The following is a 144,179-nucleotide window of genomic DNA, read 5'->3' on the forward strand; positions in this document are numbered from 1 at the left end:
AAGTGCTACCTCCAGAGTCAGAGCACTACCATATCTGCATGGATTACAGTTAGCCCACCCTGTCAACACAGATGTAGACTTCAACATCTCCCTCCTCATAGGGGCTGACCACTACTGGGACATTGTGGAAGACCATATCATTAGAGGGGACGTTCCAACTGCTACTAGTTCCAAGATTGGATGCCTGCTTTCAGGACCAGTTTCACATACACACTCTCTCAATATAGTAACAAGTGCCCTTCACATATCCACCCAGCACAATGAAGATCACAACATCCAAAAGTTTTACGACCTTGAGACAACTGCAATAGCAGTAGAGAACAATTCACACAAACAGTTTTTACAAGGGTATTCGTGGACATGTATTACTCGTCTTCCTGATGGTTCATACTACACCAGATTTCCGTGGAAAGAGAACCACCTGAAGGCTAGTGTCTTCCACAGAGGTAATACTTTGTGTCTCTGGTTGAGCAGTCTCTTCGGTTTCCACTAATGAAACTTGTAGCTGAAGGGCTTCTGTATGTTTCCACTCTGGCCAAAGGTTATCAGACAGTAACCAGGGTCGTCCCTTAAGCCATATCAAGGAAGACTGTAACTGGTCATAAGTAATACCTCTTGTCAGAAGGTCTGCTGGATTGTCATTGGTTGAGCAAAATCTCCAGGAAGCTGATGGTAGTACATCGTGAATCTGACTTACTCGAGAAGAATCAAACTGTGGAAGGGTCTTCTTGCTATGGATCCAGTATAGCACAATCTGGCTGTCAGTCCACATATAAGCAGAGGTGTTGTACAGTTGTAAGGAATCGATGATAAATTTGGCTAGATGTGTAGCTGTCAATGCAGGCATGAGCTCCAAGCAAGGTAAGGTTGGATGCTTGAGTGGAGCAACACGGGATTTCACCATAACAAATGAAGACTCCTGTTGTAGCTTGAGAAATGCTACAGCACCATAGGCGACTCCTCAATGTTACTGCATATATTTTAAGATTTGTGAGAAACATAAGAAAGCCATTCATCAAGTACTCAGGTCCTATCTCCCCTGCAGAGCGTATACAAGCTAACTTGAAATGGATCCAAACTGTACAACAGCTATCATTCCCTGCTGAAATCTAGAACATCAATTCTCAATCAAGTCGATTACCTTTAGTTCGTCAACTCTGTTTATTCATGGACAAAGGTGGACTCATTCGTTGTGGCGGGAGGATTCATAATTCCCCAGTCTCTGAACTAGTGAAATTTCCTTACTTGCTACCAGACAAACACCCGACGTCCTAGACTGATCCTTATTAAGTTTCTACAGTCCACTGAAGCCTCCTTGGCTTTAATCAAAATTTCTTCATTTCAAGCCCCAATTATAATCAAACCTGACCTAACACCTGAAGAAAGGAAAGCAGAAAGTGTATTACTCAAAGAGAGATGGGCGTTGATGCAGCTAGGATTTGACAAAAAAAGAATCAAACTTCAAAACTAATGTATTTTTATTGACAATAAACTTTATGGTCAGTTTCAAAATTCCGAATTGCAGCGTTCTGACTACAATTGTCCACTTCCCCAAACGACATCTACCAACCAGCCATCTACTACTGTTCCTACATCAGATCAATAACTACTTAACTGCTATTATATAAACATAAAAGTATTGTCAACAAATTATCTCAATTCCAAACCTTCATTTATTCCCATAATTTTGACATTGTAGCAATTACTGAGACTTGGCTTTCTAATAACATTTTTGATAATGAAATTTTACCCACTAACTACAGAATATATCGTAATGATCATGGCTCTAGGGGTGGAGGAGTTCTTCTTGCAGTTCAAGACAATGTTGTCAGCAAAATCCTCCCCTCCCCATCTAACATCGAGATGCTATGTGTTAAAGTAGAACTTTCACAAACAATTGTCATATGTGTTGTGTACTTACCTCCCAATCCTATTCTTTTGCAAATCCAGTCTCTTTCAAGCCATTTGTCCCAGTTTCTAGCATCCTGTAACATTATATTGTTAGGTGACTTTAACCTGCCTGAAATTAACTGGGATACTCTCTGTGGAAATTCTGCAGTCACCGATGTATTCTGTGATATCTGTTTTGAATACAACCTGCTACAGCTCATAACCCGCTCTACTCATATCCATGGTAATATTCTAGATCTAGTTCTAACTAACAATGAAGATCTAATTGATAGTATTTCAATCTGTTTTAATGACAATGTACAAATATCGTCTGATCATTTTCCCATCACTTTTGAATCATCTCATGTCAGATCTCAGCCATCAGTCAATGAAACTCAACATGCATATGATTATTCCAAAGCAGACTTTTCCAGAATGAATCTCTACATTTGTAACTCTGATATCTTAAACTGTCTGTATTTTTCTGATGTCGAAACTACTTGGGCTATTATCAAGCTTATTATCTATGAAGCCATGACATTATTTATTCCCAAGTTCCAGTTCCACTCTAAACAATATCCAAAGTGGTTTATTAAGGAATTGCATCACCAATTAAAATGTTTGCATACCCTTAGAAGGACCTACAAACGTTCGCCTTCTGACTATAATGCAGCACGTTTAAGCCAAGCTGAAGAGTCATTCCAATCAAATGCAACTACAGCTAAATCCACCTATGAAACTGACCTTATCACTAACTTTGCCACTAATTCAAATCCTAATATCTATCATCACATCAGAAGTTCTACTAAATCTGCTACTATTCTACCCACTGTCTATTTCAATGACACCTCAGCCAGTAGTAACACATCAAGAGCAAATCTTTTTAACCAATACTTTTACTCAGTTTTCACTCCACCTTCCTTATCTACCAACTATACCAATACAACCCCTCTTCCTAGTGGAATAAATGCAATAGTCTTTAGTGAAGATGAAGTATATTCTGCCCTAAACCAACTAGATCCTAATAAAGCTACGGGAATCAATACAATAAGCCCTAAGATCTTGAAACACTGTGCCTTGTCACTCACTCGTCCACTTTGTCATCTATTCAATTTAAGCCTTACAACAGGTGCTATCCCTCAGGAATGGAAAGTCCATCTAATAGTACCAGTATACAAATCAGCTGAACGATCATCTGTGCAAAACTACAGACCTATTTCCCTTCTGTGCAACACCTCTAAAGTCCTTGAATCTCTTTTTTACAATAGAATTATCAATCATGTACTTGATAACATCACTACATGCCAGTTTGGATTTCTGCCTGGCAGGTCCACCACTCAACAACTTTTGCTATATCTAAATGACATCTATCAAGCCACATCTCAAGGCTATCAAGCTGACTCCATATATCTAGACTTTCGTAAGGCCTTTGACAGCGTGCCACACAACAAACTCCTAGTTAAATTGTCACTCAATGGCATTAAGGGGAATCTTTGGAACTGGTTCAACAATTATCTACACAATCGTTCCCAGTGTGTAAAAATCTGTTCTTCTATTTCTGACTTTTTACCAGTACTGTCGGGTGTACCACAAGGTAGCATCCTTGGCCCACTGTTATTCCTGATCTACATAAATGACATAAAAATCACGCAATTCTCGAATCTTTTCCTGTTTGCTGACGATGCCAAACTCTACAAAATCATCATCCAACTCTCTGACTATTTGCACTTACAACAAGACCTAAACCAACTACACACCTGGACCATTGATTGTGATCTTTTGCTCAGTGTCAACAAATGTATACATTTAAGCTTCAACAGCGTAACAAGACTCCCACCTTGTACTCAGTTGATAAACACTCTCTCCCACAACTGCATTCACATCGTGATCTGGGCCTGTTATTGACTGACAATCTATCTTGGAGGAACCATTATGAACATCTAGCTTCTAAAGCTTATAAATACTTAGGACTATTAAGACATGCATTCAGTTGCTGTCATTCTATAAGAGCCAAACGCATTCTCTACACTACACTTGTCAGATCCCAACTTAGTTATTGTTCTCAATTGTGGAATCCCTACCTGATAAAAGATACGGTTATGCTGGAAACGATTCAGAGACAAGCAACCAAATTTATTTTAAGAGATTATGATAGTGATTATAAGACTCGTCTGCTCAAGTTGGATTTGCTGCCTATAATGTATATGTTAGACTTTTACGACATAATATTCTTTGTCAAAGCACTAAAAGAGCCATCAGTTCATTTCAATAAACTTCATTACGTGACCTTCAGCACCATCAATACCAGATCAACTTCCACCAACAAGCTTGTTCACATCCGTACCAACAACAACTACACAAGAAACTTCTACTTTAACAGATTACCTAGGCTATGAAATAAACTACCATTCATTGATCTCAATCAGTCACTACCAACTATCAGAACCACCATCTATAATTATTTGCAACAATATTTTCAAAATAATTTCTCACCTGACATTCCATGCACCTATCATTTTTGTTGTAGATGTACAAACTGCCATGATTTAGGAATAACTAGTAATTTCTCAGTGATGTAAGTCTAGCTAACTCTTATTTGTAATTAATTAGTTTGGAATTAAGTAATTAGTTTTGTAATTAAGTAGTTTCCTGGCTGCCAGCACAAGTTGTTGGCAGACCATCAATACATACTTATATTGTAAAGTATTAATACTAAAATAATAATAATACCAGATTGGCATTATTTTTCATTAATGTCTTGTGTAAATCGGTGAATATGTTTACAAATTACGAGATTTTTGCTATATCTTCAAGGAAATGTCTTTTCAAGCTACAATATGCACTCTCAAACCTTTCTTACTAACTATACTCTAAACTAAAATCATCAGTGGCTCCATTGTCTGGAGCATTTTCCAGCGCAGCATCGCGAAAATGAAATTTCGGACTCGAATAAAGTTTTGATGCCGCTGGAGCACACAGCAGCGATGCCAAAGTAACCTTCCCAAGTCAAACTGGTCTGGCATGGGTCCAACTACTATCGCACCAAATATCGTCGAATTCCAAAATAGTTTGCCATCTGGCTGAGCTCTACGGCCGTCAAATATTTGTCAAAAATACCGATTTTATTAACTTACAGGAACTTTTGCTAGCCAGATGTGCAAGTTTACTTCTCAAAAGCTTGCTAGACCCATAGCCAGTAGCTTTCATTCATAGGGTTGGTCTGGCAGCTCTTCTCAAAATCCACCAAATGTCAATATCGACCAATTTTGCCAATATCGACCAATTTGCACCATGTTAAAGAAATCTTGCACACCAAACGTAATGCTTTGCCTCTCTAAAGTCATGCTGCATCCTTGTTTAGCTATATTCGTCCATAGGGAGGAACTGACGGTTCTCTTATCAAGGCCAAAATCCATCAAAATGCCCATCTCATAAAGTCACCTAGTGGAAACAGACAGCATAACACATAGAGACGCATGTAGTAATCTGTAAGTGATGGTTATATTTCACTGTGGTATAGGAGCCATGAATCCACTGATACAAATGACAATCAAAATAATATAACTGTACAAATATGTATAGCATGAATTCATTTTGCATCACACAAGTGTTAAATTACTGGAGCTCTATATCTTTAAACACTGCACACCATAGCTATAGCAGTATAAGGTCATGCTAAGTTTTGCATTTAATGTTGGAATGTCTGAAAAACTTCATATGGACATGGATATTTACATGCACGTTCTATTAGAGTATACCTGACTGCTCTATTAGAGTATATACCTGACTGCTCTATTAGAGTATATACCTGACTGCTCTATTAGAGTATATCGATCTTTTTAACAAGTTTTGAAGAGGGCTCTGTAAATCCTTCCCTGAGAGATGAATGTAAGTTTTATCAATTGTTGTGCTGTGCCATTACACTATATTGCTCACTCATTTTGTCCTGCCACACTAAATAGTGTGTTAGGATCCTGCTTGCAGAAGTCTAAATTTTACAGGGGGGTTCCTGAACCCCCCCCCCCCCCCCCCCCCGAACCCCCCTCCCTACGCACCTGTGCAAGGTGTTTATTTACTGGTTTCTGTACTTTATCACTGGTGCATTTCATGCAGAAGCATAAAATCTACTGGTGGACATAGCTAAATACAGAATAAAAGGCATCCGAAAATACCGCCAAATATCTTAAAGCTCGTACTCTCTATGCTAAAGATATCGATACAATTTTCTGGTGATTGTTAACTAATGAACTTAGGTATACTATATATACATTTGAGAAAAATTGAGCATTTTTTCTCGTAGTAAAACGCAATTTTCGTGAATGGATAGTTTTTGTTCGAACCTGGAATTTAGCGGACCTTACATACTATTAGCTGCAGCTCTCACACTATTAATCCTACATAACTGATTATTGGAGGATAATTGCAGCTTAGTGTAGGCTAATTTGTGGCACAATAATCTAAGCTGTTGGATTTCCATGAAGTGAGTGGCAGTTGTTCGAAAACCATAGTGCCCGATATTGGATGGCACATCTGCTGGGGTGCTGTCGTGGTCCCTTGAGGATCCAGCCTCATAATGCTTTAGTGTTTATTGTGCACCATGCCTTGCTCCAAGATCACCCTGGTGTTCTTAGGGAGCAAGGCATTTCATCTGACCAATCTCGTCCTGGCGACATATACCACCCTGATTTTCATCTTGATCTTCCTGCCTATTTTGATCTCTCCGTCAGGAGTATATACCACTCAGTCTGCTGTCATATCTTCTGCTTTTTCTCAGGCTTGGGTGGCCGCTGCTGTTTGTGAGATAGCTAAGGACACTCAATACCAGGACATTCTGAATAATATTGGAAGAGATTTTATCCCTCTTGTATGTGAGACCTTTGGTGTTTAGTCACCATATGCCCTATCAATTTTAGGATCCATAGCTGACAGAGCAACTGTCAGAAACGGTTTACTTCGAAAGTTTGCTAGGCGCCATCTTCTCCAGCAACTGTCTGTGACTTTGTGAAGGTACAATGCGAAAATGATACTCCGCCAGTATTCGCTTACTGCTGAGGACGAATTTCCTGACCTTGACATTCGTTAAGTTAAGTACGTAGCTAGTAATAAGTACATAGTTAGGTAATAAGTAGTAGTATGGTGTAGTTTTCAGTATGTACGTGTGTTTATATCATTGACCTATAGTTACCTAGATATTTGATAGCTGACTCTAGTTGCGAATTTGCGTGATCTCCGCTTTATTGCTAGTTGTATGCTTTAACAAAAAAACTAAACAAACTAATATATTAAAAATAATGAATTTATAAATTAAGTAAGGATCCAAGCGATAAAAAGGAGTGAAACAAGAGATGAACAATGGCAGCTATTACAGTATAGCTCAGTTTAAAATTCCTGACTTTGGCATTAAATCTCTACTCTGGCATTTAACATCAATAATTGTTATACCATGCCAAAAGTAGGGATCTCCCATTGAGCTATGCTGTAATAGCTACCATTGTTCATCTATTGTTTCACTACTTTTTATCACTTGGAACCCTACTTCGTTTTTAAATTCATAATTTTTAATATACTAGCTACTATGTTTAGCGGGTTGAGAGGCAACGAGCGATACAGGAAGCGCGTACAATGTAACAATCGCGAGATTTTAATCGTTTTTGAGAATTCAGCTCAACGCGTACGTACTATACTAATATAAGGTAATGATGACATTGTAACCCTCTAATAATACATACCATTTTGTGCATTAGAAGGTGCAAAATTCATAGCGTATCTTATTATTGGCTATGACATTTTGATTATAGCGCTGCAAGAAGTGCGGTATGATTGAGCCTTTGTGCTTTCATTCATCAATTTTAGCTGTTTGCTTATCAAATTGCAGAGCCCAGACTAGCAGTGCATAGTGTTACATTTGTAGTTGCACTTTATATGTATCACAGCATTTATACCAAAAGCCTATGCTTAATATAGATTCCTGACCATACTGACGCGTAATTATTATACTTGTAGAGCTAGCTGGTAGTGAGTTTCATCATGAACTATATATAGCTAATATTTATTATTATTATTATTAGCACTTTACAGTGACCATCACTGAAGGTCTGACAACAACATGTGCTGCAGCATTAGGATTACCTAACCTAATTTCAAGGACTTAGACCTAGTGACTAGACTTACTGACTGATAAGGTGTAACAAAATATATGTAATAAAAACTGACTGTCTTTATAACCACTTATAGAACTTTGCGTGTACGAGATCAAAGGAAAAGTGTACTTTAAATTTCATATGAAGTATACTCTCAGCCGGCTGACAGTGCTCTCAGCCAGGTAATAAAGCACAGTTTCCCACGTGCTTTAGTGCAGGCTAATAGCCTGCGGGCTCACGTACGACTAATCACCCACGCCGGTGAAGGCTGATAACCTCGCCGCACTGAGTACTCAATCACCCCAGCCAATACGAGTTCTACCACTGGATTGCTTTTATAGACATACCTAAATGCTTCGATGATGGGTGGGAGAAGGTAACGTTGCTGTTACGTTTGTTAATTTAAATGGACAAGTCCTGCAGATATCACGGAAATATTTCACCATGTGACTCACAATAGAGTTGATTGTGGGTTGCGAGCAAAACCTTCCAAAGTACACGATGAACGTCTTCCATGCCAAACTATGGTGAACTACGGTGAGTTACTTCGTTAAACCAGTTCGTGTGCATTCAGGCTGCTAATAGTTTGTGCAACGCGTGTTAATTATGAGTCCTAGTGTATGGTGAAGTTACACGACTAGAAAGTTTCATAAATCATTTAAAGCATAGCTATGTAGCCTTGCTCGAGCTATATGAAAAATAAAGCACTCGGCACTTGGCATCAATGCTAATAATATAACACTCGGCTTCGCCTCGTGCTTTATTAGCATCTCGGCCGCGCGCCTCGTGCTTTATTTTTCATATAGCACTCGTGGCTATGCTTTAACTTATACATACAATTGCATTCTACTTTCAGTCGTTACTTTCTGCTTTCTACATTCTGCTAAATGTGATAAATTGCATGGAGTGAATGTTCAGGTATTGAAATAATAAAAACATAAATCTATGACGAAATGATTTAGCTATATACAGTACAGTGTATGAGCAATTTTGGGAATGTAGTGAAAGTGCCAAAATGACAACAGAATAGATATCTTCACTAATACAGATGCTATTCAATTACACTATGTGGTTTTTTGTCACAATGCATGAAAGAAAAGTTTCATATGCTTCAAAATTCCACATACGTAGTTTCTAGGATTGAACCTTTAAAACTGGCATGGCTACAGGGTTCTTTATTAAATTTTAATTTTGGGAATAACCGGTGCCTGCAACATTGAAAACATAATAAGTGCAATAATGAAAACTGCCATAAATCAATGTTATGAAATGGCCATGGGTACATAAAAAGATGGATGGGAGAGAGCCATTATTTAAGTACAGTACATGCAATATAGTACTTGGTCTTTTGCAACCACACAAAGGTGGACGGACATGGCAAGGTATGCTGTACAAGTTAATGGTGATAATAATAGCAGTAGGCTGCTATAGCACACTGTCACCGATTGCTGTACAGACCACCATCAACTGTTTCTATTTCAGTAATACTCCATTTAATAATCCTATCACTCCATTTAATAATCCTATCACTGTCATTAATTGTGATGCTTTTGAGAATAATGCCATGCAAATTTTATCGCTGCTTTGCATACTGAGGTATTTGTGTACTGCTTTTTGTGTAATTTTGTGCCCAGTTACAAGTGTCAAAATATAAGGATCAAGTTAGAAAGATTGTTGAGAAAGAAAAACATTATGGTTCCAGTAGTAATTAGAACACTTGGTTCCATTACTAAGAGACTTGAGCGTTTTTAAAGATTATGGATATCACCAAATTATATATATATATATATATATACTAAAATACAATGTGCAGTGTGCATACTATATGCAATTAAAATAATGCTGCTGTATAGTATATTAGTAAACCTATTACCAACAGTGTTTTAGTTGTGTACAAAGCTCTTTCACCACTAGCCCCACTGTTTGTAATGTTTGGCAGGTCACAAAAATATCCAAAATTACGAGACCGTGTGAACATGTTTGTGTTGGTAATGAGTGGGAATAAAGGAACCAGAAAGTCATCAGGCTGATGTCCTGTGCTGGAAACAGTTATTGGTATATCATTAGGATACTCTGCATCAGGGTGTAGCTCCAGCCACTCATCAAGCATACAATCTACCATGATATGGTGAAGAATAAAAAGAGGATCATTTGGTGATGACACCACATCATCCATTTGTCCTCTCTTATTAAATGGAAGACGTGCAGTGGCATCACCTGCCCCAGTAATGGTATGAACCTAAACAAGAAAAATGATAGCATGCAACAAACTATGCCAACAATCATACTTACCGCACCATGCATTTGTTGCTTAAGTGCCATCATCTGAGAGCCATTTGAAGATGTGAGGGCACAATCAGGGTCAAAAGAAGGTAGGCACAGACACATTCTGTCTTTACGACACTTAGTTATGTTATAGCCAATATCAGCATCGACAAAACTTCGATAGTTCTTCTGTGATAGAATATTATAAGGTAGTGCATCATATTTATTAAAAGCCATAGCATGATTCACTTGCTGAGTTGTGGGCCAGTCAGGATTGTTGCTATTGCATGGATCATTTCCTGTGAATGGACAACGTTGAAGAGGACCAGTGCTAATATTTGGATCACAAATCTGAAAGAATGTTAGCCAACATATTGTGTCCCATCTATCACCAACGATATCTCCAAATACATGAGGAAAACCACTGACATTCCTTGTTACCCCAAGTCTTTTTTCTGTAAAGAGATCATCTGAGAGTATTCCAGTAGATCTTTGAATTTCAATTCGCCAGTCCCAGTAAGGTAGTCTGAAAGTGTGATAGTCCAAGCGTCCCATGCTCTTTAACATGTGTTGCATTTCCCACTCCAACCACAAGTGAACGTATTTGTGCCAAGTTGTGAATGCAGGTCCGGCATGAGCATAATCCAAGCGAATTGATAAATCTAAAATGAAATGTTGATTTACATATGCTATATATGAACAGCATAATGTATTAGTATTAACTAATTGTGTAACATGTGTACAATATGCGACTGGGCCGTAAAAACGGAGCATGTGGGCATAAACTTTTCGCTCTATCACAGAGCAGCTCAAATCTCAGTACTGGATTACAATATCTGCATTGTGTAACTGGTATTATGTGATCATAGCTTAATGATAGCAAGTTTTGTCCCATGGATTTTACATGCAAAAGTTATGTGTCCACAGGCCTGGTCACACAATAATATAGCAGCTTTTAAAACATCTCTGACAGACAGACACACATACCTAATACTGAATGCAAATGCAACAGATACTTATTAAAATATTTATTTAGGATTACCTGGTGTAACAGAGTCTTTTGCAGCATAGTGGTGTAGCCACACAAAAAATTTATACAGTGATATGTTTGTCATGGAGAGATTTTTGGTTCCTGGAACTGCCTCTTCTAATACAACCATGTACCCTGAGTCAAATGAACGTGACAGAAGAATAGTATCAATGAATGCAGCCCAGTCACTATCAGCATAGGTAGCAATAGGTGGTCGTGGAAGGACTTGTGACTGAGAGCAATCAGGTCCATAGTGACCAAACTTACACCGACTACAGTCATACCCTGAGAAATTTCCATTGCACTGACAGACCTGTGATACAAAGAAGAGAAACCACAATTATTATTATAGCTATTTAATCCTACATTGTGCTATTGTTAATGGTGTAAAAGTCAATTATAGTTGGATGGTATGTAGTTTTGAGTATTGAAACTAACCCTGGTGAAGTAGTGAGGCCAATTACGACGGACATCCGCACTATTTCTGTCATATCCAGGCAAGTTCAAATCAGTACACTGTCCCCTACCAACATCCTGTCCACACACACCATCACTTGTAGCTGGACAACACTCCAGGTTTTCTAGACTTGTAACATCACTGCATGCTGTTGGTATTTGACCATAAACCTTCTGCCCCAACAGACATAACAACACAATGGCCATGAAAGAAACCTGACCGCTTTGCATTGTATAGCTACAGTATATATACAAAAACAAGGTAAGTAGCTAGCTATCTACAATCCATGCATACATATAAATAAATCATGTTGAGGTTGATGGCTATCATCCTTGGAACTTTACAGACATGATTGGCCAACTTGTACTACTAAAACAGGCTCTATTGTATATAGGGATGCGGCGATTATGCCAGCATAATTTCGGGCATAATAGGCATGTGTGGGAATCAGGAATTATGCTAGCATTTTGAGGTGATTATAAAGCTTTAACAGTAGGAAAATCTGCAGATTGCACAATTCCGTTAAAAAAAGATCGAGATACTCTAATAGAGCAGTCAGAAACTCTAATAGAGCAGTCACTGAATATTATTTACTCTAATAAAGCAGTCACATTAAAATGAAATACTCTAATACAGCAACCAGCTAAAGAATTCAAGACTATTGGAAGCTTAAACATCAATGAAAATGGTCTGATACAGCAATAAACTGGCATTATTAGCCAATTATGGTGGCATAATTTTGGGAATAATGGACAATTCTCAAAAGCATAATAGGTGATTTTTTGAGCACTGCTCAAAAGCATAATGCTCAATTTTTGGAGCATAATAGCCTCATGCCTAATTGTATACCCTCATACTGTAGAGCTAACTACAGCACCATTCTAGACCTGATCCTCATCGACCTGACCTACACAGCAAAAACTGTTTTCTAATGGCTAAAAATAATCTTTCTATATACTTAACTCCAGTAAAATTACTCTAAGTGTAAACCACACTTCTAATTCTAAGATAGCATTAATCTAAAAGATTGTTTTTAAGCACTTGTTGACATAATTACTTCTTACTTTAAATGTACACATGCTTCTTATTACAATGAGCAGCTTTAACTTAAACAAATCATTGTACATTATATTTCTTAGTTTTTTAAGTTAACTATTAGTAATTTGCATCTATTTATGAAAAGGTGTTCTTATTTTGTAATTGTTGAGTAAAACTGATCCCAAAATGTAACATTACACTTGTTGATCAGGTTTAAAATAGCTACATTTTGCAAACACTGCTATAGTAAGAACTACAAATCTACAACAGGTTAGTTGGTTATAACATGTGAACATCTGTATGGCTGACTATAGCACAGTTACATTAAACAATAATGATCATTATTAATTGTATCAAACAGTACTGTTTAAGTAGGATTTGCATCAAAAGTGACGCGCGCCGACAAAATCCTTAAAAACCAGCTTAGAAACTTCTTACACGACAAAAATCACCTTTGCAAAATAATATTCAGTAGTCCGTCTAACATTAAAATTATGTAGCGTTAAAAATAAGAAAAGGCTTACTGGCGGCCGGATATAGAATTTTTTTAAAAACCCGTAAAACTTGAAATTTCATCTCACTCACTGTCCAGCAGGGGCGGAGGAAGTAGGTGTAATGAGGGGGGTCTGGACTGACCCAGACTTATGGATCTACATTGTCTCTGATTTGGTAAGGTTAGACCAAAAAAAGAGGTCACAGCCAGCTGATAATAGCTGCCCACCTTTATAGCTGATAAACTACATAAATCCCTACATAGCTCGCTACACACTGCTCCAAGACTGTGAATGCTTTATTAGAGTGACTACTCTTATGCTTTTCCCCACAAATTCTCTCGACAAAGCCTCATAACTGCTCTTCATTATCTTTCGCGTACGTATACGCCCCCTTTCAACTCAATTCAATAGACCATATGCGTGGTCTATTTACTAATCAAAATATGATCAATCAAGGCTGTTTATCGGCGCACCCGAGTATTTTTGACGGTGAACGACTATCGCGAATCCCATACAAAAGTACGGGTAGTAAATGCGGCTCGAGCTATAACTCACCACTAATACTACGGACACAGTTCCTCTTTTCAGTTGTTCTGTTATACAGGCAGAAGAATAATCTCTCTGCAAGAAGTACTGGTAAGTGGTGTGTTTCCTGAGATTTTGCGAATTTTGCATTATGAGAGTACATTAGATCCTATCCGTTCACCGTCGTGACGTTCTGAAAGATCACGTGTTTTTAGAATGTATACGGCAGTGCATAAAATTTATTCAAATATTAGCTTTATAGTGCAATGTTACAGGTGTACATGGTTACACAAATTTCGCTTTTACTTCTTTCATAATAGCTGCTTTTACCATTATTTAACGATTTTGCTCACGTAGGTGCGTCCGGACAAACATAGATAGGTAGATAGCTATATAGGTACAAACACACACTTTTACGAAAACAATTTCGAGGCGTTAATTTCCGTATCAACACTTTCTTTAAGCAGCATAATAGACGACACAAAATTACTTAAGGCGCTTAGACTACGCTACTTTAAGGAGGTACCGGTAATCTACCATAGGTCACAAAATCACGCCCATTCTTTATTCTATGCATTATCAATCTATTTATCGAGACCACGATGACCACTCCCCTTTTATGCTAGCTGTATTTACACTATGAAACTGTATTAGCTGTGTACGAGGAGGTACAGCATGACTATTGTTGTATGGCTGTAATATAAAGTAGAATTTCAGGGAGATCTGAGGGTGCAACCCCCAGGAGCTTCAGGATTTTTGTATAACTATGATTATTGCAATTTGAAGGCTTGAAAATAAACAATCTATGCTGCTATTTTCCCTAAAATGTTATTTTCAGCAAGGGGCATGACTGCCCCCTCCCCCTCTACCCCCGCCTATACGACAATACGTACAACACTCATTCACCTGGGTAGCTTTGTACAATCAACCCGTAGACAACTAACTAATAAAAGTTTATAGACTCTGACTACTATACACTGTTAAAACAAAGGTCTTATGGTAACACCTTAGGTGACATATAGTTGTTATGGTAACACCTTGGGCTAATTAGTCACTATTTGACACCCAGAGGTGTTACCATAACACCTTTGTTTTAACATTGTAGTTTCCTGATAACGAATTCAATTATTCAAGCTTTGCAGTATTAGCTGTTTATAGCTACTAATAGCTCTAGTCGTGTTTATATATAGGCGATGAACCTCGCCGTTTCAGCGTTTGCGAACGCGTATAGGTTTCGCCCGTTTTTGGTAAAAAAATTACACCGCCTTATAGCTAGTAATAGCTAACTTGCGCATACTTTAGTTCGGTTGCGGAAACACAATTTGGTTTATGGGATTCCTGGATGTCAGGCTACTCTCATGGCAGCATGATGTATAGACCTTGTGCGTGCCAAGGCGTGGTCTGGCAAAAACCGGAAAAAGTTGCTACGGCTTCAAGTTTCACGATTGTTTACGAGAAAAGTGAGGGCAAAAGTATCGAGCATTCTATTGCAAAAACCTTCCTTAGGCGGAATAACTCGCCATGCAGCAAATATGTTATATACTTTAGCTCAGTAACTTACTTTATACCAGCGATACTCTATCTTTTAGCACGATTCCTTCGTATCAGCAATAACAAAATTTCGTAGGCATAGAATGCGTACATTTTTGCCTTCAAAAAATGGCGGGTGTGTTATTTTGATGATGTAATAAAGTTCCACGCCTTGGCGCGCACATGGTCTATTAGGCTCGCAATGTGTTGTGCACGTATGTTTTATTCATTTATTATTATTATTTATCCAAACCCCGGGCAAATACAACCGAGTACAATCACCAACGGGACAACCTACCAATGGGGCATGTATACACAGTGCATGGCGAACACAGTATGGATACACTGCAAGATGAAATAAAATGTGTAATAGATCACTGTGAAAGGTGGCAGTGCCTTCAAAGGAATACTCATGGATATGGCACATCAGTGGTGTGCGGATACTGAATTGTAGCTACTGTCAGTAACAATAGTGTTTGGCACTTCACAACTAAACAATAAAAATTGAATTGTGGGAGTCAGATGTCCTTCTTTGCGCTCCTCTTTTTCAAGCATTTTCCGCTACTAACACACCGAGAAGCTGTTGTACCGTGGCATCCTTTAACGGTACCGCTAAAGGCGAGCGTAAAGTTATCGTGTACTGTCATGCTACAACCGGTCCCCCTGGACCAGTTGCAGCAACCATACTTGGTCCCCCCGGACTACTTGCAGCACTGAAACTTTTCCCCCCCGGACAACTTACGCCGCCACAGTTGGTCCCCCTCTGCCATAAGTGGTCCCCCACTGGCTTTATCATAGACTCGATCATAGATCTTTGAGAAGTCGTGGGGCTAGGCACAAAGTGCCCCACTGTGCCGACCTAGCTTCCCGGCCGTTCCACTGTGGTTTTCGAAGTGGCCTTATAATTAGTATGCGTACGTGGACAAGATCGAGATACTCTAATAGAGCAGTCACCTAACATCTACAGTTACATTGGTACATTTAGCCTGCTAAGAATATCTTGCAAATGAAATGCTTGCGATCTTGTGTATGCCATTCTTTAGGTCTATAATAATAATAATCTGCTGGCACGATTGTCACTTAAAGTCCCTATACCACTCTTGATCAATGTAGTCCACATAAAAAGTAGTATGATCTAAACCATTGAACGTAATTTTGTCTTACAAAAAGTTTTAGCTTCTGGGGGGCACAGATCCCTACTCCATATACTGGTGTACCCCCTTTGATAAACCCTGGATCAGCTGCTGTAAACATTAGGGGTAAAAACACTATAGCTAGCTATAGTACATACAGTGGAACCTCTCTTAACAAACTCCCCGAATTAAGGACACAATAGAAAAAACCTCCACAATAAGGACAAACATTCTGGTCTCAAATGGTCTGGTCAATACATTTTTACCTCTGAAAAAGGAAAACCTCTATATTATAGCAAAAAGTGGCCAAAAATTCTGTTTCCCACAGTGTCCATAATAAAGAGGTTCACTGTACAATTAAACTTGCAGCTTAATGCCGACAAGATAAATTACATATAGATGACATAATAACAAAACTTTAGCTGATACTATTATTAGTAGTTAACTATTAGTGTTCACAGTATTGAGGTTGACTGGCACAATCCACTGGCACAGGAAAAGGCTACTGCATGGAGGTTTATCAACTGTGATGCCTGAGCACATAATGTACCCACATCCATGCATTACAGCTACAGTGCTATATAGATGATGATGAAAAGCACAATGGCTTAATACACATCACGTAAATGCAATTATAAGAAGTTCTTGGAAAGGTAATCTTATGTCATTGATATGAAGCATGATTAAATTAGAAGCTGGATTTTCATAGAAGTACAGTAACACCTTCACTGATCTCATGCACAACACTATAATGCAGTCCATGATGTGCTGATATTGTAGTCATTAAGTCACCAAGAAGGTCAGTGCCATCTGAATCAACAGCTATGTAGCAGTTGTAAACTGTAACTACAATTTTACCATCTATAATTAAATTACTTGAGCTCTTTACAGCTATTGACCATATCCAAGGAGTATAATGCATAAGAAGAGAATTTCATAATATCAAGCAAAAGAGATACCAGATATTGTTTTCAAGGATAGTTGTTTGTAATGATCATGTGATCAACAACTAACTTACTCACACTTAATTAATAATATTATTTTATATTACATGTATACTCTTTTAGAGTCCTACAACTTTGAGTGGCCAGTACAATCTTCGTGATGAATTGTGTCTGTGCTTTTGTGAAGTGTTGTTGTGAGCATGGTGAACCCTTTCCTATATAACCATGTGACACCCATGCATGACCCTGTGTAAAATGGTGAAATATACAGTAATGTAAATAGTTGCATGGACATCAAGTGGAGTTTTCAGATTTGGTAATTATTTAGCTTGATTGGCTATTGATCCCCTACTGTAACACTGGCCAACGGTGAGGGTGGTTGGTCTGGTCATAACAATGATGCTTTCTCACATTTATAGGTAAAATAGTGGATATTATAGAGAATCCACTAAATGCAAATTTTGTCAATGCTGGTATGAATCTTAACTATGTGTAGGATTCAAGAAATGGAAGTCGTGAAAGTACTAGCACTGACTCATTATCACAATAGTTTGAAACAGAAATAAAGTAAAATTCCAATTCCACCTTTTTGTTCCAAAAATTTAATCCCTGTTAACTCATTCAGCTTGTCTTTATCAGTAACCTCTACTGACTCCACACACACACAAGTCTGTTGACAACTGCTAAGTAACATTACTGAGTATACAGTATCTACTGTAATTGTATCTGATTTTGTAAGTCCTAAAATGTTAATCCTTGCTGGTTGTCACAATCAGTTGCTCCAAGTAACTGAAAAGCACATCAAGTTTTGAATAACAGATTTTAAAATGGAGAATCTACATAACTGAACAAATGATTTCTTATTTTCAACTAGCCAAGTTGTGTTTATACATGCATGCTGCTTAGGCTCATTGCCAGAAAGACATGCAGCCTTTAATTTTGCATTAGCTTTGGTTATTCTCTGTTAGGTTTGAGCTAATTTAGCCTATTATGCTTTTGAGCAGTACTTAAAAATCCAACCTATTATGCTCAAAATTCAACATTGTTTTTGAACATTGAGAGGTGGTCAAGTTTGAATAGCCACCATATTGATTTTTGAAACTGAGATAATAAATGCTGCAGTGTTTAACCAAGTAAATAAGGTATAAGATATGGCTGGAATATAGAACAATAAAAAAAGTACCATTGTGTGTGGTGACTCAATTAAACTATTATGTGTCACACTTTAAGTTTACTAACTTATTGGCTTGTAAGAACCACTTAAGGCAACCATATACTGCATTAGTTCTAGTATCATTAATGGAGAGTTTAAAGCCTGCCTGTATATACCATTTTTGATGAAACTGACATTTTAGTACATGCCGGCATGTTAAAAAATTATTGTCTGTAGCTATTGAAGTTGTGTATGAGGTGTGAAACATGCAGCTAATAGTAGTTCCTGATCACTGTCCAAGCCTTTTTTCCAAGTGAATTAATGGTTTTCACCATTGGTAGAACAACTGTCTAACTCATACTCCAGCCTAAATCAGAGTATAGAGATTAAATCATGTTTTATTATAGAACTGAGAAAACTATAGCCAACTGTTCAGTTGGTGTGTCATGAAAGTGGAGATGGTAAATTGAGCATTGCAAGTTACACTGAAGTGATGGAGGTTCCCAGAAGCTTTATTTGTAGCCTCTTCCAGAGATACATCTTAGTGTTATCTTGTCACATACTGCTGGCAACTGCATGTGGGTGACTACATGACACTAAGCTATGTCATATTGGTGACTGTTATGCTTGACTGACTGCTCTATTAGAGTATGTTTTGTTTATATTTTTGAAAAGGGGGATCAAAAGGGACACTAGTGCCCACAACGAATTACACGAATTAAGAACCACGTGCAAATGCAAAGCAATGCAATGTTCAGAATTATATGTTTAAGAATATAGGTCATGCATTACTCAAATTTCGCTTCACTGCGTATTTCGTGGAGGTCAGTGCGTTTTGATCAAGACGTTGAACTAGTACTGACTGGGAAGCTGATAGTGGAGATTTCATTGGGGGGACCAGCTGCAGCAGAGCGGACCATCTACAGCAACTTTACATGGTCCGGCCGGACTACTTGAGGCGCGGTAGTTGGTCCGGCCGGACCACTTGCGGCGGGGGACCACCTGCAGCGTGACAGTACACAGTTATTTGTGGCAGTTTTTCATTACAGTGCGACTCGATTAGAACGACATAGCTATGAAACGGTCATTGGATCAAGTTACTGCAGCCTCACAGGACACTTCGCCATCAGAAAGCCAGAGCAAGCTAGTTAAGTTGCCAGGTGATACGTGTAGTTACTGTATGAAACGCTGCACATCTAAAGGTAAATCAAGTGATGCTATTCAATGTGAAATTTGTTATAGATGGGTACACGGTAGTTGTGAGGGAATACCTAAAGAAAAATACAACCTATTTAACCAAGTAGTAGGAGAAATCCCTAATCTAGTATATTGTTGTAAGTACAATCAATGCTACTCGCGTCTAAATCAATTCACCTCTTTTGCCAACCATGACTCTTCTGTTAATATCTCTCAGGACCTGAAGGTGATTGGTGAGCAGTATGGAGTTTTAAAGACTACAGTGTCAAAACTTGGGTCCCAAATTGAATAACTAAGCCAGAACAACCTGTCTCTCGTAAAGAAGTTTATCGATTTGCTCTCTAGCCAAAAGCAACCTCAGGCAACAGGAAACGTTTCCAGCTCACAAGAACTATTTACAGCAACTATTGCAGAAGAATTAGCTGAACGAGAAAGAAAGAAAAACAACATAATCATTTACAACTTTCCAGAAGACACAGCAGAAAGAGATAAGCTCCTAAAAATGTGCAAAGATTCTGCTGATTTGGATATTAAAATCCATAAGTTATTCCATCTTGGCCGTAAAACTGATAATAAAGCTAGACCCCTGCTTGTTGCATTGGAGTCTGAAGTTGAAAAGTTAGAACTTCTGTCTAGAGCCCTCAAACTCAGATTTCATGAAGAGTATAAAAACATATTTATTGCACAAGACATGACAAAACTCCAGTGATTGAAACACAAGAAGCTAGTAGAGGAACTTAAGAAAAGAAAACAACAAGGTGAAGTAAACCTAATTATTAAAAATGGCACAATTATAAAAAGACAGCCTAGACGACAGCTGGAAATTTTATCTGAACCAATCCCACCAATAAAACAGCCCAGTATGATTGATCTTGCTGATCAGTGTACCTAATATAGAAAGTGTTAAAGTTCAATTAGATTTACCCTTGTCTCCCATTGATTCTTATCTAACAACTGACAGTAATCATGATCTCACTACACCAATTGTATGTAACCTCAGAAATGTCTCATCCACTCTTAATACAAGCAATAATAATGATAACATTGCATTAACACTTGCTGTTATAAGCTGCCAAAGTATTCATGCAAAAAACCCACTCTTTGATAACTTTGTTTCTGTCTACAAACCTGATATTATTGCAGGAACAGAATCTTGGTTGAGGTCGAACTTACAGAACAGTGAAATATTTTGTGATGATTACCAAGTATTTAGATGTGATAAAAGTGATGGTTTTGGAGGTGTCTTTCTAGCCTGCAATAAAATTTACTCATGGAAAGAAATTGATACTAGTAACTACCCTTGTGAACTCATAGCTTCTGAACTGGAATTATCTCGAAGTGAGTCTTTAATAGTAGTATCAGTGTATAGAGCACCTAATACAGACTTAAGATACCTAGAATTAATGTGTCACAGCTTAAATGACTTAGCTGATAAAAATCCTAATGCTGTGATATGGTTTGCTGGAGATGTGAATCTTCCAAACATCAACTGGTCAAATTGTTCAATCTCGGGAAACAACTATCCTTCTTCTTACTGTAATATCATCCTTGACATGTTTTGTGATGCTAGTTTGACTCAGTTGGTTGATTTCCCTACAAGAAATAAGAACACCCTTGACATTGTTACCACTAACCGACCAAATTTAGTTAACAAATGTATACCTCTGCCAGGAATAAGTGACCATGACATAGTTTACATTGAATCATCTGTGAAGGCTGTTTATATGCCTCCAGCTAAAAGGAAACAATTGTTGTGGTCAAAAGTCAACATCAATGATCTGAAAGATTTGATTAATAACTTTACTAGGACATTTCTAAGCAAATATTCACCAGGTTCATCAATAGAACAGATGTGGGAAGTGTTTAAAGCTATTTGTTTGGAATGTGTTAACTTAATACCATCCAGGTTAAGTACTAATAGATATAACAAGCCCTGGATAACTGCAAACACCAAACAATATATTAGAAAGAAGAAGCGTTTGTATAACCGTGGTCACATGTCTCGCTCTACCAAAGACTGGAATGCTTACCATACAGCTAAACGGGCAGCCCAATGTGAATGTCAAAAAGCACATAATAATTATTTTAAAAACTTGATAAATCCACAATCAAATCGTCCGAATAAAAAACTATTTTCATATATTAAAAGTTAGCGAAAAGACTGTAATTGAATTCCTACCTTGGAGGTAAACGGTGAAGTTGCTACTAATAATTTGGCAAAGGCTGAAGAGTTAAACAAGTATTTTAGTTCAGTCTTTACCAGAGAAGACAGCAATTGCCCACCTATTGCTGATGCCAATAATTAAGAAGCCTGAGCATTTCTGTTGAAGGAGTTGAGAAACTCCTTTCTAACATAGAACCGCACAAATCTAGTGGACCAGACCAGATCCCTGGTAGACTCTTAAAGCTAATGTCAAGTGAAATTGCCCCATCACTTACTCTAATTTACCAAGCTTCCCTTGAACAGAGTGTCCTTCCACAAGACTGGAAAAATGCCCTTGTGGTGCCAATCTATAAGAAGGGAAGTCGTGTGCACCCCTCTAACTACAGACCAATTTCCTTAACATGTATTGTTTGTAAGATACTCGAACATATAATTTCCACCAGTATTTATCAACATCTACAAGAAAATCATATTATATGCAGACAGCAACATGGCTTCTGTAAGTGGTGCTCATGCGAAACCCAACTGATATCAACTGTACACGACTTTGCGACTACTTTGAATAATGGTGGAGAGGTACATGCAATTCTGCTGGACTTGTCAAAGGCTTTCGACACCGTTCCTCAAAATAAGTTATCTCATAAACTGTCCTCATATGGTATACGTGGCCAATTGTTAAATTGGATCAATGCCTTTTTATCTGATAGAAAGCAGCAAGTTGTACTAAATGGAGAAACCAGTCAACCACAATCAGTAATATCAGGAGTCCCACAGGGTTCTGCCCTGGGACCGCTACTCTTTTTGTGTTACATTAATGATATCCCAACAGTAGTTAAATCTAACATCAAGTTATATGCTGATGATGCTTTATTATACAGAAATATTAATTCAGAGGAAGACATTACTATTTTACAACAAGATCTAAATTCATTATCTCAGTGGGCCAAGAAATGGCAAATGAACTTCAATCCATGTAAATGCGAGTGTTTAAGAATATCAAACAAGTCTAACTTGCCTAACCTTACATATCACATAGACTATACTAATATCCAACAAGTTGAAAATGCCAAATACCTCGGAGTCACCATAGACCAAAAACTGAACTGGTATGAACACATCAACAATGTTGTCAAGAAGGGAAATTCTGTGCTTGGTTTTTTGCGATGAAATTTAACAAACTGTCCCATTGCTGTAAAATCATCATGCTATAAAACTTATTTACAACCAGTTCTAGAGTATGCATCAGTGGTATGGTCACCACATTACCAGTAGGGACCCGCCGATTATGCTGGCATAATAATAAGCATAATAGGTGCCTGAAAGCATTGAGCATAATGCTAGCATAATAAGCAGAAAACTTGTGCAATACTGAAATTCTTACTTATCAAAATACATATCCCACAAAAAAATCGATATACTCTAATAGAACAGTCAGTAACTGTAATAAAATTATCAGGTAGCTGACTGTTCTATTAGAGTATATCGATCTTTTCTGTGACATGCATTTTGACAAGCAAGGATTTACAGTGTGTGCTTCAACCACTTACTGTTTTCCCATAAAGTGCAAAGTTATTAGAAAAACATGGGAACTGAGGTAAAAATATTGAGCATAATTTGAGCATAATAGGTAAATATTGAGCATTAATTTAAGCATAATAGGTGAATTTTTGAGCAGTGCAGCATAGCATAATAGGTAAAATAATGAGCACAATCGGCGGGTCCCTATAATTACCAGACAGACATTGACAGACTAGAGATGATGCAAAGACGATCAACAAGATTTGTTTTAAATAAGAAAGACAGATACGCTAGTGTGACTAAAATGATGGAATCTTTGTGATGGCCTAGTTTGCAAAGCAGAAGAACAAATGCAAAACTGATAATGTTTTATAAAATAATTAACGATATTGTTGATGTTGACATTGATGACAATATATTAGTACCAATAACATGTCACTATACACGTGGTCACCTCATGCAGCCATACACAAGAGTGGACACATACAAATATTCATATATGCCATCATTGATTACACTTTGGAATACCTTGCCAGGAGATGTCATCAATCAAAACTCAGTAGAAAATTTTCAAGCCAACTTGCGCACACACACACACACACTTATAATTAACTGACAACAAATAATGTTAATATGCATTCACACACAATCATAATTGTGATTCAGATATGTACGATTATACTCCACTTATGGAGGTATGTACATTAAATCTATATTAACTACAGGGTAGCTAAAAACAAATACATGCAGTACAAACAAACAATACAAGCGGTATTACAACATGAAAACACCTCTGTTAATAATCCACCTGAATGCATGTGCTGGCAGCTGGCATTAGTATTAGTATTTGTGTTACAGGTAAAGAAGGCTCCAGGAGCCGGTAAAGCCTGAAAACGAATTTAACAAATTTGCAACTACATAGCAAAAACTTATATACAACTACAACTGATTGATTGATTGATTGATTGATTGATTGATTGATTGATTGATTATAACTTTACAGTACTGCATACAAGTATAGAATAAAGGATGTACAATTAATAAAATCTTTAGGATACAGTACTGATGGTCCACTAGCTCAAGGCTACCGGCTATTAAAAATCCAAAATTTATACTTACCATACTACATTACTTATAAAAATTACATTACTTATACTCAAACTACTGGCATGGCGACTTGGGAGACTTACAGCGGCACCTGGCACTTGTCTGAATACTTAGAACATGAAAATCTGGGCACAAACGATTAATAGACAAGTTAGTAGTAGACCTGCGGATGGTCGCTGGTGGTCGCTAATCTTCTCCTAGCCTATGGAATCATGAGTGTGGTGCTGGGTGTTATATAGAATTACACGCTCGTTCAAGTCATCAGTACGAACAGGCGTAATTATGATATACTATACTCCATATTATCGGCACTTGTAATAACAAAAATAATATCGCTATTTTCGGTATTACCCCTAAAATTACTAATAAATCATACCGAGTCCCCCATACACATCTGGTACTCATAAATGAAATGGCGCTACCCCAAATTTAAACAATAACACTACCAAAAATATACATACCCCACTCTAACTTTGATCTAAATATTATTAATGTTTGGGAAAACTACAAGGCCTTTAATCTAAAGTATTTATTATTAGCACTTTGCAGTAACCAGCACTGAAGGTCTGACAGCAACATGTGTTGCAGCCTTAGGATTACCTAACCTAAATTTCCGGGACTTAGACCTAATGACTTGACCTAGTGACTTCACTTAATGACTGATAAGGTGTAACAGAAAAGGAGCCAATGTAGGAAAAAAATCCTTCCAACCCCAGGATTCAAACTGCAGGTCACCCAATGTCTACTAAGAAACTAACACCAGAGGACATGACCAAAGATTTCATCATATCTATGCAAGGACCAATCAGTACAGTAATTCATTCTTCCCTAGATCAATTAGACTGTGGAATTCACTCCCACCTGATCTAATCCAACAACAATCATTACAAATTTTTAAGTACCAACTGAATTCGAAATTATTATTACTTTCCCCTACCAATCAGTAATCCCATAATCAATCATATTGTAAAACATTTTGTATGCATGTTTCATATGCGCGTTACTCCTCAAACTGAGGCTGCACATTTTTGGAAAATATAAATAAAAGTACGAAATGTGGCTAAAATTACGTCATAAATAATACATAATAATGAACAAATAATAAACGTGGCCATATTTTGGAAAACCATAGTTTGGGCACAAGCAAAATTTGTGGGAAAACTCAATTGAAAATTCAGTGATTTTTTAATTAACTTTTTGCACATTCTGATAAAGAAACTATTAAGCCTTCTTGCTGTGAAATTTCACACCCATAGCTTCTTTATTCTAGGAGATATATTCAATTATATCAGACCATGTAGTAGTTCACAATACGTGGGACAGCAATTAAATTACAAATTGGGTGATTCGTTCATTCCCAAACAGTGGCATAACTAAACCTGGGCCTACCCGGGCGTGTGCCCGGGTGTCAGCAATCAAGTCACGCCCACGGAATTAGCAATAGAGTAGTAGAAAAGGACAACTTCACCAAATAATTGATCAAGACCTTGACAACAGCACACATTTTGGCAGCTAAACAGCTATATTACCTTTTGTTATGGTGAAATTGCTTCAAACTGACAGGTTTGTGGCATAAGCGCCTCTAGAAATAATTATCGATTCGATAATGCTATTACTTTAATAACGTTTCTTGTGAATGCAACTTCAACTTATTACACTGGGCCCTGGTGTCGGTGCAAGTCTAGTTACGCCACTGTTCCCAAAACCAAACATTTTCTTGTCTTTAGGAAATAATACAACACTGTTAAAAATAGGGTGTAATCCAATCACCTTTAGAGGAGTTCTAACTGCTGTGTAAATTAAACTCCTTTGAAGGGAGTTGTAGTACTCCGCAGGGGTGCTCTAGGAGCAACTAAAAGGTGTTACAAAGGCATTACAATACTCCCTAAGGGTGTTCTAGGAATAGCTATAAGGCGTCACAGTACACTTTAAAGGTGTTCTAGTGCTCTCCATGGTGGCATTTTGTTGAAAAGAAATGTAGGCTTGCTATAACATTCCGGTAACCTTCATGTTGATTTCAATTTATACGCAATCATTAACAACAACAAACCACATTAGCAGTACACAATTATATTTTTGCAACACTTTTATACTTATCACATGGTTGTTTCCAAGTCACTCTTATAGAAGTTAACAAAATGTATTTATAACCTAATTTTTAATAGAAGCATCCGATTGTGGGTTTCAATATACCAAGGTGTACGCAAACACCCTTACAGTGGCTTAGCTATTATGGGGAATAAAGTAACATTTGTGGTGTTCAATAACACCCCTAGTGCTACAGTACTCCCTTAGGGTGTTGTAAATACCATGGGTGTACATGAACACCTTTACGATGGGTGCACCTGTAACACCTCATTTTAACAGTGAAGCGATTTAATTAAGGAAAAGCACAAAGAACACATGATTAAACTCTCAAAGATCCCTTTTCATCCATTTTATATTGTATGAATGGAGATCTTTGTCAACAAAGTGATTTGTCATCAATCTGTCACACCTAATCACTATGCAATACTATAAACTGATATTGAAAAGTTAGTTTGTTATGTATTAGATAGTAAATTAGCCATATCTTTGGAAGGCTTCATTCTATCATCACAAAATTTTCACACAAGGTAGATAACCACTCAGTGCTTCATTGTAGCTATAAAAAATAAAATTGGTCAATGTGCCCAAATGTATGGTTTTCCAGAATAGGGTCACAAAAAATGAATAAATTATAAATTATTTCTGGAGCATCACGTGAGATCACGTGACCTGCCAAGAATCCTGGAGCAGTGGAAAGAAGTCTGGTCAGTGTGTGGTGGCTGGCACTGGTCATGGAGTGATTCCAAAGTATGTTTTTGTGTGTTTGGCTCCTTTACAGCCAGATGAGTATTATATGTGACTGGATTTTGGAAAAACGATCCAAATCGCACATTAGAAGTTCCGAGATAAACGGTTTTAAAGAATTGAAGCCAGCAGAACTCTCCAAGGATAGCAAGCAGGCGTATGAAATTTACACAAAAGATGCATCAATCTGTTACCTTTCAAGTCACTTCCAGTACTTGTAGCTGCTTGTACAGTTTCCCGCCAAATAAGATAGAAAATCTGAGCAGTTGGACGAGCGAAGTAGTATCACAAGTGCTCACAAAGGGGTGGAGGTTGGGGGGTGGAGGTTGGGGGGTGGAGGTTGGGGGGTGGCGGGGAGGGCAAAAGTTAGACCTCAAAATGGAGGCAGACCACGATTGGAGTCCAGACACGAGATTACAGGGCTGTGCTGGCTCCTTAGTGGCTGATATGTAGCAAAATCAACAGAGAACACGTCTGGCCAACATTATAAGGCTGTCCACCAGTAAACCACTGACTCTTGCCAAACCAGGTCCTTCACAAGGCCTGAAACCGCCATTTGAGCACTCCACACCACCCAGAAAAGACGTGTGTAAAAACCAGCCTCGTGTAGTTTGAGTAGTGCTGAGGGTCAAAACTTGTAGTACGATAGTGTAGCTATCCACTGGTGGTGTTAGTTTGATTTTGCCTGATGTGCGATTTGGATCGGTTCTGTAAAATCTGGTCACAAATAATAGATAAATTATTATTTATTATTTATTCATGATTATTTATGACGTAGTTTTAGCAACATTTTGTATTATTCTTAGTAGACATTGGGTGACCTGCAGTTGGAGGGATTTTTTCCTTACTTTTCCCCCTTTTCTGTTACACCTTATCAGTCAATAAGTGAAGTCACTAGGTCAAGTCATTAGGTCTAAGTCCCTGAAATTAGGTTAGGTAATCCTAAGGCTGCAGCACATGTTTGCTGTCAGGCCTTCAGTGCTGGTCACTGTAAAGTTCTAATAATAATAATAATAATAATAACCCATTCGTAAAATTGGCTGCAGAAACTTCTCAACTTTTTGTGTTAGTTGGCAAAGATTATAAGCACTTTATTGTGCACTAACATTTACAATCCTGGAATAGAAAACCTCTTCATGGGCAATTTTTTCGGGATATTTCTTTCCATAAATTTCTTTCCATAAATCTCAGTGGGTTTGGCTTCGGTTTAGTAACTTTTCTAAAGAGATGGAAGGCATCATATTTGCAGCACAAGAGCAGGCATTATCTACAAATGCAATCAAGGTTCATATTTATAAGATGCCCTGCTCTCCTAGATGTCAATTGTGTGGCACATCGGATGAGACCATTGATCACTCGTTAAGTGTCCTACAGACCTTCAGCACTTGTGCTGTAAAGCATTAATAAATAAACTAGTGTCCATTTGGTTCTACTTCGGGTACTTAGAGATAATGAGTTACTCTCTAGAATTCCTATGGATATAATTACATGAAAATAACAAGGAGAAAACATCCTGACCACCTGGTAGACTCCTGTAAGCGTTCGAGCGTAAATCGGATGGCTGCAGGTTCGAGGCTACCTAGGTCCAGTCATGGATTTTTTCTCCTTTCTCCAACTTTTCAAACACACCTTAAGTAGTTAAAGTCTAAGTAGCTAAAGTCTTTGAGCAGGCTGTAGGACCAGGTGTCCTACAGACCTTCAGCACTTGTGCTGTAAAGCATTAATAAATAAAAATAAAATAAGTAGTTGCGCCTTCCCATATCAGAACAATTTAATATATTTTAATGTCATTCAGCTATAGTATGAAAATGTACTGTTTGTTCAATTAGAATTTTTTTTAAGTGATTCTACAGAAACCTGTTAATTTTAGCAACTTTTATATGCTCACCTGTATAGCACATATATCATATAGGGGGTGGGTGGGTGGGAGGGTGCGGAGGGGAGGGGAGGGGTGGTGAGTCGCCCACGCACAAGAAGTGGTTGACAGTGAAAAAACAGTCTATAAGTATCATGCAACTGTTTAAATATATACGTTCTTTGATATTGTATATACATTAGTTTGCCAGTGATAGTTATAAACGGCAAACAGAATGTAATGAATTGCCCGCCCACGCACAATTTGCGCCTTCGTTAAAATGGCCTTGCTCAAAGACGATTAAATGTCTAGGACGTAGTTTTCTGACTTTGGTTTGTTTATCGTGCTGTAATGTTGAGCTGCTGTGTTATGCTATAATAATATTAATGCTTATATTATTATTTTAATGATGTTTCTATTACTTTAGTGCCGGCACGGTGGGAAGTGGAAGCGTCCATGATGATGATTGGGCACTGTGCAAATTAGGTGAGTGTATGCTTTGTACAAAGAATCCCACGTAGCTGTGCAGGGCTCATGATCATCTTCTGTACAGGCTCATCTTCTGTATAGTCTTTTTGTTTTTGTTTTTTGAGGGGTAGCCAACGTCCATGCAAAACACCGAAATGGTGTATCAGAGGGGTTGCCAACGCCCACACAAAGCACCCAAATGGTGTGTACGAGAGTCCCAATCTTTATGTATTTTAAAAGCATTTAGTGAGATTGCTAACAAGTAACTACCTGTACAGTTGTTGATCTACATCTTGTTTAGCTATTCGTGATCGATCATTGTCTACATTGTTAAACTCACTTTCTCCATTATTTTTACGTGATTTTGGATTTAGGATTTGGTTTCTAAAATATTTGTGTATTTCTGATTGGATTTCTCACATAGTGTACAAGAGTCCCAAGGCATTGGCTACCCCTCGCTTTTTACCAAAAGTCAGCTCATCTCTAGTTGACAAAGGTAGTCTGACCATCTAATTATGATATTAGAATCTAAATTAAATTCTTGATCACAGATACACATTTCCCTTGTTGCTATATGTGGTGGACCACAAAATTAACTAATGTAAACAACCCTTACCATACCTTGTAGTGTTTTATTTTTATGTGAATATGTAGTGTGTGTGTGTGTGTGTTTGTGTGTGTGTGTGTGCTTGTGTGTGTGTGTGTGTTTGTGTGTGTGTGTCTGTGTGTGTGGGTGTGTGTTTGTGTGTGTGTGTGAGTGTGTGTGTGTTTGTGTGTGTGTGAGTGTGTGTTTGTGTGTGTGTATGTGTGTGTGTGTTTGTGTGTGTGTTGTGTGTGTGTGTGTGTGTGTGTGTGTGTGTGTGTGTGTGTGTGTGTGTGAGTGTGTGTTTGTGTGTGTGTATGTGTGTGTGTGTGTGTGATAAAGATTTTTTAAATTCACCAAATAAAATGTGATCGTTTTTTCCACAGGTTTACATGCTGGAGATCTGCAAACAGCTAACTTGAAAGTTTTATATTGACCATTTTTTTAAATTAATATTTATTTGATTACATTTACAAAGTTGGATCATGTGATCAAAATAGTTTAACGTGTTATTAGCATGATGTACAAGGGCTATTGACCATTGAAAAGTTGATGAATTGAATATTCACGAAAGGAATGCTTCTCCATTGCAACTCTCCCACGCAATATAGCGCGCAAGTCACTAATGATTAGTGCTCAGCCGGGGTATGCGACTATTGGATTGAGATGGTGATTTTTATAAAATTATTTGTATCATGTATAACGTTCGTCACGAACGGTATAACTAGCTGAAGTATTCAAGTAAGGAGCGATCTAGCCCTGTATCACCAGGATTCGTTAAAAAGTTCGCGCCTGGATTGTTGGGGTGAGCCAATATTTTCATTCCCAATGGTTTTATGTGTAATGTTAAACCCCCCTACTTTGTACCATGAAAAAGGCCGTATTAAGCTGTTGCGTTTTACGTGAAAGTAGATGTCATCCTGGCCATTCCTGCTAGAACCGGGGAAAGGTTTAAAAGTTATCTGACGCTCCATGGCAGAGCCTTGAAAACCTGCTTCCAGTGTAGACGCGTGTATATTGTAAACGAAAAAAAATTTTTAAGTCGCTTAATTGTTTGATATGCTGGCTCAGAGAGAATACAAAAGCAGACTTGATCGTATTGCTTCATTGGTCCATTATACACTTGCTAAGTAGGCAGGCTTTACAGTGCCAGATCTTTGGTGGAGTATTCACCTCCTAGGGTTTGTGAAAATAGTGTTTGCAAGCTACTTTGGGACTTCTCAATTGTTTCTGATGTTCCACTCCAGCATAACCGTCCGGATATCACTTATATCCTTAAAAACAATAATGAAGTATTTTTAATCGACATCGCTATCCCTGGTGACTCACGTCTATCACACAAGTTTGCTGAAAAACATTCTAAATATATTGACTTGAAAGTTGAAGTTACACGAGTTTGGAGGGTTAAGCGAGTATCAACCATTCCTATAATTGTGGTAGAGGCTATTCGTCCGGTTCCGGACACCGATTTTACCAAGCTATTCGTCCGGCTCGGTTCACGTGAATAAAAACTTACACAAAAAAGAGTCCTCAAGCGAAAAAAAGTTATGACCTTCCGGGAATCGAACCCGGGACCTCCAGTGCGTGAATCAAGGATCGTAACCACTGTGCTACGTGGCTCCCAGCAACCCACTTCTCTTAGTTTCTACCTTATATACGTCATTCAAGAAGAAACCCATATAGGAAGAATACCCAGTGAAGAAGAAACCAAAGCTGAACCCGACCCTAACCCTAACGCTAACTCGCCTCGAACTCACCCAAAAACTTACCTTCGTACAGACAGTGAAAGTCATCATTGTGCTTAACAGGCAAACGTCACGTTAGCGGTTCATACAACTAGTGTGTTTGATACTCTAGTTTAGTCTCGTCCTCGCAGACCCATTCTCCGGGGTGGTGCTTATCGATTAAAGATTATAAGCGCCCCATCCAAAAGGGTGTGGTGAAATACCCATGCCATTTTTGTCCGAGAAATTGCCAACTCTGGCGAGTGATAATTGGTGTTTAATAACTACACAAGAGGTGACGATTTGAGGTAAGCTTTGTGTAGTAACGTGACAATGAACAGACTTTATTACTTAATGAGTGTTGATGTAATTGTATGGTTGTATGACATTAAGTAGCTACACTATTTATACTTGTAAGATTGTGTTGTAAGTCAGTTGCTATATGTGTTGAGTTGAGTTATTAAAAGTATATAGCTATTAAAAGTGTCAATGTCAATCTTGTCAATATCAGAGATAGGTAGTTGGTTCCATTGAATGATTGTTCGTGGTAAGAAAGAATATTTGTAAACATCGATTCTTGTTGGTAAGTGAAATAGCTTGAGGGGGTGGTTGGAACAAGTGTATGATACTGGAACTGATGGAGGTATACAACGATCGGGTATGACTATTAACCTTCTCAAAATTTTGAATAGCAAAGTAAGTCGAGTCATTGTCCTTCTGTCTTGGAGACTAGGCCATTCAAGGTATGTTAGCATATCTGTTACACTGTCGTGTTGTTGCTCACTAGATCTGAACCACGGTTTGTTTAGAACAAAACGAGCAGCCCGATGCTGGATCATTTCAAGTTTGTATATACTTGTGTTGTGGTAGGAATCCCAGATGGCTCAACAATACTCATTGGACGGTAGCAGTAGTTGTTTGTATAGATGGTCTTTAATTTCTATTGGTGCAGTGTGCAAGGTCCTTTTTAGGAAGCCAAGAAGTTGGTTAGCCTTGCTGCAAATATAGTTGATATGGGGGTTCCAGGATAATCTGTGGTGAAGACGGATACCTAGATAGTTATGTTCCGATACTGTATTGAGTGGGGTGTTGGACATTTTGTATGCAAAGCTGCTTTTGTTGTGATGTAATGTTATTTGTAAAATGTTATGTTTAGGAATATTGAACTCCATCAGCCAGTCGCTTGCCCATTTGGTTAAAGAATTTATATGATTCTGCAGAATGTGATGGTCATTTGGTGTTGCTATAACTTTGTAGAGTAATATATCATCTGCAAACAGTCGTATTTCACTTTTGATGTTCATAGCAATGTCATTGATATAGATTAAGAACAGTACAGGGCCAAGTACAGACCCCTGAGGTACACCAGATGTCACTTCACAAATAGATGATTTGGAGCCTTCCACTACAACTTGTTGTGTTCGACCCTGGAGAAACGATTTCAGCCAATGTAACATGTTTCCTCTAATTCCATAATATTCTAATTTGTATAGGAGTCTTGAATGTGCTACTGTATCGAATGCTTTGGAGAAGTCTAGTATTGCAGCATCAACTTGATGGTTGTTGTCCATGTGTTTAGCAATACAGTATCATTAATGGTAATGAATAGTTTAGACTCACAGGAGTGTTTGGATCTGAAACCAAACTGGCTTTCTGATAGGATGTTTTGGTCTTCTAAATGCTTCATAATTTGGCTTACTAAAATATGTTCCATTGTTTTGCAGACTACAGATGTGAGTGAAATAGGACGATAGTTTCTTGGGTCAGATTTTGTGTCTTTTTAAATATTGGAGTAACATAGGCATGTTTCCATTCAGATGGAACGGTACCAGACTCTAATGATTGTTTAAAGATGTGAGTTAATATAGGAGAGATTTCAGTTGCTGTAGTTTTCAGTATGTATGGATGAATGGAATCTGGTCCAGGAGATTTGGATGAATCACAGTTGGATAATAAGTTGTAGACTCCTTGCTTGGTAATCTCAAACATTGGCAAGGATGGAAATAGAGATGGACCTTTATCAGGGATGGTGGAGGTATCCTCGGTTGTAAATACAGATTTGAAATGTTGGTTTAAGATGTTGGCTTTATCGAATGGATCTGTCACGGTATGGCCACTTTGTGGATCTTTTAAAGTGCTAATGCCACAGTTTCCTTGTTTTCGAGTTTTTAAGTAATGCCACAATGGATTTTTATTGTTGGATGCTGAAATCAGGTTTGTTACATAAGATTTGTGCTGATGTTTAAGTTTATGATCCACCTCCTTCTGTAATGATTTATATTCTAACCAATCGTTTTCACGATGGTGGCGCCGTGCTCGGTTGTATACTCTTTGCTTTTTTCGTATTAATCACTTTAAAGTAGTAGACATCCATGGTAAATGAGTCCTTGTGCTTAATACTTTGGTAGGAGTATGATCCTTAATGATTTGTTGTAGGTTTTGTGCAAAGAACATCCAGTTTTCATCTAGGTTTTGAGGTGTAGAGCTATTTAACTCAAAGTAAACATGTGATAGTTCTGACAGTTTTTCTCTGATTGTATCCCAGTCAGCTGACTTATAGAGGTAGATGGTCCGGGGATGTTGTTTAATCATATGTGTCGGAGTTTGGACAGATAATATGACTGCATCATGATCACTAAAACCAGGAACTGGCTCGCAAGACAACACAGAATCTGGGTGAGTGGTGAAGCATAGATCTAATGTATTATTACCTCTAGTTGGAAAAGTGACTAGTTGAGACATCTGGGTGTCTTCAGCCAAAGTAATGAGTTTTTCACGGAAGTGACATGGCACATATGACTCTGTTAAAGTACCGTTCTCCCAATCAATTCCTGGGCAGTTGAAGTCACCACCAAGAATGACTCGGATGCGAGGGTATTTCTGCTTGATTGCATCTACAGAGGATTGCAAGTCCTCAAGTACTGTGTCGGTTGAGTGGGGGGAACAATAAAAAGAACCAACGATTACATCATTGTTCTTGCCAACATGAACATACGTCCACACAATTTCAATAGGTGAGTTAGTGTCTATTTGTGAGGAGTGAACAGTGTTCTTGACTGAAACAAATACACCGTGCCACCATAGTTGTTTCTGTCTTTCCTGTAAGTATGAAAGTCGTTTGGAAATATTTCTGAATTTTGAATAGTTTCAGTAAGGTGCGACTCTGTTCCTATAATAATGTCAATGTCATTGTTGATTAAAAAGGTCTCAAGCTGGACTTGTTCGTTCACAACACTACAAAAATTTGCAATAGATAGTTTTAAATCACTTAAAATAATATTACTGTATTAGAGTTTGTAGAAGTAGGGTGTCAGGAGGACTCCATGCTTGTAGTGGGAGCATCAACAGTTGGTTTAACAGATTTTGACATGAACTCTAATTTATTACCATCTGTGCTTACTTTGCAGTGGAGCTTGTTGTTTACATACAGGGAATCATTTCTCATTTTAATATTTCTTCGCTCGGTGCCATTATCAATTAAAGATCTTCTTTCTTTGAGTAGTAGGCGTTCTTTTTGGCATTCAAATGGAGTCAGATCTGGTTTTATGTATATAGGAGCTTCTAGTTTGTTTTTTTGAGCTTAAAATGTCAAGTGCCACATTGGAACAAAGGAATTTAATAAGTGAGGGTCTTGGATGCTGGCTTTTGTAATCATATATTCCAAGACGATAGAGGTCTTTTATATCATTTGACTCAATTTCATTGTCAGCTTTGGACATAGCATCAATTACATTTTCCAAGTCTTGCTTTGTGCGGAGTTGGCGATTTGTTTTCTGAGGGCACTAAGGAATGCCATATACAACATTGAATTTCTCTCAGCATTGTTCGTGCTTTGGTTAAGGATTTCATGTGTTTCTTTAGCTGTAGTGTTTGAAGGAACAGATGTTTGAGACTTTGATGTCTGCTGTAACTGTTGAGTAGCATCTAGCTTGCGCTTTAAATCAAAGAGGCAGGTTTGGAGTTCAGTAATCGTTGACATTAAGTTCTCTATTTCGGCTTTGTGTGCTTGTAATTCACAGTACAGACAAAAGAATGTCTGGTCTTCTCCAGCTTCACCAAGTACAGCAAGGGTCGCTGCTGATAAGCCCGTGCATCTGCGATGGATCCAGGCGTCACAATAGCCTTCACAGTAGATGGAATCGTCACCCTTTCTATGCTTGGTGGGCTCTTTGATAGTTTCATCACATACAGGACAAGTAGTGTCTCTTTTAGACTTTTTTCCACATTGATTAGAACCTTCTTTAGACCTAGGACGCTTTTCAATGGTCCACTCATCACTGTCATGCTGTCTTGCCAAGTTGACTCCGACATCTGCTGGAAGCTTGTTCAGTATGATAGGGAGTAACAGCGAACCATATGTCTCCTGGGACTTGCCAAGTGAAGCGAGGCTTCGTGCGTGACTTTCAACTGAATCATAGAATAGTTGTAGAGCTGATGATGAGTTCGTTGGATCGTGCATCTCAAGTAAGGCGTTCATGTGAGCGTTTACTAGCTTGGGCCCTTTGCTTTTCCTGATCTTTATAAATGATCTGCCATCTACCATCATATCTCAACTACTTGAATTTGCAGATGATACAAAGTGCTTTCGGCAAATCATTTCCATACTGGACATACAGCAGCTTCAAGAAGACCTCAACTCTTTATTTAATTGGACTATTAACAACCATCTGTCATTTAACCTCTCTAACACTGTGAAAAAAGAGGGATATAAGATGGTATTTCCAGTGGCTTATTGAATACAAAAAAGCTTGATATAACCTGTATTATACTAACAATCTCATGTAAGGCTTTAGTTGATGTGTTAAACATACTGAGATCATATATGTGATGGTATAGGTTGGACATTATACTAGATATAAGCTATTTCAGGTAATGTGGTAAATAAACTGAAACCATATATGCAATAGTATAGTATGCATTATACTAAAGTATAACATGAGTATAATACAGGCTTTATATTAAGGCTTATTTGTATTCAATAAGCCACTGGAAATACCATCTTATATCCCACCTTTTTCACAGTGTAAATTCGTATTCATGAGCTTCCATCGTAAATTCAACTCTCAGTACATCATAAATGACCATATAATCAATGAATCACCCAGTTGCAAAGACCTAGGGATTGTTTTCACTAACTCATTGTCATGGAGAAAGCATTATGAAATGATTTCCTCTAAAGCCTACAAGTCACTTGGACTGCTACGCAAAGTATTCAAGGATTCGCATTGTCCTCATGCTAGAAAATCCCTATACATATCATTAGTGAGATCTAAATTGTTATACTGCTCCACATTGTGGAGACCTTATTTGTTGAAAGACATAGAATTAATTGAGAAGGTACAAAGGCGTGCTACTAAATTCATACTCTCTGATTACACTTCAGACTACAGGACTAGATTGACCCAACTTGGTATGTTGCCATTGATGTATATTTATGAAATATCTGACATCCTCTTTTTCATCAAATCACTTAAACTCCTACAGATAAGTTCAAAATCCTGAACTATGTCAGCTTCAATACTGGTTCTACTAGATCTTCTGGAATCAAACTACACCAGAAGACAGCCCATACCAATGTAGCTATGAACTCCTATTTTTTCGCCTACCTAGACTATGGAACTCTTTGCCAATAATTGATCATGCACAATCACTAGCTGTAATAAAACAGAAATTGAAGAAATTTTTATGGAATCATTTCCTAGCTAACTTTGACAATTCACCCTGTTGTTTCCATTACCTTTGTCCCTGTTGCCATTGTTCCAAGAATCCTGCATCTAACAATTTTAACCACTTGTAACTAAGTATGTAGATGTTAGTGTATAGTTACAGTTAGGCTATCAGTGTAGGTCACTGGTAGACCCTCAGAATTATTATTCTGTAAAGCATTATTATTATTATTATTATGTGGTTGGCCATATCTTTGTCGCAGTAAAGTGACTGAATGCTCATAATTGACTCCTGTTAGTGGGAAACCAGCCACAATTCTTGCTGCATCATATTTTTTGCTTATACCCTTGGCTGTCCCCGTCCCGGTTTTACTCTTGTTGGCCGTCCCCGTCCCTGTCCCGGTTTTACCCTTATTTCCCCAACCCCGTCCCGGTTTTACCCCTATTGTCCCCGTCCCCGTCCCGGTTTTACCCCACTCCATCATACACCACACTTGTATTTTTGCACTCATCATGCGCTGCATCATTGTAATTTGTGTTGTGCACTCACGCTCTTTAGAGGTTTTGCACAGTATTTAATAATAATAATAATAATGTAAGCACCACTGAGTGAATAGCTATACCTTCCATCTGACAGTACGTTATTAAAAGTTTCAAAGTATTCTGCATGCATTAGCTACAAGGTTTAAAAAGATCACAAATCGACACAGAATTTACTTATACGTGCAGACAAAACTAAATTTCCACGATGATCAGCTAGCGTGCACGTGTGGACAAACCCCATAGCGATTTTCATCCCTATTGGAGGGATGATGGAGCAATCTTAACACTGAACGAACGTTGTTATTAATTTTATTTATTTACTATTTATAGGAGTAACCAAAGTTTTCGGCGTAGAAATGAGGTTCACCAGAGCATTTATTGCTGAAGTATGGCGTATAATATTCGTCATCTCTTAGCGAATATCATGTAACCTCGTTTTGCTGGTTCGCTGGTGTGTATGGATGATCATGATATTTTGGATCGGAGTTTGAATAATCTTCGCCACTTATTTGGAACTTCAGTCAAGGAGAATTTTCATACCAAGAGATTTCCCAGAATGGTTGCGGATTCTTGAACGTTGACCGCTTAATTATTCTTTTATTTATTGTAGTTAAATCTATTCTTTCCACACCCAGCCACTTGTGAGGCGTTTTAGCTATTTCCTTATCCGTGCTGGGCCGTGTGTGTCCGAGGACTCACTCACTTACTAGTTATTTTTGTATCTTATGATTATGATTATGATTAAACAACCGGTAAAGGCACAGCCTGTATACCGGATCTGTACACAATAGTACAATTCATCATTATAGAAAAGTAAATCTCGAATCAAATAAGTGATTATCTAATAAGGATTTTAATTTATTTACAGAATTTACGTTAACTACAACTGCAGGTAAAGTGTTCCAATCATTAATTAACCTATTAAAAAATATTTTGATCGACAGTTTAATCTTGAGTGACATTTGAAAAGCTTAAACTGATGCCCCCTTGTAATGGTGGCATCGGAGTAGGTATATAGAGTGGAAAAATCTGAATTGAAATAGTTATTGATAATCTTGCAAAGTAGTATCATATCACCTCTATGACGCCTGTGATCCAGGGATGGTAGCTGTAGTGCTGCTAGTCTCTCTTCGTACGGTTTATCTCTTAATGATGGCAATAAACGTGTAGTCCAACGTTGGACTTTCTCCACTTTCTTTTGATCAAGAACAAAGAAAGGCCCCCATACTGCGCTACTATATTCAAGTGTTGGACGTACGAAAGCTGTAAATAATTTAGTCAACATGTCAGAATCTAATAATCAAAAGATTTCTTAATATAATCTTCCTAGTATCTTGACTACGTTATTCATCAATAATGGTTTTCCCTACATTTGGCTAAGCTGATTACGAATGTCTATAATAAATCTAGCTACTGTAAATTTAGAAGTATGAAATTGTATGCTAGTACCTGTGGTCATTTAGTTTGATGTACACAGTTCAGAATTATGATCATCATACTAGGTGACCACAGGTAGCATACCATTAGAATGAACTTCATAATAATGTACATTTGAATTTACAGTATAAAGAACTTGAAAAATGCATGATTAGCTAGCTATGGGTACATCGCTTGAAATGTCTGCATACACCAATTCAGTGAACTACCACAAACAGTTTAGTTACTTCCATGAAATCATAAAGCAATGTATTAATTATACTTCCTACAAATGTCATTGTTTACCTTAAGTGGATTTAATAAACAAAAATTTGAAAATTTTGGTAATTAGCTATGGTTTTTTTTGGCTCCTTCTGGATATGAAAGTCACGAAATAATAGATAGTATATTTCATGAAATATATAAATACTGTATAAAGCAACCATCATTATTATGACACTAGTGGTATACTGCTTGAACTAGTGGTACTAGTGGTACTGCTGGAACTATTGGTACTGCTGGTACTAGTGGTACTGCTGGTACTATTGGTACTTGTGGTACTGCTGGTAGTAGTGATACTGCTGGTACAAGTGGTACTGCTGGTACTAGTGGTACTGCTGGTACTAGTGGTACTGCTGGTACTAGTAGCGGTGGTACTAGTGGTACTGCTAGTACTACTGATACTGCTGGTACTACTGGTAGTAGTGGTAATGCTGGTACTAGTGGTACTGCTGGTACAGGATATAAGGAGAATTCAAACCATAGTATTGTCCCTAATCACAGTACACTAACCCAGTGCATCATCATGTGCATTGCTATAATATCTTTCTTTAACTTTGGAAGTTTGGTTGCATCTGTAAAGTTGATGGTCATGTAGATGCATATCAAACAGAGAACATATAGCTGTAGCTGTGATTTAGATTAAAGAAAATGATTTAGTCACAGCACTGTGTCAACTGAAAAACCTGCAGAAAGAGGTGCAAGTAGTGTTGTAGAAGTAAAGAATGCATTCAGTAATTTTGGGAACAAGATGCAAAGAAAAATATGTGGTATTGCAACAGATGGTTAAAGTGTCAATACTGGAGCTAGAGGTGGAGTATGTATGGACTTTGCTACAGCAAGAGTGTGAAAAGAAACTTCTAACTTACTGGTGTGCTTTTCACAAGTCATCATTGGTATTCAACATCCAGCATACAAAACACAATTGCTGAAGTTGCTCACATACTCACAGATGTGGTTTCAGTTTGCACTAGTCTCTAGTTTGCATTTTTCCACATTGCTGCACAGTATTGGATACCACTGCACTGTCTGCACAAATTTTAAGCCCCCCAGTGTACATCACTGGCATAAACAAAACCAAAGGTAGTTTGGTAGATCACTATACGTTAACAAACAGAACAAGGAATAATAGGCCCAAGATACTGTCCTGTGGAACCCCTGATAAAACAGGGAGGAGCTCATAGTATAGGTGTTGTTAATGCAGACATATTGATGGTAGTAAAATAAATATGCTACAAATCATTTAAACTTATGTTCCAGCAATCCCATATAAGATTTTATTTTGTGCAATAGGGGTTAACATGGTCAAACACTTTCTTAAAGTTCAAATATATAACATCACACAGAATCAGATCCCTTGTTCAATTGTTTTGTTTCAATGATAAATAGCAGAAGTTGCTGTATAATAATAACATATAGTTGATCTACCTGCATGATTAAAAACCAAACTGATGAGGAGTAAATCAGTTAGATAGAAACTGGATTGTTACATTAAAGATGGTTGTGAGTCCTCATTTAAATGGCATAAATAGCCTTACTATATTATTTGGACTTTATATGTATACAAAAGTGGCCTTCTATACAAGTGGCTGCTAAGACAGATTCCACTGTACAGTGCAATCTGCCTATAGTCTGGCAGACAGCAGGGTGAAGTTTTTAAAATGGTCTATAGTTTACCTTTGGATTATCCTGTACACCTAAAACAATATTCCACCTGCTGGACAGGTGTAGGCATTGGGAATTTTGCCAAAGTTTAATTAGCTACATAGCAACCAAATAGCTTCTGTGAATTTAAGTTTTACCTACAATTGCTTGATAACCTGACCAGTATTGTGAGATTTGTAACTCACTTTATTAATTGTATGTGTGTAGTCTTTTTTGTTTGTTTTTGCTTTGCAATTGTGTTGATGTGGCTTTGGTCATATTTTGTATTGTTTTGGTGTTTACTTATGTGTATGCGATGTGTTTCTCTGGGTAAGGAAGAACAGCTGTAGCTGATTGCTTGAAGGTTAAATATATAAATCAAATCAAAATTAATCAAACCATTTAACAAATCTGCTAAGTTACAGTTGATGTCAGAAAAACCAAAGGATTAAACAATCCCATAACCGCTCCCTCAAGCGCTTATCATCATTATGCATATCATACTGTAGTTACGTATGTTTCAGTAACCATCATCGCTTGCTCTCTTGACTTTATTTAGTTTGCTTATTTTAAATTTTTTTTTGTTTCAGTTAAGTTTGATAGCCCTACTATAATAGCTACCATTACTTTTAGAACAAAATAATCCTAACTGTTATAGTAGATCTAGAGCGGCTAAGCAAAAAGTCATTCACTATATAATAAAAGCACCAAACTTGCTACAACATTTGCTTAATTCATTCTATTTCATATTAGATACAGTGCTATTAAAATTAGCAATCATATCATGCTCGATAAACCTGACAAGTACAATCAATAGAAAATGTATCTAGGAACTCATAAAATATAAAAGTGCTTTATAGAAAGTAGTACGAGCAGTACGAGCAGTACTCTATTAGTACCAGCAGTACTGATACCACTATTACCAGCAGTACCACTAGTACTAGCAGTGACAGCAGTACCACCAGTACCAATAGTACCAGCAGTACCACTAGTAACAGTACCACTAGTAACAGCAATACTACTAGTACTAGCAGTACGAGTAGTAACATTAGTACCAGTGGTACCAGTAGTACCAGTAGAACCAATAGTACCAGTAATATCAGCAGTACAAGTAATACCAGTAGTACTAATAGTACTAGTAGTACCAGCAGTACTGTACTACTAGTACCAGCAGTACCACTAGTACCAGCAGTACCAATAGTACCAGCAGTACCACTAGTACCAGCAGTACTACTATAACAGCAGTACGAGTAGTACCACTAGTACCAGTGGTACCATCAGTACCAATAGTACTAGAAGTACCAGTAGTACTAATAGTACCGGTAGTACCAGCAGTAACTAGTACCAGCAGTACCAATAGTACCAACAGTACCAATAGTACCAGTAGTACTAATAGTACCGGTAGTACCAGCAGTAACTATTACCAGCAGTACCAATAGTATCAATAGTACCAACAGTACCAATAGTACCAACAGTACCAATAGTACCAGAAGTACCAGAAGTACCAGTAGTACTAATAGTACCGGTAGTACCAGCAGTAACTAGTACCAGCAGTAACACTAGTACCAATAGTACCAGCAGTACTACTAGTACCAGCAGTACCACTATAACAGCAGTACGAGTAGTACCATTAGTACCAGTGGTACCATCAGTACCAATAGTACCAACAGTACCAATAGTACCAGAAGTACCAGTAGTACTAATAGTACCGGTAGTACCAGCAGTAACTAGTACCAGCAGTACTAATGGTACCAATAGTACCAACAGTACCAATAGTACCAGTAGTACTAATAGTACCGGTAGTACCAGCAGTACCACTAGTACCAGCAGTACCACTAGTACCAGCAGTACCACTAGTACCAGCAGTACCACTAGTACCAGCAGTACCAATAGTACCAATAGTACCAACAGTACCAATAGTACCAGCAGTACCAATAGTACCAACAGTACCACTAGTACCAGCAGTACCAACAGTACCAACAGTACCAGCAGTACTACCAGTACCAGCAGTACCACTTGTACCAGCAGTATCACTAATACCAGCAGTACCAATAGTACCAGCAGTACCACTAGTACCAGCAGTACCAATAGTCCCAGCAGTACCACTAGTACAAGCAGTATACCACTAGTGTCATAATAATGATGGTTGCTTTATGCAGTATTTATATATTTCATGAAATATACTATCTATTATTTTGTGACTTTTATATCCAGAAGGAGCCGTTTTTCAGGTATATACAGTATACTTGTACATCACCTGAAATGTCTACAAGCACTTTAATTGTTTCCACGAATTCACAAGGCATTGTATATAGCTAATTGTTTCTATGAAATCACAAGGTATTGTGTCACATTACCTACTTTGTAATGGAGATTCCGATGGTAGAAGTTGCACGACTGTATTCGAAAGTTATGTTCGTTTATTCAAGAGTCTGTAGTTTATTTTCCGTGTCGTCACTGTACAAACTATTTTTCTGATGTTGTCACTTTGTAGCACAAAAGTTCTTGCTTCTATAGCTGAAACTTAAGTTGGCCATTCCTTTAGCTATCTAGATAAGAAAATGTAATAAAATGGAATTAGATAAATGCTCTGGGGTCCTTGCAGATCCGGTCACATGCGATTTTAAAAGCTGTCCATATAAATACTTCAACTGGGGTTTCTGATGAATAGTTGCACAAAATTCTAGAGAGTACTGCATCATGATGTGGTTGACGTGGTGAACGTCAGTCTGACTCCACCAAAATTATGCCTAGATATTTTAGGAGTGGCGGGGTCTATTCTACGGAATGGAACAGAATGGAATGATGGACTAAACCACGGAACGGAACGCTTTCTCAAATGGAAGCTTGCAACTTACCATTGCTGAAACTGCCCTTACAAGTTATTAGTGGCTCCTCCAGCCGAGTCAAGCGGGTGACTAAGCACAAAATAAAAATAATTGAAGGATCGATTGTGGGTTCTTGTTGGTTGTAATTAGTAATGAAATAATAATTGTGTGATCAGCTGTCTCAGTGATGTTCACCCATGGTTCATCTATAGATATATCAATAAGGGCACTTGTTCTTACCAAAGTTATTAGTATGTGAGCTGTTTTGCTTATTTTGACTTTAGAAAACAGTCTGGGCCAGCCTTTTAAGTCATAAATCAGTATACTGAATGTAGCTATACTACAAATAAAGCAAGCAGGAAGACACTGGTGACAGGAAAGAGCCAGCTGAATTAAAACTTGAATTTTGTGCAGTGTATGAGGAGCAAATGTTTCAGCAGACACCGCAAGGAGGCTATATATTCTGCAAACATTATTAAAGTGCATGTATGGAGTTATTAACAGCTGATGAAAAGTGATACCTCCTCAATTTTCTGTTTATTAGACTGAGTAAAGTCATGCCTTTTATTGTCACCATAAATTTCTAGCTAGTTAATTTTGCTGTGGACATTAAGCCAGCTCTGAAACTGAAGAAATTGAGGGGTCTTCTATCTTGTCAAGATTAGCAGAAACAATTGATATTCAATCAGCTTCTGTATTGTAGTAACAATACTTGCCTTGGTCATACAATAAATGAATTGAAGAGACCTGCTTGATTTACATATCTGGTAGGAGAATAATCACAGCATGATAATGCCATTAATATTTTATTACTATTCAATTCCATTTTCCTGGAGGTTCCACTGATAAATTGCAATTCCAGTGATAATACCATACCTGTTTCAGTGCCCATACAAAAGTCTCAATAGTAGCAGTGAAATTTATCCCGTATTTCACTGGTAGCAGTGAAAAAGTTGTAATTGCAATTTCATTGGCTAGAATTTATGTTAACAATTAGTGTTGACACGTGTTTAGTACATAGTGACAAATTGCGTACATGGCAACGCTAATGCACAGCATGCGTATATGCAGCGAGTATGGTATTAACTGGGAATAGCATGGGTAGCAGTGAAATTTGGGATAAATACCACTCTTGTTGTATTGGAAATGGTAAATTTCACTCGGCTTTGCCTCGTGAAATTTATCCCCATTTCCAATACAACACTCGTGATATTTATCCCAAATTTCACTGCTACCCATGCTATTACTAGTACTAATAGCCAAGCTGCAAGTTTTGATTCAGAAAGCATTCCCATCCTGGATTCAATCCACTACTGAGATATCTGGCATTATGCACCTATCAATATATTCCCCACCTCCTCCCTTTCGGGTGTAATAGGGGAAATGGTGGGGATTTGACTTTCTGAAAGATCAAAGTCTCCACCCATGGGGGAACGGCTAGTGGTCAAATCTCCATATTATAGTATGGCTGCAGTGCACTTGGGAAACAGGCTAGTACCTATGCAGCTTGCAAGTTAAACAAACACCTAGAATTTCGAACGGTCAAGTGACGGGCAGAATTTCAGATTAAATTGGACCAAAATCCCCACCAATCCCCTAGTAAGCCTGGGAGGGGGTAGTGATAGGTGCATTAATCCACCGCACTGTTAATAAATCATTGATGTTAACACAATATAACCTACTTGTGCTTTCTGAATGTCACATACTGCACAAAATTCCTTTAGAAAGTTGTGCTTAGACTGAGTTGATACAGCTTGTCACCATACTTATTTCCTAGTGTAGTAATTTATGCCGATTAGAACTGAAGGCTTGCCCCAGACTCATTCTATAGTCAAATTAAGCAAAAACATCTCACATACTAGTAAAATCAAGTTTTGATTTAAGTTCCCTACTTGATACATCTGAAGATGAACACGCTGAGTCAGCTTAGTACTTCGTTACTAATGACATCCAACAAGAACCCACAATCAATCTTTAAATTGTTCTATCTTTCTTGAGGGTACGTTTGATTACCTGCTGGAGGTGTCACCGATAACTTGTACAGCAATGGTAAGCTGTAAGCTTCAATTTGAGAAAGCATTCCGTTCCGTCGTTTAGTACATCATTCCGTTCCGTTCCGTTCCATAGAATATACCCCACCTTCATGAGTCATCATTATGCTACGTTGAGTTTTAACATGTACTGTTTCACACTTTCACTCTAGTTTTTAGTACTGAATTATCAGGTGAACATAACTGTGGTAATCATGAAATTGTGGTAAAGCTTTAAGTTTTTGTCCTGCAAAATAGGCGAATGCATGATTTACGTGATTTTTGATTACGTAAGGCAAATGCCTATCTACTAAACAGTTTATAAATACCATAATTGAAGCTGACTGTCATTCTCTCATTTCATTTTATTAATTAGCAAGGGGTAAAACTCTTCTTTAGCAATTTTTATATTATACCTACAGTTGGAAGTTCTAGTTATGCTAAAAGGCTTAATTCGAAAGTAACGAGAGACGGCTCCAGTACTAGAATGGCTAATATTTTTTCAGGAATTCCTTCAGCTATGATTATGATTATGCTTATCATTATAGCTTCGGTAAATGCTCAACTGAAAGATCAGTATCTAATGTCACAGAACATCGTGACCTTGGAATAGTTTTCTCCAAAAATTTGTCTTGGGCCAGTCATATTGATTCTACAGTGGCTAAGGCTTATAAGTCCTTTGGCCTACTCCGCCGAACTTTTAAGAACACCTTCTCTATTCAAGCTAGAAAAACACTATATCTGACTCTAGTGAGATCCAGGCTTTTATATTGTTCTGCGTTATGGTGACCCCATCTTATGAAGGACATTTTGTTGTTAGAGCAAGTCCAGCGCCGTGCAACTAAATTTACATTGAATAACTATACTATGGATTACAAAACAAGATTGTCTCATCTGAAGCTTTTACCTTTGATGTATGTGTTAGAATTACATGATGTTCTTTTCCTAATAAAATCTTTGAACTCCCCTACTAGTAGCTTCAACATATCCGACCATGTTTGCTTCAACAACAGTCATACCAGATCATTCAGCAGCAAGTTATGCCACAGAAATTCTGACAATGTCATTACAGCAAATTCATATTTTTACAGAATCCCTAGATTGTGGAATGCATTACCTATCATTGACTTATCCCTTTCCCTCCCTACTATCAAACATAAACTTATTTTTTCATGGAATCATTTTACAAATACTTTTGACACTAACAGTAATTGTACTTCGCATTTTTTATGTCCTTGTAGGAACTGTAGTAAGCTTCCCCACTCATGTAACTTTAATATTTTGTAGTTGTACTGTACGTAAGTAAAGTTTAGTTGTAAATAAGTAGCTAAGTAGTTAATTAATTTAAGGCAGCTGGCACTGGTGTCTAGCTGACCCTCAGATCATGTAATTTCCCTTTTTGCTGTCTAATGTTCTGTACTTGTGTTATTTGATCTGTAAAGCATTAATTATATAACGAAGTAATAAGAATAATACAAACGTGACGTCATAAATAATTAATTCACAGACAAAACTACAAGGTATAGAACAGAACACTAACCGGTATTAGATGAAGCGATATCCGAACATTAAATAAAACGACAGGTTTGTTTCTGCAACTCTTCATTACCAAGTTAGGTTTTCTATATAGCGCTATCCATAGTAACATCTCTTCAGTACCTGGCAACTAGTTCAAACGCAGTACTCATTAGTTACAACACATTTCACTCGTATAACCGGTTTGGGTGTACGGCAACCAGTTTATATGCACTACGTGCAACAGTAAACATTGAACTTGTATAACCGGTTTTAGCTAATAGCAACCAGTTCATAGCTATGCGCTGCGCGTTTAACTTGGCATTAGATACTACTTTGAACTTTTTCAAGACAAACTCAGCGGATTAGGATGAACCGCCGTTGGCTAGAGTGCCATACTGGTACCGTCATACTACATAGAAAGCTGGTGTTTGGGATAGACTAGCTGCTCGACCAGAAGGACGGCTACTGCTGAGCGGCATTGAAAGGGTGAAACAACTGAGCCCAAGATTTACAACTAAACTGGCTAGAAGTGTTGTAAGTTTCTGTAATTTAAGTAGGGGTAGGACTGAAAGGTAGCACCAGGCTGACAGAGGCGTAGCGGGAATCGATCCGAGCATAACTAAAAAGATCGAGATACTCTAATAGAACAGTCACGCTAATGTAGCAGTCAGGCAAATCAGAGTATTCAGTAGCAGCTATTCTACTAAACTGCTGAAATTTGTCTCACATTCAATTTCAGAGGGTCTAAAGTTTAAAATTTTCTTGGGTGTTATGTATTTAGTAGAAATAAAATGTTGTGATATCCTAATGAGCATTATCCAAAATTACGTCACAGATGTAAAATAGCCGCTGTAGTGTGGGGACGTTTGTAAAATTTTTATGGGTGACTGTATTTTTGAATGGCGATATCTCAGCTAAGACGGAAGATATCGAGCTCTAACTAGTAGGTATGTTATAATATGGATGCACAGCAGGTATGCACCACTTTGTACCCTGTACAATGATGTGGGTAGGCCAGACATATGGTATTTAATTAAGTATGCGTTGATGGTTTGTAGTGGTGGGCACAATTCAACCCCGAAGTAAACTGAGATTTTAAGGTTTCTATAGAGTGCTAACCACTTTTCTCATCTGTAGTAAAAGATGCTTTAAACCTGATTACCGTGCATGAGTAACTTTAACTTGAGGTATATGTCCAACTTAGATATTTTAATTTACAAGGAGGAGTTTGTCATGTTATAGTTAGTTATCATAATATATGTTTGTATCATGACATAAACCTTGGTGATATATGATATGGAGTTTTTCTATATGTGACTGGATTTTGGAAAATCACCTTGTGGGTGCATTGTTGATTCAGAGAAAAAATGTATTTTAATAATTTAATGCATTGTTACTCACAAGCCTTGGCATGGATTTTTCAACAAAGATGGAGCAATTCATAACATTTAAGAACACCTGGTGGCCAAGATAACTCTTGTAGAGTTTCCCACCATTTTAGATAGATTTTTCACCAGTGTTGCTATATCATGAGTCCTCAAAAAGGGGCTGATTGCCGGGGTGACAGAGTGGGTAAGAGATAGACTACAAAATGGATGAGGATGGTAATTGAAGGTACCAGACCACAAAACAGCCCATCAGAGGCAGGAATAGACTGAAATCTCACAAAACAAACATACATCACACATTCAGCTTACTGATCGTCTGTCCAGAGTGTATACATAAACCCCCAAAAGCACTTCCCTGCTGTTCACAAACCTGTACAGACATCTGGCATGGTTATACAGGCTGCCAGAAAACAGTCTACCACAAGCAGACCTGACAAGTTGAAGAGGAGTTTGATATGGAAATTGTTAGCCTGATAGTGCAGCAACTTCATGCTGGTGTTTTCTCATTTTTGGCTCTTGCACCCATATGGTTGATTTTGCTATATCTAGTCACATATTGTGGCAGCACTAATCTCAAGTACATCAAGATACGCTAATAGAGTAGTTGAAAGTTACCTCAATAATTTGCAGTATTGTTGAGCCACATCAATTAGTTCTTAGATTGATCTCTTTTGAATGTCTGCCTGCTAAGTGCATGTGTCCCTTCATGTTAATGGTCATTGTGTTTGATTTTTCACACAGTTCTCATGACCAGTAAAAATAATGTAATGGCAACTGTACTATGATTTAAGCAAAAGAAGTGTTATTTCTTTCCCAGCTACTCTCTGATAGTGTGAAGTAATAAACTGTACTGACCACATATTGGTGATTGCTCTATTAGGAATAAGTACATTGCGTGAACTTTGTGATTGTCATGTTCACACTGCTGTGGAAAGGGTATCTCTGATGTCCACTCAATTACAATGTTTAAACTTCCTCATCAGTAACTGGTTTTCCAACCTACTGCCACATAATCTAAAATCATCATTCATTTTGGCCACTGCATACGTTCCATGAATTGCAGTAGTCTTCTTTTAAAATTGTATTATGCTTTATCTGATCCATTCTGTCACTTTTGAAACAATGTACGTACATAAGTTAGTCCACTGAGATTTTTCAGTATGGTCTGGGTTTCTGCATTTGTTGTGCATAACCACAAACATGCTGTCAAATTAACCTTGTATGGCTGCCCTTAGTTTAGTGTCACCTAACTTGAAGTCAAAGCACATAATGTGTACGTACTGTATTGACAATACTATAATATTTTATATGTTTCCACATAATATATACAGTGTATGTATCAAAAGCGAAAGGATACAATGCTATTGACAGTAGTGGGAGGGGGTATAGGGCACATGCCACTTTCCATTCACATACACATACACACATACACACACCATTGACCATTAAAGTGAAGCCATCCACTGGACGATGCCTCACACTATTGGTAGTGAACCAAACCACGGCTACCTCTTCCTCCCTTGTGGACATGTCATTTAATACTTGTCTGGCAATACCCTGTCTACTTTGAAATTCATGGTGACAAGTTCCTGTGCAGAAAGAGCAGTGTTCTGCACCTTCTGGCACACATCTCTCTACATGTTCCTGTTTTTGGTAAGGCAGTACTGAATCTCTTGAATCAGGTCCTATGGCTCCTACCTCACCTTGTCTCTCCAATGGACCTTAGCTCCATGCATAGGCTGGGGCTGTGGAAACTACTCAACCGACAGTCTCTGTCCCTCCCCACAGACAGACAGACACACACTAATTCTGTACACAAGATTTAATAGTCTTGTAAAATACTCTATTAAAACAGTCACCATATGCAACACTATTAAAATCCTCCATTGAGTATGAAAACTTGCATCAGTAGCACCATCCCAAGGGCACATTTATCATATAGTATAATAGTACTGCATAGTAAAGATGATGACAGGGTGGGTGCGGCTGGTGATAAAACATCACCCGAAAACTTGCCTTGATTTTTCTTCATAACAACATGACAGTATTGGTTGGATAAAGTCAAGCACACTTCTCTTGTTTGTTTCATCATATCCGGACTGGTAGCATTCTTTCCTTTGTGACTTTCTTTGTGTTTCTTCACATGATATGTCAAGCAAACCACATAATATAGCTATACATGTAATACCATGTAAATATAGTTAGTGAGTGAGCCTTGTGTTAAGCTAGATAACTTGAACTTCTAAGTGAGTACATGCAGTTTAGCAATATGTGGTGCATTATACTTTTAACTAATCGGCAAAAATTTGCTGACTACTTGCATATATACATGTACATTGTTCCTACTCTACAGTGTAGACCTAATTTTTCTTATACTTGTACTTATGTAGCCTGCAAGAATTTATTTTTTTGCAAAATAGTTATATTATCGTTAAACCTGTGACTATTATAGATTGCCCCGTTGGTAGTTGTACTTGGTTATATGTGCCCTGGGCCTAGTTACATAACCAAGTAATAAGAATAATAATAACTTGCATGTTTTTACGTCATAAATAAATAAATAATTAATTAATTAATGTGCAGGTAAATTACGAAGCACACACACGAATACTCACCGTGAATGTGTTAGACGATAGAAGATAAAACAAAATAAAAAGGCGTTTCTTTTTCTGTGCTTTCATTAAAGAGTACACTTTTCTAAATAACGCCGTGTAACAAACCATTAATTCACAACATTAGCTAGTTGGCATAACAACCTCAAACTAAACTGGTAAAACATGTTTACGCACAATATAAGCACCGCGCGTTAAACACAACGACAAACTAGTAAAACCTGTTCTAGTAGTGCGTAGCAACCAGTGGTTACGTGCCAAAAGATAAAATTGTTGTTTATCTTTTTGTCGTCTTTTTCGTTGTATAGTAATAGTTGTTTACTGTCGACAAAGGTTAGTTATGAGTACAATAACTGAATGTGTATTGCTTAAGTAATTTGTTTATAGCGTGGTAAGAACTTTATAGCACTCAACATAGCGCAACATAGTGACAAGGCTACAATACATTTTCATTCGCTAAAGTACAGGGCAAACTCGAAAGGATATGCTATTCCTGGTAAAACTTCACATTGGCACACTTGTATTTCAGTTGTTTCAGTTGCTAAACGCATGGAATACCCTAATTCCCAATTTACCCTAGAGTTACAAACCAAATCGGAGCAAAGTTTACTTGTGTGGAACTACATCCATTTAATGGTTTTGCTTAAGTCGGTAACAACAGTAGGAGCACATGCACACTTTGTAAAACAAATTGCCATAACTCAAGATACTATTATTATTAATATTTTATAGAAACTGAATGTTTTGGATATGAAAACAGTGTGTGTTAAAATAACAGTTGTATGGATAGTGTTCTTTATCTTGTAGTGCGAAGAAGTAAACAGCAATATGATAAGTTTAAGTCAATGGAGAATTGCAATTGGATGCCATGTTAATAGACGACGGAGGCATAACTGTCGTTATGTAGCAACTTTACGTGAGTGCCATTTGAATAAAGCAGTCTTGATGTGCATAATGATTCATTTGGTTTGTATTGCCTGCCTCCTGCTGTTTCAGGCAGGAGATGTAGAGAGAAATCCAGGTCCGACCTTATTTGTTACTTGCCCAAATTGTAATGAAGAGCTACATGTTAAACAATGCTATGTGAATGTGGGTACAAGATAAAAAAAAAGAAGGGAAGACCAAAAGGAACAACTGCAACAGCAGGCTTTAAGGTATCAAATGGTCGTAGAATAGGTACCACTGCACATGCAGGATATAAGGTATCGACTGGTCGAACAATAGGTACCACTGCAGATGCAGGATATAGGGTAACTACTGGTCGAACAATAGGTACCACTGCAGAGGCGGGTTATGGGGTAACAAATGGTCGGACAGTAGGTACCACTGCAGATGCAGGATATGGGGTATCTACAGGTCGGACATTAGGTACCACTGCAGATGCAGGATATGGGGTATCTACAGGTCGGACAGTAGGTACCACTGCAGATGCAGGATATGGGGTATCGAATGGTTGAACAATAGGTACCACTGAAGAAGCAGGTTTCCATGTTTCATGTGGAAGACCAGTAGTATATAAATTGGATACAAGTGTGCCTAACTCAAGTATGGTACCTGATACAAGTATTTCTAAAGAAATGTTAGCACAAAATCATAAGCAAATTGTACAATATAACACAGATGAGGATTGCCTATCACTTACTGATGAACTTTTCGCCTTAGCAAAGAAGCGAATAGCACAACAAATACGCTTTGATTCAAAACCATTGGCTATAGGGATGTGTTATTGTTGTGGGAGTATACTTTGGTCTAGGGTAGATAACAGTCATACCAACCTAGTAGGCATCAATCTAACAGAGGAACAAATACCAGCAGTAGCATACCAAAAGGCATTGTTAATTGCTGGTAAAGGTTTACTTGAGTACCGTCACAAAAGTGGTAAATTGTATGCGTGTGCTGTATGTAAAACATTTAAAATTGCACATACGTAGGATATTTAGATGAAAAATTGCCCATACAAAATTGGGATATGACATTTCCTGAAGTCATATTGAATTTGAAAAACCCTATAGAACAGTGTCAGGTAGCTCTGTGTGGAATTTTTTCTACCACTGTGAAAGATGCCAAAAAACACCAGTGGCGACATATTCAAGGTGAAGTAAACTCCTTGCACAAGCTAGATAGACACTACTATGGATTGTTCGGTTTCCTAATGATTAATGAGGATTTAAGTGATAAGTTAGTAAGGAATTCAGAGGCATACGAAAGAATCAGACTGGCTTTACATTGGCTTAAGAAAAATAATCACCTGTATCAAGACTTCCTAGCACGCTTTGAAACTCTATATAGGTACGTTAGGCAGGAAATCATCAATCCGGAGGTTTTAAAACTTGATAAGAATAAAATATTAGAAAGTGAAGCATTAGGATTGGCATTTCCCGTTGACTCTGAATATTTTGAACAATACTCACCGTTGTATGGTGAGATGGATATTGCCGGTATTCAAAACCCTAAGCCACACCTAATTGATGAAGTACACGAAAACATAGAGCAACTGAGAGAATCCACCAGTGTACAATACGGGCAAAAATATTTGTTAGAAAAAACTTTTCCACACCTTTTCCCATATGGCAAAGGTGGATGGTTTTACAAATGTTTCCAAGGACTATCACAGTTTACTAAAACCAAGTTACTGGACTGTAGAGGTTATTTTTCAAATGATCAAAATTTTCCATTTTTTATGTTTGATTATATGACTAAAATAAGACTGCGACAGTACAATAGTAAAAAAATAATAGCAGTTAGTAAACTAGAGCAAAATCTAACTGCTGGCAATGTACTAGCAGCAGACAGAGCTACGGAAAATGATAACTATGCTTCATATGGCAGTGATGTCCCACGCATAATTCCAGGGTCGAAACAATATTGGAAATCTTTTGGGTATGACCTTATAGCTACGGTTGAACAGCTTGGAGTTCCTGACTATTTTATCACTTTGTCTCCAAATGATAACTGGCCACAAATTCAAACAACCATTAGGAAAGGTTGGGGAGCCAGTGCTGAACCGTGGGAACTTAGTGACCTTTCCACTAAAGGTGACAATGGAGAATCTGTTGGCCCTCACCCTTTAGAGTCTGTACTTGGTGCTGAGAAAAGATTTAGTGCATTCATGGACATGCTTTTGAATAAAAAATCTAGCCCAGTAGGTGAAGTTATGGACTATGTAACTAAGAAAGAATACCAAAGAAGGGGTGGAATACACTGGCATATTTTGGTGTGGGTTAAGCCTGGTACTGTCCCAGAAAATGTTGTAATGGCTGAATTACCTCGTGCCAGTGACCCCAATGATGAAAGGGCACAGTACATTAGACAAATGGTACATAAATTTCAAATGCATCGGGAATGCCACACCTGAGAGATGTTTCAAAGGTTACGGTGGCAAAGTCCTAAGTAAATGTAAGTATGGATTTCCGTTTAAGGTGCCCCAAATCGTAGAGGAACTAGATGAGGAAGGTATCCGATACCTATATAAACGTAGATGTAAAGAGGACTGCTTAGTTGTACCATATAATTTAGAGATACTCCTTTTCTGGGGAGCTTCAATGAATATACAAAGAGTTTCTAAACATGGGTTTGAAATGTATCTAGCCAAGTACATATCCAAACCAGAACCAAGTTTTCAGGTCAATTTATCTGAAAATGCTAGTGATCCAGAAAAGTATCTACGTACTAGAGTGGTAGGCTCTTGTGAAGCAATTGATGTACAGCTAGGCTTCAACCAGTATCATATTAGTAGAATGGTTGAATTTCTGCCAACAGAATTGAACCCTAAACAAAAATTTTTAAAAATAAAGCCACTCTTGCATTTTTACCTGCTGATTCTGAGGATGTGTACCAAAAGTCCAAATTTCAAGCTTATTTGGAGAGAAATAATAAATTACAAAATATTACATATCCGATGTATTTTCAATGGTGGCGCAAAGCAAATGGTGGTGAGTAGTGCAAAGATGAAAATTGTGTAAAAAAAGGTGTGACACCCACTGTAGGACATAAAGGCACAGACGAGTTTGAAGAACTTAGATTGTCGTTGCAAAATAGAAACAATCTTATGCATGCTAAATTAGATGTTTTAGTTGATAGTTTGGGTGGTAGTGATAACAATGTGATTTCTGGGATCGTTTCAGTGTTAGGGAATGTACTAAGTGATGATATTTTAGAAGTGTGTAAAAATATTCTAACAAAAGCTGGGTATGGTATTGTTTTGTGTGATAGTGTCAGTGATGATGACATCGATAAAGCTACAGCCTTAATAAATAATGCTGAATTGCTTGATATAGCTAAATTTAAAGAAAAACAACACTGGCTACACAAAAGTTTATTGATGTGCAATAAAGAAAGTGAAATTAAAGAAACTCCATTGTATATAATGTTACAAGCTTTCTCTCCTGGGATTATGTTGATAGACACAGTGAGCAATTATTGGATGAGACGAGCACGTGCTTGTGTTACTCGACATAGATTTATTTCCCTAGATGACCAAGAAGCATTTTACAAAAAAAATACTTGTTAGAAGTACCCTTATCTTTAAATGATACTATAGTGACTAATCCACCTTCATCATGGATTAAAGCAGCAATGGTAGCTGGGATAGTAGATGAAAATCATGATGCCAAGGCAAATTTAATGGATGCTGTCAACCGTGGCTTCTCTTTTGACAATATAAAATCTATTGTTAAGCTTTATTTAGAGCATAGGTTCCTTGATGAAGGAGATGCAGATGTGTTCTTATCAACACTACCAATTGGAACAACAAATAATGAACAAACCAAAGAAGTGACAGACCAGTTGTTAGGTGATGGTGAAGGGGAGTACTTGCTGCCACCACATCATGCACCTCTAGATGACTATCTTAGCAAATTTACGATATCTCAAAAGCGTGCATTTGAGTATTTAAAAAGTGGCATGCAAGGTGGTGATGCACAAGTACTGGCTGCACTGGTAGGTGCTGCAGGCTGTGGTAAGTCCTTCCTTATGGGTGCCGTTGTAGAGCACTTACGGCAATGTAATTTGGTGGTAACCAAGCTGGCCTTTAGTGGCATTGCTGCCGGTGTAATTCATGGGTATACAATACACAGTTTCTTTAAATTAGACATTACTGGTAAAAGTTCACTCAAAAATGGAACTGTTGATGCAACTGCTCTTAGAAAGACCGATGTAATAATTTGCGATGAATTTTCTATGATTGACTGCAAAATTTTTCAAACAATAGAACATCTTTGTAAGCGCTTTTCTACAAAAGATGGACGTTACAAACCATGGAGTGGACGTCATGTACTATTGTTTGGTGATCCTGCACAATTGCCACCTGTATCCAATACTGATATATTTAACACAAAACTCTGGTCACAATTTAGTATTTTGCAACTAAGAGAAATAGTCAGGAGTAAGGACCCAGAATTAAGTTTAATTCTATCTAAAATCAGAAAGGGTGAGTGTGATGAAATAGTCACTAATAAGTTGAAAAGTCGGCTAAAGGATGTTAATATTGATGCAGTGGACTTGACTAGAACGGTAATAATATGTTCAAAGCGCAAAAAGGTAGACTCAATTAACAAGGAGTGTCTGAAACGAATAGATGGTGAGACACAAGAATATGAGGCCACTGACACAGATAGTAATGGGCAGCCATTGAGAGAGGCAGACAAACAAAGATTGCAACGAACTGCCATGCGTCTACCTGATACAATTACTTTAAAGAAAGGTTGCCGTATAGTATTGAGGCGTAACTTGCAAATAACAAAAGGTTGGGTAAATGGAACTCTATGTGAGGTATTGGACATGACTCCCAACTATATATTAGTGTGCAAACTAGGAAGTCCTGATAACATGTACCCTGTTGCAAGAACCAAACAGAGAATAGACATTAAAGGTGCCTCATATTCAATACTGCGGTCACAATTTCCTGTACAGTTAGCTTATGCAGTTACTGTGCATCGTGTACAAGGCTTAACAGTAGACAGTGCTATAGTTACTTTAAATAAAAATTTCTTTGCTTCTGGTCAAGCGTATGTTGCACTCAGTAGAGTACAAAAACTTGAGGATTTAACCCTATGGGACTTTTCACCCAGTGCCATAAAAATAGCACCTTACTATAAACAATTGTTGGAATGGTGTGACTTTATTGATAAAATCAGACCAACAGCCTATGATGGCCTACCTGTAAGATACCCTGATAGACAGCATGATGATATTAGCTGTGCCGCTATGGATTACAACATGGAGGCTGCTTTTGATATAATGTACCAGACATGCGAAACTGCTACTATGCCCCACACAAATAAACAAGTGGATTGTACAGACTTAACTGCTGAGAAAACTCACCTTTGTAACGCTGACAGTTGTTATAATGTGCCATCTTCAGCAATTAATCTGCAAAAGCCAAAAAAAAAGGTTAGAGTAACCATGACTAAAATTAACAGGAATGGTAAAGAAAAAAGTGTTAAACAGTTATCCAAAACAAAAGCTGTAACTGTGAAATCTACAAATTTGTCATCCAGAAAAAGAAAGCATATGGCAGACAAGTGTTTAAAAGGTGTCAGAAAAACTAAAACTTCAACTGATTGTATGATCACTGATGTTGAAAATGTTATAGGTCCTAATAGGACAACCTGGCCAGAATATCGATATTACCAAGTAAATGAAGCATGGCAGGAGAATGCTTGCTCAAGGATGGGTATGCATTTTACAAGTGCTAAAGAATTTCAACCTGGTGGCCCACATGTAATCTTAACACGGCCTGAATTAAATTCACTTATCAATGTCCAGGCTGATGGTAATTGTCTTTTCCATGCACTTGCGTATGTTGTAACAGGTTGTGAATTGCAACATATGCAAATGCGCAATGAAATAGTTAGTTACATGTTTTCCATTGAACACTTGTTAGTTGGTCATGATTCCGAAGGACATGCAAATTATTTAGAACCATTAAATTGCACAAGTGTGCGGCAGTACATTAATGAGAGTGGCATGTCAAGAAATGGAACGTGGGGCACTGAATTTAAAATGATGGTTTTTTCCCATATGTTAAATACTAATATTTACAGTTTTAGTGCAATTAGTAACACCTGGAGTGTGTTCTGTGCCACAAATATTAATAGAGAAATCCAAAGAGATTACACGACCATGAGTGTTTATATTTACTTAAGACACTCTCATTTTTATGTAGTGTCATCGATAAGGAGTGTGTAGTAATTTTGAATGTACATGTATGTTTCTATCTAATGTTCAATTACTAATTGAAGAGCATAGAATAACGTATACAGAGTCAGCTACAGGTGCACATATTACAGTGAGGAGACTAAAACATATACAGTATGATATTAAAAAAAACTTTTCAATTATGACACAAATTATCATGAACACTGCATGGCACGTTCAGTACAGTTTATGAGCAGTTAGTAAATCACCAGCTGTTCATCACAAGTGAGCCTTCATGAAAGTTTACAGAAACATGCTACAAAGTTGTTTGTGAATTCTACTGTGTACAGTGTGTATATGGTGAACATTTGGCCAAGTCAAGTTTTGAGCTTAAATTTTAATTTTGGAGCGGGAAGGTGGTGGGAACAGCAAAGCAAAGAGAGTTGTCTAATGTAAGTAACTATTTTACATATAAAAATTAATAGTCATGTTAAACTTAACTAGGATGACTCATTTTGGAATTGCATTTACATACATTTATACAAGTGTCAGAGGCCATGACATACTAAAGTGTCATAGAGAGCTAATGGTGGAGTAAAGCGGGGAAGGTGGTGGGAACAGCAAAAAAACAAACAATGCAGTATTGTGTGTAAGTAACTATTCTGTTTATACAATTTAATGTGTACTTTGACTTAACTTAGGTTGACACTTTTGTACTCCACTTACATATGTTATAATACATACATATAAGTGGTAGCAACTATGGTTAAACAAGTGTCAAAGAATGTAGTTTGGCCGGGAAAGGTGGTGGGAGCAACAATACAGTGAAAGATGTTAAATGTAAGCAACTATTTTGTATATTAAAAATAATTATGTACTGATATCTCAACTAGGATGACACTTGTAATTACGTATATATGCCCATGGTAGCCTACACAACATGGTTGAAACAAAACATGGTGCATACAATGCAAGTACATTGATACTACTTGACTACACCAATGGATTTTGCTACCTGAAAGTATTACACTCTCTTGAGTTTATTGCAAGTTGGATGTGTGGTAGAGTTATTATATTTTTCCAAATAATGCATATCATGTTTATTTTTTTTATCTTTGGAGTCATAGATAATGTAATACACAGCAGCATCACAGGAGTAATGTGGTTCCTGATACTTGTGGCACACTTCACCTGTGGTATTTTTGTAGTCTATGTACATACTTATGTGATATTGTGTTTTATATTGTAAATATCTATGACTTTACCACTGAGGGATGTTGATACCCATCAAATGCTGTATCGTCAGAGTACTGGAAAAATGAGAGCACAGTATGACCACTTGTATTATATAACTTTTATACTGTAAATTACTCTAGGACTTCTTCACCGAAGGATGTCAAACAAAGTGTTAGTTAGTAGAGAAATACCTTTCAGAGGAGCTAAAGGTGTGTAAATTTATTGTATAAAATGTATTTACAAGTCGCACTTATCCACAGACTAGCAATTATAGTCATCATTCATAATGCTGTGATAAAATGGTACAAGGATTTAAGGTGTGTAAATTTTATTGTATGAAATGTGTTTACAAGGGAGCACTTATCCACAGAGTAGCAGTTACACTCATCATTCATAATGCTGTAGTGATGAATTCCTAATTTGTATAGCTACATACTCTAGTTGTGCACCAGAATCCGGTTTATTATAGTAGTGATTGGAGGACTGGATTGGTGGATGGAGCTATACAGTATGAAATATCAATGTAAGAAAGTGTTGTAATCTCCAGTAGTCCACGTTTATTTTATGGTAGGTAATATAATGGACTGTCATGTCTGAGGCTAGGAGGTGATTGGAGGAATGGTGGAGGGATATGTACAAAGTGGAATATCAGTGTAAGAAAGTGATGTATTCCCAGTACTCCATATTTATTTTATGGCAGGTAAGATAAAGGACTGTTATGTCTGAGACTATTAGGATTAGTGGAGAGAGTTGACAAAATTAACAATGCACAAAGGTGTGACGGTATGTCATTATAGTGTATGGAATTAGTCTAGTGTAGCTTTTGTTAATACAGTTCCAGTTAGCTTCCTTGAAATTTCAGGTGTGTACAAGAGAGAGCGGATGCAAGTAACACAGCAAGAATTCAGCTCCAAGCAACTCAGCTATTACACCTACAGAACTTTACAATTTTTAAAATACCATCAATTGTGGTGTTCACAGATAATTATTTTGTTTGTGGTTAATTTGGGACTAGCCGAGGGGTTTTCCAGCGTAATTAACTACCAGGACGACCTGTATGGGAACTGTCGCAGTGATTAATACAAATATTGGAGTGCAATAACGTATATAATAATGTCTACAATTTTCGTATTGCCAAGGGCTGTGGAATAAATAGGCTGTGTATCAGTTCAATCGCTGCTAAACACACGCATCTGTTTTAAACTATCCATTTTGAGTTTCTTGGGGCTGTGCATCCCAGCCATCCTTAAACTGTTTAAACGTTTCGTTATGAAGGTGGTCAACTCAGCTGTCAACTTTATAGAACGTGATTATTTTGTGGTTTATTTGGGACTAGCCAAGGGGTTTTCTAGCGTAATTACTGAAATATAGTCATTAGGCTAGAATGCCAAATATATACTTCCACATAGCAGCAATGTAAACAGTGTCAGCTGCAGAGGAACTTACCCGCATTAGTGATGCAAATCGCGCATTGAATTCCGCCAACCAAATGCCAGTAGTCATTTATCATTGACTATTTATTAGGGTATCTATGGTAATACTTCAGTCTAGCAAAGGACCGATAACTTAAAGTAAGTTACTTTATTACATATGCGAGGTATTATACTAGAATTCACTACAGCATGGCAGGGGAAGGAGGTAATGCAGAGGAAGAGAACAATGTGGAGATGGCGGGGTCCCGGCTAGAGTCGCCGCGTTCACGCTCCCAGTCGCGGTCCCGGTCCCGGTCCCCAACCCCTAGACAACGCTCTCCTACCCACAGGGATTGGAGAGATGGAAGGGGGGCAGCCCCTAATTACAGGGGAAGGGGGTAAGTATACAATATACGTGTAGTATATGGAAATAACTTATTACTACTGTGACACAGTGGACCTGGACGAAGGCCTAGAAGGAGGCCATATTATGGTAGGGGACGAGGTAGGGGTGGAAGCAGAGGAGGTAGAGGACGAGGGCGAGGGGGACAAAGGTATTGTAGTGTTTTTTGCGTTGTACTTTTATATTGTTGTAATATTTTCCAGTTGGCAGAGAGGTAGAGGATGGAGAAGGTAATTTTAAAGTTGCCCAAAATCTTTCAGATATTTCCATTCATAGATATCAATGGCCTAGAGGAGGAGCTAGAGTCCAGTGGAGGTATGTCTTTTTGTATAAGTTGTTGATTTTTTACACCATTATTGTGCATATACAGAGGTGGGCGTTGGACTAGAGGGGGAGGAAGGTATGACCTGGTATTGTTCGTATCTGCTGCATGATGTTGTGAATTCGTCTATAGAGGTAGACACTACAGGGCTTGGCAAGGTGAATGGGAAAGGTACGGTTTGCTACGCTATGTAGGTATGTATAATGGTCACATTTGTTTCCTGTAGATGGCAAATGGTTGGGGACGTAAGGTATGTAATAATCGCACATGTACTCCAATGCTAATATTTTATTCTGCTTTTACAGAGTTGTTAAGATCTGAAACGTAAGGATGTTTAGCTAAAATATTGTGATATTGTAAGCAGAATTTCGATCATACCCTCAGCATTATGCAATTAAGTAGTAGTTATTGTGTTTACACATTTTCTTTTCTTTGTTACAGATTTAACTCCAACACAATGATATTATGTAATTATGTACAAATGTGACACTATCATATTGAGCAATATCTGATGTACAATTATCATTACTTCTCATTAAAGTTTACATAATATTACAATAAAAAAAAACAATATTCAAAGCAGTAACACAGTACATCCTGTACGTGCTATGGTAAGATTCTTTCAGTACATATTCCAGCTAACACACTAGTTTTGTTAACTATCAGCGTGCATTGACACACAATTCCTGGAATGAATTACTATAAAATATCACAATAAAAGTATATACTTACTTTCATCCAGCAGCCTGGTCTACACGGAGGAACTACTGTGTCCACATGAATGTTATTGCAAGGGGTCCAATATCTACCCTACCATTAAGTGTACAAACATAGATTACTGAGAACATGACACTTTCTTACATTACAACAGGCATAATACGTGTCACACAAGTATGTACTGTGGTGTCATTCAATGCAACTACAGGGAAGTACATACCGAGGTCTCATGTTTGCAGTAGTCTGTCCAAAACAGAATTACATGGGATTCACTGTCCGAAGTCCTAGATCAATTTACCATAATAAAACATGCATAATACAATGTCACATAAGTACGTACTGTGCATGGTATCATTAATCAAGTATTCGAACTAAGAGTACATTTGACATCCTACAGTAGTGTAGTCCTAGAGTAATTCGCTTTATGAAACTGATATATACAAGTACTGTACATACCATGGTCTCATAATTTTAGCATCTGAAAGCATCAAGCATATATAATGCAAACATAATCGGCAAAGTAATAATGTTAATGCTATACTGTTTGCCAACATGATTGTCACAGGAAAAGGTTGGTGAGAACAGAACAGTCAGTACCTCTAATTTGTGAATGTTTAGTGCCATGTTTAGTGCTATGAGGCAAGCACATGATGTTTCAAATGTATTGGAGTACAAGCCAGTCTAGTGACAAATTGAGAGCAGAGCCAATAATAATGTTAAAGTTCGTACTCAAAATAATGCTTTGCCAACAAAAGGAACTCTAGTGTTCATAGCTGTTTACACAGCAGTACAGATTTCAGCTAGATAGATGCACACAGCTAATGCAACTGGATAAGGGCAGATTTTGTGTATGCATAATTATTGTCTAGAAACTGGTTGTAGGGTAATACCCGGGGAATTTCCACTTCCAAATTCGAACCCCCTTTCATAATTTACTGGCTATGCCCCCTGGATATGATGATGATACAACTGATTGAACTGATGCAACTGTGATATGATGATGTATTATTTTGCAGAGAGTTGACCTTCGTTTGGTCTAGAACACATATGACACAACAAGTGTGCAGTTACATGTCTGTTCCATGTTTCAGCCTTGGGACTTTTTGTATACTGCATATACAGAGAATTTGTCCACCACCTGCGTCTGGTTATTGTCAGCTCTAAATATTCCATTATTCTGTATTCTTCCATTGTTTTCCAGTTATTCTAGCATACTGACAGGCTCAGTAAAAGCAGTGTCAGCTCATGTGTCAGCAGTGCTATCGACTCGGCACAAACTCCATGTCTGTGCTATTTTTGCACCTTATAAGGAAGGAACAAGCATAAACATGCTTTTATGCAGCTTTTTATGGTTGTGCCAGGAAAATAATGGCTTGAAAAGCTGCCAATGTTATAATGAAATAATAGAAATGGACCACCTGCCCACATGCAATTATACCAGAGTCCAGGACAGGAAACAGAGAATTCATTTGCTGAGGCCTACAAAGTTCGGCTCTTGAGGGGGTAGGGGGGGGGGGGGGGGGGGGGGGGTGGCCAAGTAGGTTATGGCCCACCCAACATTCTCACAACTAGTCAACTTGACTAGTAACTACATAAATAACACAGTGGCTGTCCTTTACCACAAGTATATACTATAAAGTATATAAAAATCCTTATTCATAGCTTCATAGTTAAGCTACATTGCCTTATGAACACTGTGACTGCTTTATTAGAGTGACTGCTCTATTAGAGTATCTCAATCTTGTATAGGGGAAGGTGGGTTACCCCCCCACCAGAATCCGCCACTGTTACCCCAGACCCTCCCAGCAGGAGCATGCCATACATGTTGAGTAAAGCACACTATATATTCCCCACCATGGATGGCCCACCCAACCCATTTTAGCCAAAGCTAACCTAGCTGGCAGGCAAGACCAGACCAAGAGATTTCGCACACACGAGAACATGAGGGAAATGCATCTTAGGGATATAAAATTAGATGAATGGGCTAAGCAACTTACGATTGGAGGGTGGTGGCATTGTATTCCATCTCATCCTAGCGTTTTTCGTGTTTACCCTCTTTTTGGTGAAGACACCATGGACTAATCTCTCTGTTCCACATACTTCCAGCTTCACAACAGCAGCTGTCACGCGTTTGACATAATCACCACTCACATAGCAATGGGGCTTCGTTTCCGTATATTCGCGTTGTAATTCACATACCGACAATCAGATAATGCATTCTATTGACTTGTAACCAATCAAGACAATACAAAGAGTGTGCCTGTGACAACAGACAGATTCCATAACAAGGCTTTATAACATATAGAAATAACTGTTGCCCCTAGCAACCTGAATCTCCCATTAATTTTAGATCTTCAGTGCTGGTCACTGTAAAGTGCTAATAATAAGTACTTTAGGTTTAAGGAAGAAAATCCATCCCTCCTGGAGGAAGACTGAGTGTGGCCCCGACTAGACATTGGGTGACCTGCAGTTCGAATCCTGGGGTTGGAGGGATTTTTTTTCCTTACTTTGGCCCCTTTTCTGTTACACCTTATCAGTCAGTCAGTAAGTAAGTCAAGTCATTAGGTCTAAGTCCCTGAAATTAGGTTAGATAATCCTAAAGCTGCAGCACATGTTGCTGTCAGACCTTCAGTGCTGGTCACTGTAAAGTGCTAATAATAAAAAAAAATAATAAAGATAACATCTAAAGTAACTTTTCCAAATTTTGAAAGGATAACATATATGTGTCATAAGATATGACATTTTGAAATCTGTGGTTTTCCCATACATATCTATGTGAGAGGGCTACAGTTGCCCCTTCTGCAATGGACAATTATATCAATGAGGTATTCCAATGTATGCACGAACCAAAAATTCAAAAATACATATAATCTCAATTTTACATAATATGTAGGTGTGAATGTCAACAATAATCTCTCCAAGTTATAAATGGATAGTGTAGCTATATAGGTCATAATTGAGATATGACATTCTTTGAATCCCATGACTTGTGTGATTACTGAGAAAGGGGAAGCTGTTGCCCAGCAATTTTTTTTAATTGGAAATTTCAGTGAGGTTTCACACCCACACTGTTAAAACTGAAGTACTATGATAGCACCTAAAATGTTATGGTAGCACCTGACTGCTCCAGTCAAAAAATAGCACCTATAGATGCTACCATAGCACTTCAAGCTTTTTTCTGCTAGGAGATATGGATGATTTTATCAGACCATGTAGTGATTTCACAATGCGTGGGACAGCAATTAACATACAAATGGGGTAATTTCTTCAGGTGCTAGAATGGTTAAAACTTAGTATTTGGACAGTGATACATCTTATTTAATTGAAGAAAAGGACCAGGAACACTTGATTTAACTAACAGAAGTCTCTTTATACATATTTTATATGGTAGGAATGGAATTATTTGTAAACAAAGTGATTTGTCACCATTTGTCACACTTAATCACTCACAGGATTCAATGCATTACTATGAAAGTTACTTTTTAATGTATTAGACAGTAAATTGGCTATATCACTAGAACCCTTTATGATATCAAGCTGAAATTTTGACACAAGATAAATACCCAGTGCCTCATTTTAGCTACAAAAGAGAAAATTGACCAATGTGCCAAAAAGGAAATTGGGTTACAAATAAATTTGTATTGTAAAGTATTAATATATTGATAATAAAATTAATAAATATAACTTGAGTCCACGCATGAATGCAATACCGACAACAAGCACACTATAACAATGTAAAAATTGTATCTTGTTATCACAGCATTGCCATGATTTCTCATGCTAAACCAATACACCGCCTTATAAGGTATAAGGACCAGAGATTCTCAGTAATGCAACACTAGGTAAACATTGGCTTTAGTAGTTATGTAATGTAATGCAATAACTTGTATTTTCATAGAAACAATTAGCTCCAACGCCTTGTGAATTCGTCGAAGCAATTAAATTGCTGAGGTAATTCTTTGAAAGGTGCATGTAGACGTTTTAAGTGATGTAGCTATGTATAATTATGTAATCGGATCTGAAAAAACCATAATAGCTAATTGACGAATTTTTCAATTTTTAATCTATTAATATTTGTAATCCACTTAAGGTAAACATTGGCTTTTGTAGGTGATGTAATTATTATTTTTTAGGTAATGTAATTAATACATTGTTTTGTGATTTCATGGAAGTAATTAAACCGTTGTGGTTATTCGTTGAATGGGTGCACGCAGGCATTTCGGGTGATGCGCCTGTTCCAGGGGCGGATCAAGGAGTTGGCAAGGGTAGGGGGCACAAACAGACTAAGTTGTAAGTGGTTGGGAGAGCCAGATTCACTGAGACAGTGCTGCATTTTTGAAACAACAAATAATCACCTCTTAGTTATGGGTAGAGGTGTACCGATATGGGTTTTTGGAATGTACCGATATCCGATATTGATGCAACCAAAAGAAGCCGATAACCGATAGTCGATCCGATATTTGCATTAATATTTTAAGCAAACGAAAGTGTACATTTACCTACCCTACAACAACACGTGCATGTATTCATTGCTATACTCTGTCTGTGGTGGTATACAGCTTGGGTTTCTACTGTGTTTCTATTGTGCATTCCAGACAATTAGGTACCCACAAACATTTTTATGTATACTCCCATGAAGCCTTAAACGGATATTTCTGCATTACTCCACATTCTAATGGTTTGTGAGAAAGCTGGTACAGCAAGTTTCCGTTATCCTGTGATCCTTCTTTTATTACAAAGGTACTCTATAACTGCTTCATTTGAAAGACTGTGATAAGCTTTCCAGCAACTAACTAGAATCGCGTGTATTTATATGGCTTCTCGTAGTGTAGCGTCTGTTGCAGAGTGAACAATAAGCCAGAGCCACATGGATAACGTAGAAAACCAATGTATAATCCGTTTATGTACAAACTATTGCTACTGTATAAATATCGGTAGCGATATCGGTCATCCTACTGTTCTGTACCGATACCGATATTGGTAAAAAAAATACCATATCGGTGGCCGATATTGTAGCCGATCCGATTATCGGTACACCTCTAGTTATGGGGTGCCATTTGTGCCAAAATAGTACAAAAACACCTTATTTATAAACTATAACCATACTTTATAAATCAATACACTACTTTATAAAGTATTCATATACTTTATATACCATACACGTAATTTGTAAATTATTAACATAATTTGTAAACATGATTTCAGTATTAGGCATTTAGTATTTCCACAAACACATGATATTATCGTTTGGTAAAGATTGTCAATAATCGATCCCTTTGTGCACGTGTAGAATAAATCCTCGCACGTGCAACCGAAAGCAGGATGGCGGATATCGTACCGGGTTATCACAAGCTTTGGAACAAGCGTTTTTAACATTTTCCGGGGGCAATAGCACAGAACCAAGTACAAAACGTACGGATCTAGTGTACAACAGTGTGGCTTCCTCCACAAGCATCCATGTGATCAGGCCTGCCAACCTGGAAAGTAAAAAAATCTTGAGATTTCTGTACCTTTATTAGGCATTCCAGACTGATCTTAAAATTTTGGAAAAACTGGCTTTTTATATGCTCAATAGAGTATTGATTGCCAATCTCAGAAATATATAGTTTGTTGGGTTGGAATTAGCTACTTTGGCATGCACAGCGCTTAAAAACTGAAAAAAGATACATTTTTTTCTCCAGGGCTTCCCATACATTTTACAGGGGAAAATGGCACAATTGAATCAGGAAGCCATCTAGCAATCTGGACTATCTTGAAACTGCAGTTGCTTCTAGCTGCAAGTTTGTACATGTAATGAGAGTAACTTCAGGTTTTATTGGATCTCAGCGATCTTTGTATGCTTTGTGGTGAGCAAATATGTTTCACCTACTGCACACTTCTCAATACAATGGTGTATGCCCATAGGCAAGTGGCTATCTCAAGTTGGTAAAAACATCAAGTTAACAACTTATAAAGGTGAACAACTAAAGTGGAGGTGCCACAATGATGCAACAATACCTAAGGTGGAGTTGTGGTTTCAATTATGGCATTGTTATGCCGACTTTGAAGTGGTTTATACTTTTGAGCTGATGACACAACCATCAGAAAATTGCTCTGGAGCTGAAAATCGCTAACCCGAGCGAAGTGACTACGCACTTTAAAGTAAGCACCAGTGACTACCTTCCACCCGACTGTACGTTTTTTATAAAGTTTTAAAGTATTCTACATACATTACAAGGCTTGAATAGATTACAGAACAACACAAAACTTACTTATATGTAACGTGCACGATAAAACTAAGATTTTCATGATGATCAGCGTGTGGACAAACCCCACAGCGATTTTCACCCTCATTGGAGCTCGGACGACGGAGCAATCCCAAGCTAAACACGAGTTGTCATTTTGTACCAGGGTTCTATTGGGGAATATACGGAGATTTTTTTATTAAAAAATCTCGGATACTGGAATGCCTACCTTTATTGTAGTATTGCAGTGTGTAATAAAAAAAAAACTGGTAGATGCTATGCTGAGACCAGAAAAAAAAGAAAAAAAGCTCTCGACTTTTTAAATTTGAAAATCCGTGACATTCGCGCTACAAACCGTGAGATTCTGTCCAACGAAGGTTAGTGAAACCCTGAGAGTTAGCAGGCCTCAAAAACCGTGAGATTCGATCTACTGCCCTTGAGCAGGGTAGTGAAACCGTGAGACTCACGGTAAACCCGTGAGAGTTGGCAGGCCTGTGTGATGCCACTCAGTTGTCTTGGCTCCTACTCCTCAAAGCGAGACTTGGACATCTCAAGGTATATACCTACGTTATTGCCTGTGGTGTAGTATTGATGTTGACTAGTTTTAATTTCAACTCAAATAAACAAAGCATTGGTTGACTTTCAAGGATCAAGGTGTCTGGAACTCTGACACTCTGCTGTCAACTGAGGGCGACATGGCTCCCATGCAATTGTACCTAGATAATTTACAGGCCACTGAGTGCAGTATCATGCCTCAAAAAGTAATCTGGATTAACAAGCAGACAACAAGATTTAATGCCAGAGGAGATGGACTTTGTAGAGATTCCAACATATAAATTCACATTGTTGGCATGGTTTTTTGTGTGTCCTTTTAGCTACCAATACACTGTTAAAAATAAAGAGTAACCACCACTCTGAGAGTTCCCAGTGTAGGGAGGATTCAACACCCCATGGAGAGTAACCAACACTCTGAAGAGAATAACCATTACTCTGAAGAGTAAGTGACACCACCTTCAGAGCATGTGTTACTCCCCAATTACTCCTTTGGAGTAATGGTTACTCTCCGGGGTGTTAAATCCTCCCTACACTGGGAACTCCTTGAGAGTTGTGGTTACTCTTCATTTTAACAGTGTACAACTGTACTGTAAGAAAAATGCAAACAGGTTGTTAATGAGCTTATTACCCTGGCACAGATTGTACAGATTTTGAAAACAATTTTATGAGCAATATTCAACATTAATTTTACAAATCAACAGTAATACATGTCAGCTGTAATTGATATTGTATGTATATTATTATTATTGTTGTTACTGAGCAGACAGCACAGCTGATATGCTCAGGAAAAAAGCAATCATAAAATGAAATTAGCTATGTAGTTACAAAGATTACAGTTATTGAGTTCCATACAATGTTTGCAGTTCCGCTGAATGAGTCAATATTGTTGCTCTCAATGATGGAAGGTGGTAAGTTGTACCTATCCTTAATTGATCTGGAGAAAAAGCTCTGTTGGTATGAATAGGTGGATGAGTTTGGTATAATTATGTCATAACAATGTGTACAATTTTATTTACTTAACACCTAATTTCTATTAAGAAATGTAACTTGTCTTAGAGTATTTCTGTTAAACTTCTCCATACCCCTGTGAGTTGAAAATGTTGAAAGCATTTTTCCAACAGTACAGTAAGTGTCATTAGCAACAGCCATGACATCATGAAATAGGATTCCCAGATCAACCGCTTCTTGTCTTATGAAGCACGCTTTCAATAATTTCTCTACATCAAACACCTTCTTTGAAAAATGTTGCAGGGAATCAGAATACACTTGTGATCTTCTGATATTGATCCTTTGAACATCTTCATCATTTGAACATTTGGTTGCACGTAACTTATGTTGCTGAATCACACACTTTATAACAGCACTATCAATAGGCCCTTCTCTGGTTCCCTGATAAGTATGTCATTGTATCGGTTGAGGTGGCAGCGGTGGTGCTGGTGAAAAAGGCGCAAATGGTGACATAGAGGTTGGTGTTGGAGATTGTGGTATTTGTGATGGGGATTGTGGCATTGATGCAGAGTAAGTTTCCTCAGGACTGTTCACTTCAATATCCCCTTGATCAGTGAAGATAACAAAAAATTAATCATGCAATCAGTCTGCAAATTAAATTATATGTGTACACCTCTACCCCTCTTCAGTGGTGTAGTGAAGGTCAGCTTGTGCCCATATATAAATTGTGCCCAACTGGCTAGAGAGGCGAGCCACCTGTTGTGGAGTCCATTAAAAGATGAGCTTTGTAATGGTATAGTTAATGATTTTGCACCAGCAACTGTCACTTGCAGGTACAGAAATGAAAATTGGGATCATTTTGGATTGTTCCTTGAAAATTGACCAAATTTCACATTCAACATCATTGTCTGTCATTTCTGATGTGAGGTCAGGTGTAGCTTATACCAATTAGATCATTGTTTGCCAATATAAAAGCATAAAGAGGTACAATGAAGTGAAAGCATATGTGACCGGATCTTGGAAAACCTACCTTTTGGGGACAAGCAAATTTCAACAAATTTTTCAATATTAATTTTTTTGCACATTTGGATAAAGCAACTATTAAACTTTCTTGCTGTGAAGTTTCACACCCATAGCTTCTTTTTCTTAGGAGATATGGATGATTATATCAGACCATGTAGTAATTTCACATGTGTGGGACAACAGTTAACTTACAAATTGGGTGATTTGTTCAGGTGCTGGAATGGCTAAAACTTAGTCTTAGACAATAATACATGAGATTTAATTGCAGAAATTTACCAAGAATATTTCATTAAACTATCAGAAATGTCTGTTAAAGTATTCTAGATGGTAAAAACGGAATTATTGGTAAACAAAGTGATTTGTCACCATTTGTCACCCTTAATCACTCACAGAACTCAATACATTACCATAAAAGTTAGTTTGTATTGTACAGGAGAGAAAATTGGACATATCTCAGGAATGCTTAAAGATATTAAGCTGAAATTTTGACACAAGATAGATGAGTACCCAGTACCTTATTTAAGCTATAAAACAGAAAATTGACCAATGTGCCAAAAAGGTAGGTTTTCCAAGATCAGGTCACATATAATGTATTCAAGTTTGGCTCTGGCTAGTTGTAGAAAGAACATGCACACTCCAAACCACTAATAATGTATGTTACTATTTAGGGCCATTGCAGAAAGACTTGAAAAGTAGTCAAATGTTTGAGTACATGAACTCCACAATCAGGCCATGCCAAACCGGTCCATATCTTCTATTGCGAATTGCGATGGCCCTTGCCCAAAATTCATCGAAACTTATCTATTTGGACTCTCTACTACATCTTTCATAAGAGAACAGCCATTTATTTTAAAATATATTTTCAATTCAATACGTTAGCCACAAGGTCACATTCTTTGACTTTGAACCTAGTGCTATTAACTATCAATGCATTTAGGCCACACACTCCTTTTTTTGTGGCTGCACCAATGTTATGGAAATCTATACCATTGGCAGTTTTGTCTCAGCTGACTGCAGGAAGTTTTACGTATAGGCTTAAGCATTTAGTTTGTAATTATGTGGTCTTTTATGTGATTGTTAAATACAGCTAGTTAGCATAAGTAGTTTATTTTTGTTTTGGATTTGTTTGTGTCTAATAATACTTATATAATTGTACCTAACACTCTAATTTCCTTTTTTCTTGGGCACACCAGCTGTGCTGATTTCCCAGTAACAGGGACATACCAAGGGGATTTCAGGAAACCCCATTGGATTTTACACAGTACTTGAAGCATAAAAAATTGAAACTTCAGGTTTCCAGAATGTGGAATCTATCATGGAACAGGTCTTTTACTTAGTTAAATAATAGTTTCTAACATGATAGCAACACCTGCAGCATTGTTCTAAATTATGATTTTGGTGAAAAGATTGAGATACTCTAATAAAGCAGTCAGGTAATATAAACTACTCTAATGTAACAGTCACTTAGCTGTAGTGAAAACCCTTTTCAAAATTACTGCATACACCCCTGCAGTAATCATAAACAGATAAACTGTATGTGTGTATGTGTGTTCTGTGTTGGGGACCACCTTGTACGGCTATCTAGCCTTTTGTGTGTTAGTTACCCTTCAGAGAAATAGAGCAAGCTTCTTTTGCCCCCACTACTGGGGAATGGGAAAAGAAGCCATAGTTTTCTATAGACATTTGGCTGACCTACTGTCTCATCAAGATTCAACTGCATACAACCATACTCTGGCCTGCACACTGTCCTTTTCTCTGTTGCACTCAACAACAGTGTGTATCCATGGTGGCAGGTTCATCTTGCTACGATCTGCTGACATCTCTCCAGAGATGGGCCACTGTGATGAAAACAGGGACTACAGAGTCCAACCTTTTGTCTCTTAGTTGTCCAGCACATGACAACTAGTGCTGGGGGTGGTGGTTAAGGGCAGTCCATCTAGCCCGGGAATAACAATAATACTATAAGTAACACTTTACATTCCATTCACCCCAATTCGGGTTAGTTAATTAACTTGCCTCAAGCAGGCAACTCCGAAAGTAACACATCTAACAACTTGGTTAAATACCTTGTTGACGAAGTAAGAGCCGGAGAGAAAGTGGTTGTGGAAGCGTTGGAAGCAACTCAGTATGGCCGAGTGAGGTAGACCTCAGAGTCGAGATCGACTGGTTGACCATGGATCCAGTCTGTGGTACACATTGCTGTGACGTAGTTGGGTCTTCGCTATAGCCCCAGCGAATGTTAAAAACGCTTGTTCCAAAACTTGTGTGACCCGGTAAGACCCGATTTACAGCGAATTGCGGAGTTCTTGCAATGTTTAAATTTAAGCGCATGCGTACAATCGTCAGAATGGCTACTTTAAATAGTCTACAACTTCTCAGTTTTGTTTCTTCTGATGTCCTGAAGAACGGCCACTATCTAAAATAGATGTCTGATTACTTGGAGTGCTCGAAAAGTAAGCAAACTTTAATAATTAAGTGTTTTCTTGATCCAAGTGCGCATGCGCTTAAATTTTAATATTGCAAGAACTCCGCAATTCGCTGTAAAAGCTGCAAGTGCGAAGATATATTCTACACGTGCGCAAAATTACTTTATCGATTACTGACAATCGGTAACAAACGATAATAACATGTGTTCGTGATTGTTTATTGAAATGCTAAATGCCTAATAAATCATGTTTATAAAGTATGTTAATAATTTACACATTACGTGTGTGGTTTATAAAGTATATGTATGATTTATAAGTATATGTCTATGATTTACAAAGTATGCGTATGATTTATAAAGTATATGTCTATACTTTATAAAGTAGTGTATTGATTTATAAAGTATGGTTATAGTTTATAAATAAGGTGTTTTTGTACTATTTTGGCACAAATGGCACCCCATACTTAGTAGTGTCTCACTGTTGATTTTTGCCTTTTTTGCCTTTTCAGATGGTTGTGAAGTCTTGAAAGGTATTTAAAAGGTTCTGAATGCCTTAAACAAATACAACACGATAATCATTTTAGAGGCACTTAGTACGTACGAAGGTGCTGGGTGAAAATTTCACAACTAGTTTGACTTTGTTTCGCTTTGGTTTCAGGTGAATTTGTAATAAATGCTAGTAAAATGTGCGTATTTTCATGAGTTTCTTGAGTTTAGTAGCTATTTTAATCAAAAGTATGACTGGCTCCTCCACTGGCCACAAGGTGAGGAATGGGGGGAGGGGGGGGCATTTGCCCCAAATGCCCCATCCTGGATCTGCCATTGTGTTCTATTATACCATATGTGTATTATGTACCATGCAGCAGCACATGTTGCTTGCTGTCAGGCCTTTGGAGCTGGTTACTGAACATTTACTCGTATGGTACGAGTTTCATACTATACGCGTAGTGTAGATACATACCATACGCGTATACGGACATGCCATACGTGAATGGCATGCACCATATGCGTATTATGCTTTATTAATTTTGTTTATTTTTATTTAGTTATTTGTCACTCGACAGGGTTTTAACGCTAATGTACAAGTACATATAAGTGCTAAGTTCAAGTAGCTAAGTTTAACTTTATTATAAGTTACAATATTAAAGTGCTTAGTTATGATTAATAAGTGCTAGGTTGCAAGAAGTACTAAGTTACGATTAATAAGTGCTAGGTTGCAAGAAGTGCTAAGTTACAGTAAGTGCCAAGTTACAATAAGTGCTAGGTTACAATTACAAAGTAGGAGTTGTTAATGTTTAAATGTTTCAAGATCAATGTTAGATAGATTAGAGATAGCTACATAGCTCGACCATTCCATTGGTGAATAGTTCTGAGTAGGAATGAATAGAGATAAGTGTTTACTGAAGATTGTATATGATTAAATTTCTGATCATGATGACCTTGACTTGATGATGGTACACAGCGATTTGGGACAAGTAATAAGTGATTTATTATCTTGTACAAGACATGCTTGCTTTCTATGTTCTTGAAGAGATGGCCAGTTTAGTTCATTTCTGTGATACTGCCATAATGGTGTCTGTCCCAAGGCTTATTTAAGACAAAATGAGCAGCTTGATGTAGAATCATTTAGGGTTGAGATGTAATTTTGGTGTGTGGGTTCCAGATGGCACAGCAACATTCAATAGATGGTAACAGACATTGTTTGTAGGAATATTCTTTGAAGTGTTTATGAAAGGAATGCAAATTTTATCTTAGTAAACCAAGTAGTTGATTAGCTTTGTTGTATATGTAGTCATGCCATGATAGTTTATCGTTCAGGTAAACTCTAAGATATTTAATATTTTCTACTGATTTCAAGGTTACTCCATTCATTTGATATGTGACCGAATTTTGGAAATTAACCATATCAGCACATTTGACACTTAAAATATTTAATGACCAAATAATATGGTTTATAGTGCAAATCTACTTGTTAATAATTGTAAGCCATTCTTAATACCTTAAATTGCTAGAAAATTTTAGAAATATTTTTATGCCTCTGATCTACTCATAATAGCTAGTTACCCACTAAAGATGAAAATTCTAATTATTTCACAATCACCTATATGGGTGATTTTCCAAAATTCGGCCACATATGCAAAATAATGTTTTCATGTGTGGTAACTTTTAAGATGTTGCATTTAGACACGTTGAAGTCCGTCTGCCATTCATTTGCCCATTTTATAAGAGTAGTTTAGTCATCCTGCAGATCTTCTGATGTATGGGTCTATAAATTAAAATGTATTCTGCAAACAGCCACAACTCACTATGTATGTTTGTAGTTATAATACAGCGATCTCAGTGTAACACAGTGAAGGGTCGTTATTTCATTATAGAAAACGTATGTGACAAGTCTGGTGAAGTTGTATGCGTCAAATCACAATTATTAATTTCACCCCGAATCTCAAGTGCCTTGAGAAAACAAAGTATATAGCCTTGAAGCCTATGTGAAGGATGATCTGAACATCTAACAAACCCCAGTGAACTCTATAGTTTTTCAGTTTATTATTATTATTGTTTTTCAGTACACAAAAAAAGATACTGAAAGCCACTGACAAGTACTGCCAGTGACTCTACTACAAGTAATTACAGTAAATAATTACTTATAACAGTACTGCATATATTGGTGATGGCGACGCTGTTGAACAGTGGCAGCAGGGACAGAGGTAATGGAAGGTATGAACATTTGTATCATAGAATTGCTGCATGAAATGATCCCACATGTAGTTGTACAGTTTGTGTTTAATAATGTTTGTGGACAGAGATAGGTCTATTTTTGGTAATGAGTTCCAGAGATGTGGCAAACGATAAAAGTAAAAGTTCTGAGCAGTGTTGGAGGAACATCTATGATGAACCATTTTTTCAGATGCACCAAATCGTGTATTAGAGGTACTAAACTGGACATATTCAGTAATGTTGAAATGTGATGACTGTTGCTTGTAGGACTTGATGAAGAACATAATATCATTCATTTCATATACATACATTAGTGGTAATAGATGTAGATTGACCAGGCATGACCTATATGATGATTGGTAGTCATTCAAAATCCACTTTGTAGCTCGCCTCTGCATTCTTTCTAACATATTAATATTTTTAATTAGATAAGGTCTCCACACTTGTGAACAATATAAGATTTGTGAACGAACAAGTGAGATATACAACTTTTTTCTAGTCTCAACTGGTCCATTACCTGAAAAACTTCTACGAATTAATCCAAGAATTTTGTAGGCCTTGCTTGATATTAATTTGTAGTGGCTCTCCCATGTTAAGTTCTGTGTTATTATTATCCCCAGATCTTTAGTGCTATCAACAGTAGCAATCGACTTGTTGTCAATAAAATAGGAGGCAGCAGTCATGTAGCTCTTTAGCCAGAATTGTAAGTGTGCAAATTTGCTGAAATGGTAATATAAATCAGATGTTATGCCCCATTGGAAGAAGTTATCCAGATCTTTTTGAAAGAGGTTCATTTCAGTTGTATTCAGACCACTTTGATGTTTCAGGCATTTGGTATCATCAGCATAGATAAATGCACTAGAAAACTTTAGGCACTTAGGTAGATCATTTATAAATAGAACAAAAAATAATGGGCCTAGGATACTTCCTTGGGGAACCCCAGATAACACTAGTAGAAACTCTGAGAGACTACTGTTGACTCAGACGTATTGTACACGATTAGAAAGATATGCTACAAACCAGTTAAATAATGTTCCAGTGATGCCAAAAAGATCTTATTTTGTGTAGTAACTTGGTATGAGTAACAGAAGTCTAGATAAATGACATCTAATACCTTGTTTGTTTTTTTTCGCTTCCAATAGTTCATTGATGAATAATAACAACTGCTGTAGGGTAGATCTACCAGGTAGAAAGCCAAACTGATGAGAGGTAAACAAGTTGGATAAAACTTGATCGATATATTAAAGATGATCTTTTCCAAAACCTTTGAAATGATACATAATAGTGATCAGAGTTGGGGTAGTTACTTCAGAAAAGTAGCTAGTTACTAGTTACACGTTACTTTTATCCCATGTAACTTAGTTATAATTACAGTTACATTTCAAAAGGTAACTAAGTACTCTAGTTACTAGTTACTTTCGTAGTATAAATTATGACTTGTTTTTGCTTTTGTAACATGAAGTTCGCTCAGATATGCATCAGTAAGGGATACAATACATATGTGCACTTGAAATAACAATTCTGTGGCTATTTCAGGTCAGTTTTAATTATTGCTACATCTTTACTCACAGAGAACAGTACACAGAATCTGTCTACTTAATGTGGCTGTAGCATATATGGCAAAAAAATTGAAGTGCTCTTGCTTTTAAAGCATAATTAGTTATAGTTACAATGTAACTATTGTAATTAGTTACTATTGTAACTTAGTTACTTTTCAGACAATTACTCCTAGTTACAAGTTACTAGTTACAAAGCAAGTAACTAGTTATATTACTAGTTACTTTAAAAGTAATCCGTTATGTAACTTAGTTACAAAAGTAACTAGTTACCCCCAACTCTGATAGTGATATAGGACGGTAGTTGGATATAGTAGCACGGTCCCCACACTTGAAGATTGGAATGACACAATGTGTACGCCATTCAGATGGTAAATAGCTATTTGTAATGGTTAACTGAAAAAGATAACTGATGGGTTGCACAGAGGGCGTCTGCACAATTTTTTACTACTTTAGGGCTGGTCCCATTGCTTTGTTTGGATCTAGGGAGACTAGAGCTTCATGAACATCTTCAGCTGTGATTACAATGTCACTTAAGGAAGTACCAGAAGTTTCATTGGTGGTAGTCAGGGAATCATTGGTCAAGTCTTTATCATTAAAAACAGAGTAGAAATAGCTGTTAAACAATCTGGCTTTGTCCTGGTCACAGGTGGCGGTGTCTGTACCTAAATGCATCTGAGATGGTAAGCAGTCACTTTTTGAAAGAGAGGATATGTATTTATAGATGAGACTATTATTGCCACTAGCATAGTTGCTGATTAAGTTGGATTCATAGTCACTCTTAGCTTCTACAATCAATGCTTGGAGATTATCTTCTTCTGCTTGTAACTTTAGCTTTAGATTATTACTGGGATTCTTTTTGTACTTTCTTCTTAAAGAATGAATACAGTTCAGGCGATGTTTTATGGTTGGTGTAAACCATTTGGGATGCTGCTTCTTCTTGACCAAAAACTGTGGGACAAAAGCTTGAATAGCAGTCTGTAGAATATGTTTTAATGTAGCCCAAACTTCTTCAACCTCACTTAGATGATAGTATTCGTGAAACTTGTGATTCATCATAGAGTTATACATACCGTCCCAGTCAGCTCTTGAGTAATCGTAAGCAACATAGGAGGCTTTCTGTTCCACAGTGTGAGATGATGTTGGAACACTGAAATTAACTATAAAGTGATCAGATAAGAGGCCTTGAGGGTGAGCATCAGATACTGTTGGCTGGTTGATGACAAAATTTGCTAAAACGACATCCAGGATGTTGCCATTAATGTGGGTTGGTTTATCAACCAGCTGTTCCAAGTTTAATTCAAAACTCTTGTCACAGAATTGAGAGGAAAAGTCAGAGTGACCTTGGTAGTTTTCCCAATCGATATCAGGTAAGTTACAGTAACATCTCCTAGTATTAGCAGATAATCATGACAAGATAAACTTGATAAATATTCCAGTAGGGTTTCATGATGTGATTGGTTAGCATCAGGAGGGACATATGTGACTGAATTTGACAAAACCAGGCTTCGACGCACAAAACTTCGTTAGGAGATATGGCGATTTTAAGTAATCATTGTGTAATAACTTCCCAGTGCCTACAGCTGTGCAAACAAAATTTGCACCAAGTATGCATCTATCTACTAGCTATCACTGAGTGGGTGTATACATTTCTGATACCCAAAATTAGCCATGTTTTGGGCAGCTTTTCTCGAGTGGGTAATAAATATACGGGTATAAAATGGAGTAAGAAGACGATTGGAATCCAGAGGCCAAGTTTGGGCTCTCCATGGCCCTCAAATCACTCCAAATTGACCGAGAACACTATTGGGGAGGTCTCTGTGAAGTCCCAGCTCACTACACACCATTATCACAAAGCCATGGCCATTCAATGGCGCCAATCTCCCACTCGTGGCTTTGACAGGGTCGGAAGAAAGCTGCCACAGAAACCAGACTTGCCAGTCCTGAAGGAAGTACAGTGTGGAATGTGATAGTGTATTAGGCCGGCAATCCATTTCTGGTAAAAACGTAAGTTTGATTTTGTGTGTGTGGAAGCCTTGTTATGTGAAATCCGGTCACATATAATAAACAAATGGTGATCTCCTTGTTATTACATAAAACTGACACAACAATGGCTTCCAGACTGCTATGTTTACCAATCAACTTAGAGGTAATATTATCCTTTACTGCAAGCATAACCCCTCCTCCTCTGGAGTGACGATCATTTCTAAAATTATTATAACCTGTGGGTAAAATTTCACTGTCCAGAATGTATGGCTTTAGCCAAGTCTCAGTTATAGCTACAATCTGGAAATCATAACAATATACATAGCTCTGAAAGTGGTTTAGTTTATTTACCAGACTACATGAATTCCATAAGCAAAAGGATGACTGGTTGAAATTAGATGGACTGTGACAATGGTACTGACCCTGGGCTAGTCAGTTGTTGTCAGCACCATTAGAGATACTGTGATCACTACTAGGTGAATAGGTGCCAGAGTACTGTACATGAAGCTCATTATGTGTTTCATCACTGATAACAGTGGCAAAAAGTTTACCAGCCAGAAAAATGCTGTGTCCTTTTATTTTAATTGCCTTTCTATCTTGGCCCTTTTGTATGAGTTGCCATCGTTCTTTTAGTAGTAACAATTCGATTTTTCTGGCCTGCAGAGGTAAATCAGGTTTCACAGTGATACCCTTAGGACATTGCTTTTTGTTGTAAAGTAAGTTGGAAACATAGCCCGTAGAATTAAACTTTACCAGGACAGGTCTAGGTCTTGCAGAATCGCTAGAGTACTTTCCCAGACGCACAGTATCACAGATGACACTGCTTGGATTGTTAGAAGGAACAATAGCAGAGCATACGTCAAAGACTTTACTGACAGAAGTCTTGCTAAAGTCGCTCAAATCTTATGGTGCCTGTGTTGCATTTGGGGATACCATATATCACAGCATTAAATTTTCTTGAATTCTCTCCTGTTGGTATTGCTACATTTGTTGATTTGCTGATTGACCATTCTGACAATTCATTACGATAAAGGGGAGAACTTTGATCATCTATTGTGGTTTCATTTTTAGCTGATGTTGCAATTAGAAAAAAAGAAAAGTAGCTGTTGCCTATTAGCTAAGTTAAAAGGAGGTTACTAAGGTGTGTGAGAAACAGATATGCAGCCATATCAATGATATAGTCTCGTCTTCGCAGACCCATTCTCCCAGGTGGCGCTTATCGATTAGAGATTATAAACCCCCCCTCCGAAAGGGTCTGGTGAAATCCCCATACCATTTTTGTCCGAGAAATCGCCAACTCTGGCGAGTAATAATTGGTGTTTAATACTTACACAAGATTTTACAAGAGGCGACGATTAAACAGTAGTTCATCATTATTTTATGGCTGCGCAGTTCAGACTTTACAAAAGCAAAGCTTACCTCAAATCGTCACCTCTTGTGTAGTTATTAAACACCAATTATCACTCGCCAGAGTAGGCAATTTCTCGAACAAAAATGGTATGGGCATTTCACTAGACCCTTTCGGAGGGGGTGCTTATAATCTCTAATCGAGTTTCTTTTTCGATCTATCGATTTTTTTTAACAGATAATAAAATAAACACATTAAACAGATGAGTCAAGCTGAACCTCTGCCAGGCGTAGTTCAGCAGAGGTAGTGGGGCGCTCCACATGTACATGTCTCATGGTCCTACTGCCCCGGATAGCCAAGATGGCAGAACGGAGTAAAGAAAAAGAGATGGAACATCGCATTAGTGAAAGTGTCTTGGTATAGGGTGTGCCATCTCTAATCGATAAGCGCCACCCCCAAGAATGGGTCTGCAAGGACGAGACTATCAATGATAGAATGTGATGATCAATAAAATGCAGAATTGAAACACTGAGTGCAGTAGACTAAGATACTCTTGCAAAGATTTCCAATCTGGGATTTCTAATTTCTACCAAATGAGAAAATTTAAAATGTAGCTATGACTTGAATCAAGACTGCAAGTTCCAGTGCCCCATCAGCTGGCACAACAAGGGAAGTTGTAGCAACTTCTCATATGCTTTTATCAAGAGTTCGTATAGTACTAAGGGAGAGTGTCCTACTACCAATGTAGTCCGTACAAACACTTTTACTGGTGATAGTGAGCTGTTGATAGGTGTTGAGTAGTTTTAAACATGGGAAACCCTTGCACACTATAGAACAAAGTGTTGATATTCTACCTCACTCTATGGAATGTACTCCAGTTGGACACACTCTCTTACTACTTTACATTACGAACCCTTACTTTTATAGATTAATCATTGTTTTCTGAGTGAACAACACAGGATGCATTAAAAAGCAAGTCAGTACTATTATTTTTGATAGAGCAACTATATCTATCAGGCATAAGGTCCATATAATACCGGTAGCTACTAATGGACTATATAATAGCAAGTTAGCTACATAGGTTTAATCCTATGGATGTAAAGAAACAGTGGACTAGTAATGACCATGTGGACAATATATATAATACACCAATGCACTTAGATGACCATTGTATGTAGGATGATAAATAAATAGTGCAAAACTGCTTTGTACAAAGTTGGCTGAATACCATGTTGAGTATAGGCAGTGGCAATTCTAGAGCTGGCATACAGAGGGGCACAGTATGGATGCTGTAGTATAAAGTAGAATTTCAGTTGGGGGTTGTGGTGTAGGATTTTTGCAATTTAATTACTTTAAAGTAGCCTAAAAATTGCTGCTAAAAACATGGAAAATGCTAAAACTAACAATGTCAATCTATATTGCAACTATTTCCCAAGATGTTTCAAAACTTATTTTCAGCAGGGGAGGGGGATCCCCTTAGAATCACCTATCAGTGTATATAGGTTTCTATTTTATATTCAATATCCTACTACTATGGACAAGAAGGGCTTTAACTTGACATTGAAGCTTCGAATAACTTGAGCAAGGCAAGCGCATATATGAGGAACCATGTAGCCTGGGATATAGGATTTCCTCTGCGTTCAACCACCACTCTCCAGTATAATTTCTCATGCTTCAGTAAGGGCCATTTTAGCTGATGAACATAACCTTATGGGTATCAATAGCTTAGCAAAAAGGATCAATCTGCTGACAAATGGAAGGCCCAGTCAATTATAAGCATCTGGACTTTAAAATAGTCACTCCTGTAGATGTAAAATGATAGAAGCTAAAGCAACATTATCAATGGAATAGACTCTGACAAGCACTGATCATATGCATGTAGAAGTTGCATCAAAGGTGTAATGGGAGACATTGTGAATATTTAGTCAGTGGAATTTCCATCCTGATGAGAGCAGGAATAAATCACATAGCTATTGCACAGCATTCTCCTGTATACTAACTATAAATTAAAATTTTTTGTCAGATGTTGCATAAGGAGACTGGGAGAAGTGACTGACATTAACCTCAGGGTTATGAAAATTTTGTTGTCTTGATAAGAGTAGCTACTGGACTTAATGCAGTCCAAGACTTCCAAAGCAAATCTTTGGTTTGAAATACATGTGTTAGTAACAGAAAGATTCTATCAACTCAATACTGAATTACACCGCAATAAAAATTTATGATTAAATATGAGTAAAGGCAAAGCCTGTATACCTGATCAATGCATTATACAAAAGTAAATCTAAAATCTAATAAATAATTATCTAACAGCGATTTAAAAGTGTTAATTGAAGTACTTTCTACAACAAAGGTAGGCAAACTGTTCCAATCATTAATCACTCTGTTCATAAAGTAATTAGATCTGCATAGCAATCTTGAATGTTGCTTAAACAATTTAACCCCCTGGTAGTAGTAGTGGAGTAGGTATATAGATTAGTAAAGTCAGAGCTGAAGTAGTCGTTAAGAATTTTGTATAGAAAAATTATATCAACCCTCTGGCGTCTCCTCTACAGTGATGGTAAGGGTAGTATTGACAGCCTCTCAGTATAGGATTTGTCAGGTAATGATGGGAGGAGACGGGTAGCTCAATGTTGTACCTTTTCAACCTTTCTCTGATCAAGGATAAATAGTGGTCCCCAAATGGCATTACCATATTCCAAGATGGGTTGAACTAGTGTAGTAAATAACTAGACAACATACCCAAGTCGAGGTATTCAAAAGATTTCTTGATAGTGGTATGATCATGAAACTTAAGCTTGTCATCAAATAGAATTCCGAGACCATTGTGGGATGTAACTGTGTCAGTTGGAGTTCTGTTAAGATAATAGAAGCCATGATGATGAGGTGGGCCAAAATGGAGATGCTTACATTTGGAGATGTTAAACTTTAATTGCCAGAGTTGTGACCATCTGTAAAGGCGATTTAAGTCATTATATACCATGACCATTACAGAATAGGTATTTTGTATAGCCTCTTATGTCTTTCACTCATCTCTAAATACAGTATGTTTAAATACGGCTTCTACACAGTACTATAAATCTCCAAATAAATTGGCCTTCTGTCACCAATTTCTTTTTGCTTTCTTTATGTATACATCATTTATGAATTGAATAGAGACTGACTTGTGTTAAATATTATGTCAAATTGATCAGCAGAAACAAAAAAAGCACTTACAGATCCATCATCCAGGAATTGAGACAACTAATCCCACAATTAATATTTTGTTACTAATGGCAACTAAACCCACAATCAATCCGTAAATTATTGCGATCTGGTTGTGTGATAAGTTGGATCAGCTGGAGGTACCACTAATAAAGTCGTAGGGCAATAGTAAGCTGCACACCTTGATTTAAGATAGTGTTCTGTTCCGTGGTTCCATACACTGTTAAAAATAAGGAGTAACTGTTACTCTCCTAGGGGAGTTCCCAGTGTAGGGAAGATTTAACACCCCTATATGTGACCGGATTTCATATAACAAGCCTTCCACGCACACAAAATCAAACTTACGATTTTACCAGAAATGGATTGCTGGTCTAATACACTATCATATTTCACACTGTACTTCCTTCAGCACTGGCGAGTCTGGTTTCTGTAGCAGCTTTCTTCCGACCCTGTCAAAGCCACGAGTGTGAGATTGGCACCATTAAATGGCCATGGCTTTGTGATAATGGTGTGTAGTGAGCTGGGACTTCACAGAGAGCTCGCCAATAGTGTTCTCAGTCAATTTGGAGTAATTTGAGGGCCATGGAGGGCCATGGAGAGATTGCTGGTCTAATACACTATCATATTTCACACTGTACTTCCTTCAGCACTGGCGAGTCTGGTTTCTGTAGCAGCTTTCTTCCGGCCCTGTCAAAGCCACGAGTGTGAGATTGGCACCATTAAATGGCCATGGCTTTGTGATAATGGTGTGTAGTGAGCTGGGACTTCACAGAGAGCTCGCCAATAGTGTTCTCAGTCAATTTGGAGTAATTTGAGGGCCATGGAGAGCTATGGAGAGATTGCTGGTCTAATACACTATCATATTTCACACTGTACTTCCTTCAGCACTGGCGAGTCTGGTTTCTGTAGCAGCTTTCTTCCGACCCTGTCAAAGCCACGAGTGTGAGATTGGCACCATTAAATGGCCATGGCTTTGTGATAATGGTGTGTAGTGAGCTGGGACTTCACAGAGAGCTCGCCAATAGTGTTCTCAGTCAATTTGGAGTAATTTGAGGGCCATGGAGGGCCATGGAGAGCCCAAACTTGGCTTCTGGACTCCAATCGTCTTCTTACTCCATTTTATACCCGTATATTAAGACCACCGTCCACCCCCATCCTCCCACCCTTTGTACTACCCCCACCCTCCCACCCTTAGTACTACCATCTGTGATATCATTACCCGCTCGAAAAAAGCTGCTCAAAACAGGACAAATTTTGGGTATCAGAAATGTATACACCCACTCAGTGATAGCCAGTGAACAGATGAACAATTGGTGCAAATTTTGTTTGCACAGCTGTAGGCACTGGGAAGTTATTACACAATGATTCCTTAAAATCGCCATATCTCCTAACAAAGCTTTGTGCGTCGAAGCCTTGTTTTGTCAAATTCAGTCACATAGTTTTGTGGAGAGTAACTAACATCCCACAAAGGAGTAACAGGAATCCTTTGAAAAATCTATTGTAGGGAGTTCTAGTTACTCTAGGAGAGTTCACATAAGCATGCAAAGCGTTTCCTTTACTCCATGAAATTCTGCAAATAACTCTGTATAAAATCTCAAATGATGTTAAAGACATACAGCAAAACTGTAACAAAATATTTACAATATCCAGCTTTATAATATTGGAAAGTCACTGAAAAAAAAGAGATCAGTAGCAAGGCTTCATCATCAGCAAACGGCGCTTCACTACCACTTCACTGGAGTTACTTCCTGCCACATGATATGTTATCAGCTGTAGTAAATAATAACTAATAATAATAATAATAAATAGTAGTATAGTAAAGAAATATTCAACAATCATATACTTGTTACCTTTATGGCTGAAGGTACGTCACACACAGTTGCCAACAAAGTTGTAAAAACAATTCTGCCAGACCAGCAGCATTGGTAGTGTAAACTAAAAAAGCACAGTTGCTATCATGCAAAACAGCGCTTTTTGCTACCTAGAGTTCATCATTTTGTTTTTCTATTTGTTCACTGATTTCTTGTAGCACCTGTAATATATGTGATTGAGCCTACGAAAACAGGGCATGTGGGCACATGATTTTTGCCTACTTTTTCAAATTTCCTTGATTAATAACTTTTAATACCTATGTGCTATAGCAATGAAATTTTTAACACTTAGTAAGCATTTAATTGGGTTTATAATGCAAGTTACAGAATGCAAATATTCTGTTCCAATACTGAGATATGGCCTACAGTATGACAGGGTGTAGTTTGTGCCCACATGCCTTGTTTTCGCAGGCCTGGTCACATATGTTTACAAATTGATGCACAGTCACTGTATGTTAATACACTTACCGGATGTTGTAAAAATTCTATGTTCTCAGTGACATTGAAACATCCGTGCTAAAAAAAGTAAATACGTGACCGGATTTCATATAACAAGTATTATTATTATTATTGTTACTGAGCAGACAGCACAGCTGATATGCTCAGGAAAAAAAAAAAGCAATCAAAATGAATTTAGCTACGTAGTTACAAAGATTACAGTTATTGGGTTCCATACAATGTTTGCAGTTCCGCTGAAAAAGAGTCAATATTGTTGCTCTCAATGATGGAAGATGGTAACAAGGCTTCCACACACACAGTCAAACTTACGTTTTTACCAGAAATGGATTGCTGGTCTAATACACTATCATATTCCACACTGTACTTCCTTCAGCACTGAAAAGTCTGGTTTCTGTAACAGCTTTCTTCCGACCCTGTCAAAGCCACGAGTGGGAGATTGGCGCCATTAAATGGCCATGGCTTTGTGATAATGGTGTGTAGTGAACTGAGACGTCACAGAGAGCTCGCCAATAGTGTTCTCAGTCAATTTGGAGTGATATGAGGGCCATGGAGAGCCCAAACGTGACATCCGGATTCCAAACGTCTTCCTACTTCATTATATACCCTTATATTAAGCCCACCCTCCCACCCTATTACTACCACCCTATTACTACCACCCTATTACTACCACCCTATTGCTACCACCCTATTACTACCACCCTATTACTACCACCTGTGATATTATTACGCACTCGAAAAAAGCTGCCCAAAACAGGGCAAATTTTGGGTATCAGAAATGTGTACACCCACTCAGTGATAGCTAGTGAATAGATGAATAATTGGTGCAAATTCTGTTTGCACAGCTGTAGGCGCTGGGAAGTTATTACACAACGATTCCTTAATCTCCTAACGAAGCTTTGTGCATTGAAGCCTTGTTTTGTCAAATTCAATCATATAATATTATGTGCTTACGTAAATATTAACATTATCTCCTTACAGGTCAAGAACAACTTGGAAAGTTGATGAAGTTGAAGACACACAATGTACATTGTCAGTGTTGGGCAAGTTACTTTGTAAAAGTAACTAGTTACATATTACATATTACTTGCAACTGAACTATTTAGTTACAGTTACATATTACCCATAAAATAAAGTAACTGTAATAATATTACATATTATATTACTTTGTGTCCACGTGTGAAACTACCACTTTATCACGTGACATGATTACGTTGTTGGACAATATGCAAATTTTGGTTATAAGTAAGAAGCTGGTGAATAAGCTTCATTCAGTAGGCCTCGTTACTTCGTTGTGGTTAGGCGTTACTCAGAGAATAACTAACGAGATTAGTAACTTCGTTGCTTGTAGTAATAATATTTCGTAATATTAGACTCGTTACAGTAACTATATTACTTAGGTAACGCGATAAATTTGTCAATAAAGTAGCTTGCGTTATATTACCTGTTTTTATAGCGTATTTCGTTATATTACTTTGTTACCACAAAAGTAAGCTTAATAATATTACGCAACGCGTTACTCCCAACACTGTACATTGTATCAAAGATTCTTGTTAACTGCAGACGATACATCTTACTAGTTAATTCCAGTGAATCTGCATGTAATTATGTGAAAAGACAATGATACAGGTTACTGACCTTACCAGGCAATATCATTGTGTCCGGCTGCTAACGTCAACTGAAGGCAGACGGACATGATATGTACGCTATGTTTAAGCTAGGTGGCTTTCCTCTCCTCCCTCAAGTCTTCAACTTCTTACACACTGACTACTAGTAGCTAGCGGTGAGCTTGGATGGGCTGAAGGCATATTCTAGACACCACCGTGACACTGAAGAATATAGGCATATAGTCTTTGAAGAATATAGGCATATATGCCTATATTCTTTGAAGCTTGCTTTGAAGTGTTTATGACAGGAATGTAAATTTCGCTTTAGGAAACCAAGTAATCGATTTGCTTTGTTGCATATGTAGTCAATGTGATCATGCCATGAAATTTATTGTTCAAGTAAACTCTAAGATATTTAATCTTTTCTACTGATTTCAAGGGTACTCCATTCATTTGATATGTAAATGTTTTGGTGGTGTGGTGTGTGGTAACTTGTAAGATGTTGCATTTGGATACATTAAAGTCCATCTGCCATTCATTCGCCCATGTTATAAGAGTAGTTAAATCATCCTGCAGAATCTTTTGATCACTTGGTGAGTGTATAGGTCTATAAATTAAAAGGTCATCTGCAAACAGTTGCAACTCACTATGTATGTACGTAGTTATGTCGTTGATATATATTACGAAAAGGGCAGGTCCAAGGACTGAGCCTTGGGGGAGACCAGATGTTATGTCACAAGATATGGAATAATAGCCTTCTATTACTACTTGTTGTGTTCTGTTATGTAGAAAGGATTCAAACCATTTCAGCAAACTTCCTCTCACTCCATAATACTCCGGTCTGTTTAGTGTATGGCTGCATAAGAGAATTGTGAATGCAATTGGCTGTATATATGAATAGCATTTTATTACAGATGTACATGCAATCTGTAAGCCTGAGGCCCCTTTTTTGGTTTGCGGAGGCCCCTTCAGCCCTTCAGCCCTAGGGAAATAGGGAGGCTGTCTACCCTGCCTTAGGTTAAGGCCGGCTCTGGGACAATGAAATAAAGTACGTGATTTTGTAATCTTCTGAAAATCTTTAAAGTAGTTACTTATCTGCTGCTAGATTAATAAGTATAGTACATTGATCAGGTACACAAGCTGTGCTAATCATGACATTATGTCAATTTTTTAAATTTGTTTTTTCAATTATTAGCTTTATAGTGCAATGTTACTGGTGTACATGGTTGCACAACAATAAAAGTGAGTTCGTATACAATTGCACTAAAGGTAATCTGGTAAGTACCAGATCCCATAACTTAAATTAAGTACTTATCATTACTTATATAATTACAATTAGCTGCTAGATGTATCAAAGTTGGGTGGCTTGGGATGTTTGGCGTAGATATTACAAGGACATGTAAAATGGAAACTATGCTGGTTGTCTGGATCAAAGTTTCTCATAAAACGCTGCCATAGGATTTTAGTTAGTTGAAATTTAATGGTAACAAAGGGTTGAGTTAGGTTAATTACTGGTAAGCTGTTGAAAGTTCGAGGAAGTCTGTTGAAGTAGAAGTTTCTTTGTTGATTAGATGACGTAAAAACATGTTCAAGTTTGTTACTGGAAGAAGACCTAGTAGAATGATGACAGAATTTGATGAAGGTCCAGATGTTGAAATGATCAGATGGATTTTGAATTGATTCTATGAAAAACAGAATGTCACACTGGTCATAAATATACATTAATGGTAGTACGTTGAGTTTGATAAGGCAAGTTTTATATATAATCAGAAACATAATCGTAGAGGATGTATTTGGTAGATTGGCGCTGTATTCTTTCAAGAGCAGAGATATCTTGGATATAGGGATGCCACAATGGGGAACAATACAGGAGCTGAGACCTTACTAGTGCTATGTACAGAGTTTTTTTAGTTGTAGTGTTAATAGAATGGCTGAATATATGTCTAAGCAATTAATCCTAGGGTTCAATAAGCTTTGGATGAAATGTGGTGATAGTGGTTTCTTCAGGACAGGTTGGTGGATAGAATGATACCAAGGTCATGATGGGTGTTGCTAGATATTATCAAGGCATCGTTAGTGTTGTAAGAAGTTGGAAACTTTGTATTAAAGGAAAGGTGAATAAATTTCTTAGTATAGGTAAGATATGCATTGCTAGGATTCTTCAGTGGATAAACAGCCCTCAGGAATGTAATAATCACCTCTGCGGATCTTAGTAATTTAGACAATGGCCTGTGGTGACTGGAATTTTGTTATGAACCCACAAAGTATGCAATTTGTTTGTTGAAGTTTGTGGCTAAGTATCTTACTAGGTTCCACCTGTTTACAGGTGCCTTACTAGAATAAAAACCCTGCATACTTTGCAAATATCAAAGCATTCTTGACATGCCATTGTCTAAGTTTTAAAAGATAAGTTTGAGTCTTGAGACCAGTCAAATAAGGAGTTGAGGTCAACCTGAAGTTTGATAGAATCAAGTAGTTCAAAAATGAGTTTGTAGCATTTAGTGTCATCTGCAAAAGATAAAGCATTGGAGTGATGAATGGATAGATACAAATCGTTAATGAAAACTAAGAACAAAAGTGGACCTAGGATGCTCCACTGGGGCACACCTGATAAAACTGGAAGTAGAGTTGAGTAGGAACCATTGAGTTGTACACATTGGTATCTATTATAGAGATATTATTTGAACCACCACCACAGGTTGCCAGTAATGCCAATTTGCCACAATTGTAAAAGTAGTTCATTGTGAGGAACTCAGTCGAAAGCTTTGGAAAAGTCTAAATAGATTACGTCTGTTTGGGTTTTGTGCTCATAAATATCTTTGAGGAAGATAAGAAGTTGTTGCAAAGTTGAGTGCCCTTTCATGAATCCAAATTGTGATGTAGAGATATGACTAGAAATAGATTTTGTAACTTTTTCATGAATAATACGTCAATTTCCTTTTCCCCATCAACCATCGAATTATGGAACCAACTCCCTGCTGATGTAATTGATTCCTCTACTCCTAATGAGTTTTGCAATAACTTAAGTGATATTTGTGACCGGGCCTGTTACTGATGACTTTGCAAAAGCATTGAATAATAAACTCCAAGAAGATGTTGGTACTAGACCTGTCCAAAGCATTTGATAAAGTTCTACATAAAATACTGCTAAGCAAAATTGAATTCTATGGCATTAGAGGCAAGATTTTACAATGGCTAGAGTCTTTCTTGAGCAATCGCTACCAACAAGTTGTCGTAGATGGTTCCTTTTCTAATCATTGTAAAGTCACATTGGGAATACCACAAGGCTCAGTTTTGGGTCCTACCTTGTTCTTACTGTACATAAATGATATAACTGAGGGTATCAGTAGCCAAATGAAACTCTTTGCAGATGATTGCTTAATATACAACGTTATTCACAGTTCAACAGACCATCAAACACTCCAACAAGACTTGACAATACTGTCAAAGTGGGAAGATAAAATAATGGCAAATGGCTTTTAACATCAGCAAATGTAAGATAATGCAAATTTCTAACCGCCATAACAAAAGTTTATTTTCGTATGTAATGAATGGTACCTCACTGGCAGTTACAGAACAACATTTATATCTTGGAGTAAAGTTACATCACAGATTTTCATGGAAACCACATATAGATTACATCTGCAATAAGGCAAACAGAGCTGTTGGTTTTTTGTGATGAAATCTTCAGCATTGTCCTAGCCATCTATGTGAGCTAGCATATAAACAATTTGTCTTACCTATTTTAGAGTATTGTTCATCAGTGTGGGATCCATACCACCAAACCAACATAAATCAAGTAGAGATGGTCCAACACAGAGCTGCTCGTTTTGTCACAGGTCAACCATGGAGACGAAATAATAGAGACAGCATCACTAACATCCTTGAAAACTTGAACTGGCCTACACTACAAGAACGTCGCAAATCACCTAGACTAGTTTTACTATATAAAGTACTACATGATTTATTAATTATACCAAACTGTTACCTCCCACTTAAATCTACTGTATTACGGACCCGACACTCACACAACTTTAAACTAGTACTTTACCAACCAAGAATTGATGTATATAAATATTGCTTCCTCACAAGAACTGTACCAGAATGGAATAGATTAAATGATGAGATTATTGAGACTGACTGTGTTGAAGAATTTAAGCAAAAATTAGCCCCTTCTATATTCGTAATTGTATATATTTTTATAGTTTATTATTTTAATTATATAATTAAGTAACTTGTCGTAATTGTACATATATACTTATATAGTTAAGTAACTAATTGAAATTGTACACATGTAATTGCACATCAGCATTATACCCCTGGAGGGTCCTGCTGATTAACAATAAATAAATAAAATAATAAATAATACATATACATATACTTTGCTACATCATCTGAAATGTCTACAAGCACTTTATTTGCTTCTAGGAATTCACAAGGCATTGTAGCTAATTGCTTCTGTGAAATCACAAGGTATTGTTCTCACAATACCTACTAAAACCAATGTTTACCTAATGTTGTAATACTCAGAATTCATGGTCCATATGGTGGTATACTGTTTTAGCATGAGGAATCATGGCAATGCTTGTGATAACAAGATTATTACATAGTTGTCTTATGTGTAAAACTGCATGCTTCGTTCTATATATCCAAACCACTTTTCTGAAAGATATGTGTGCATATGACTCAAGGAATATTTCTTTACAAAGGCATATGTGTCTTAGTGAAACTAGGCATAAATTTTCAACAGTTTTTACTCACCATTGATGCAATATCCCACTAGTGTAACCTTTCCAGTATGACCTTCTTTTCCCCCGTAAACTATGTTGCTTTCCGTAAAACAGTAAGTTTACAAAACATGAAAAATTTTATGTCAGAAGTGCATCAAAAAAATTTGACTTAAATATTTTGTGAACTCGCTATTTTTCTTAGTTTTACGGAAAGCAACATTGTAAAATTCAACGTAGTTATCATCATTTTAAAAAGAACAATTTGATGTGCTACAGTACTTCTAAAATCCATGCGTCATGCAGCTAGCTAACTCATCTAGAATTAACTATGTATTGCTATTTTTATTTTATAACCAATAGGTATTTGGTTGTGCAATAATATATTACTATTAGTGTGTAATTTTCGTATTTCGTAAGTCATGAAAATTTCGTAATTCTTTTAATTACGTAGCTATGCACTGCTAAGGAAGCGCTTGTTAAACAAATCGCTTTTACCAACATATTACACAGAGGATTATCTTCTAAACTGTTTTATAGTTTGAGTATTATGTTTTTCGCACAAATTCTCTTGACAAAGTCTCAAAGCTGCTCTTCATTTTCGTTCGCGTACATAAGGTATACACCCCTGATAGGCTATTCCTAGTAGTCTATGAGGCCTACACCATTGTTTTTTTAGTTGTTAAACTCCTGTAAAACCCCGAAAGGAAAGTAATTCACAAAGTCCGTGGAGAATCGCCACACTGGTATTTCAGACCGCCGAAAAGAAACCACCTCAGAGGTATTTCAGACCGCCGAAAAGAAACCACCTCAGATCAAAGTTTTGAAGTTTAAAATCTCGCTTTTACTTCTTATGTAAAAGCTACTTTTAATGCTTTTGCTCACGTGGGTGCGTACGGGCAAACATACGTAGATAGGCACGCACACACACACACACACACACACACAAACACAAACATATACTTTTACGGAAACAATTTCTGTAAACTAGGCTAGCCCCCACAGCTGGCCTTCACGCCCGGTTTAAAACATTGTTTGCGGAAGAAGGAAGAGGCCACACTGAAGCGATTCTAACCTCTCTACATTTAAATAAGTGTGGTACTGGTTTTCAAAGATGTTGTGAACAACGGACTAGAGCTACGTGAATAGATATTTCTCTTCCCCAGCTGTTTCCCTGACATCTCACAACACTTGTGTGACTCGTTTGCTGAAACTTGGAATGAAGGCATGGAAGGATAAGACACTCTTAAGATCGGAACCGAATGCATAGTAGACTCTATGTGACTATGAAGTTAAGAGATGTAATATCCTTGTTTGCTGTATACCCACAATAATCTTGGAATTCTCTTTGATGACAAGCTTAAGTTTCATGACAGCGTTGAAACCGGGTCACTACTGCTGACCAGGATGACCCACTGACCCGGATGTGACCCAGATTAATTAAAGTCGAGGCGTGCGATAAGAGCTATGTTTCGGGTAACCTGGAGCGATCGAGACTACGTTTTGATCGTTCGATTCGTGTTAAGTAAACGAGTAGTTATGTGATAATTAAGCCGGTAAATTTATAATTTAAAGTCATTCAGCGAGTCTGGTTCCACGTAGCTACTGTGAGTTTACAGACAGCAATTGGGTGTGGCTTCATGCATACCTACTATTACAATTTCCGGATATATTAAAGTTGGTCTGACTCACAGAAGTGCTTATCCTGCTGCAAGACTAGACTAAATACAACTCGTACAATAATCGATTAGTGGTCGTGGCTCCACGTAAGCTTGCAGACAGTAACGGACAGTTCTGTGTTACAGGCTGCACTTACTAATGAAGGGCGTGGCTGAGTATGTTTGTAACGAGATAAGTGGGCGTTGCTCACGATAAAACTTCGCGACTAGCGTTTATAAGCTTCTACATCGTAAAACGAACAATTTCGTTTCTCACGTATTCCAATCCGGGTCAGACCCGGATAATTTGTAAACCGGGTCGGACCCGGATGACCCCGGGGAAAATGTGACCCGGATGAACCGGATTACCCGACCCGGTTTCAACGCTGTTTCATGATCATATCACTAAAGTTATAACCAAAGCTAATCGAATACTTGGCTTGATCAAGAAATCTTTTGGGGTGGGTAAAACCGGGACGGGAAAAATAAGAGAAAAACTGGCACGGAGACAGGGACGGGGACGGCCAACAAGAGTAAAACCGGGACGGGGACAACCAAGGGAACTAGGGAGCACATGCAGACGGAAGGACTTATCTACTGTGTACTTAGCTGCTAAAGCTATGAGTTTCGTGAATTAGCTAGCTAGCTATGTGTTGTTAGAGTATCGTGTATATATACAGCGATCATAAGCGATTTTCTCTGAACAGATTGGATATATGTATGGCTAAGCAAAAAATATGAAGCAGCTTTGAGATAACCTTTAAACTGCCATAGAGATTTTGACCTCCTTAACTAGTGTATGGCTTAGCTAAGAAAAGAATCAAGCAGCTTTCTAGGGTAACCTTCAAACTGTCGTATAAGGTTAGCTAGAGAGATTTTGGCATCCTCAGCTAGCTATGTAAACCCAGACCTCATACTAAGAGACTCTTCAATAATATTATTTGGGGGAAAACTGCATGGCAGACAGCAAAGCTGATTAAGCCCAAACAATCACAAATTATCAGTGCTAAAGTGAACTACTTCCTAGCGATTTGAATGTAGCTCTGTACTACAGCGAAGTTGTAGATTACTTGGAGAATGCTGACACAACGTATAAGGAGTAGCTATGTTCTATACCATATGCGTATTTTCAGTGTTGGGCAAGTTACTTTGTAAAAGTAACTACACTGTTAAAAAATAAGGATAACCATTACTCTCCTAGGGGAGTTCCCAGTGTTGGGAGGATTTAACGCCCCTATATTTTTGTGGAGAGTAACTAACACCCTGCAAAGGAGTAACAGGAACCCTTTGAAAAATCTATTGTAGTGAGTTTTAATTACTCTAGGAGAGTTCACATAAACGTGCAAGGTGTTTCCTTTACTCCATGAAATTCTGCAAATAACTCCGTATAAAATCTCAAATGATGTTAAAGACATACAGCTAAACTGTAACAAAATGTTTACAATATCCAGCTTTATAATATTGGAAAGTCACTGAAAAAAGAGATCAGTAGCAAGGCTTCATCGTCAGCAAACGACGCTTCACTGCCACTTCACTGGAGTTACTGCCTGCCACATGACATGTTATCAGCTGTAGTAAATAGCAGTATAGTAAATAAATATTCAACAATCACATACTTGTTACCTGTATGGCTGAAGGTACGTCACAAGCAGTTGCCAACAAAGTTGTGAAAACAATTCTGCCAGACCAGCAGCATTGGTAGTGTAAACTAAAATAAGCACAGTTGCTATCACATAAAATAGCACTTATTTGCTACCTAAAGTTCATCATTTTGTTTGTCTATTTGTTCACTGATTTCTTGTGGCAGCTGTAATATATGTTTACAAATTGATGCACAGTCACTGTATGTTAACACACTTACTGGATGTTGTTTAAATTCTACGTTTCAGAGACATTGAGGCATCCATGCTAAAAAAGTAAATATGTGCTTACGTAACTATAAACATTATCTCCTTACAGGTCAAGAACAACTTGGAAAGTTGATGAAGTCGAAGACACCGTGACACAATGTACATTACTGATTTTTTTCAAGAACTACTCACTTTATGTGGCTGTTGTATGTACCATCCTTGCTGACATCAGTGATGTACACAGGAATTTTGAAAAGGGGTTTCCACTACAGCTAAGTGACTGTTATTAGAATAGTTTGTATTGTCTGACTGCTTTATTAGAGTATCTCGATCTTTTCACCAAAATCATAATTCAGAACAATGCTATAAGTATTACTATCATTTGAAAAACTGTTATTTAACTAAGATAAAAGTTTAAAATGTGTCCTGTTCCATGACAAATTCCAGATTCTGGAACCCTGAAGTTTCAATTTCTTAATGTTTCAAGTACAGTGTAAAATCTAAAGGGGTTTCCTGAAACCCCTGGAAACTCCCCTCCATATGCCCCTGCTAACATTATTGCGACATCACTGTTTAATGACATCTCTGAAGTTACCAGACCCTCTCTCTATGTAGAAGGGCAGACAAGATAGAAACACTATTAACATCTGTAACGTTAACCATGCTAAATTTCTAGGCCAACTGTTGGTGTTTCTTTTTCAGGTACTAATAAGTTAGACTCTAAATTGATGAATGTTCTATGAGAGTACAAAGAGTGGATTCTAAAGAATTTTTTGACATCTGATTCTAAAAAAATTGACATCTGTTTTTCATTTCAACACCGTTGTGCAGTGGCATAGCCAGACTTTGCCATGTCTGGGCACTGGGTGGGAAAGTCATATTCAGCCATGCAACACACATACACATGCCCATCTTCATATGGACATCAATACAACATTTCAAAGAATAGTGTATGCATTATGTAACACTACTGTATGCAAAATGACTAATATAACCTTGAGAACCCAACTAGCTATTGGCCTGCTTAACCCATATATACATCTGAATGTGTCTTTATATAGTTTATACCTGACTATAGGAAGAAACTTGAGAGCACGAGGTGTTTTAATGCTCTTTATCAAATTACACATGATAAATATGCCCTGCCACTAGACTAGAAACAAAGAAACAACTGTTGATTAAACAAGTTGACCACACCATTTGAACTACCATTAAGTAGTATCCACATTGCTAAATGGGTGCTAATGTCTCAAATAACTTCCTCTATTCTCTGATCAGAGTTTGGACCACACCAAATGTTACATAACTTATTCTAAATGTAAAGTGTCCAACCCACTACTGGTTGTTTGAACTGTGTTATTTATTCTTGTATAATAGTTAAGTACACTAGACCCTCAGTTATCCAACCCTCTTTATCCGTATCCTCGTTTATCCACAATTGGTAACGACTGCTTTATTAGAGTATTTTGAGTACAAATGTATGTCTATTAGAGTATTTCAACAGAGCTCTGGATATAAATGTATAGACTTCAGTTTTACAAACAATTGATTTATCTGAACACTTTTACCATTGTCTGAGACACATCATGTTTCAGATAACCAAGGGTCCACTGTACCTTCATCATATTTGACTGGCTAATAGCCGCGGCTCTTACAATAGCTGCCCCCAGATAGTGCCACTCTACAGCCTAGAATTATTGTCATAAGAGTTGTCCTCGAATAAGAGCCACATCTTGTATCTGAATATGCTGGTACAACTGTTGATAAGACATGTTTGGAGCAGAAACCAGGCAAAGGAGTTGTTTTAAGCCAGGAAATAATGTTTTTGAGAGAAGTTTAAATAAGTGATACCGTTGAAGGATGATTGAACAAGGCCAGTAACTTGTGAATCCATACAGACACCATGAGCTGCTACCACACAAGCCCATATTAGCCGTCTTCACATAACAGCTGCAGGGTTTTCTTTGTTGAAAGTTGTAGTAGCCTCAGCTATATCCGGTCAAATGTAGTATTTGTTTTAACAACTATATGTTCCATGATTGCTGAATTGCAGCATGTGCGGTTTCTTTTACATTCAACAGAACAGTCACTCTAATATAGCAGAGAGACAGAATTAGTTGCTACTTGCTAATAGTTAGCCTCATGTTGGGTCTAGTGTTAAAAAAACTCTGGATAGTATGTTTCCTGCTTTTCTGTAAAGTTTCCCTAATAGAGCAGTCACCCTTATACAACAGTAAAATAAGTACTGTATACAGTAAATTGCTGAAATCACCCTCAGATTCAACCCCAATGGTCTAATTTTCCAAAATTGTCTTAGGGGTAGGGGTGGGGTGCATGGCCTACTAGGAAGCACACTAAGGTATGCCTTCCAAGCTTTAGTATTTATTTACAGTGGAACCTGTGTTACGGTCACCTGGATTAAGCGGTCACCTTTGCATAACGCCCAAATATTTTCCCATTCAAATGTATGTATTGTGGTCTGCATTAAGCAGTCACCTGTCTAACGTGTATAACGGCCAACCAAGAATTTGCCTATGAATCACTGTATACATAACTTCATCCTTCGTATAGCAGTCGCTTCCTTTTATGGTGGCTTGTTAAGCCAATAGTCTGTGACCACAGCACCATTACAATTAATGTGCATGCAATTATCACACTTCCTGCCTTTCAATGAATGCTATACAAACTATCAGGCTTCATTACTTAAACGTATTCAATAGCTATAACCAACATTCATAACAAGCTCACCTTGCCCTTTCTGTATGAAGACTAGTAAAATTATACTCTATTGCGGTTGGCGCGAGTCTCTTAATAATAATTACTCATTTATAATGGTCATAGCCACTAAAATGCTGCTGACCATCTTATGCAGGTTTTCTCTATAACAGCCACCTGTACATAAAGGCCAGATATATCTGGTCCCAAGGTGACCGTTATAGACACGTTCCACTGTATAGCTAGGCCCTAAAGTCTATCAGTTCTTCTGAATTTTAATTGCATTGGAATTAGCAGCAATGAGAAGGTGTGTACACTGGAGAAATGATTGTCAGCTCACTTATTGTACAGTACGATAGTACTGATATCGTACTGTATAGTAGAGACCACAAAGACATGGGTGTGGCCCATCCAAAAACCATCCTCATTTTTCCCAAACGATGATGTGGCAGTATTGGTTAGGTAAAACTAAGCCCAAACAAGCCTTCAGATTGACCTAACATGTTTCCAACAAGTTGCTACGGAATTTGAAAAAAACATTTAACAGAATATCTACCCTTCTACTCTGTGTGTGTCTGCGTGCATATGTGCATGTGCTGTAGTGAATGGTGATGATTGTGTGGTATCAATAGTCTTTTTCTAATGGTACAGGGAACAGGGAATTCTTATTATAAGCTCCGCTTGTGATTAATTCAGAGTAAACCAATTACTAGTAACTGTTAGTTACTCTGATGTAAAACTTAGACCAAAAAAATAAATGTTAGTTTACTCTGAAGTAAATCTCGGGGTAAACTATGCTATATACGTAGTGTCCCACCCGTTAGTTTACTGTTACATTTCTTACAGGGTAAAATGGTATATCAGTCTTCTTCCTGTGGTGAAATGGCATACAGTGCTAGCTCCCTTGATTATCTGAACACTTGGTTATCCGAACAGCAGAATTGAGTTCTCTTTTGTTTATGATGTATGTTCTATTAGAGTATTTGAGCTCTGTATACAAATGTATGGGGTTTGATTATCTGAACATGTCTTGGTCCCAAGGGGGTTGGATAACACTGTATTACCCTGTGATTAATGGTCATGTGGAATAACACAGTTACTTTGTTTATGCGAAGTGGTAGCTTGAAGCAGCCCTTGAATAGCCGTACTTCTATCCATTCACTAGCCAGAATAAAATCCATTGGCAAAAATGATGTAGTGTTGTTTAAGTTGTGTTACTCATTCTTGTACAGTAGCTGAGTAATTTCATCAGTCAGTCAGACTTTTTTAATTCAGAATAATATGTCCCTGAGAGGTTCCCTATACTATACATGTAACTGTATTTGTTGGATATCAAATGTGGGAATAAGCAGTTTCATGTATTCTTATTTTGTAGCAAGATAAATAAATGGAATACCTGTCTCAAGTTACTATTAATGGATAAAGATAAACACTTGAAAATTATTTATGTATATTGTCAACTGTTACGTGCTTTTATGTTGTTATCATACCATATTTTTAGTGTATAGCATCAGAATTCCACTTAAACTAATGTTAGGTCATTAAGTGGGTGTTTTTCTTTATGTTTTTTGGTCTTGAAAAAATCTACACTACTTGCAAGCTAAAAGTTGCTCTCATGATGTTACAAACTGACACTACATCTACATTCTTGAGGCATAATTTATTTATTAATGCTTTTCAGCGCAAGTGTTGAAGGTCTGTAGGACACCTGGTCCTACAGCCTGCTCAAAGACTTTAGCTACTTAAGGTGTGTTTGAAAAGTTGGAGAAAGGAGAAAAAATCTATGACTGGACCTAGGTAGCCTCGAACCTGCAGCCATCCGATTTACGCTCGAACGCTTACAGGAGTCTACCAGGTGGTCAGACTCCTGTAAGCGTTCGAGCGTAAATCGGATGGCTGCAGGTTCGAGGCTACCTAGGTCCAGTCATGGATTTTTTTCTCCTTTCTCCAACTTTTCAAACACACCTTAAGTAGCTAAAGTCTTTGAGCAGGCTGTAGGACCAGGTGTCCTACAGACCTTCAGCACTTGTGCTGAAAAGCATTAATAAATAATCAGGGCTATGGGGACAAGGTAGAGAGGCCACCATCAATTGTGACACAAGCAGCTGATGCAATAGGACCTTGACTATCTAAACCCTTGATTATTCGCTGTTTATTAGCGACTGTTGTGTTAGAGCATTTCTTCATTAGGTGAATGTTCTATTAGAGTAAGTGTATGTTCCATTAGAGTAGTTGAACGGAACTCTGCATATATTTAAACTGGCACACAGGTGTTTGGATAATGGAGGTCCTACTGTACTTATTATGCATCACAGTTAGACAAAGCTGCCACAGGTTGTTTAATACGTTAACAAATTTACTTGGTTATGTGTGACCCGGTCCTAGTAATAATAATAATAATAATATGTGACCCAGTCTGAGAAAACCGGTCTTATCGCCCATGTCAGCAGATTCTATTTTTCACCCAGGACGCAAAGCTACATGAATAAACTATCTCATTCCACAATCAAAATCAGTTTGACTTGAGTGGTTTAGTTTTGCTGACTGCTTTTCCAAAGCCCAGTGGCGATCTGTACGTGAAGTGTGGGCCCTTAATGGAGCTCTGGTCAGTCTGGGGATTACTGTATGTGGCTGTACAGCTCTGTGGTGTTGAATAAGTACCTCTGCTGCGAATTTCCTTTCATTTTAGCCAATTTTGAGACCTCAATGGCCCAAAACTTGGCCTAATTCATCCCTACGCCTTCCTTTTCAATTTTTGAACACCATCTTTCCCGCCTTCCAGGCCCCCGCCTCCCACCCGTTTTGCAGCTCGCCTCCCACCCATTCTGCAGCTTTTCGGATACAGTCAACCTCGGCTTAAAAACTATCTGAAATGGCGAGAAACTTAGTTGTTGGATACTTGCACAGTGGGTGCTGTGTAAGGTAAGGAACTGGTGTAAAACGTGTGAAAATTTGGTACACATAGCTTCAATCATTGGCGAGCTACAACACACTAAATACTTAAAACCGGCGTTTTACGATACTTTTAAATAAGCGATAAGCCCGGTTTTCCCAGACTGAGTCACGTATACAACCTCAATGTCGTCAAGGAAAATTGAGGCTGGTTTTTGGGTGATATTATTTCATGGGTCGCTTTACAGTAAGACAAAATATTGAAAGAAACTTATTTAGGTACCCTAAGAAAGTTTTACATTACAGCTCTTAATAATCAAAGAGAGTCTACTACAAATTCAGTTTATCTGTAATTTTATTACTTGTGAAACGTTCTTACGAGTGTCCTTCTATCCTTCATGCCATTATTCCAATAAAGTTTCAGCGATAGAGTCACACAACCGTTGTGAGATAACAGGGTGACAACTGGGGAAGAAATGTGCATTCATGTAGCTCTTGGTTCGTTGTTCAAAACATCTTTAAAAAGGAGTACCACACTTAAATACAGAGGGGTGAGCGAATACCTTTCCTTCTCCGTAAACGATGATACTTTCCGTAAAAGAAAGAAATACGGTAAATTAACAAAACACAAAAATTTTAAAGTAAAAGTTGGTCCAAAAAAATCGTTAGGCAGATTTACCCAGACCAATTTTTCCGTGACAATCGCAACGAATATATTCGGGGAACGCTTTACCTGGGGAACACAATACCCTGGGAAACATATATCATTGTAGCTTGTAGTAGATCTATAGTTAGTTATATGTGTGTTCGGGGAAACACGGATCCCGAATGATATGTGTGCGGAAACACGATACTCGTGTCACTGTGACACTGGCTGATTAGCCACTTTGAGTCATAATTTTTTGCACTACAAAATTGGAAAATACATGCATAGTTCACGTTATTTTTCATTACGTAAGGCTACCACACCTTTCCGTTAAACCATTCTATAAATACCGTGAGTAAAGCTGACCGTTGCTCTTCCGTCGTAGCAAAGCTATTATTATTATTATTATTATACATACATACATACAGTTAAAAGTTCTGTTAAACGACACAGTTTAAGAGTAGAAAGAGACGGCAGTCGAAACAAAATGGCTAATATTTTTTCTGGGATTCCTGCAGCTATAATTATGATTATGCTGATGATTAAAGCACCAATAAACGCTCAACCTAATTTTCCGTATGCTTCAAAAACTGACAACACGGTCCTTACCACGTGGGATGATTTAGCAGCTGGTGGATTGTCAAGACATGACCTTATGCAGTTGTATGAAAGGAATTATGGTCGACCACCACATGCTGTGTACCTCAATGGAGGCATTTGCAAGGAGTATGATAAGTATTGCTATAATACCCTTGGGGATATTGTTGTTCTTAAAAAATCTGTCGAGCCTCGTAGCATTGTAGCAGATGAAAAAATGCTCGATAATTACTCGGACCAGGAGGCGACTATATCAGTGACTTTAGAAGCAAAGCATGAAAAGTCAGCTAAACTCACAGTAACAAGGACTTCTTCGTTTTCATATAGCCAGACAATTAAAATTGGTGCAGATTTATTGGACATTTCATCAGAGTTTACCTATGAGTTTGCAATTAAAAACGAAATGAGCTCTGAATCCACGACCACCGATGCTATCACGATACAGGATTCCATTGATATTACATTGCAGCCAAATTCTTCTGTGATCGTAAGGCTCGATGTCAAATGGCTTGAAGAAAAATCTGAGATAGAAATACCGATCAACATTGTCGGATTTACTGGGGGTGACTATCCCGAACCATTGGATGGTCACCATTATTGGTTTCCTTGGTTGACAGATTGGGTGCAGCTCACATCAAGTATGCATGCAAATGTTATTTCTGCCTATGATATAAAGGGTGAGATTACTCTTCAGAATTTGGTCTAGCTATCTAAACTTTACTGTAGTTGTAGTATGTGTAATCTGCAGTTGTATTTTGTTACTATATAGCCAGCTAATTTATTTGTAATTGTATTTGCAAGGATAAAAACATGCGCTTGTTCAAAAATATATTATACATTATGTACTTATCTATACTAATTATATTCAAAATCAAACAAACTATTACTGGTGTGTGAGCGTCTCGGGATTATACTACCATTAAACCAGTTTCAACTCGACTTTTTCTTTTTTTGAGTTGAATGACCAATTTTTGATGCTTTTCACATTCAAGTAGCTAAAGTTCTATCTGGAACTATAAACTCTTTAAACTTGATCATGTCTTTACAATATGTACTAACGGGAACAACAATAGCCTTGTAATCAGCAGACTCAAAGCAGAGTAGTAAAACACTTTTGGGTACACCAAAGCATAACCGATAATTGAGGCTTCAGTGGTTTAGCACACTGAAGTCCTCCTGTAACTTCACAGAATCAGAGGTGTTAGATATCTTTATGTGGTACTTGGTATCATCAGCAAACAATAACATTTTGGAAACTTAAGAAGCAATGGTAGGGTCCGCAACGCGAAAAATCGACATCCTCCAGTCAACTACCTAACTATTGTCCTGTGTTAGGCTAAGTGTAACTTAAATAACACCAGCGTGGCAGCCAAGTTTGTCACTTTCTTATGGTAGAAAACGATACAAATGTCTTAAAATCACGTGATTTTTCGTTGCAGCAGTTCGTGGGGTTCTTCGTATGTCACGATATTCACTCTCAACATTGTTCAAGTAGTCTATCATCAACTCAAAGTATTGGTGGTTTGATTTTATTGGTCAGTTTCTGGTGGCAGCACGATCTGTGCAGCTTTTTGGCGACAGACAAAATGTTTCTTCCTCTGGAGCACAGGACAAGCAGAACAGCAACTGCGCCGTGGGTCAGCAATGACCAGTACTAGGTGAAGTACCTGCATGCGGAGTATGGTTATAATTGAAGCTTGTTAGCCATCTGGCTGAGCCATCTATATGTGACTGGGCCTGCGAAAATAGGGCATGTGGGCACATGATTTTTGCCTCCTTTTTTAGACTTTCATCACTCATAACATTTTGTACCATTATGCTATAGCAATGTAAATTTCAGCTCTTAGTAAGCATTTAGTTGGCTTTATGATGCAAGTTACAGAATGCAAATATTCTGTTCCAGAACTGAGATATGAACTGTTATGTGAAAAGGCGTAGTTTGTGCCCACATGCCCTATTTTCGCAGGCCCAGTCACATATGCTGAAATTCGGCCAAAATGAAGCGATTTTTACAAATAAATACCAGAATGGTTGATACATCAATGAGACAGTCTCCAACAGCAAGGATACGACGCTTATAAACACCTAACAATACAGCTATCTCGCCCAGTAAACGCATAGAGCAATCCAATGCATGAAATAAGCACTCACGTGATCGATAATCAAATCTCGAAAAATACAACCATGATCTATTCCAATGATATTAAAATCACTTGGAATCAAGTGACAATCAGTTTGTGTGCATTAGGTTCAGCATCTCGATTAGCCCAGCAGTCTGAGACTCTCCCTATGATGCCGTCACAGCATAAAACACACCTGCGTTGGCCCAGACCACGCCTGAGTGAGCATTTAACACAAATATTTACAAAAGGAGCACACTGCATGGTTCCTATTCAGAAATCAAAGCGATTTCATGGATATTTCAGCGATTTGAATTTCGATCACGTGAGTGCCTATTTCATGCATTAGATTACTCTATGCGTTTACTGGGCGAGATAGCCGTATTGTTAGGTGTTTATAAGCTTCGTATCCTTGCTGTTGGAGACTGTCTCATTGATGTATCAACCATTCTGGTATTTATTTGTAAAAATCGTTTCATTTTGGCCGAATTTCAGTATATAGATGGCTCAGCCAGATGGCTAACAAGCTTCAATTATAACCATACTCCGCATGCAGGTACTTTACCTAGTACTGGTCATTGCTGACCCACGGCGCAGTTGCTGCTCTGCTTGTCCTGTGCTCCAGAGGAAGAAACATTTTGCCTGTCGCCAAAAAGCTGCACAGATCATGCTGCCACCAGAAACTGACCAATATAATCAAACCACCAATACTTTGAGTTGATGATAGACTACTTGAACAATGTTGAGAGTGAATATTGTGGCATACGAAGAACCCTACGAACTGCTGCAACGAAAAATCACGTGATTTTAAGACATTTGTACCGTTTTCTACCAGAAGAAAGTGACAAACTTGGCTGCCACGCTGGTGTTATTTAAGTTACACTTAGCCTAACACATGACAATAGTTAGTTAGTTGATTGGAGGATATCGATTTTTCGCGTTGCGGACCCTAGCAATGGGAGTTTATCAGGGGCTCAGAAATCATTAATAAATATGTGACTGGATTTTGGAAAAACGATCCAAATCGCACATTAGAAGTTCCGAGATAAACGGTTTTAAAGAATTGAAGCCAGCATAACTCTCCAAGGATAGCAAGCACGCGTATGAAATTTACACAAAAGATGCATCAATCTGTTACCTTTCAAGCCACTTCCAGTACTTGTAGCTGCTTGTACAGTTTCCCGCCAAATAAGATAGAAAATCTGAGCAGTTGGACTAGCGAAGTAGTATCACGAGTGCTCACAAAGGGGTGGAGGCTGGGGGGTGGCGGGGAGGGCAAAAGATAGGCCTCAAAATGGAGGCAGACCACGATTGGAGTCCAGACACCAGATTACAGGGCTGTGCTGGGTCCTTAGTGGCTGATATGTAGCAAAATCTACAGAGAACACGTCTGGCCAACATTATAAGGCTGTCCACCAGTAAACCACTGACTCTTGCAAAGCCAGGTCCTTCACAAGGCCTGAAACCGCTATTTGAGCACTCAACACCACCCAGAAAAGACGTGTGTAAAAACCAGCCTCGTGTAGTTTGAGTAGTGCTGAGGGTCAAAACTTGTAGTACGATAGTGTAGCTATCCACTGGTGGTGTTAGTTTGATTTTCCCTGATGTGCGATTTGGATCGGTTCTGTAAAATCTGGTCACATATAAGGAATAGCTAACAGTAAAAATTTTGAATAGTTAGAACTACTGTGTGATAGTAGTGTGTGGTTACTTCAATCTGGATCACTCCAACATTTTCACTCTTTCCCACAATACACAAACTAGAGGTCATGCATATAAATTACTTAAGTCCCCTACTCACCATTCATGTCGGGTCAACTATTTTGGCACTAGTGTAATTAATGACTGGAACAGTCTTACTAGTGATATTGTAGGAAATCCTTCATTAAATCAGCTATAGACAATTACTTTTATGACTATAGATTCATGTTAATGTAATAATGATACTCATAGTTAATTTTTGTTTATTGTATCTAATTTATGTATGTATATGTATGTAATTGAATGGGTGTACAGGCTTCTAAGTCTCAACCCAAATCACATCATAATCATGTGTGATATATGGATTCCTGCAAATACAATTATGATTATACTGATGATTAAAGCACCGGTAAATGCTCAACCTATAAATGAGTATGCTTCCAAAGATGGCAATTAGGTCCTTATTACACGGGATGATTAATAATATGGTGGATTGTCAAGACGCTTTACAGTTGTAATAAAGAATTACGGTTGACCACTACATGCTGTGTACCTTAACAGAGGAATTTGCAAGAAGTATATGTAAATGTGACCGTCTCAACAAAATTCCGACTTGTTCGCACAAGCATGTGTATACTGAGAAAATTGAAATGTAAAAATAACGCGTAAAATTGCGCATGCTACAAAAAAAATACGCAAGTTTTAATCGGACCAGTACTCTAAGAAGGAAGACTCAAATTGATTAAACCTATATGCCATCTTATTCGCCTTCGATTGGAGAGTTCGAAAATCGTAGTTCTGTTTCTCTAGCTCCAACGGTATGCGTATCACGTGCGTTTGTTTACGATGAGGTAAACGTAAAAAAGTTCGTCATCGATTTTTGTATTGAATCGCCGTCATATTCATATGCACAAGTGTCTACAGAGCTAACACTATTATTATTATTATTAATTAGCAAAGCCCGCTAGGGGCAACACGCTAATGAGCATCACAATCACACATTATATTATATTACTTACAGCGTTCTTAAATGTTTCAAGATCTATTGTGTCGATGTTAGGAATTTGAAATTACACAGTTTCAAATTCTTTCCTTTCCAGAGAAGTGCCGGCCAGTTAGGAAGTCTACATACCACATTTGAAGAAAATTGCTCCAGCCAGTTCCGAACAAAATTTCGTTTTAATTTCTTCGTTTTTCTTCTACTTCTTCATTTCACACACTTCGAAAAATCCGCGATAAAACACGAATTCCTGCTCCAAACCGGCTGCAATTTGGCACACGTGAAGGAATCATTAAGGCGGATCTCAGCACCAACTTTGGTAGGAATCCGATGCACATTCACGGAGTTATGGTCGATTATTCGCGTAAAATAAGGTCGAAGGTCTGTCACGCCCACAGAATAAACACCTTGAAGGAATGAGTTGAAAATTGCTATGTAGATGGAGTAACCATGTAGGAGTGCCTTCTTGTGGTTTGAAAAGAATCGAGATAAAGACCATGGAGATATGACACAAAACCCAACCTGTGTCACAATTACGCAATCGATTTTAATGAATAAAAAAACTATAATTTTTCGCGCCTACCATGCAAACCACTTAGAGCAATGAGCTGAAAATCGGTGTATAGCTGGAATACTCATCATAGAAAGTCCTTGCAGTAGTACAGAAGAATCGGATTACAAACCACGGAGTTATGATTCGAAAGCGAGCTACGTGCTGCAAATGCGAGATCGAGATACTCTAATAGAACAGTCACCCTAATAGAGCTTTCGGCTACGTTTATAGCTTACTCCATTAAAGAATTATATTACATTGCAAGTTATTCTGTATAATTTCAGCTACAAACAGTTAATCCTATAAGCAATTCAGCTAGAAACAAGTCACCCTGTACAGAAATCAACTAGAAGAAGTCATCTTGTAGAGAGTTCAGCTGCAAACAAATCACGCTGTAGAGAGATCAGCTAGAAAAAAAGAATTTACCTTGTAGAGAGTTCAGCTACAAATGTATAGAGAGTTCAGCTGCAAACAAATCACCCTGTAGAGAGTTCGGCTACGAAAAGATCACCCTGTACGCCTGTAGAGAGTTCAGTTAGAGCTGAGAAGTCACCTTGTAGAGAGTTCACCTACAAAGAAACTACCATGTAGAGAGTTCAGCTGCAAACAAATTGCCCTGTAGAGAATTCAGCTACAAACAAATCACCCTGTAGAAATATCAGCTAGAAACAAGTCTCCCTGTAGAGAGATCAGCTAGAAGAAGTCTCCTTGTAGAGAGTTCAGCTACAAAGAACCACCAGGTAGAGCGTTCAGCTGCAAACAAATCATTATGTAGAGAGTTCAGCTATGAACAGATCACCCTGTAGAGAGTTCAGCTACAAACAATTCACCCTGTAGAGAGATCAGCTAGAAAAAAGAATTTACCTTGTAGAGAGTTCAGCTACATATATAGAGTTCAGCTGTAAACAAATCACCCTGTAGAGAGTTCAGCTACGAAAAGATCACCTGTAGACAGTTCAGCTAGAAGAAGTTACCTTGTAGAGAGCTCAAATACAAAGGAACCATCATGCAGAAAGTTCAGCTACATGCAAACAAATAATTCTGTAGAGAGTTCAGCTACTAATAAATCACCCTGAAGAGAGATCAGCTAGAAACAAGTTACTCTGTAGAGAGATCAGCTAGAAGAAGTTACCTTGTAGAGAGTCAGCTACAAAGAAACATCATGTAGAGAGTACAGCTGCAAACAAATCACCCTGTAGAGAGTTCAGCTACGAACAGATCACCCTGTAGAGAGTTCAGTTAGAAACAAGTCACCCTGTACATAGATCAGCTGGAAGAAGTCACCTTGTAGGAATTCAGCTACAAAATAACCACCATGTACAGAGTTCAGCTGCAAACAAATCACCTTGTAGTGAGGGTGACATGTTTCTAGCTGATGGGTTATTGTTTCTAGCTGAACTTTCTACAGGGTGATTTGCTTGCAGCTGAACTTTCTACATGGTGGTTTCTTTGTAACTGAACTCTCTACAAGGTGATTTGATTGCAGCTGAACTCTGTACATGGTGGTTATTTTGTAGCTGAATTCCTACAAGGTGACTTCTTCCAGCTGATCTCTGTACAGGGTGACTTGTTTCTAACTGAACTCTCTACAGGGTGATCTGTTCGTAGCTGAACTCTCTACAGGGTGCTTTGTTTGCAGCTGTACTCTCTACATGATGTTTCTTTGTAGCTGGACTCTCTACAAGGTAACTTCTTCTAGCTGATCTCTCTACAGGGCCTGTAGAGAGATCAGCTAGAAGAAGTTACCTTGTAGAGGGTTCAGCTACAAAGAAACTGCAAATAAATAACCCTTTAGAGAGTTCAGCTAGAAACAAGTCATCCTGTAGAGAGATCAGCTAGAGGGATCACCTTGTAGAGAGTTCAGCTACAAAGAATCATCCTGCAGATAGTTCAGCTACAAACAAATCATCCTGTAGAGAGATCAACTAGAAGAAGTTACCTTGTAGAGAATTCAGCTACAAAGAAACCATCATGTAGAGAGTTCAGCTGCAAACAAATCACCCTGTAGAGAGGTCAGCTACGAACAGATCATCCTGTACAGAGTTCAGATACAAACAATTCACCCTGTAGAGAGATCTGCTAGAAGAAGATACTGTACCTTGTAGAAAGTTCAGCTACAAACAGATCACTCTGTAGAAAGTTCAGCTGCAAACAAATCACTCTGTAGAGAGTTCAGCTATGAAAAGATCACCCTGTAGAGAGGTCAGCTAGAAAAAGTCACCTTTTAGAGTGTTCAGCTACAAAGAAACCACTATGTGGAGAGTTCAGCTGCAAACAAATCACCCTGTAGAGAATTCAGCTACAAACCAATTGCCCTGGAGAGAGACCAGCTAGAAACAAGTCACCCTGTAGACAGATCAGCTAGAAGAAGTTACCTTGTAGAGAGTTCAGCTGCAAACAAATCACCCTGTAGAGAATTCAACTACAAACAGATAACCCTGCAGAGAATTCAGTTAGAGTCAAGTCACCCTGCAGAAAGAATCCTGTAAAGAGTTCATCTACGTACAAGCAAATCACCCTGTACAGAGAGATCAACTGCAAATTATCCTATAGGAATTAATTGACATGTAATAAATATAATTATGCATTATACATATAAATTGTGACCGGATTTGCAAAAAGGTACCTTTTCACACATAAAATTTGACCCATTTTTTCACCTTTCAAACTTTGTAACTTTTGTATCATTGCAAGCATGTGTCTGTAATTTTCCATGCATATGTCTACATTATGTAGCTACATTTTGATACGAAAAGAAAGTCAGTCAGTGCAAGGAGTCAACAGTTATGAGATTTTGTTTGCCGGTATGTCAAATGTGTGAAAAGGTACCTTTCACAAATAAGGTCACATTTGTACATTTACTAATAAAATCAGAATGAGTTAAAGTATTTATAAAATCTGCTTTGTCATTTTCTTTTTCCTGTGGTAGAAAAGTATAGGTTAAAAACCCCAAAGCTGGCCATAAATATAAAAAGAAGTGAAATCTAATCAATCAAAAACAGCCAAGCTGTAAAAAAAGGAGTGCGGCCCTTGAAAAAGCTATGGTGAAAAAGATGTGAAATCCAGCGGCACCAAATTCACCTGAATTGTCGTTATTTTTTTTTTACCATTAACCTACCATCACAGCCATTTCCTGGCCGCCACCTTGGATTTCACATCTTTTTTCACCATAGCCTTTTCAATGGCTGCACTCCTTTTTTACAGCTTGGCTGTTTTTGATTAGATTTCACTTCTTTTTGCATTTATGGCCAGCTTAGGGGTTTTTAACCTATACTTTTTCTACCACAGGAAAAAGAAAAAGATGAAGCAGATTTTATATATACTTTAACTCATTCAGATTTTATCAGTAAATGTACAAATGCGACCTTATTTGTGGAAAGGTACCTTTTCACACATTTGACATACCTGCAAACAAAATGTCATAACTGTTGACTCCTTGCGCTGATTGACTTTCTTTTTGTGCATAAAATTTCAGCTTCACATTTGATTTAGGTTTGCACTATAACATGTTAGAATTTTGTAGATACAGTATCATAATTATTCTGAGCAATATGTGTCAAGGCAGGTGTGCAGTTTGTACGATGGACAGTTTTATAACATTGTTGTTCACCACTTTTAATAATAAAATTCACAGTACAATAGTGAAAAAACAAAATACAGGTCACTTCTTCCCTTTAGCTTCTAGCACCTATAAAATGGTCACCACATTACATTACAATAACAAACCATATTAATTTTAGTTGTATGTATATGAAGTACCATAAATAATACTTTTTGTAGCATAAATTTTCATGAATGGAAAACATTCTGTCTCATCTGTATCTACAAGGCAACAAGACACTAGCAAAACTGGCTAAAATGTGTGAAAATGCCATATTAAAGTACAGAAAGTACTTTGTCAGTGGTGGTATTAAGAAACTACACTGGTCTCATATAGATAAAGCTATTTAACACTTTCTTGATAGTCAACAAGTCATACAATGCTAGCAAACATCAAAGCTTGTGAGGACATATTATTAATGAACCACAGAAGGATATGCTAGGTGCATTAGGTATGTGCTGGTTTTGTGGCAATTTTTTTGGAAAATATATTCGTAAAAGTAAAGAGTAAAAGGCTGGAAATTGGAAAATAGGCACCAAGGAATGGCAACTTAGCACATTTTGTATGAAAAAGATCAAGATACTGTAATAGAGCAGTCACACATAGTATTAGGATAATATAATATGCTCACAGAGATCAATATAATCTAATAGAGTAGTCACTATGTACGAAATATTCTAATAAAGTAGTCACACATGCTTGAAAGCTTGATATACTGCAATTAGCTTTTATTGATGGTAGGCAAAGTAAAGAAATTTTGAACAAAATAGGTAAGAAAACAAAGAATTGCTGGGAAAAAAGGTGGGGAAAAGTGAAATAGGCTCTAGAGGTGCTACCATAGCACTTCATTTTTCACAGTGTATAGGTTGCCTTCAGACCACTTAAAAATTGTATGGGATCAACAGTAGTTTGATGACACATTCCAACCTCCTCTAAAGCCATACAAGACACAGAGGCTTTGATAGTTACAGCATTACAACACATGTGACCATCTCAGCAAAAACCCGCATAGTTCATACAGTTGCTGAATTTGTCAGTGTTATCTACAGTGTTCATAGAGTGGGCTGCATAAAAGCCCAGGCTGTTATTTCTTTACCAGCATTTTTGACCCGGCCTGTAAATGAATATGGCCTTTATTTGAGACTGTGCATTTATTTTGGATTGGTCCGACTGACGCCCAACATTTAATCAAATTCGGGTGGTGGTAGAATGTAATTACTGTAAGGCCATCATTGTTCGATTCCTTGTTTATCGTCACATCCCACATCAATTTTTAGATAGCCACATCAAATTTTAATTATTTGATTACAGACCATGTGAATTCATTGTTTCATGATAGAAAGAGGCACAGACTGATTAAGGGTAAAAGTAGGCCATCCTGTGTAAGACACAATGAAATAAATACCATGCACAATATTTACTGTAACTATACAGTGCATGCTGAAATTTACTTTCGAACATTCTATTGATACTCTACACCTGCAATTTAAATACTAGCATATGTATCGCCATTGCTATATTATTAGTTAATAGAGAAAACAATATGTACATGCAGGTACAAGTAGAATTCAGAACTCAAAGTAAAGTTTCGTGCACGTAAGTTAAATGTGTTAATTCGGTTCATCTCTTGCGAGATCCGCCCCAGTTTGTGTGTAAAAGAGACCTGGCGTGACCTGTAACACACGAAGTGTTAGTTAACAATTGCGTTTTAATAATGCAATGTACAGTGAAGTACGGTAAGTATACATATAGCTCGGCTTTTTATTAATATTAGCCACGCATGGCAATCAGAGGATTCCACGCGTGGTACTGTCATGGCGCAAAAATCTCTTTTCCGCGCCCACGGCATGGCAATAATCAGTCCCTCGAGTAAATTTTAGTTTTGTCACCGGAAAATTCGCGTGGAGCCACGCGTGTGTGAAGTTATAAATGAACTGTACTGTATGTCAAGCTTCAAATTTAATCCCTACAATATTGGTGGATGATTAATTCACGTGACTTTTGATTACGTAAGGCAACCACACCTTTCCGCTAAACCAGTCTATAAATACCGTGAGTAAAGCTGACTGTTGCTCTTCTGTCGTGGCAATTTGATACTATACGTAACATACAGTTGAAGGTTCTGCTAAAAACTCAATCCAAAAGTAGCGAGAGACGGCGGTGGCAACAAAATGGCTAATATTTTTTCAGGGATTCCTGCATCTATAATTATGATTATGATAATGATTAAAGCACTGGTAGATGCTCAACCTAAATATCAGTATGCTTCAAAAGATGACAATAAAGTCCTTACCACATGGGACGATTTAGCAGCTGGTGGACTGTCGAGACATGACCTTATACAGCTTTACGAAAGGAATTACGGTCGACCACCACATGCTGTGTACCTTAATGGAGGCATTTGCAAGGAGTATGGTAAGTATTGCTATAACATCCTGAGCGATATTGCTGTTCTTAAAAAATCTATCGAACCTCGTAATATTGTTGGAGATGAAAAAACGCTCAATAATGATTCCGAACAGGAGGCAACTTTCTCAGTGACGCTAGAAGCAACGCATGAAAAGTCGGCTAAACTCACAGTAACAAAGGCTTCTTCATTTTCATATAAAGAGGCAATCACTATTTCTGCAGAAGACATATTGAGCGTTTCATCAGAATTTTCCTATGAGTTTAAAATTGAGAATTCAGTTAGCTCCGAGTCCACAACTTCCGATACTGTCACGGTGAAGGATTCGATTAATCTTACATTGCAACCAAACTCTTCTGTGATCGTAAGGCTTGATGTCAAATGGCTGGAGGAAAAATCTGAAATAGAAATACCGATCAACGTTGTTGGACACACTGGAGGTGACTATCCCGAACCATTGGATGGTCACTATTATTGGTTTCCTTGGTTGAAAGATTGGGTGCAACTCACATCAAGTATGCATGCAAATGTTATCTCTTCCTACGATATAAAGGGTGAGATTACTCTTCAGAATTTAGATTAGCTATCTAGTTATCTAAACTGTAGTTGTATGTGTAACCTACAGCTGTTCTTTGGTAATAGCCAGCTAATTATTGTTATTATCATTTCAGCATTTTTATTATCATTGGTGTTGTTGTTGTTGTTATTATTATTATTATTAGTGTTACTGTGTAGATATCAAGTACTGATTATACCACACAGGTGAAACGCGTGTACATTTTATACATGTTTGTAAATTCTTGTCCGTAGCTAATGAACATAATTATTCTATAGGAAGTGGTTACTGGCCCGAAAGGTTTTTCGCGGATAACTTAAAATATCTTTTTCTGGCTGTGGGCACTAGTTGTCCACAGACCTTTAATACACCTATCAATGTCAAGCCCCACCCCCCCAGTACGGGCTATGTGGGGCGTTAGGAGGGGATTTGAACTTAAATTTTGTCCCCAGGGGTGGGGAATTTGAACAAGCGCTCTATAGTAGCATAGATCCTTTACAGTAGTTTTATAAGATAGTGAAGCGCGAGAGAACACGTGATAAAACTGCAGCACCTCATGTACTTTGTCACTGTGGCTTCTGTTTTTACAACACGTTGGTTGTCAAATCCCCTTCCTATCCCCACCTCATAGGGTGGGACTATGTGGGGATTTGACCTGATAATTCACCCCCAGGTAGGGGAATTTGACTTTCCACTTGATCAAATCCCCACTATATCCCAACCCTCCCCGTACTGGGGGTGGGGGGTGGGGCTTAACATTGATAGGTGCATAATGCTGCATTAAAAAGCGGTTTTACAAAACTGACAGTCATCCATCCACGGTGTACAGGCTTTTCCTTTCCCCGTATATCGGCTTTACCCGTATCGGGTATACAGGCCGCTTAACATTTAGGCAAAATTTAGACCCCCTATTTTCGTTCCCCGGTCCAATTATATGGAAATATTTGGACCCCCGGAACAAAAATGTTTGAAATATATGGACTTCCACTGAAATATTTTATCCCCTTACAAATCATTTGTTCACATTCAAAGGGGGTCCAGATCTTTCAGCTGAAATAATCACTCCCCTTTCTACCTGTTGCATTCAGCTAACCACCCCAGTCTCTTTATACAGTATTACAATTATTATTTTATTTTATAATTGTAAGACTCATATGCACGAGCATAGTACAATGATTAGTTACAAATTAAATTAGAATGTAAGTAAGCGATTAAATAAGTTAAGTGTATTACTTCAGGAAAGTCAGAATAACGATCATTGAAGGAAACTCTTTGTCTGTGGGTAGTGAGAAATGAACAGAACCAATTGTTATCCACACTCCCCAGGAGCGGATCCAGGAGCCAACAAGGGGAGAGGCACAAACAGGCTAAGTTGTATGTGGTTGGGGAGATCCAGATTCTCTTGCTAGTTGTTGCGTTGTTGAAGCAGCAAATAAGCACCTCTTAGTAGTGTCTCACTGGTGATTATAGCCATTTTGACCTTTGAAGATGCTGTTTAAAGGCTCCAAACGTCTTAAACAACAGCAACAGGATAATTATTTTAGAGGCGCTTAATACGCACGAAGGTGCTGGGTAACAGTTTTACATTGGTTTGCTTCAGTTTCAGGTGAAATTGTAATAAGTACTAGTAAAATGTGCATATTTTCATGAGTTGTATAGTTAAACAGGTCTTGGCCTGACATAAAGTTTAGTATTTTAATCACAAGTATGGCTGGCTCTTCACAAGGTGAAGGGGGGATTTGCCCCAAATGCCCCATCCTGGGTCTGCCATTGCTCCCATAACACATAATAGAGATGAAACCATCATTGATAACTGATGCCATCTTTATTAATAATGATGTTGAATGTGAATAATTAAAAAGCAGGTAAATTTTTTGGACGCATGTGACCAAACAGGACCAAGGACTTATGTGGGTATGATGTAGTTACAAAAATAAAATTTAGCTAGCTACATCAGTAAAATACAGTTATTATAATAAGTATGGTTGGTTGAGTCTACACACTCTTTGCATGATTGAGCTAAGAAAATTCTTTCAAAAGATGAAATCTATTGTAATACAGGCAGCATCATTCAACATCTTTCTGACAAACAACATGCATGTAAGATACAGACAGTTAATTTAGAAGATTGTTCACAGAGTCTGGCTGGTAGCAGGTAAGCACTGTAATTTTAAATGTCTTATAGTAAACTTAATAGCTACTTTGACATCTCTGCAGCAATTGAAGGTACACTACTTTGGATTGTTTCCTGAAAAGGGCTGATTGTATGCGATGTACATAAGTCCAGAGGGCAAGTCAATTCTAACATCACATTTTCATAGTAGTGAATTGAATAATATCTAGATGATAGCATGTTGTTAATATGTATATTGGAGTTGTTGCTTAAGGTACTTCAGTATAGCTAGACCGAAAGTTTTGTAGGTCTGCATAAAAACTTGCAAAAAGTTCAATACGTTTTGTATCCAGAATATGTAGCACCTTATTGTGATGGTTATAGTGTATCTCTGCTGACTTTAAGAGACAGAGGAAAATCATTTAAAATATTTGCTGTACTAAAGCAGGTGGAATTAAACAATAAGCACTTTGCATCACATTGCATGGATCAATGTTGATTACTGACAGCAGTGGTGGGCAAGGTGTTGGCAGAGGCAGCCTGTAAGAGAAATAGTATAGTTAGCTAGACACTTTATGCTTGTCACTTTTCTAGAAATTGGAGTGGTTAGCTAAATGCAACAGGTAAGAGCAAGGATTATATAGATGGGGGATCAATGATTTCAGCTGAAATATCTGGACCACTTTTTGTATGCATGCAAATGGGGTTAATAATACATTTTGTAGGGGATAAAATATTTCAGAAGGGTCCAAATATTTCAAGAAAAAGTGAACTGGGGTCAACATTTTGTGGATCCATATAATAATTATATTGTTACATGCCCGTATTTAATCATAATCACAATGATAAAGCAACTAGTAGTATGTTAGGGTTAGTATGACCCAGTAGAGTATTATTATTATTTATTATTATTATTACTATTATTGTCATAGTTACTGAGCAGACAGCACAGCTGATATGTTCAGGAAAAAAGAAAGCAATCACAAAATGAATTTAGCTATGTAGTTACAAACATTATACAGCAGTTATTGAGTTCCATACAATGTTTGCAGTTCTGCCAAAAAAGAGTCAAAATTGTTGCACTCAATTATATTAGATGTAAGTTGATCCAATCCTTAATTGATCTGGAGTAAAAACTCTGTTGGTATGAATAGGTGGATGAGTTTGGTAGAATAAAATGATGTGGTTGATAAAGTCTGGTGGATATTGTTATTGAAATGAAAGGAATTTACAGTGAATAATCTTCATGCATAATTTTGAAAAGTATATGAGGATGTTGTTAGAGTTTAAATGTTCCAATATGGAATGATATATAATATGTTCCATAGTTTTGGAGCACACAGAAGTCAATGATATTGGTCGGTAATTTGCAGCACTAGTACAGTTTCCTTTCTTGAAAACCAGACATACATTAGCCATGAGCCAATCGGATGGTAGTATACCTGTGTCTAATAATTGAGTGAAATAACTTGCAGTATAGGAGATATTTCATTTGCACAATTCTTCAAGATAATTATATGGATGAATATCGTCTGGCACACTAGCTTTGTTGGTATCTAATAGGGATAATTGATGTTGGATACCAGCCACTGAAAATGTAATACCTAGCATAGTAGGCAGAACATTCACAGGGTTGTTGCATCCATTCATGGAAGGGATATTCGACAAGTTTTCCATAGTGAAGACTGACTCAAAATAGTTGTTTAATGCATTGGCTTTACTCTTTGTATCTGAGATAGATTCACCATCTATAATAGGGTGGAGACATTATGATAGTCCTTACATTTTGCTCTAATATACTTCCAAAATTGACTACAATTTCCATTAAATGAGGTGTCAAACATTCTATGAAATAATTATTGTGTGCTACTTTGATCTTGCTATTTATAGAGTTTATAATCTTGCAGTAGGCATTTCAGTCGTTATTAGATTTAGTTCCTTCAGTTATGTTGAATAATTATTTGCATCTCTTCATGTCCTTCTTTATTTCTCTGTTTATCCATAGCAATTTGGAGTTGGGACATATAGTTTTGTATGGTACGTGTTTTGCAACACTGTCATTGATTGCATGCACCTTTTAGATCAGTCCAGTTTTGTTCAACAATTTTACTGTAAGGGTCATTCCCAAGAAAACAAGTTTGAAATTCAAGTAGGTGGTCTCTTTTAATATTCTCAAGATTAGCCCGTGGTATAAAGCTACTTTGTGTTCAGATTTTGTATTAATATTCATATTATTTATTATGACAATGGCCTCATGATCAGACATTCCTGGTTTATTAGTTAGGTCCAAAATGGTAGGAGGTAGAAAGTACAAGATCTAAAAGTATGTTGTTATTCTGGTTAGAGTACTGACAAATTGATCAAAGCCAATGTCATTAATTTGGTCTAGAAATAAATTATTTAGTTCTATTCCAAAGCTAGAATTAGAGGTAAGTTGACCATTTCCATCTAACCAATTAATGCTTGGAAGTTTAAAATCACCCATTACTATTATATTAGGTAGCTCAGTAAGGAGTATGCCAGCAATGTTCGACAACCATGGTTTCTGATACAATTTTTAGCCGAAAAAGAAATTTTCTGCTTCTTGCTATCTAAGCCATAGACACTTGCATGCAAAATTCAGACCTGCAACTTTCTTTGTCTGGATGCAAAAGTGACCTGTCCAAATGTTTTCAATTATCAATGGACAAAAATATGTATTATCCATTGAGTGGTACTGCTTATTTTATTATTAAATTATTAGCAAACTTGAGGGTGTGCAACAGCATGCCACAAAACTAGTACCATCTTTAAGAGACAAGTCTTACATAGATCGACTGACATCAATGAATTTACCATCTCTCTTGTACAGGCACAGACATGGTGACTTAATATTTCTTTTCAAGATGTTGAATGATTACTTCAATCTGGATCACTCCAACTTTTTTACTTTCTCCTACATTACACAAACTAGAGGTCATGCATATAAATTACTTAAGCCTCCTACCCACCATTCATGTCGGGTCAACTATTTTGGTACTAGAGTAATTAATGACTGGAAAAATCTTACAAGTGATATTGCAGGAAATTCTTCATTAAATAATTTTAAATCAGCCATAGATAATTACTTTTATGACTATAGATTTATGTGAACGTAATAATTACATTCATAGATAATTTCATCTAATTTATGTATGTGTATGTATGTAATTGAATGGGTGTACAGGCTTCTAAGCCTCAACCCAAATCACATCATAATCATAATCATAATCAAAAGCCCACCAGGGGCAACACGCTAATATGCATTACAAATCACAAATTGTTTAGTTTATCTATAATGTGCTTAAAAGTGTCGTGGTTAATTGTGTCAATGTCGTCAATTTTCAAGTTGCTCCAATCAATATTTGCCCTTGATAGAAAAGAAATTCTGAATTGCAGCTATGAAAATTTGAGGGGATTATTGGTACGAGTATATGATAAGGGGATTGGCTGAGGTAAACAATGATTTGGTAGCACCAGTAAGTTTCTCACTATCTTGAATAATAAAATAAGTCTAGCATTCCTTCTCCAACTTTTTAAACTTGGCCATTGAAGGTAATAGAGCATACAGTACCGCCCAGAAGTAACGTTACAATCCCTCGCGAGTGCCCAAATCCAGGTCACAACTCGACGCGACGCACACTGGAATACATCACGTGTGAACGCACGCGGTTACTGTAGCAGCAACCCTAGGGAGCTCGCGTGTCGTGGCTACACGTGGTAAGTTAGTTAGCACACACATGCCAAAGAATTCGCGGGGTCAAAAATTGGCTACGCGAGTGTCAACTGCTCACGAGAGTAACGTTACCTCTGGGCAGTACTGTATCTGTAACACCGTGTTGTTCACCAGATCTGTGCCATGGTTTAGCTATTAAGAACAAATCTTGCAACTCTGTGTTGAATAGTTTTTAATTTGCTAACTAAATACAAAGTATATAGCAATAATTGTTTGTATAAGTGTTCTATGATTTGCATTATATAATTCCTTTCAGAAATCATAGATAATTAACGAGAGATCCTTTACATTTTGACGCCCTTATCAAGAATAGACTGTTACTTACACCCCTTCCTTCCATCAGCAATATAGTTATGAAATACCCCCTGTTGAAGCAGAAACAACACTAGAGATATTATACAATACCAGAAATTTACATACATATCTGGTCATTGAGTGCTCTATTAGGATGCTTATTATCATTAGATAAATTTCAACACAGACATGATAGATTGAGAATATCTCTTTTAAAATGTGTTTATTTTATTTATTACTACATCTGAGTTTGGTATATTTGCAAGACACGCAACAAAAGAAGACGTATTGCTGTATGTTATATTAGAGTGTATTACCTTTTGATGGATATCTGTACTTGTGAATACACTGTGCTTTAGCTATAGGTCAAAAAGTCATTTTCCACTAGTACTTCAACACTTGTGATAGTTTATTTTATAATAACCACATTAATCACCATGGCAAACTGAAGCCTATTCATAATAGAATTAGAAACCAAAACTAGAAATTTAAAACATTGAATTTTTTCTTGATCAAATGAAAGGAAATATGTGTAAGAAAATATTTTTACCTATAATAAGATGTGACTAATTAAGATTGTTGAGATATTGAAGAAAAACTGATAAAACACTCTAATTAAACAATCGAAGCCATGCAACCGTCAATGACCAACTATTTCTGGTAATGAATACATTTAACTACTCTGTAGCTAATCATCCTATAATACATATAATCTATTGTGCAAAACTCTAATTTCCTACATCTTATACTAGCTGGTGAAGGCTCAGCTCAGTTATAAATTCAATGTAATTTGTAATTATGCCATGATGTGTACATTTATGTTATTGTATTATACAGTGTAGCTGCATTTTGAGTTTGGCATGCAGTAATTAAATACATGAAAGCTCTCATTGAGCCTGACAATTTGTATTATGGACTTTCAAAATTGTGTAAACAGTAGTTTCTGTGATTCACAGGATTTCAAAAACATGATGTAGTTTCATATATCTACTACAAAACTTTTACATATGTGACCGGATTTGCAAAAAGGTACCTTTTTCACACACAAAATTTGATCCATTTTTTTAACTTTAACGCTTCATAACGTTTTGATCATGGCATATAATTGCTTGAATTTTTCAATGAATGTAGCTACAGTACCTGGCTACATTTTGAGACTAAGAACAAGTTAATCAGTATATGGAGTCAAATGGTACATTATTTTGTTTGCTGGTATGTCAAATGTGTGAAAAAGGTACCTTTTCACAAATCCGGTCACATATGCTCTATTTTTTTCTGGAAAAAGCAATGTAATTTTTTTGTGTTTTTTTTAGTTTTGGTTGTATGACATCATAAACTCAGATTAGTGAAATTTGCTGTAAACCAATGTTAAAATGTACTCTGAGACACTGTGGACATGTTTAGCTAACCATTATAAAGCACTAAATTATACTAAAGAGCAGAACACTACATCAGAACATAATGAACATCGTGAATATGTATACCTAGTGGGATATTAAATAAATGCGTAGGAGGCGAGCAAGGACTTTTGGAAGTTTATGCCTTTGTATAGAAATGCTCTAGCACGCATATATGTTATAGAAAAGAGATTTGGATACAAAAAAGCAGTTATGCACACAAGATAACAACGTAGTTATCACAAGCATTTCCATGATTCCTCATGCTAAACCAATATACCTTCATATAAGGACCATAGGTTCTCAGTATTACAACACTAGGTAAACACCGGATTTAGGCAATGTAATACAATACCGTGTGGTTTTATAGAAACAATTAGCTGTAATGCTTTGTCAATTCGTTGAAGCTGCAATGCCGTAGAAGCAATTAAAATTGTTGAGGTAATTCTTTGAAAAGTGCATTTAGACGTAAGTGAGTCTTCGTACGCACACGGCCACGGATAAGGAAATAAAATGCCTCACAAGTGGGTGTGATGATCAAAGTCCAAGGTTTCCCCGACCATTCTGGGCAATCCCTTGCAATGAAAACTCTCCTTTAAGTTCCAAGTAAATGGTAAAGAGTACTCAAACGCAGACACAAAATATCATTGATTGCGGACCAGCACGACGAGGCACGAGGATGAGGATGAGGCTCATTTAGATGTTAGTGTTCGATGGATTTGGAGTAGCCGACATCAAAGAGTTCTTTATGTAAGAGTGTTTAATCCAACTGTTTTCCAGTTATCATGACTCCGACCGTGAGACGGTTGTTGCTTCTCTCAGACGATTCGAGCGCGTTCGAGCGGGAAAATCAGAGATAATAGATAGCTACTGTGGAGAAACAGAGAAATATATAGCTATGAGCAAAGAGTTCGTGACGTAGAAATGGGTTCGTTCACCCCTTTTTTGGGAATGGGTAGTGCTGCTACTAGAGCATCTAACAGTTCTTCATCACTTTCTTCTACCTTTAAGAAGCGTGAGAATATCAAGCGTTGAGCTTATGGTCAGAGAATTCGCGAGGTTGAGCATGCTTCTTTTACACCTATCATCATGTCGGCAACAGGGGGGGTTGGCTCACGAAGCCACAGTTTTCTACAAGCGTCTGGCTTCCCTCCTATCGGCTAAGTGGAATGATGAATACTCTGTAGTCCTGGGTTGGCTTCGGTGTTGTCTTGGTTTTTCTCTGCTCCGCTCGGCTATTCAGTGCATTCGAGGTGCGCGTTCATCCATTGGTGCTTACACTAGGGCTCCACCACCAATAGATTTAGTACAAGTGGAGTCCCTCTTGTCAGAGTAACATGCTAGCTGTGTTACTCTGTTTTTCTTTTGTCTTTTACAGTTGTCCAGCACGTGCCTTTTTTGTGTTGGGGGTGGTAGGCTAGGGCAGTCCATCAAGCCCGGGTTAGAAAAAAGAACTAGAGTAAGCCACCGATGTTCGGCAACCAAGAATTTTCGGACACTCGTACGCAGAAACTATGCAACGTATTCTCTTGCATTTTGCATTGCAATTACCTTAGACTCTTACCATTTAGCCCACCAAGTTTCGTAGGAATTCTTCAAGGACTATGAGTTTGGCGAGCCAATAAGGAGTGTCCGAATCGCGTGACGTTTTGGCCAAAAGTATGGATTTTCGGACTGCAGCTCGAAAAGCACAATAAATGTACGGATTTGAATGTAATTTGGCACACAGCTAGGGTAATCACTCAAGATTTAGCCCAACAAGTTTCAGCTAACAAATCGATTCTACCAGGGCCGGACCAATAATTTTGGTGTTCAATCAAGCTAAAGCTATTTCAACCATTTACTTAAATCCCAGCTTCCATTCGCACATGCAATCAGTGGACGACCTTATACATGCTTATTTACTGATGTTATATCAGATGTATGGCGCAACTAGCTATTTATTCAACTTAACCAAAGCACAAAGGTGCTGCACTTACTGTAGCATCACACTCCTGTAAGCAGCGAACAACATACTGCAGTAATCGATTGTGGGATCTAGCTAATCATCACGTGTGCTGACTGTGAGATTCTAATATTATTCATGCAAATATCCCTTAGTGCACGTCTCTTCAAGGACATCACACAAATAATTCTTTGTTCTCATCAGATAATAGATTACACGCCTGCAGCGCAGCACCGTTATGGAGGGAAGGCCACAGTCAGACTAGGCGCCTTATTCCACACTGAGCTGGGAACAGTAGACCCATACTACCATCCATGAACTTATCAACTTCTGACTGTCTGGATCAACTTGAAACGAATCGTGATTTGACGTATGAGCTTCATCATCAGTGATCATTCCGGCAGGCTTTCAGTCCACAACCGAGTGTAGCTACTGTAGGCTACCATTTTAGGGAATTTCGCAATGCGGTATCCTCACTTCAACTACTAACTTGTCTCTGAAAGTTTCTCCATACCATACTCGACCATGCTGCTGCACTGGCGCCATGTTTACGTTTCTTTACCTCGTGATTTCTACTAGTATACGTATATTTACGGGTCATGATCTACAAACCACACGCTACCTGCTTGCCACGCCGTCACTTTTATTCAGTAAGAATTATAAATGATTGGAATGGACTCCCATATGACTCAGTTAATGTTCATTCAACCAATTTGTTTAAGACACACCTCGATAGATTTTATTATGATTACCAGTATGATATTAGTTTGATTGTTTAGATCAGGTTTTTACAGGCTTTGCCTCCTTACCTGTACCCCCAATAATAATAATAATAATAATAATAATGATTGCACGCACTTTACACGTGGTAACTAAATTATGGTTTGTGCTCAACTATGGCTCGTGCTAACTATGGTGTCAAAGCTTGTTAGGTACGACGTTGGATCTTCTGTTTCTCAAAGTTATCCTACACTGCCAGATACACCAAATCATCCACCTTCATCGTTTAATTTTCCACAACGTGAATTTGGGAAGAAGCAAGTTGTTAAGCGTTCTTGCCAGTTGCAATGGTTTTCTAATTGGGAATGGCTGCATTATGATGAGGATGATGACGTGGTATTTTGCCACTTTTGTGTTACAGCATTAGTGAAAAGGACAGTTAAGTGGAATAAAGAAGAAGCTGCCTTTGTATCTAAGGGCTACTGTAACTGGAAAGATGCTATTGTGGCTTTCAGGAAACATGAAGGATCAGACTGCCATAAGAGTGCCATTGAAGCAATAGTAAGACTGCCATCACAGTGTAAAGACATTAGAGAGCAATTATCCAAGCAAGTTGCTTCTGACAAACAAGACAATCAACAATGCTTGCTAAAGGTGATTTCAAATGTAAGATTTTTATCAAGACAAGGTTTAGCATTTTTAGAGGGGATGGGGATGAGACCAATTCAAATGTTATGCAACTCTTAAAGTTACGTCAGGATGAAGATCCTAGAATTAAAGGTTGGATTGAAAAAAAGACTAATAAATATGTAGCACACGATATGCAAGATGAAATGATTAAAACCATGGCTATTTCAGTCCTCACAGAATTAGGAAAAGACATACTGTCATCCGATTTCTTCACCATTATGTGTGATGAATGTACTGATTCTTCAAACAGAGAGCAATTATCAGTATGCATAAGGTGGATCAAGTCTGAATTGGAACCACAGGAAGATTTTATTGGGCTTTATAAAATGGATAATGTATGTGCCAATGATATTGTGAAGGCCTTAAAAGAAACTTTAGGACGTATGAAACTTTCACTTTCCAACTGCCGTGGGCAATGTTACGATGGTGCCAGCACAATGAGTGGACCCAAAAAAGGAGTGGCAAAAGTGATCAGTGATGAACAACCAAAAGCCATATATACCCATTGTTATGGCCATGCACTTAATTTATCTGTTGGAGATACCATAAAGCATTGTAAAATATTGAAAGATGCACTGGATATTGTTTATGAAGTCTCAAAGCTAATTAAATACTTCCCAAAAAGAGACATGCAATTTGAAAATTTAAAGCAAAACCTTGCACCTGATACACCAGGATTTCGTGTCCTATGTCCAACTAGGTGGACTGTTCGTGCCAATTCACTGAAGTCTGTTATAGACAACTACAAGGTACTGCAAGAACTGTGGGAGAGTTCTCAAGATGAAACGTCTGACACGTCTATAAAAGCTAGAATAATTGGAGTTGAAGCACAGTTTAAGACATATGCATTCTTTTTTGGTATCCACTTGGGCTATTTAATTTTAAAACACACTGACAGTCTTAGTCAGACGTTACAGTCTCCAAAGCTGTCTGCTTCAGAAGGACAGCATGTTGCTTCTATGACTGTTAACACATTACAAACACTTAGGGGTGAAGCCAATTACAAGTTATTTTGGCAAAAAGTCAGTCTTCTTCGGACATCCTTTGATATTGAAGATCCTAAGTTACCATGAAAAAGACGAGCACCAGCTAGATTTGAAGGAACTGCTGAAGGAACTACCTTTAATGATTGTGAGTCATACTTTCGTACTATTTACTATGAAGTCCTGGATCTAATTATCAATTGTGTCAAGCAGAGGTTTAATCAACCAGGCTTTGCAATTTACAGGAACTTACAAGATGTCTTGTTAAAGTGTATAAGAAGGGAAAAATATGATGACAACTTGGAAGCAGTTGCTTCGCTTTATCAGTGTGATGTTGATTTTGATCAGCTTAAAGTTCATCTAGAAACACTTTCAGCTAATTTTCGAGGTAAGAGAGACACTGTTAGCATATTTGATGTGAAAGATTTTGTCTTGAGTTTATCTCCAAATGAAAGGCCTATAATATCAGAGGTATGTGTGCTACTTAAACTGATTTTAGTCATGCCATCTACCAATGCAGTTAGTGAAAGGTCATTTAGTGCACTCAGAAGAATAAAAACTTATTTACGAAGTACTATGCTGCAAGAAAGGCTAAACCATTTACTTGTACTTCATGTTCATAAAGACCGCACAGATTCTTTGGACTTAATCACTGTTGCTAATAACTTTGTAATCGATTCAGACCATAGGCTATCTATATTTGGTCGTTTCACTGAATCTGACTGCTATTCAGGTGGATTTTGTTTTAAATGTAAGTCATCTTTGCACTGTACTAAAAGTTTTTGTACATGACTGTAACTGTAATACACTAACTGGTATGGATATAAAATATATATATATATATAACAATAATACAAAGATAACTAGAGGAATATAATTATTATAGTGATTGGTTATTGACACTTGGTAGGGTTGCTAAGCTTGTCAGTCCTGACCATGATAAACGTCAGATTGAGGTAGCTATAGCTATAATTATGTAAATTTCATAATTATTCATTATACATTTATATACAGTACATCACTTTGCTGTTTCATCAATGGTCCATGGTGATCCAATCAAACCAATATGCTCCATTTGAAGCTTTCTTGCATGTAGTTATCCCATACTTTGCAGTACATATATAGCTAGGATGTTTTGTAGTTTAATACCATACCTGTTTCACTGCCCGTACAAAAGTCTCAATAGTAGCAGTGAAATTTATCCCGTATTTCACTGACAGCAGTGAAAAAGTTGTAATTGCAATTTCATTGGCTAGAATTTATGTTAACAATGTAGCGCCAATTAGTGTCGACGCATGTTTAGTACATAGTGACAAATTACGTACATAGCAAAGCTAATGCACAGCATGCGCATATGCAGCGAGAGTATGGTATTAACTGGGAATAGCATGGGTAGCAGTGAAATTTGGGATAAATACCACTCTTGTTGTATTGGAAATTGTAAATTTCCAATACAACACTCGTGATATTTATCCCAAATTTCACTGCTACCCATGCTATTACTAGTACAAATTTCCCTATAGAATTTACAACAATGATATTATGGATAATGTGAGCATACTAACAGTGAAATATCACTAAAATTGCATATCTGAGCATCTAAATTTTCATCTTTTCCTGGAGGGGGGGGGGGGCATGCCCCCAGACCCCTCTAGAAGGCTCGTGCTTTGCACTTCGGAGTGTGCTTCGCACACTGTGCAGTGGTTCTCCTCTCTCAGGCAACACCATAATGCTTACAGTAGTTATATCAACACACCTATATTGGTTAGTATCAACTATCAAAGTAAGCATAGGATACAATGGCCTGACCAATACAATTTTGCTTCCTCCGGCCCTGTCTACGCTTCAGTAATTATTAAATCTGTAAGTGCATGTAGGCGTATCAAATATCGGACATATATTGCCACGAAAAACTACAACTGCTGATTAAAATTTTGAGCAAATTCAGATGATTTCAGCTTTTGCACACTATAAAGAGCAAACAAATCACAACTGATTGTTATTTGAGAGCTCACATATCTTGTGACAGTCTGCAACTGCTCAGCTGACAATGATACAGGATGCAAGAATTGTGAAGAGATTTTTACTGCATCAAAGTGACTGTTCTATTAGAGTAGTTCATTTTCCTGACTGCTTTGTTAGATTATCTTGTATTATACTTACAATATGACCAGTATAATGCTAATAAATGTCATGTGAAAAGTCATACATTGTTTAACCAACATGAAGTATTCTATTATTTATATATTTTATTTTAACAATTTACAGAACTTTAAGTATGCCACATGCAATACAGGCATACAATTAAATGCCATGTAATAATTACAATATTATAGTCCTGCAGGTGCAGAGTCTAGCACTGGTAGCCATTAGATTATTATTTATAAATAAAATTACCTAACTAAAAGTAAGATTATAAGGGGTAGAAAGGATTCAAGTTAAAGAATGAGATAGTTTGTAGGAGCAGGAATCTTGGAACACTTGGAGATGGGACAGAGGTAGTGGTAAATGTAGAAATTATTGCTGTCAAAGTAATTAATAAAATGTTCCCAAAAATGATTCTTTGATTTAAATTTGGTTGTTGCAAGGGAATAGAATAATTCTGTTTCATACTGGATCCTTGATTTTGGAAGTTGACGTCTAATGTCTATGCCTAGTATTTAGCTATAGCTATTATTATCTATATTGCATACACATATTGAAGAGGTTTCCTGAAATTATAACCCTTGAAACTAAGTTTGTTCAAGAAGTTTCACACTCTGCTATAATTGTTATAGCTCTTCTCTTTTATGAATAAATGGAATTGCTTGTAATCTTATAAGTTTTGTTAGATATCAAGGCAAAATAATTCAATACCATCTCCCAGTCCTGAATCCTACTGATTTGAAGCAACCACTTCATGCCCGTTGTACTGTAACTTTTATGAAGCCATGTGCAACGTTCATTTTAAATGTTGATTGAATGATGTTAATCAATTATTTTACCCTGTTAAAGATCTAATCATGCATGCATATATATATATAAACCAATATTGTGCAAATTTTTGAATTGAATTACTATTGTTTAAATCTTTTGTAAGTGCACGTGTACATTTGTGCCTCCCTGAAGTAAGAATCATTATTGGAAAGTGAGAATCATTTGTCAGTCAAGTAACCAATAAAGCTTCTTTCATCATGCCATATTATAGACAAGATGTAATTATAACAAAGCTGCACTGTCAGGATTTAATTGTATAATAAGTGAGATAAGCATAAAATTTAATCACTGCACAATTTGTTTAATGGGAACTTAGTGGAGGAAAAAGATAAATCCTATGTAGATTGATTCTATCGTGATAGCTAGGACTTGAACCATCCCTAGCATGTTGCCATTTTAAGTCTATTGTGTATATCCTGCAAGGATTAATTGTGTGGGACAGTAGCTGCAATCAGGTCAATTTTGCTTTTAATGAATGCTTACTTTTGATGAAGATTTGTATACGTATCTATCAATAATCTACATGATCCAAGAGGTGGTAACTCATGATAATACATTATAGTAAATGGATCAATTTAGAGTCTATTTAATTTTTTCCTAAAATCATATGCAGCATCCATTTGGCTTGTGCAATTTTACATGCCTGTACATGTATTTTCCCATTGCTGAAAGTATGCTGTTATAATATGAAATACTAATTATGCTATGCAATTACTCTAAGTTCAATTGCTGTCATCATACAGAGTTCCAGTAAGTTGATTACTCTTCATTCATCACAAGGATAAAGCCATCCATGATCTAACTGACCTCCTCCAATATCTTCATCAATACCCTCAAGTGCATGACCATGCATATCAAACACATGCTTCAATACTGACAACAATCTACATTGTATGCTCTTCAAACTATATACACTTCACATTACATCTCAATCAAATTTTGTAGCTGAATGGTTTGGTATGAATTTATTCATTGCATTTCTGCATTTCTGCAAACTTATTCTCTTTGAAATGATAAGGAAAACCAAAATCTGAACAGTTGAATACATGTGGATTACCATCTGTGGCATAGCAATAGAGCTATAAAATTATGTTATATGACAATGCATCTCTTCACTGTGTTATTGTCAAGCTATATTAATTTATGAGATCTAACCTTGCAATTGCCAAGTGTTTATAAATCTATCCACCTAAAGGGTCAACAGAATGTGTATTTTACTCAAGGTCAAGAAGAGACAACAAACATTCTTCTGAGTTGGTATGGCATTTGAAAGGATGATGTTTCATCTAGAGTTTTGTACCACTGAGCATCATTCTTTAGCAAACCAAGTAAATGGCACACTTCCTTAAATGACTCACATTCCCTTTCACCAACCCACAGCAAACCATCATATACTCTTAGCTCCCGGAATGTGCAGCAGCACGATCCATAGATAATATCTATCTCCCTCACTTGGAGAGACAGCATAAATTCTGCTGATGACTTTATCACCTCCCTTGCAACATTTCTTCCACTTGCAAAATGTACTATCAAAAATGAAATGTGATGGTATATCACTATACAGCAAGTGACGTGCATCAACATCTGTTATGTTCAGCTTGAACCATGCAGTGAGATAAGTGTCATGTTTGCTGGCATTAATGAGGGGTTGTTACTATTCTGACTCATTGTGATCCAGCAAATCTGTTTGAACTATGAAGTGATCATAAGACAAGCCTTGCTGAGGATTATTTACAGAGTCAATCATTTGATGTTGTAATGAACTAGCTCTCTGGGAAATAAATTCATTGTTTGAACACACCGGTTAATGTCTCTCTGACTATGGCATTCCTTTGCCTACATGTAATTGCAATGCATATAATAGAGTTGATGGAAATTTGTCTCAAGTTGCAAATGCTTTGTGTGACCTGCTCAACTCCCAGCAAACTGAAGTTGCTGATGCAATGTATATTCACATGTTAGACATGCACCTAAAGTACTTTATTTGGATGGACCAGGTGGAAGTGGCAAGACTTTTACCTACAATTGCTTGGCAACAGAAATGCATGCAAAAGACCACAAAGTGCTAACAGCTGCATGGACTGGTATTGCTGCAACACTGCTAAGTTGTGGACGGACTGTGCACAGTTTATTCAAACTGCCAGTCTCTCTTTACTTGACACCACCTGTTGCAACATTACATCAAATTCAAATTATGCTGCAATGTTAAGAGAAATTTCACTTTTTACGGTAGATTAAGCATCAATGGTGCCATTACATGCTTACAATGCCATAGATCAAGACACACGGTAGTGTGTCGTGCGGCCCAAGAAGCCGGCGCGCACACCGAGGGTATATTGACAGGAAGAAAGAAAACGCCATTTTCACACTTTTGTATCTCGGTGATCCCTTATACGATTGGACCAAAATTTGCTACCAAGTTGCCCGCCAGCCAGGGGAGTCTACATACCAAATTTGAAGGAAATCGCTGCAGCCATTTCCGAGATACGAGCTGCCAAAGTTTCGATTTTTTTCTTCGTTTTTTTTTCCTTTTCTTTCTTCTTCGTGTTTTCGCACACTTGCAAAAATTGCTACAAAACGCAAATGCGTACTCCGATCGCTTTGAAATTTGGCACACAGGAAGGGAGTCCACAGGCGAATCCTAGCATCACATTTGGTGCAAATCCGATGAATGTTTCGCGAGTTATGACCGATTATTTGCGTAAAACAAGATTGATTTGTTGTCACGCCTACAGGGTAAACCGCTTCATGAAATGAGTTGAAAATTGCAATGTAAATGGAATAACCATCGAAGGAGTGCCTTTTAGTGATTTGAAAGGAATCGAGATAAAGACCACGGAGATATGACACAAAACCCAACCTGTGTCACAATTACACGATCGATTTTTATGAATAAAAAAGTATTAATTTTTACGCCTACTAGGCAAACCGCTTGGAGCAATGAGCTGAAAATCTGTGTACAGCTGGAATAATCTTCATAGAAAGTACTTGCAGTAGTACAGAAGGATCGGATTACAAACCACTGATTTATGATTCGAAAGCCAACTCCGTGTAGCAAATGCGAGATAGAGATACTCTAATAGAACAGTCACCCTAATAGAGCATTCAGCTAATTTATTTATTCAATTATAGAATTCTATTACATTTATTCTGTAGGGAGTTCAGCTGCAAACAGTTAATCTTATATACAGTTCAGCAAGAAGCAATTCACCCTATAGAGAGTTCAGCTACAAACATATTGCTGTAGTGATTCAGAACATTACAAGTCACACTGAAGAGGGTTCAGCTATAAACAAGTCATGCACCCTGTAAAGATTTCAGCTACAAGCAATTCACTCTGTAGAAATTCTGCTACAAACAAGTCTTCATGCAGAGAGTTTAACAACTAAAATCCACCATGTAAAGATTTCAGCTTTACTAACAAGTTACTCTGTAGAGAGATCAGCTAGAAATAAGAGGGAGCGCAGCTAGAAAACATCGCCTTGTAGAGACTTCAGCTTCCAACAAATCATACTGTAAACAGATCAGATAGAAGAAGCCGCCTTGTAGAGGGTTCAGCTGTGAAGTGATCACCTTGGAGAGAGTTCAGCTAGAAAATAATCACCCTGTAGAGAGTTCAGCTACAAAGAAACCATCCTGTAGAGAGATCAGCTATAAACAAGTCACCTGTAGTGACATCAGCTACAAAGAAACCATCCTATAGAGAGTTCAATTACAAACAAATCACTCTGCGGAGAGTTTGGCTACAAAAATTCACCATGTAGAGTATTCAGCTACAAACAAATCACCTTGTAGAGTGTACAACTAGACACAAGTCACCCAGTAGAGAGATCAGCTACAAGAAGTTACATTGTAGAGAGATCAACTAGAAGGAATCACCTTGCAGTGAGTTCAGCTACAAAGAAACCATCCTGTAGAGAGTTCAGCTACAAACAAATCACCCTGTAGAGAGTTCAGCTACAACCACATCAGAGTATGGCTACAAAGAACCATGATGTAGAGAGTTCAGCTGCAAACAAATCATCCTGTTGGGAATTAAGCTACAAACAAATCACCCTGTAGAGAGATCAGCTAGAAGAAGTCAACTTGTAGAGAGTTCAACTACAAAAAACCACCCTGTACAGAGTTCAGCTGCAAACAAGTCACCCTGTAGAGAGGTCAGGTACAAAGAAACCATCCTGCAAAGAGTTCAGCTACAAACAAGTTACCCTATAGAGAGATCAGCTAGAAACAAATCATCTTGTAGAGAGTTCAGCTACAAACAAATCACCCTGTAGACAGTTCAGCTACGAAAATATCACTGTGTAGATAGTTCAGCTATAAGAAGTCACTTTGTAAAAAGTTCAGCTACAAACAAACCACCCTGTAGAGAATTCAGCTACAAATAAATCGTCCTGTAGAAAGATCAGCTAGAAGAAGTTACCTTGTAGAGAATTCCACTACAAAGAAACCATCATGTAGAAAGTTCGACTAAAAACAAGTCACCCTGTAGAGAGATCAGCTAGAAGAAGTTACCTTGTAGAGAATTTTCAACTACAAAGAAACCATCATGTAGAGAGTTCAGCTACAAACAAGTCACTGTGTAGAAAGATCAGCTAGGAGAAGTTACCTTGTAGAGAGTTCAGCTACAAAGAAACCATCATGTAGAGAGTTCAGCTGCAAACAAATCACCCTGTAGAGAGATCAACTACAAACAAGTTACCCTGTAGAGACATCAGCTAGATACAAGTTACCTTATAGGGATCAGCTACAAACAAATCACCCTGTAAAAATATGTGTTGGAAACAAATCATCCTGTAGAGAGTTCAGCTAGAAACAAGTCACCCTGAAAAGAGTTCAGCTACAAACAATGGTAGTTTCAGCTACAGTTCAGTTATGTATATAAGAAGTCACCTTATTACCTACAGTATGATTTTCTTTCATTGTTAAATATACAAATATTTTTAATCAGATAAAAAACTGTAGACAACATTTCTTCCTTTGTTCCACAGTTCCTGCAGAAAAGAAAAAAAAACAAGTTAGAAGGAAGCACCAAAGCCAGTTAATGGCTGGCTTTGTGGCTTGCAATACAAAAAGAAGTGATATCTAAACCAAAACAGCCAAGATGTAAAAAAAGAGTGTGGCCCCCAAAAAGGCCAGAATGAAAAAAGATGTGAAATCCAAGGTGGCGGCCAAGAAATGGCTGTGATGATAGGTTAATGGCAAAATTTTAATTATGACAATTCAGATGAATTTGGTACCGAATCCTAGTGGAGGAGGTAATGCAAATTCACCTGAATTGTCATAATTAAAATTTTTGCCATTAACCTACCATCACAGCCATTTCTTGGCCGCCACCTTGGATTTTACATCTTTTTCCACCATAGCCTTTTTGGGTGCCGCACTCTTTTTTTACAGCTTGGCTGTTTTGGTTTAAATAGCTTATTACATGATATCATTGGAATTGACACCATGTTTGGAGGTAAAATATTTTTATTGGGAGGAGATTTCAGACAAGTATTACCGGTAGTGCAACATGCTCATCCAATTGTTATCATAGAGAAATATATTAAGAAATCTGTCAATGGTCAACTGTTACAAAGTTTCATCCCACCACAAACATGAGGGTGAATTGTGATGAAGTAGAGTCCTCTGAAAATGGTTGCTGAAGTTGGGTAATAATGAATTACTAGTGAAGAGTAATCAACCATTTGAAGGATGCATTGCAATACCCTATAGATGTGTAACCAATTCAGTGGTAACATCAGTATTAGGTGATAAATTTGACAGACACTCTTGCAGATCATGTGATATTGTGCCCAACTAATGATGAATCATTGAGGTTGAATGAAGCCATACTACAGCATATTCCAGGAGACACTTGAGTCTATTTTAGCTCTGATGACATCTTAACGGATGATGATGAGGAGGGGCACAATATCCAATTGAATTCCTGAGCAGTTTGACACCATCTTGAATGCCACCCCCTAGGCTGTCACTTGAAGTTGGTGCAGCTGTGGTGCTACTTCAGAACTTTAATTTGCATGAGGGACTGTGTAATGACACACACCTATTTATATGCCATCTACATGAGAATTGTATTGATGCTGCAATCCTATGGTACAGCAGTCAACAGCAGAGTGTTGATACCACGTATACAACTTGCACCATCAGACAGTGACATGCCATTTGTCTTAACCAGATGTAAATTCCACTGCACTTATCTTATTCTATGACTATCAATATGACAACATATCATTTGGTAAAGTTGGCATTTATATGGAGAGAACATGTTTTTCACATGGACAGTTATATGTGGCATTTTCTAGAGCCTGTCATTTTGCAGATGTTTTTGTGCAAATCGTAGAATCATCACAGCAAGGACATCACCGAGGTACAACTTACACAAGAAACATTGTATATAGTCAGATTCTTCTTTGTTGATGTTACTAAAGTTTGTATACTGTGAATGTATGTGTGCATTTCATATGCAGTGTAATGATTAATGTATTGCATTAATTTGAATGAATTGGTAATGATTGAGTGTATAATGAATGTAGCGTATTTGTGTGTGTTCCACACTTGAGAGCATTAGTAACGCACATTCTACGTGGGTACACCTAGTCTTTTATAATTGTTAAGTAGACATTCAAGGAATATTATAGCTACTACCTTTAAGGTAATGTTTATTCCTGTGGGGCATGTGATCAGTAGGAGATTTTAAAGTAGTGAAAAGCATACAGGGAATATTATAGCTATAACCTTTAAGGCAATGTTTATTCCTGTGACTACGTGTGATCAGTAGGAGATGATAGTTCATATTTAGTTATTTAATGGAGCAAACTTAAGCTATCAACTCCTACAGGCTATATATCACATTCAAAAGATAGGAATGTGCAGTACGTGTATGTGCAGTTGTTACAGGTGTATTCTTCTAACCATTGGTGTTAACTCATGATCAGACATTACATGTGCACAAGAGCTATCATGCTACTGTGTGCTTCACCGTACAAGCTAAACAATAACAGTGTCAGCTCTTCCCTGATGTAAATATTAAGACATTCAGGACTCCCAACTTAAAATCTGAGCCAGCCATCCACCTTGATTCATTTTGGGATCAGTGCCTACTGATGAATGTTATAGGTGACTACTCTATTAGATACTCTTAAACTAATATAGCAGTCAAGATCAAGATATTCTAATAGAGCAGTCACAGTAGTCTTAATAGGAGCAGTGTAGCAAGCTATGTATGCAGTTATAAAATAGTTGGTGAGGCATAGATTTTCGAGAGTACTCGAATATCTATGGTGAGGGTATCTATGGTAAGGGGTAGCTATTGTCAGCAGGTGATGACCATTTTTTTTTTTGGTCTTTGACTTACAGCTAGGCTGAAGTTACAATTCCAGAGTGAAACCCCCCTTTTAAAAGTCTAGGTCCACCCCTGCTCGATCTTATGCACCTCCAATGCAGGTAGCTGATCCCATGCAGTGATCTGTGCCCTTGTTGGATAACCTTTAGTAAAAATCCATGCAGTGATAATGCTTACAATGCTCATTATTCGAGATTTAATGAGAATTCCATCACAAACAACTTAGCTATGCATCATTGGCTGCATGCGTTGGTGGTCCACCCGGACCGATTTTGGTAGACCAAAATTGGTCCAAGTGGTCAGGAATGCATGTGGCCAACCATGTGTGGGCCGGACCAATTTTGGTCAATTATGAATGGTCCAGGCGGACTAACTTTTTCTGTACTCCTTCTTTCCATCTGTCATCAGACTTTGGAACTCCCTCCCTGAAGAAAACTCCCTCCCTGAAGAAATTGTTAATTCAACAGACTTTATCAATTTCAAAACACTTTTAGAAATGCACTTGTTTAAATCTTTACATTCACGTTATACTCAATTCTGAGTTTTGTACATTATAAATAAATAAATAAATTTTGGTCGATGACTGAAAATGGTCTGGCCAGACCAAAATTTTCATTACAGGCCACTGTAGTTTCCAATCCCATGCTATTACTATTATCATGAACCACGGTAGTAGTTCATAATAGAGACTGCCTATGTTTTTTCCAAAATCCTAATATAGCACTCAACTAAACACTACCTTAGAAACCTTTCCAACCTCAAAAGAAGCCTTAGAAGTTAACTTAGAAGAAGTTTAGGTCCACTAGCAAAGATGAAGTCAAAAGGACTTAATAACAGTACTTTTTTAAAGAACTGCAATCTGCCATTTTGAGCCATTTTGTTCATCTTCTTCTTATTCTTATTATTATTGCTATATAGGCCCGGGGTAAATACAACCAAGTACAATCACCAATGGGACAACCTACCAATAAGGTAGTGCATGACCAGTACAGAGTGTGTGTGTGTGTGTGTGTGTGTGTGTGTGTGTGTGTGTGTGTGTGTGTGTGTTTTGGCACATAAATGCAACTATAATCAGATGCTTAAGCTTTATTGGGTAAAATCAAGACAACAGCCACATGCACTCTAATGTAATTATATACGTATATAACAGGCCCTCAGAATTCATACTTAAGTAAGTCTAGGATATTAATTTATGTATCTGTACACAATTTGTGTCCTCCCCATGTGATACCAGTTGTTTAAATGAGGATGGATCAGGGTGATGGATTAAGACATGGCTGGAGTTGCCAAGGGCAGACCACAGTGATATCTGGGACAAAAGAAGCCGAGTATTACCACTATGTGTCACACACAACCGCTATCTGACTCAGTCCGCTGAGTATATTTTAAGTATGAGATTGGCCAATATGTCAAAAAAATGGTCAGATGGTGTCTTGGATACACTGCAAGATGAAATAAAATGTGCAGCAGATCGCTGTGAAAGGTGGAAGTGTCTTCAAAGAAATACTCATGGATATGGTACATCAGTGGTGTGAAGACACTGAATGGTAGCTACAGCAGTGATTGGCACTTCACAGCAACAGGAAATAATATTTTATCTATTGTTACTGGGTAGTCAAATACAAACACAGCACAAACAAACAATGCAAACAGTATTACAACATGAAAACATAGTATCTCAGTACCTCTGCTGATAATCCACCTGAACACATGTACTGGCAGTTGGCATGGCGACTTGGGACGCTGGGCTTACAGCGGCACCTGGCACTGGCACTTGTCTGAACGAAGATCTGGACACAAACGCAGGGGCGTAGCCAGGATTTTTTGAAGGGGTGTTCCAGCACCAACATTGAGTTACCAGAAACAGGGGTCTGGGGGCTGTGCCCCCAGCCACAGCCCCCAACCGCTGAGAGACTTTCAATATTTTAATGAATCAAAACTCAGCAAATTGCTATATTTTATGCAAAAAGTACATTAATTATGATGCATATAAGTGCCCCACGATGAATGTAGTACTAGATAAAGCCACCTAGGAGAAACAGACAGCATAACACACATATAGAGACACATAGTAATCTGTAAGTGATAGTTATCTCACTGTGGTATAAGAGACATGAATCCACTAATACAAATGGAATGACTTACAATCAAAACAATAAAACTATACAAATATGCATAGCATGAATTCATTTTGCATAACGCCAAGTGATAAATTACTGGAGCTCTATATCTTTAAACACTGTACACCAAAGCTATAGCAGTATAAGGTCATGCTAAGTTTTGCATTTAATGTTAGAATGTCTGAAAAACTTCATATGGACATTACATGCATGTTCTATTAGAGTATACCTGACGGCTCTATTAGAGTATATACCTGACTGCTCTATTAGAGTATATCGATCTTTTTAACAAGTTTTGAAGAGGCCTAGGGCTCATGTTACCTCTGTAAATCCTTCCCTGAGAGATGAATTCAAGCTTTATCAATTATTGTGCTGTGCTATATTACTCACTCATTTTGTCCTGCCACACTAAATGGTGTGTTAGGATCCTGCTTGCAGAAGTCTAAATTTTGCAGGGGGGGTCCTAAACCCCCCGGAACCCCCCTCCCTACGCCCCTGCAAACGATTAGTAGACAGGTTAGTAGTAGATCTGCGGATGGTCGCTTGTGGTCGCTCAACTTCTCTGGGCCTTTGGAATCATGGGCATGGTGCTGGGCGTTATATGGAATTACACGATCGTTCAAGTCATCAGCACGAACAGGCGTAATTATTATCTAATCAAAAACAGCCAAGCTGTAAAAAAGGTGCGGCCCCCAAATAGGCCATGGTGAAAAAAGATGTGAAATCCAAGGTGGCGGCCAAGAAATGGCTGTGATGGTAGGTTAATGGTAAAAATTTTAATAACGACAATTCAGGTGAATTTGGTGCCAAGACCAAGTGGCACAAAGTTCACCTGAATTGTCGTTATTAAAATTTTTACCATTAATTTACCATCACAGCCATTTCTTGGCCGCCACCTTGGATTTCACATCTTTTTTCACCATGGCATTTTTGGGGGCCGCACCTTTTCTTACAGCTTGGCTGTTTTTGATTAGATATCACTTCTTTTTGTATTTGTATACTGCAAAGCTGGCCTATGGCTGGCTATGGGGCTTTTTTAACCCATGTGTTTTTTTATTTACCATAGGAAGAAGAAAAGGACTTATAGAAGATTTTTAATATTTCAATTATTTTTGATTTTATTAGTAATTATACAATTATATACATATATTTATTACATGCCCATTATTCCCCACAGGATATTTTTTAGCAGCTGATCTCTCTACTGGATGACTTAAAATATAGCTGAACTATATACAGGATGGTTTCTTTGTAGCTGAACTCTCTACAAGGTGACTTCTTCTAGCTGAACTCTCTACAGGGTGATTTCTTTGTAGCTGAACTCTCTACATGATGGTTTCTTTGTAGCTGAACTCTCTACAAGGTGACTTCTTTTAGCTGATCCCTCTACATGGCGATTTGTTTGCAGCTGAACTCTTTAGGTGGTGATTTCTTTGTAGCTGAACTCTTTCCAAGGTGACCTCTTCTAGCTGATCTCTCTACAGGGTTACAGGTGATTTGTTTGCAGCTAAACTCTCTACATGGTGCTTTCTTTGTAGCTGAACTCTCTACATGATGGTTTCTTTGTGGCTGAACTCTCTACAAGGTAACTTCTTCTAGCTGATCCCTCTACAGGGTGATTTGTTTTTAGTTGAATTCTCTACACGGTAATTTGTTTGAGGCTGAACTCTCTATATGGCGGTTTCTTGTAGCTGAACTCTCACAAGGTGACTTTTTCTAGCTGAACTCTATACAGAGTGATTTGTTTGCAGCTGAACTCTCTATAAGGTGACCTCTTCTAGCTGAACTCTTTACATTGTATCTAGTTTCTAGCTGATCTCTCTACAGGGTGATTTGTTTGCAGCTGAAATCTCCACAGGGTGATTTGCTTGTAGCTGAACTCCTTACATTGTGTCTAGTTTCTAGCTGATCTCCACAGGGTGATTTGTTTGTAGCTGATCTCTCTACAAGTTGATTTGTGTGTAGCTGATCTGTCTGCATGTTGATTTGTTTATAACTGATCTCTCTACAGGGTAATTTGTTTGTAGCTGAACTGTCTATAAGATGATTTGTTTGTAGCTGATCTCTCTGCAGGTTGATTTGTTTCTAGATGATCTCTCTACAGGGTGATTTGTTTGCAGCTGAAATCTCTACAGGGTGATTTGCTTGTAGCTGAACTCCTTACATTGCATCTAGTTTCTAGCTGATCTCCACAGGGTGATTTGTTTGTAGCTGATCTCTCTACAAGTTGATTTGTGTGTAGCTGATCTCTCTGCAGGTTGATTTGATCTCTTTACAGGGCAATTTGTTTGTAGCTGAACTCTCTATAAGGTGATTTAATCTCTCTGCAGGTTGATTTGTTTGTAGCTGAACTCTCTAAAGGGTGATTTGCTTGTAGCTGAACTCCTTACATTGTGTCTAGTTCTCTCTACAGGGTGATTTGTTTGTAGCTGATCTCTCTGCAGGTTGATTTGTTTGTAGCTGAAGTCTCCACAGGGTGATTTGTTTCTAGCTGATCTCCCTACAGGGTAATTTTTTGTAGTTGATCTCTCTGCAAGTTGATTTGTTTATAGTCGATCTCTCTACAGGGTAGTCTGTTTGTAGCTGAACTGTCTATAAGGTGATTTGTTTGTAACTGATCTCTCTGCAGGTTGATTTGTTTGTAGCTGAAGTCTCTACAGGATGATTTGTTTCTAGCTGATCTCCCTACAGGGTGATTTTTTTGTAGCTGATCTCTCTGCAAGTTGATTTGTTTGTAGTCGATCTCTCTACAGGGTAATCTGTTTGTAGCTGAACTGTCTATAAGGTGATTTGTTTGTAGCTGATCTCTCTGCAGGTTGATTTGTTTTAGCTGAACTCTCTAAAGGGTGATTTGTTTGTAGCTGACCTCTCTTCAGGGTGATTTGTTTCTAGCTGATCGTTCTACAGGTTGATTTGTTTCTAGCTGAAATCTCAACAGGGTGTATTGCTTGTAGCTGAACTCCTTACATTGTGTCTAGTTTCTAGACGATCTCTCTACAGGGTGATTTGTTTGTAGTTGATCTCTCTGCACATTGATTTGTTTGTAGCTGAACTCTCTACAGGGTGATTTGTTTCTAGCTGATCTCTCTACAAGTTGATTTGTGTGTAGTTGATCTCTCTGCAAGTTGATTTGTTTGTAGTCGATCTCTCTACAGGTTGATTTGTGTGTAACTGATCTCTCTACAAGCTGATTTGTTTGTAGCTGATCTCTCTGCAGGTTGATTTGCTTCTAGCTCATCTCTCTACAAGTTGATTTGTTTGTTGCTGATCACTCTAAAGATTGATTTGTTTGTAGCTGAACTCTCTGCAAAGTGTTTTGTTTGTAGCTGATCTCTCTACAGGGTAATTTGTTTGTAGCTGAACTCTCTGCACAATGACTTGTGTGTAGCTGAATTCTCTAGAGAGTGATTTAATTGTAGATGAACTCTCTACAGGGTGCATGACTTGTTTATAGTTGAACTCTCTTCAGTGTGACTTGTAATGTTCTGAATCTCTACAGTGATATAATTGTAGCTTAACTCTCCACAGGGTGACTTGCTTCTTGCTGAACTGTCGATTACCTGTTTGCAGCTGAAGTCCCTACAGAATAACTTGTAATGTAATAGAATTCTATAATGGAGTAAATAAATTAGCTGAATGCTCTATTAGGGTGACTGTTCTATTAGAGTATCTCGATCTCGCATTTGCTACACGGAGTTGGCTT

At 37.6% G+C, this 144,179-nt stretch overlaps 4 protein-coding genes and 3 long non-coding RNA genes across 9 annotated transcripts; 5 read left to right on the top strand and 2 right to left on the bottom strand.

Annotated features, from left to right (window-relative positions):
* Positions 1-20,862: 20,862 nt before the first annotated feature.
* Positions 20,863-48,189, bottom strand: LOC136247351 (uncharacterized). Its single transcript, XR_010697419.1, has 3 exons — positions 47,994-48,189; positions 21,095-21,389; positions 20,863-21,048 (listed from the first exon to the last, which is right to left on the bottom strand). It is a non-coding gene; the product is annotated as an uncharacterized lncRNA (long non-coding RNA).
* Positions 29,712-30,851, top strand: LOC136247352 (uncharacterized). The gene is made up of 2 exons (XR_010697420.1): positions 29,712-29,758; positions 30,710-30,851. It is a non-coding gene; the product is annotated as an uncharacterized lncRNA (long non-coding RNA).
* Positions 48,190-56,361: 8,172 nt separating the features above from the next.
* On the top strand, positions 56,362-61,330 carry LOC136247353 (uncharacterized). Of its 3 annotated transcripts, none has more exons than XM_066038971.1 (10): positions 56,362-59,560; positions 59,613-59,757; positions 59,810-59,948; positions 60,002-60,437; positions 60,485-60,553; positions 60,605-60,661; positions 60,715-60,867; positions 60,916-60,997; positions 61,045-61,127; positions 61,180-61,330. In XM_066038971.1, the coding sequence occupies exon 1, from the start codon at positions 56,547-56,549 to the stop codon at positions 59,157-59,159; it is 2,613 nt and encodes an 870-aa protein (XP_065895043.1). In that variant the 5' UTR covers positions 56,362-56,546; the 3' UTR covers positions 59,160-59,560; positions 59,613-59,757; positions 59,810-59,948; positions 60,002-60,437; positions 60,485-60,553; positions 60,605-60,661; positions 60,715-60,867; positions 60,916-60,997; positions 61,045-61,127; positions 61,180-61,330. The 3 variants fall into 3 exon arrangements, with proteins under 3 accessions (XP_065895043.1, XP_065895041.1, XP_065895042.1); XM_066038969.1 differs by having other exon boundaries at positions 61,207-61,330; XM_066038970.1 differs by having other exon boundaries at positions 60,720-60,867; positions 61,207-61,330.
* A 412-nt stretch (positions 61,331-61,742) lies between these two features.
* Positions 61,743-62,984, top strand: LOC136245364 (uncharacterized). The gene is made up of 10 exons (XM_066036847.1): positions 61,743-61,915; positions 61,966-62,154; positions 62,212-62,310; positions 62,363-62,389; positions 62,436-62,474; positions 62,530-62,559; positions 62,614-62,652; positions 62,708-62,731; positions 62,787-62,805; positions 62,923-62,984. Exons 2-9 carry the CDS (start codon positions 61,967-61,969, stop codon positions 62,800-62,802), a joined length of 462 nt encoding a protein of 153 aa, XP_065892919.1. The 5' UTR covers positions 61,743-61,915; position 61,966; the 3' UTR covers positions 62,803-62,805; positions 62,923-62,984.
* LOC136245370 (uncharacterized) lies at positions 62,963-65,334 on the bottom strand. The gene is made up of 3 exons (XR_010695819.1): positions 65,196-65,334; positions 63,214-63,291; positions 62,963-63,167 (listed from the first exon to the last, which is right to left on the bottom strand). It is a non-coding gene; the product is annotated as an uncharacterized lncRNA (long non-coding RNA).
* A 38,799-nt stretch (positions 65,335-104,133) lies between these two features.
* LOC136248111 (hydralysin-2-like) lies at positions 104,134-104,904 on the top strand. Its single transcript, XM_066039925.1, has one exon. It carries the CDS (start codon positions 104,134-104,136, stop codon positions 104,902-104,904), a length of 771 nt encoding a protein of 256 aa, XP_065895997.1.
* A 10,491-nt stretch (positions 104,905-115,395) lies between these two features.
* LOC136248112 (zinc finger MYM-type protein 1-like) lies at positions 115,396-128,122 on the top strand. The gene is made up of 3 exons (XM_066039926.1): positions 115,396-116,095; positions 126,781-127,025; positions 127,109-128,122. Exons 1-3 carry the CDS (start codon positions 115,396-115,398, stop codon positions 128,120-128,122), a joined length of 1,959 nt encoding a protein of 652 aa, XP_065895998.1.
* The last annotated feature ends 16,057 nt before the right edge of the window (positions 128,123-144,179 follow it).

This window comes from Dysidea avara, chromosome 2, assembly GCF_963678975.1.
Source record: "Dysidea avara chromosome 2, odDysAvar1.4, whole genome shotgun sequence".
Classification (NCBI taxonomy): Eukaryota; Metazoa; Porifera; class Demospongiae; order Dictyoceratida; family Dysideidae; genus Dysidea; species Dysidea avara.

What these genes read in the sequence shown, in the direction of transcription:
- LOC136247353 (XM_066038971.1), top strand. Translation starts at nt 56,547, where the DNA reads ATGGTAGCTGGGATAGTAGATGAAAATCATGATGCCAAGGCAAATTTA.
- LOC136245364 (XM_066036847.1), top strand. Translation starts at nt 61,967, where the DNA reads ATGGCAGGGGAAGGAGGTAATGCAGAGGAAGAGAACAATGTGGAGATG. An exon ending in CCTAATTACAGGGGAAGGGG is followed by an intron (nt 62,155 to 62,211) that starts GTAAGTATACAA and finishes ACTGTGACACAG; the next exon opens with TGGACCTGGACGAAGGCCTA. An exon ending in CGAGGGCGAGGGGGACAAAG is followed by an intron (nt 62,311 to 62,362) that starts GTATTGTAGTGT and finishes AATATTTTCCAG; the next exon opens with TTGGCAGAGAGGTAGAGGAT.
- LOC136248111 (XM_066039925.1), top strand. Translation starts at nt 104,134, where the DNA reads ATGCTGATGATTAAAGCACCAATAAACGCTCAACCTAATTTTCCGTAT.
- LOC136248112 (XM_066039926.1), top strand. Translation starts at nt 115,396, where the DNA reads ATGATTAAAGCACTGGTAGATGCTCAACCTAAATATCAGTATGCTTCA. An exon ending in TTGGGTGCAACTCACATCAA is followed by an intron (nt 116,096 to 126,780) that starts GTATGCATGCAA and finishes TTTGTGTTACAG; the next exon opens with CATTAGTGAAAAGGACAGTT. An exon ending in TGCTAAAGGTGATTTCAAAT is followed by an intron (nt 127,026 to 127,108) that starts GTAAGATTTTTA and finishes CAACTCTTAAAG; the next exon opens with TTACGTCAGGATGAAGATCC.